Source organism: Elephas maximus, chromosome 2 (assembly GCF_024166365.1).
Source record: "Elephas maximus indicus isolate mEleMax1 chromosome 2, mEleMax1 primary haplotype, whole genome shotgun sequence".
NCBI lineage: Eukaryota > Metazoa > Chordata > Mammalia > Proboscidea > Elephantidae > Elephas > Elephas maximus.
The window spans coordinates 222,566,297-222,710,475 of NC_064820.1; the positions used below are offsets into that span (position 1 = coordinate 222,566,297).

The 144,179-nt window shown below is 42.1% G+C and overlaps 1 protein-coding gene across 3 annotated transcripts; it reads left to right on the top strand.

The window, feature by feature from the left end:
* Nucleotides 1–33,550: 33,550 nt before the first annotated feature.
* Nucleotides 33,551–98,951, top strand: IGSF5 (immunoglobulin superfamily member 5). 3 transcript variants are annotated; one of them, XM_049874898.1, is made up of 9 exons: nucleotides 33,551–34,033; nucleotides 39,147–39,225; nucleotides 49,240–49,557; nucleotides 55,893–56,189; nucleotides 78,305–78,442; nucleotides 81,976–82,000; nucleotides 85,783–85,883; nucleotides 87,972–88,045; nucleotides 97,991–98,951. In XM_049874898.1, the coding sequence occupies exons 2-9, from the start codon at nucleotides 39,168–39,170 to the stop codon at nucleotides 98,084–98,086; spliced, it is 1,107 nt and encodes a 368-aa protein (XP_049730855.1). In that variant the 5' UTR covers nucleotides 33,551–34,033; nucleotides 39,147–39,167; the 3' UTR covers nucleotides 98,087–98,951. The 3 variants fall into 3 exon arrangements, with proteins under 3 accessions (XP_049730855.1, XP_049730858.1, XP_049730857.1); XM_049874900.1 differs by lacking the exon at nucleotides 33,551–34,033 and adding an exon at nucleotides 34,311–34,515; XM_049874901.1 differs by lacking the exon at nucleotides 78,305–78,442.
* The last annotated feature ends 45,228 nt before the right edge of the window (nucleotides 98,952–144,179 follow it).

The window sequence follows — 144,179 nt, forward strand, 5'->3', positions numbered from 1 at the left end:
AGAATCAAGAGCCAGGAGAATAGTGTGTCTTTTGCACCCAGGGTCCCTGTGCTGAGAAGCTGCTAGACAAGGGGAAGATTGATGACAAGGGCCTTCCTCCAGAGCCGACAGAAAGAGAAAGCCTTCCCCTGGAGTTGGTACCCTCAGTTCAGACTTCTAGCCTCCTGAACTGTGAGAGAACAAAGTTCTTTTTGTGAAAGCCATCCACTTGCGGTATTTCTGTTATAGCAGCACTAGATAACTAAAACGCATATTGGGTCACAGTGATCCAACCTGAAATCAATCACAGGAATGGCATAGACCAGGCAGTGTTTCGTTCTGTAGCGCATGGGGTTGCCATGAGTCAGGGGCTGACTTGATGGCAGCTAATAACAACGTATCTCTCTCTCTCTCTGTCTAGTCAGTCAGGGCTTCACCAGAGAAACAAAATCAGTAGAAGACATATATTAAGAGATTTATTTCAAGGAATTAACTTGCATGATTGTGGGCTAAAAAAAAAAAAAAAAAAGCCGGGCTGAAATGCACGGCACAGTGGTCAAGAAGGGCAGGCTGGAACTCTTGGCACGAGCTGAAGCTGCAGTCCACAGACATAATTTCTTCTTTTTCTGGAAATCCTAAGTGCTATTCTTAAGAATTTTCAACTGATTGAATTGAACTCACTCACATTGTCTAGGATAAATTCCTTTACTTAAAAGTCAACTAATTATAGACCTTAATCACATCGGCAAACTATGTTCCGAGCAACACCAAGATTAGTATTTGATTTAATAACTGGGTATCGGCACAGTGATTAAGAGCTCGGCTAACTAAAAGATCAGCAGTTCCAATCCACCAGCAACTCCTTGGAAGCCCTGAGGGGCAGTTCTACTCTGTCCTATAGGGTCGCTATGAGTCGGAATTGACTCGATGGCAACCGGTATAGCTTAGCTAAAAATTTTAGTGCTTAGCTGCTAACTGAAAGGTCAGTGGTTCAAACCCACCAGCCCACTCGCTGGGAAAAAGATGCGGTAGTCGGCTTCCATAAAGATTAAACCAAAACCAAACCCATTGCTGTTGAGCCAATTCTGTGTCATAGCGATCCAATGGGACAGAGTAGAACTACCCCATGGGGTTTCCAAGGCTGTAATCTTAACGGGAGCAGACTGCCACATCTTTCCACCCCAGATGAACTGGTTGGTTTGAAATGATCTTTTGATTAGCAGCCGAGGGTAAACCACTGCAGAACCAGGGCTGCTTCCAGCCTTGGAAACTCTATGGGGGCAGTTTTAATCTGTCCTATATTTTTATAGAGTTGCCATGAGTAGGAATCGATTCGATGGCAAAAGGTTTGGTTCGGTTTGGTTTATAGCTTAGCCAAGGAGTTCTCTGGTGGTGTAAGAGTTCAGCATTTGGCTGCTAATGGAAAATTTGGCTGTTCTGCAATGTTTCTGGAAATCTGCTCCCATAAATATCACAGCCTAGAAAACCCTATGTGACAGTTCTACTCCATCTACATGGGGTCGCTGTGAGTTGGAATCGACTCGACAGTTCCCAACAAGAGCAAGAACAGCAATAGCAACATAGGTTAGCCAAGTTGAACATAAAACTGACCGCCACACTATCTATTTATCTATCTGTCATGAACATTGTTCGACTCTACACCCTTGTAGATAAACTATGTGTACACAACTATTCAGCTCTGCTGCTCTAGTGGAAAAACAGACTGTCAGAAGCCAATGTGTGGCTTACACGGTTTGCTGGCTCAGCATCCATTAATCCCTCCTCTATCCCATTAACCCACTTTCTGACACAGCTGTTCTTACCTTGTCATCCAGTCTCTCAACAGTTGTGGGCTCTCACTGGCCCTCCCAGCCATTCCCCACACAGTTTCCCATGATAGAGACACTATTGCTATCATGTAACCCAGTCTCTTAATAGCCATAGTTATGGCTATGTCCTGTGTGAATCATGTGATCAAAAAAACTTTTTTTTCCCATACTAATGCCCTGGAAAATTGCTTTTTTTATTTTTTGGAGTAGTGCTCTTCTTCTTCTTTTTTTCTCCCCATTTTAATATTTTTTTTTTTACTTTTTGTTGTTGAAAATAGGTACAGCAGAACATTTACCAATTCCACAACTTCTACCTGTACAATTCAGTGACATAGATCACATTCTTCAAGTTGTGCAACCATTTCCACTCTCCTTTTCTGAATCGTTCCTCCCCCATTAACATAAACTCACTGCCCCCTAAGTTTTCTATCTAATTTTTCAAGTTGTCATCAATTCAATCGCTTATAGATAGTTCTTTAAAAGAGTACAATGCTCAAGGCAAGCATTCTTTACTAATTAAGCTAAACTATTGATTGGTTTAAAGAATACACCAGGGAATTTTTTTTTACCTCATCTTTTTATTTTTTAATATTTTTATTGTGCTTTAAATGAACGGTTACAGATCAAGTCAGTCTCACTTACAAAAACCTTATATACACCTTGCTATTTTTTTTTATGTACTCCTAGTTGCTCTCCTCCGAATGTGACAGCACACTCCCTTCTCTCCACCCTGTATTTCCGTGTCCATTCAGCCAGCTTCTGTCCCCCTCAGGCTTCGCATGTTCCCTCCAGACAGGAGCTGCCTACATAGTCTCATGTGTCTACTTGATCCAAGAAGCCCGCTCCTCACCAGTATCATTTTCTGTCTTATAGTCCAGTCCAATCCCTGTCTGGAGAGTTGGCTTTGGGAGTGGTTCCTGTCTTGGGCTAAGAGAAGGTCTGGGGACCATGACCTCTGGGGTTCTTCTAGTCTCAGTCAGACCTTTAAGTCTGGTCTTTTTGTGAGAATTTTTTTTTTATTAATTTTTATTGAGCCTTAAGTGAACGTTTACAAATCAAGTCAGTCTGTCACATATAAGCTTATATACACCTTACTCCATACTCCCACTTGCTCTCCCCCTAATGAGTCAGCCCTTCCAGTCTCTCCTTTCGTTACAATTTTGCCAGTTTCTAACCCTCTCTACCCTCCTATCTCCTCTCCAGACAGGAGATGCCAACACAGTCTCAATTGTCCACCTGATACAAGTAGCTCACTCTTCATCAGCATCTCTCTCCTACCCTTGTCCAGTCCCTTCCATGTCTGATGAGTTGTCTTCGGGAATGGTTCCTGTCCTGGGCCAACAGAAGGTTTGGGGACCATGACCGCCAGAATTCCTCTAGTCTCAGTCAGACCATTAAGTCTGGTCTTTTTATGAGAATTTGGGGTCTGCATTTTTTATCCCACTGATCTCCTGTTCCCTCAGGGGTTCTCTGTTGTGCTCCCTGTCAGGGCAGTCATCGGTTGTGGCCGGGCACCATCTAGTTCTTCTGGTCTCAGGATGATGTAAGTCTCTGGTTCATGTGGCCCTTTCTGTCTCTTGGGCTCATAGTTAACGTGTGACCTTGGTGTTCTTCATTCTCCTTTGATCCAGGTGGGTTGAGACCAATTGATGCATCTTAGATGGCTGTTTGTTAGCATTTAAGGCCCCAGACGCCACACTTCAAAGTGGGATGCAGAATGTTTTCATATTAGAATTATTTTGCCAATTGACTTAGAAGTCCCCTTAAGCCATAGTCTCCAAACCCCCACCCTTGCTCCGCTGACCTTTGAAGCATTCAGTTTATCCCAGAAACTTCTTTGCTTTTGGTCCAGTCCAGTTGAGCTGACCTTCCGTGTATTGAGTATTGTCCTTGCCTTCACCTAAGGTAGTTCTTATCTACTATCTAACCAGTAAATAACCCTCTCCCACCCTCCCTCCCTCCCCCCCTCATAACCACAAAAGTATGTGTTCTTCTCAGTATATACTATTTCTCAAGACCTTATAATAGTGGTCTTATACAATATTTGTCCTTTTGCCTCTGACTCATTTTGCTCAGCATAATGCCTTCCAGGTTCCTCCATGTTATGAAATGTTTCACAGATTCGTCGCTGTTCTTTATCGATGAGGAGTCTTCCATTGTGTGAATATACCACAATTTATTTAACCATTCATCCGTTGATGGACACCTTGGTTGCTTCCAGCTTTTTGCTATTGTAAACAGAGCTGCAATAAACATGGGTGTGCATATATCTGTTTGTGTGAAGGCTCTTATTTCTCTAGGGTATGTTCCGAGGAGTGGGACTTCTGGGTTGTATGGTAGTTCTATTTCTAACTGTTTAAGATAACGCCAGATAGATTTCCAAAGTGGTTGTACCATTTTACATTCCCACCAGCAGTGTATAAGAGTTCCAATCTCTCCGCAGCCTCTCCAACATTTATTATTTTGTGTTTTTTGGATTAATGCCAGCCTTGCTGGAGTGAGACGGAATCTCATTGTAGTTTTAATTTGCATTTCTTTAATGGCTAATGATCGAGAGCATTTTCTCATGTATCTGTTAGCTGCCTGAATATCTTCTTTAGTGAAGTGTGTGTTCATATCTTTTGCCCACTTCTTGATTGGGTTGTTTGTCTTTTTGTGGTTGAGTTTTAACAGAATCATATAGATTTTAGAGATCAGGCGCTGGTTGGAGATGTCATAGCTGAAAATTCTTTCCCAGTCTGTAGGTGGTCTTTTTACTCTTTTGGTGAAATCTTTGGATGAGCATAGGTGTTTGATTTTTAGGAGCTCCCAGTTATCTGGTTTCTCTTCGTCATTTTTAGTAATGTTTTGTATTCTGTTTATGCCTTGTATTAGGGCTCCTAGGGTTGTCCCAATTTTTTCTTCCATGATCTTTATCATTTTAGTCTTTATGTTTAGATCTTTGATCCACTTGGAATTAGTTTTTGTGCATGGTGTGAGGTATGGGTCCTGTTTCATTTTTTTGCAAATGGATATCCAGTTATGCCAGCACCATTTGTTAAAAAGACTATCTTTTCCCCCATTAACTGACACTGGGCCTTTGTCAAATATCAGCTGCTCATATGTGGATGGATTTATATCTGGGTTCTCAATTCTGTTCCATTGGTCTATGTGTCTGTTTTTGTACCAGTACCAGGCTGTTTTGACTACTGCAGCTGTATAATAGGTTCTGAAATCAGGTAGAGTGAGGCCTCCCACTTTCTTCTTCTTTTCCAGTAATGCTTTGCTTATCCGAGGCTTCTTTCCCTTCCATATGAAGTTGGTGATTTGTTTCTCCATCCCATTAAAAAATGACATAGGAATTTGGATCGGAAGTGCATTGTATGTATAGATGGCTTTTGGTAGAATAGACATTTTTACTATGTTAAGTCTTCCTATCCATGAGCAAGGTATGTTTTTCCACTTAAGTATGTCCTTTTTAATTTCTTGTAGTAGTGCTTTGTAGTTTTCTTTGCGTAGGTCTTTTACATCTTTGGTAAGATTTATTTCTAAGTATTTTATTTTCTTGGGGGCTACTGTGAATGGTATTGATTTGGTTATTTCCTCTTCGATGTTCTTTTTGTTGATGTAGAGGAATTCAGGTGATTTTTGTATGTTTATCTTATAACCTGAGACTCTGCCAAACTCTTCTATTAGTTTCAGTAGGTTTCTGGAGGATTCCTTAGGGTTTTCTGTGTATAAGATCATGTCATCTGCAAATAGAGATAATTTTACTTCCTCCTTGCCAATCAGGATGCCCTTTATTTCTTTGTCTAGCCTAATTGCTCTGGCTAGGACTTCTAGCACAATGTTGAATAAGAGTGGTGATAAAGGGCATCCTTGTCTGGTTCCCGTTCTCAGGGGAAATGCTTTCAGGCTCTCTCCATTTAGAGTGATGTTGGCTGTTGGCTTTGTATAGATGCCCTTTATTATGTTGAGGAATTTTCCTTCAATTCCGATTTTGGTGAGAGTTTTTATCATAAATGGGTGTTGGACTTGTCAAATGCCTTTTCTGCATCAATTGATAAGATCATGTGATTTTTGTCTTTTGTTTTATTTATATGGTGGATTATATTAATGGTTTTTCTAATGTTAAACCAGCCTTGCATACCTGGTATAAATCCCACTTGGTCGTGGTGAATTATTTTTTTTGATATGTTGTTGAATTCTGTTGGCTAGAATTTTGCTGAGGATTTTTGCATCTATGTTCATGAGGGATACAGGTCTGTAATTTTCTTTTTTTGTGGTGTCTTTACCTGGTTTTGGTATCAGGGAGACGGTGGCTTCATAGAATGAGTTGGGTAGTATTCCGTCATTTTCTATGCTTTGAAATACCTTTAGTAGTAGTGGTGTTAACTCTTCTCTGAAAGCTTGGTAGAACTCTGCAGTATAGCCATCCGGGCCAGGGTTTTTTTTTGTTGGGAGTTTTTTGATTACTGTTTCAATCTCTTTTTTTGTTATGGGTCTATTTAGTTGTTCTACTTCTGAATGTGTTAGTTTAGGTAGGTAGTGTTTTTCCAGGAATTCATGCATTTCTTCTAGATTTGCAAATTTGTTAGAGTACAATTTTTCATAATAATCTGAAATGATTCTTTTAATTTCAGTTGGGTCTGTTGTGATGTGGCCCATCTCGTTTCTTATTCGGGTTATTTGTTTCCTTTCCTGTATTTCTTTAGTCAGTCTGGCCAATGGTTTATCAATTTTGTTTATTTTTTCAAAGAACCAGCTTTTGGCTTTGTTAATTCTTTCAATTGTTTTTCTGTTCTCTAATTCATTTAGTTCAGCTCTAATTTTTATTATTTGTTTTCTTCTGGTGCCTGATGGATTCTTTTGTTGCTCACTTTTATTTGTTCAAGTTGTAGGGACAGTTCTCTGATTTTGGCTCTTTCTTCCTTTTGTATGTGTGCATTTATCGATCTAAATTGACCTCTGAGCACTGCTTTTGCTGTGTCCCAGAGGTTTTGTTAGGAAGTATTTTCATTCTCGTTGCATTCTATGAATTTCTTTATTCCCTCCTTAATGTCTTCTATAACCCAGTCTTTTTTCAGGAGGGTATTGTTCAGTTTCCAAGTATTTGATTTCTTTTCCCTAATTTTCCTGTTATTGATTTCTACTTTTATGGCCTTATGGTCTGAGAAGATGCTTTGTAATATTTTGATGTTTTGGATTCTGCAAAGGTTTGTTTTATGACCTAATATGTGGTCTGTTCTAGAGAATGTTCCATGTGCACTAGAAAAAAAAGTATACTTTGCAGCAGTTGGGTGGAGTGTTCTGTATAAGTCAATGAGGTCAAGTTGCTTGATTGTAGCAATTAGGTCTTCCATGTCTCTATTGAGCTTCTTACTGGATGTCCTGTCCTTCTCCGAAAGTGGTGTGTTGAAGTCTCCTACTATAATTGTGGAGGTGTCTATCTCGCTTTTCAGTTCTGTTAAAGTTTGTTTTGTGTATCTTGTAGCCCTGTCATTGGGTGCATAAATATTTAATATGGTTATATCTTCCTGGTCAATTGTCCCTTTTATTATTATGCAGTGTCCTTCTTTATCCTTTGTGCTGGATTTAACTTTAAAGTCTATTTTGTCAGAAATTAATATTACTACTCCTGCTCTTTTTTGCTTATTGTTTGCTTGATATATTTTTTTCCATCCTTTGAGTTTTAGTTTGTTTGTGTCTCTAAGTCTAAGGTGTGTCTCTTGTAGGCACCATATAGCTGGATCGTGTTTCTTTATCCAGTCTGAGACTCTCTGTCTATTTATTGGTGCGTTTAGTCCATTTACATTCAGCGTAATTATGGATAAGTGTGTGTTTAGTGCTGTCATTTTGATGCCTTTTTATGTGTGTTGTTGACAATTTCATTTTTCCACTACTTTTTTGTCCCGAGATGTTTTTCTTTGTAAATTGTGAGATCCTCATTTTCATAGTATTTGACTTTATGTTTGCTGAGTTGTTATGGTTTTCTTGTTTTTTTATTTTGAGTTATGGAGTTTTTATACCTCTTTGTGGTTACCTTAATATTTACCCCTATTTTTCTAAGTAAAAACCTAACTTGTAATGTCCTATATTGCCTTGTATCCCTCTCCACATGGCAGTTCTATGCCACCTGTATTTAGTCTCTCTTTTTGATTATTTTGATCTTTTACATAATGACTTCAATGATTTCCTGTTTTGAGCATTTTTTTTTTAAATTAATCTTAATTTGTTTTTTGTGATTTCCCTATTTGAGTTGATATCAGGATGCTCTGTTCTGTGACCTTGTGTTGTGCTGGTATCTGATATTACTGGTTTTCTGACCAAACAATTTCCTTTAGTATTTCTTGTAGCTTTGGTTTGGTTTCTGCAAATTCTCTAAGCTTGTGTTTATCTGTAAATGTCTTAATTTCTCCCTCATATTTGAGAGAGAGTTTTGCTGGATATATGATCCTTTGCTGGCAGTTTTTCTCCTTCAGTGCTCTGTATATGTCATCCCATTGCCTTCTTGACTGCATGGTTTCTGCTGAGTAGTCTGAACTTATTCTTATTGATTCTCCTTTGTAGGAGACCTTTCTTTTCTCCCTGGCTGCTTTTAAAATTTTCTCTTTATCTTTGGTTTTGGCAAGTTTGATGATAATATGTCTTGGTGATTTTCTTTTTGGATCAATCTTAAATGGGGATCGATGAGCGTCTCGGATAGATATCCTTTCGTCTTTCATGATGTCAGGGAAGTTTTCTGCCAACAGATCTTCAACTATTCTCTCTGTGTTTTCTGTTATCCCTCCCTGTTCTGGGACTCCAATCACACGCAAGTTATTCTTCTTGATAGAGTCCCACATGATTCTTAGGGTTTCTTAATTTTTTTTAATTCTTTTATCTGATTTTTTTTCAGCTATATTGGAGTCAATTCCCTTGTCCTCCAGATCTCCCACTCTGCATTCTAATTGCTCGAGTCTGCTCCTCTGACTTCCTATTGCGTTGTCTAATTCTGTAATTTTATTGTTAATCTTTTGGATTTCTCAGTGTTTTCTCTATGGATTCTTGCAACTTATTAATTTTTCCACTCTGTTCTTGAATAATCTTTCTGAGTTCTTCAACTGCTTTATCAATGTGGTCTTTAACTTTTTCTGTAGATTGCCTTATTTCATTTCTGAGGTCATCCCTGATGTCTTGAAGCATTCTGTAAATTAGTTTTTATATTCTGTATCTGGCAATTCCAGGATTGTATCTTCATTTGGGAAAGATTTTGATTCTTTAGTTTGGGGAGTTGTAGAAGCAGTCATGGTCTGCTTCTTTTGATATTGACTGCTGTCTCCGAGCCATCACTAAGATGTTGTAGTGATTTATTCTATATTTGCTCACTGAGTCTTATCTTGTTTTGTTTTCTTTCAATATACTTAGATGGGCTACTAGATTGAGCTGTCTTGATTGTTGTAGCCCTTGACTCACTTATGTCCTATTACCAGCTGGTTTGGGCTGTTACCAGATATATAAGCCTAAGAGTCCATTCACTATTCTTGAGTAGAATCTGATTTGGGGTCATCAAGTGTGTGGTGCAGACTGTCACCTATCCACCTAGAGAAGTAGTGGTGATAGCTGTGTGCACCAGATTCTAGTAGCAGCAGGGGTTCACACTCCAGTGAGGGCAGGATACTGACAGGCTTCCCCCAATTACCAGTGAGGTAGGTGTGTGTCTCTATTCCTAAAGCACCTTGGTGGGTGGGCTCTGCAGCTGTACCTTAGGCCCCCAATGCAAGTACCTCTACAGATTGGTAGGTGTCACCCTCCTTAGACCCCTAAGGCAGGAGGCTAGGTGGTCTGGGGGGAGCTTCAGCCCTCAGTTCCCTGTTGTGGGTTAGTGAGGGCTCTGTTGAATATGCAGGAATATCAGACCTGGGAAACTTGTCTTTCCAGTAATCCGCTAAAACAATTACAGGCAGATCCCTACCAGAGAAGCCTTTGCATTTTAATAGCCACCTTGTTCCCTGTAGGGATGAAAGCCCAAGACTGTGGATCACATTTGCTTGAATGGAGCTGGTTCTGTGTTTTTAGTCCAATTAGGGAAGGATTTTTGGTTCCTGGGTTTTTTGTAGCTGCTTCTCTCAGGCCAGGAGAATGGATTAGGAACAGACCAAAGAAAAAAAAAAAAGAAAGAAAACCCTCAGTTCAGTTCACTCTCTGGCTCAGGAAATTCCAATGTTAATGAAGCCACCTGGGAAGGGGAGGGGAGGGTTCAGATAAATAGGAGAGAGTAGCACCTTGAAGTGTAGACAAAGTTACTTATCTTGCTTGGGATGACTGTTTTATCTGAGATTCCCGAGGGGCCCGTCGACTGTGTGAGCTGGCTGGGTAGAGATTGCCCCTGAGGGTCAGGCCCGTGTCCCGTGCTTGCGCTGTCTCAGAAGACTCGGCTAGTTCCTCCGCTCCCAGTCCAATGCCCAGTGCCAAGGTTCCCCAGCTGGGACGCCACACTCCCGGCTCCAAAACCAGTCTCTGCCTCCCAGTGACTTCTCCTCCTGTCAGCCGCGTCACTGCGCTGCCTGTGTGCACTGGCTGGGCTTCCCCCGAGGTTAGTTCAGGGGACTAGGGCTGCGCCCCGTCTTTGTGCCATCACAGGATGCTGTGCTCAGCTCCCCTGCGCCCAATCCAAAGCCCGGCGCCAAGGTTCCCCGGCTGGGACACCGCACTCCCGGCTCCAAAACCGGTCACTGCCTCCCGGTGAACTCTCCTCCTGTCAGCCACGTCGCTGCGCTGCCTGTGTGCACTGGCTGGGCTTCCCCCGAGGTCAGTTCAGGGGACTAGGGCTGCGCCCTGTCTTTGTGCCCTCACAGGATGCCGTGCTCAGCTCCCCTGCGTCCAGTCCAAAGCCTGGCGCCAAGGTTTCCTGACTGGGACGCTGGGTCCAGGCTCCGAAAACAGTCGCTGCTTCCCCGTGGTTGTTTGTTCTCAGTCTCTGTCACTCAGATCAACTCTTTAGATCTGTGTTTGATGGTCAGGACTCGTAGATTGCCATGTATGTGATCGATTCACTTGTTTTTCCAGGTCTTTCTTGCAAGAGGGATCCGAGGTAGTGTCTACCTAGTCAGCCATCTTGGCCTCCTTCCTCTTTTTGTGAGGATTTGAGGTCTGCATCCCACTGCTCTCCTGCTCCTTCAGGGATTCTCTGTTGTGCTCCTTGTCACGGTAGTCATCGGTTGTAGTTGGGTGCCATCTAGTTCTTCTGGTCTCAGGCTGATGTAGTCTCTGGTTTATGTGGCCTATGCTGACTCTTGGGCTCATACTTACCCTTGTGTCTTTGGTGTTCTTCATTCTGCTTTGCTCCATGTGAGTTGAGACCAGTTGTTGCATCTTAGGTGGCCGTTTGCTAGCTTTTAAGACCCCGGACGCCACTCTCCAAAGTGGGATGCAGAATGTTTTCTTAATAGATTTTATTAGCCCAGTTGACCTAGATGTCTCCTGAACCATGGTCCTCAAACCCCTACCCCTCTACATTGGCCTTCGAAGTGTTTGGTTTATTCAGGGAACTTCTTTGCTTTTGGTTTAGTCCAGTTGTGCTGATCTCTCCTGTATTGTGTGCTGTCCTTCCCTTCACCTAAATGAGTTCTTATCTACTGTCTAATTAGTGAATCCCCTTCTCCCTCCCTTCCCCTTCCCCCGTCTCATAACTGTAAAAGAATACTTTCTTCTCTGTTAAAACTATTTCTTTTTTTAAAAAAAATTTTTTATTGTGCTTTAAGTGAAAGTTTACAAACCAAGTCAGTCTCTCATACAAAAACTTATATACACCTTCCTATAATGAGACAGCACACTCCTTCCCTCCACTCTCTATTTTTGTGTCCATTTGGCCAGCTTCTGACCCCCTCTGCCCTCTCATCTCTTCTCCAGACAGGAGCAGCCCACATAGTCTCATATGTCTACTTGATCCAAGAAGCTCACTCTTTACCAGTATCCTTTTCTATCCCATAGTCCAGTCCAATCCCTGTCTGAAGAGTTGGCTTTGGGAATAGTTCCTGTCTTGGGCAAACAGAAGGTCTGAGGACCATGACCTCTGGGGTCCTCCCAGTCTAAGTCAGACCATTAAGCCTGGTCTTTTTACAAGAATTCGAGGTCTGCATCCCACTGCTCTCCTGCTCCCACAGGGCTTCTCTTTAAACTATTTCTTGGGTTCTTATATTAGTGGTCTCATACAATATTTGTCCTTTTGCAACTGACCATTTTCACTCAGTATAATGTCTTCTAGATTCCTCCATGTTATGAAATGTTTCACAGATTCATCATTGTTCTTTGTCAGTGCATAGTATTCCACAATTTATTTATCCATTCATCTGTTGATGGGCACCTTGGTTGCTTCCATCCTTTTGCTATTGTAAACAGTACTGCAATGAACATGGATGTGTCTGTATCTGTTGTGTGACGGCTCTTACATCTCTAGGATATATTCCAAAGAGTGGGATTGCTGGATTGTATGGTAGTTCTATTTCTAGTTTGCTTTTTTTTTTTAATTTTTATTGTGCTTAAAGTGAAAGTTTACAAATCAAGTCAGTCTCTCATACAAAAACTTATATACACCTTGATATATACTGCTAGTTGCTCTCCTCCTAATGAGACAGCACACTTCTTTCCTCCACTCTATTTTCGTGTCCATTTGGCCAGCTTCTCACCCTCTCTGCCCTCTCATTTCTTCTCCAGACATGAGCTGCCCAAGTAGTTTCATGTGTTTACTTGATCCAAGAAGCTCACTCTTCACCAGTATCCTTTTCTATCCCTTAGTCCAGTCCAATCCCTGTCTGAAGAGTTGGCTTTGGGAATGATTCCTGTCTTGGGCTAACAGAAGGTCTGAGGACCATGACCTCTGGGATCCTTCTAGTCTCAGTCAGACCATTAAGTCTGGTCTCTTTATGAGAATTTGAGGTCCACATCTCACTGTTCTCCTTCTCCCTCAGGGGGTCTCTGTTGTGTTCCCTATCAGGGCAATCATTGGTTGTAGCCGGGCACAATCTAGTTCTTCTGGTCTCAGGCTGATGTAGTCTCTGGTTTATGTGGCCCTTTCTGTCTCTTGGGCTCATAATTACCTTGTGTCTTTGGTGTTCTTCATTCTGCTTTGCTCCATGTGGGTTGAGACCAGTTGTTGCATCTTAGATGGCAGTTTGCTAGCGTTTAAGACCCTGGATGCCACTCTCCAAAGTGGGTTGCAGAATATTTTCTTAATAGATTTTATTAGGCCAATTGACCTGGATGTCTCCTGAACCATGGTCCTCAAACCCCCGCCCCTCTACGCTGGCCTTTTAAGCATTCAGTTTATTCAGGAAACTTCTTTGCTTTTGGTTTAATCCAGTTATGCTGACATCTCCTATATTGTGTGTTGTCTTTCCCTTCACCTAAAGTAGTTCTTATCTACTATCTAATTAGTGAAAACCCCTCTCCCTCCCCCCCACTCTTGTAATCATCAAAGAATATTTTCTTCTCTGTTTAAGCTATTTTTCGAGTTCTTATAATAGTGGTCTCATACAATATTTGTCCTTTTGCAACTGACCGTTTTCACTCAGCATAATGCCTTCCAGGTTCCTCCATGTAATGAAATGTTTCACAGAGTCATCACTGTTCTTTATCGATGTGTAGTATTCCATTGTGTGAATGTACCATAATTTATTTATCCATCCATCCGTTGATGGGCACCTTGGTTGCTTCCATCTTTTTGCTATTTGTAAACAGTGCTGCAGTAAACATGGGTGTGCATATATATGTTTGTGTAAAGGCTCTTATTTCTCTAGGAGATATTCCAGGAGTGGGATTGCTAGATTGTATGGTAGTTATATCTATTTCTAGCTTTTTAAGGATCACCAAATTGATTTCCAAAGTGGTGTACCGTTTTATATTCCCACCAGCTGTGTATAAGTGTTCCAGTCTCTCCACAACCTCTCCAACATTTATTAGTTTGTGTTTTTTGGATTAATGCCAGCCATGCTGGAGTGTAATGAAATCTCATTGTAGTTTTGATTTGGTTCCCTTCTCTAATGGCTAATGATTGTGAGCATTTCCTCATGTATCTGTTAGCTGCCTGAATGTCTTCTTTAGCGAAGTGCCTGATCATATCCTTTGCCCATTTTTTAATTGGGTTATTTGTCTTTTTGTAGTTGAGTTGTTGCAGTATCATGTAGATTTTAGAGATCGGATGCTGATTGGAAATGTCATAACTAAAAACTTTTTCCCAGTCTGTAGGTAATCTTTTTACTCTTTTGGTGAAGTCTTTGGACGAGTATAGGTGTTTGATTTTTAGGAGCTTTCAGTTATCTAGTTTCTCTTTTGCATTTTTAGTAACGTTTTGTATACTGTTTATGCTGTGTATTAGGGCTCCTAGCATTGTCCCTATTTTTTCTTCCATGATCTTTATCATTTTAGATTTTATATTTATGTCTTAGATCCATTTTGAGTTCGTTTTTGTGCATAGTGTGAGGTATGGGTCTTGTTCCATTTTTTTTTGCAGATGGATATCCAGTTATGCCAGCACCATTTGTTAAAGAGATTGTCCTTTCCCCATTTAACTGTCTTTGGGCCTTTGTCAAATATTAGCTGCTTATATGTGGATAGATTTATGTCTGGATTCTCAATTCTGTTCCCTTGGTCTATGTGCCTGTTGTTGTACCAGTACCAGGCTGTTTTGACTACTGTGGGTGTATAATAGGTTCTAAAATCAGGTAGAGTGAGGCCTCTCACTTTGTTCTTCTTTTTCAGTAATGGTTTATTTATCTGGGGCCTCTTTCCCTTCCATATGAAGTTGGTGATTTGTTTCTCCATCTCATTAAAAAATGTCCTTGGGATTTGGATTGGGATTGCATTGTATCTATAGATTGCTTTTGGCAGAATAGACATTTTTACAATGTTGAGTCTTCCTATCTGTGAGCAAGGTATGTTTTTCTACTTATGTAGGTCTCTTTTGGTTTCTTGTAGTAGTGCCTTGTTGTTTTCTTTGTATGGGTCTTTTGCATCTCTGGTTAGATGTATTCCTAAGTATTTTATCTTCTTGGGGGCTACTGTAAATGGTACTGATTTGATTTCCTCTTTGATATTCTTTTTGTTGCTGTAGAGGAATCCAACTGATTTTTGTAAGTTTTTCTTGTATCCTGATACTCTGCTGAGCTCTTCTTTTAGTTTCTGTAGTTTTCTTGAGGATTCTTTAGGGTTTTCTGTGTATAAGATCATGTCATCTGCAAATAGAAATACTTTTACTTCTTCTTTGCCAATCTGGATGCCCTTTATTTCTTTATCTAGCCTAGTTGCTCTGGCTAGGACCTCTAGCACAATGTTGAATAAGAGTGGTGATAAAGGTCATCCTTGTCTGGTTCCTGTTCTCAAGGGGAATGCTTTCAGACTCTCTCCATTTAGGATGATGTTGGCTGTTGTCTTTGCATAAATGCCCTTTATTATGTTGAGGAATTTCCATTTTATTTCTATTTTGCTGAGAGTTTTTATCATGAGTGGGTGTTGAACTTTGTCAAATACCTTTTCTGCATCAATTGATAAGATCATGTGGTTCTTATTTTATGTTTTATTTATATGATGGATTACATTAATTGTTTTTCTAATGTTGAACCATCCCTGCATACCTGGTATGAATTCCACTTAGTCATGGTGAATTATTTTTTTGATATTTTGTTGAATTCTGTTGGCTAGAATTTTATCGAGGATTTTTGCATCTAATTTCATAAGGGATAAATAAAAAAGATATAGGTCTGTAATTTTCTTTTCTTTTGTTGTGTCTTCACCTGGTTTTGGTATCAGGGATATGCTGGCTTCATAGAATGAGTTTGGTGATGTAGAGCACCAGCAAGCATGGGAGACCCTCAGTAAGATGGATTGACATAATAGCTGCAATGATGGACTCAAACGTACCAGTGATCATGAGGATAACAGAGACCTGGGCAACGTTTTGTTCTGTTGTACATAAGGTGGCCATGAGTCAGAGTTGACTCGATGACAGGTATTCTGCAAAGTGTTTATATGTGAGCTCTTTGAGATAGGTAGTATTATTATCCTTATTTTTCCTCATAGGTTAATTACTCTAATTTTACCTATGACAAATGTATTAGTTATTTATTTCTGTGTAACAAATTACCACAAAAGTGACTTAAAACAACACACGTTTATTATCTCATTGTTGTTGTAGGTCAGGCGTGTGAACATCTTGCTGGGTCCTCTGCCTCAGGGTCCCTCATAAGCCTGCAGTTAAGGAGTTATTTAGGGCTGGAGTCTTATTTGAAGGTTTGGCTGGGGAAAGATCCACCTACAAGCTCACATAGTTGCTGGCAGGATTTTGTTCCTTACAGGCTGTCTTGCAGACACATCAGCAAATGAAACAAGATGTTTGGTAAGACTCTGTTGAACTACACTCTGTTCTCTGCTAAACACGTCTCATTTATCCATTGGGCTTTCCTGGTATTCCAAATAAAGAGATGAGTACTCATTTACCACTGTAGCTTCATTATAAGAAGAAGAACCTGTTGCCATTGAGTCAGGTCTGAGCCATGGTGACCCCATGTGTGTCAGAGAAGAGCTGTGCTCCTTAGAGTTTTAAATGGCTGATTTTTCAGAAGCAGATTATCAGGAATTTCTTCTGAGGCACCTCTGGGGGTGGATTTGAGCCACTGATCTTTCTGTTAGTTGCAACATTCAAGGACTCCTGGCTTCATTACAGAGCCTGTTCTATCCATCTGAAATTTAAACTCTAAAAGTAAAGCTTTACTGTTTGTACAAATATCAAGATTTTTAAAACCTGTTTTAGATACTTTTTGGAAAGTTATAAGCATAGCTAGTGTGGGAAATGGTGACAGCTCGTAAATACTACTCAGCGTTAATCAAATCAGATGCCACTAAAAACAAACAAACAAAAAACAAACCTCTTGCCATTGAGTCGATTCTGACTCGTAAAGAACCTGTAAGGCAGAATAGAACTGCCCCGTCGGGTTTCCAAGGAGCGGCTGAGAGATTTCAACTGCTGACCTTTTGGTTAGCAGCCTGAGCTCTTAACCACTTCGCCACTAGGGCCCCACTCAGATGTCACTAGACTTACTTAAATAGAAGCAAGATTTTTTCTTTTGTCTGTGTAAGGCCAAGTCCCTTTGTCCCTCTAACAGTCTAGAAACTACAGAGTGCTTTCCAGCATTTGAAGACAGCAGTGGCCCTTTCTTCTCAGCTGTGGTTAAAATAAAAGAGCTTCTGACAGTCTCAAAGTATGAACCAAAAATTCTACTTTTTAAACACTTCGACAGGTCCAAAAAGGAGACAAGTATGCACCACTGGAGACAAGACAGGACTACCATATTTTTGTGCAGGTAGAGCATCCATGTAAATGACGGGCAGCATCTTAAGTGACACCATTAAGCTGCATTAAAAAATAGGGTCTGCTTATTTCATAGTCTAGTTGCATCTCGTGAGCACCAATGTCTTTGATCAATGATCATAAGTCATTTTAGTCATATGCTTGCACACATACAAAAAGACCCTTTCTTCTTGTATGGAGGCCTGGTGGTGCAGTGGTTAAGAGCTTGGCTGCTAACCAAAAGATCAGCAGTTCAAATCCACCAGCTGCTCCTTGGAAACCCTTTCAGGCAGTTCGACTCTATCCTATAGGGTCACTATGAGTTGGCATCGACTGGATGACAATGGGTTTCTTGTACACCTCACACTGGAATTTTTTGATCTCTTTACTAGGACCTGCAGTTATTGATTATATTGTGCACATTTTTTCAGTTTATAAATTTAAATCTTAGAACCCTTTAGGATCACGACAGGAATTAAATGCAAGTCCTATACCGCTGACTTTGTACCACAAGTCATTGCAAAGACAGAAGAAACTACAGAGCGGCTATGAGAGAGTGTGAGGTAGGAGAGTCATCCATTAACTAATGGAGAAAGGAAAAAAAGGAGCTGTAGAAAACCTGTGAAATAGTGCACATTGTGGACCAAACCAAATGGCCTGATTTGCAGAACGACTTGAAAGGGACTTTATAGAAGGGAACAAAAGCAAGCTGTCTCTACTGTCTCAATTCAGATCAAAGTGAAGCTTCTAGCAAGTGAAAAAGGAATCCCAAATTTCAAGGCAGATGTCTTAGTTCTCTAGTGCTGCTATAAAAGAAATACCACAATTGGGTGAAAAGTTTATTTTCTCACAGTCTAGTAATCTGCAAGTCCAAATTTGGGGTGTCAGCTCCAGGTGAAGTCTTTCTCTCTCTGTCAGCGTTCTCATCAATCTTCCCCCAGACTAGGAACTTCTCTGTGCTCTGCTCCCAGCGCTACTTTCTTGGTGGTATGAGGTCCCCACTTTCTCTGCTTGCTTCTCTCTTTTATATCTCAAGAGATTGCCTCAAGACACAATCTAATCTTGTAGACTGAGTCCTGCCTCACTAACACAACTGCCATCCATCTTCCCTCATTAACATAATAAAGGCAAGATTTACAACATATAGGAAAATCACACAATACTGGGAGTCATGGCCCAGCCCAATTGATACACACGTTTTTTGGGGGACTTAATTCAATCCATGACAGCAGGTTTTACCTGGATTTCTAAATTTATGGAAAGGAATGGCTTTTCCCTGAGAATGAGAACCACTGATGATGATGATGAATGAGTAAATTAAACTGGCCTTTTTTAAGATGAAAACACAATTTCTTCTGGTGACTTTTATTTGTTGATTTTGAAGACATCGATTATCAAAAATTATGTTTCAGATAAAGATTTATGAAAGCAATAAAATATAAACAATATCTTCTTCTTGCAGTTTGAGGCCTAGAATTATTTCTTACCTACAAATTTCTAACTATTTACACATTCATACTCTCTGGTTTCAACATGGTATCCCATTTCCATCACGAGCCCATTCAGTTCATCATTGGATACACTTGGTTTAGGAAAATAACTACTTTAAATGAAGTTTCCATGAGATCAGTTTTATCCCAGTAACGTTAAATCCGTTGGACAGGAAAAAAAAAAATTGAAATGGAAGTCAGCAACGAGTAAAAAATATTGGCATAGCATGCTTATGAAAATAATGCTTGGGGGTTGCATGGTTTGCAAAAATGTATAACACGGGCAAAATACGGTACATCTGTAAAACCTGACTTTGGACTAGGTGACAATTTTTCCTACAGATGGTTCATAAAATGATTTTAGGAGGCACACAGTCACACTTTTGTGTATGTGTGTTTTCTTTTTTTAAATTGTGCTTTCAGTGAAAGTTTACAGTTCAAGTTAGTTTCTCACGTAAAAATTTATACATGCATTTTTATATGACCCTAGTTGCTTTCCCTATAAAGTGACAGCACACTCCTCCTTTCCACCCTGGATTTTCTGTGTCCATTCGACCAGCTCCTGTCCTTTTTTGCCTTCTCATCTCACCTCTGGACAGGAGCTGCCCATTTAGTCTCACCTACCTACTTGAGCTAATAAGCACTCTCTTTACAAGTATCATTTTATATCCCATAGTCCAGTCTAATCTTTGTCTGTAGAGTTGACTTCAGGAATGGTTTCAGTTCGGGCTAACAGAGAGTCCGGGGTCCAAGGCCTCTGGGGTCCCTCCAGTCTCAGTCAGACCTTTAAGTCTGGTCTTTTTACGTGAATTTGCATTGTGCAACCCACTTCTTTCTTGCTCTGTCAGAGACTTTCTGTTGTATTCCCTGTCAGGGCGGTCATTGGTGGTAGCCAAGCACCATCTAGTTCTGGTCTCAGGCTGATGAAGTCTCTGGTTTATGTGGCCTTTTCTATCTCTTGGGCTAATATTTTCCTTGTGTCTTTGGTGATCTTCATTCTCCTTTGCTCCAGGTGGGTTGGGGCCAGTTGATACATCTTAGATGGCCCCTCGATAGCTTTTAAAACCCTAGATGCCACTCACGTAAGTGAGATGCAGAACATTTTCTTAATAAACTTTGTTATGCCAGTTGACCTAGGTGTTCCCTGAAACCATGGTCCCTAGACCCCCACCACTGCTACTCTGTCCCTTGAAGTGTTCGGTTGTGTTCAGAAAGCTTCTTAGCTTTTGGTTTAGTTCTCTTGTACTGACTTTCCTTGTATTGTGAGTCACATGTTTTTTAAAATAGATTTTATTTTTGAGCTTACAGAAAAATTATGCAAAAAGTACAGAGAGTTTCCATGTACCCACTCCTCCCTGCACATCATTTCTCCTATTAACATCTTGCCTTCTTGCGGACACACAAGTTGAGTTTTAATAATTATGATATTATTTAATGCGTACTGGGAAAAACCATAACTAGTGAATCCTGTTCATAATTCCACAGATACTATTCCTTAGGATGACGCTAACGTAGGTAATTATGCATAAGAAAGAGAGTTGTATTAAAGAAAAACTATGAAATGAATTTTGGTGTGGAGGAATGATTGAAGTTTCAGACAGTGATCTAGAAGATAAAATTAAGTCTGGGTGTTAGGATGGTCACAGCTCAGGAACCCAGGCTTAGATGACCTACAAGATCCTAATGGGGAGTGGTGAGGACAACGACGACCCAAACATAGCAATGATCGTGAAGGTGGTGTAGAACTGGGCAATGTTTCATTCTATTGTACGTAAGGTCGCCATGAGACAGGGCCGACTTGACCACAATTAACAACAGTCCAGCTGAATCATGTTAAATGGGGCTTGTGATTTTCCTCCACTGTATATTGCCTGGTCTCTAACTCCCTGCCTGAGTTATCTAACGCTGCTTTAATAGGAATTAACACAACTGGGTGGTGAAAGAACAGAAATTTCTCAGTTTCAGAGGCTAGGAGTCCAAATTCAGGGCGCTGGCTCTCTTTCTGTCAGCTCTGGGGGAGAATCCTTGTCTCAGATTCTCTAGCTGTGTCTAATCTTGCTCTTTTATATTTCAAAAGTCATTAGGTTTAAGACACGCCCACACTGATACGGCCTCATTAACGTAACAAAGAAAACCGTATTTTTAAATGGGATTACATCACAGGTACAGAGGTTAAAAGGATTCCAACACATATTTCGGGGAAACAGAATTCAACCCAGAACCCTCTCTCTCACTGCAGTTACTTTTTTTTTTTTTTAAATAATTTTTATTGTGCTTTAAGTGTAAGTTTACAAATCAAGTCAGTCTCTCACATATAAACTTATATACACCTTACCTTACTACATACTCTCATTTACTTTCCCCCTAATGAGTCAACCCTCTCCCTCCTTCCGGTCTCTCCTTTCATGACTGTTTTGCCAGTTTCGAACCCTCTCTACCCTCCCATCTCCCCTCCAGACAGAAGATGCCAACACCGTCTCAAGTACAAGTATACAAGTAGCTGATACAAGTAGCTCACTCCTCATCAGCATCTCTCTCCAACCGATTGTACAGTCCATTCCACGTCTGATGAGTTGTCTTCGGGAATGGTTCCTATCCTAGGCCAACAGAAGGTTTGGGGACCATGACCACCGGGATTCTTCTAGTCTCAGTCAGACCATTATGTCTGGTCTTTTTATGAGACTTTGGGGTCTGTATCCCACTGTTCTCCCGTGCCCTCAGTGGTTCTCTGTTGTGCTCCCTGTCAGGGCAGTCATCAGTTGTGGCTGGGTACCATCTAGTTCTTCTGGTCTCAGGATGATGTAAGTCTCTAGTTCATGTGGCCCTTTCTGTCTCTTGGGCTCATAATTATCTTGTGAACTTGGTGTTCTTCATTCTCCTTTGATCCAGGTGTGTTGAGACCAATTGATGCATCTTAGATGGCCGCTTGTTAACATTTAAGACCCCAGATGCCACACTTCAAAGTGGGATGCAGAATGTTTTCTTAATAGAATTAATTTTGCCAATTGACTTAGATGTCCCCTGAAGCCATAGTCCCCAAACCCCTGCCCTTGCTCCGCTGACCTTCGAAGCATTGAGTTTATCCAGGAAACTTTGCTTTTGGTCCAGTCCAGTTGAGCTGACCTTCCCTGTATTGAGTATTGTTCTTCCCTCCACCTAAAGTAGTTCTTATCTACTATCTAATCAGTAAATAACCCTCTCCCACCCTCCTTCCCTCCCCCTTCTCGTAACCACAAAAGAATGTGTTCTTCTCAGTTTAAACTATTTCTCAAGATCTTATAATAGTGGTCTTATACAATATTTGTCCTTTTGCCTCTGACTAATTTCACTCAGCATAATGCCTTCCAGGTTCCTCCATGTTATGAAATGTTTCACAGATTCGTCACTGTTCTTTATCGATGCGTAGTCTTCCATTGTGTGAATATACCACAATTTATTTACCCATTCATCCGTTGATGGACACCTTGGTTGCTTCCAGCTTTTTGCTATTCTAAACAGAGCTGCAATAAACATGGGTGTGCATATATCTGTTCGTGTAAAGGCTCTCATTTCTCTAGGGTATATTCCGAGGAGTGGGATTTCTGGGTTGTATGGTAGTTCTATTTCTAACTTTTTAAGAAAACGCCAGATGGATTTCCAAAGTGGCTGTACCATTTGACATTCCCACCAGCAGTGTATGAGAGTTCCAATCTCTCCGCAGCCTCTCCAACATTTATTATTTTGTATTTTTTGGATTAATGCCAGCCTTGTTGGAGTGAAATGGAATCTCATTGTAGTTTTAATTTGCATTTCTTTAATGGCTAATGATCGAGAGCATTTTCTCATGCATCTGTTAACAGCCTGAATATCTTCTTTAGGGAAGTGCGTGTTCATATCCCTTACCCAATTTTTAATTGGGTTGTTTGTCTTTTTGTGGTTGAGTTTTAACAGAATCATATAGATTTTAGAGATCAGGTGCTGGTCGGAGATGTCAAGGCTGAAAATTTTTTTCCCAATCTGTAGTTGGTCTTTTTACTTTTTTGGTGAAGTCTTTAGATGAGACTGCAGTTACTTTTAACCTTGCACGTGTGCAAGTGTGTGTGTGTGTGTGTGTGTTCACACGTTTGTGTTCAACTTCTGTGGGTGGGGTGGCAGAAACGTACTAGTCGAAGGAGAGATCACAGGAAATGGCCTTGATCCATAACTGTCGTGGATTGAATTGTGTCCCCCCCAAAATATGTGTATCATTTTGGCTAGGCCATGATTCCCAGTACTGTGTGATCGTCCAACATTTTGTCATCTGATGTGATTTTCCTGTGTGTTATAAATCCTACCACTATGATGTTAATGAGGTGGGATAGGTGGGAGTTATGTTGATGAAGCAGGACTCAAGCTACAAGATTAGATTGTGTCTTGTTCCAGTCTCTTTCGGGATATAAAAGACAGAAGCAAGCAGAGAAACAGGGAGACCTCATACCACCAAGAAAGCAGTGCTGAGAGCAGAGTGTATTCTTTGGACCAGAGGTTCCTGCACTGATAGGCTCCAAGACCAGGGGAGGATTGATGACAGGGACCTTCCTCCAGAGCCGACGAGAGAGAAAGAATTCCCCTAGAGCTGATGACCTAAATTTGTACTGGTAGCCTATTAGACTGTAAGAAAATGAATTTCACTTTGTTGAAGCCATCTACTTGTGGTATTTCTCTTACAGCAGTCCTAGATAACTAAGGCAATAGGTAAGGACTTTCAGTGAGATTTTTCCCTCATTTAGCCTGTCGATTGGAGCAGTTTGAAAAATTAATCAGTAATTCAGAAATTAGATGGAGCCCTTTAGTGAAGGCCTGGAAGAAGCAGGATTTGAAGATCAGAGACAAGGAGGCCTGGGAAAGAGACATGTGGACGGGCCATTGGGAGTGGACAGAAGTAATGCAGATCTCTGTGGCTCATGTCAATGTCCACTGATGGCACGCAAGCCTCTACAGCCGGTGGACAGGATGACTTGTCTGGTGGATATCAGCTGGTCTCTGTCCTCGGTCACCCTCTGCCCATGCAGTGGCGTATGAATGGAGTAGCCAAGGTGGCAGGATGGGTGGAGGTTACGCATGGGCCCCTCACCAATGCTGGTCTAGCTCCTGCCTCTGCTGGATGCCTGCTGCATCTTTCCTGTGTTTGCCCTGGGGAAGACGATCAACCACTTGGTAGTAAGTTGATTATATCAGATCCCTTCAGTTTGAGAGGGGTGGCAGTCATTTTTCCTTACTGGAATTGACACCTGTTCCTCATATAGATTTGCCTTCCCTGCCTGCTATGCTGCCAGCACCACACCATCTGAGGGTTTACAGGATGAATGATTGACCAAGTAGGAGCCTGCAAAACATCACCAAGGACCCATTTTACATGAATGAGGTGTGTCATGAGTTCACGTACACAGGATCCATTGTTTCTACCACATCCTGCATTACGTGGAAGCAGCCCTCCTGAATGAACTCTGAAATGACTTATTAAAGGCTCAGCAAAGAAGATAGCTCAGGGATGATACCCATGGGGTTGGGACACAGTCCTCCAGGATGGCCAGTGCATGGTGTTGTAACAATAAGCAATATAGTGCTGAACCTATGGCCAACATATGGCACTGAGTCATCAAATGCCACAATACTCAGGTCTGAGAACCAAATTTTGGAAGTAGGATCAACTGCTCTCACTATTACTCCCAGTGGCTCATTAGTGGAATGTGTACTTCCTGTCTCTGAAAACTGATGTTCCACAAGATTAGAAATCCTAGTTCTTGGGATCAGTGTTGGGGGTACTTCCACTAAAGTTCACAGTAAAGGTTCCATTGATCCTGAATATGACTACCACCTGGTCACTTTGGGCCTCTCATGCTGGTGACCAGCAGGCCAAGAAAGAAGGTGCTCAATCAGCAGGGGTCATTGACCTGGTTATCATAGGGGCTTAGGTTGCTACCACCAAATTGAACAGGGAGGAGCATGGCTGGGGCTTGGGAGATTGTCTGAGGCTTCTCTCAGTGTTTCCAAGTCTGGTGATAATGTCGATTTGCAGCAAGCACGTTGTTGTTGTTGAGTCAGCTCCGACTCTCAGAGGCCTCATGTATGACAGAAAGAATCATTGCCCAATCCTGTGCCCTCCTCACAATAGTTGCTAGGTTTGAAACCGTTGTCACAGCCACTGTGTCAATCCATCTTGTTGAGGTACCTCCTCTTTTTCAATGACCCTGTTGCTTATGACTTGGAATGACTCAATGGCAATAAGTGTGTGTGTGTACTTTACCAAGCATGATGTTTTTGTTTAACAGCTGATCCCTCCTGATGACATGTCCAAAATGAGTGAGACAAAGCCTTGCCATCCTCACTTCTAAAGAGTATTCTGGCTGTACTTCCTCTAAGGCAAATTTTCTTTGTTCTTCTGGCAGCAACAGTGGCCTGGTAAAATCGAGGGAACCAAGGGCTCAGATCTTCAGGGAGGGTCTTCAGAAAAGCAACATAGGCCATACTGATATAGCATGAAGGAAATCCAGAATGAGTGATAGAAGAGGCAGATAACAAATTTCAATTATGATTTCTGGATTAGTTGCAGGTTGTTTGTTCAACTAAGCCTTCTGTGTTGAGTTGTTTGTGGAGATTATGGCTGGCCACCATTTTGCGGGCTTAGTGGGAGAGTGGAATTAATGAGGAGCAGTAGGATCCTGAGTGGTATGAGGCGTAGAGTAGCAGACCTCTGTGGTTCCCTGACTCATTTGAATTTTAGCAGAGGCTGGGGCTACATTTCTGTTAAGTGTTTAAGTCAGCTCATGTTTACTGCACCTTACATCCAACCTGGGCTCCAGGTTTTTACTTCCTTTTTCTAGGTACTTCTTAGGATCTCAGTGGGGGATGCTCAGCGTTCAGGTGTAGCTCTAAATTGTGGAAGAGTTAATATCCTTGGAGAAAAGCCTTAACCAGTGGGGGAGAGAAGCTGGCGAGTAAATGCTCACAATCACTGTCCTTCAGGTGGACAGTTCTGAAGGGATTCTGTATCCTTCTCAGATGGTCCAAGCAAAAATCAGTGACCATTGTCCATAGCAGTTAGTTACCTTGCATACTGTGTTGAATGGTGTCCTCGAAAATTCTTGTCCACCCAAACCTCAGACTGTGGAAATTTGGAATAGGATCTTTGCAGATGTAATTTGTTAAGACAAGGTCATATTGGATAAGGATGGGCCCTAAACCCATTGGCTTTCGTCTTTATAAGAAGAGAGACACAGAGACAGACACACAGGGGGAAGGCCATATGAAGACAGAAGGAGAGATTGGAATGATGCTGCCATAAGCCAATGAATGTCAAAATTGCTGGAGCCACTGGAAGCTAGGACAGAAGCATGGAACAGACTCTTTCAAAGCTTGCAGAAGGAAACAACCCTGCAGACACCTAGGTTATGAACATCTGGCCTCCAGAAGTGTGAGACAATGAACTTCTATTGCCTTAAGCCACCCGGTTTGTGGTAATTTCTTATGGCAACCCTAGGAAACTAATGCACCTTGGCAATAGTGACTCTTCCTCCTTCCCTGTTTCCTCTCTCCTGCTCCCTGGGATTACATCCCAAATAAATTACCTGCTCACCAATCTTCTTTTCAGTGTCTGCTTTTCTAGGAGCCCTAGCTAAGAGAACTCCTATGTTTTGTAAATACAAATGCATATGTATCTAAATGATACTTAGGTTTATGAATGATCTCTTTTCTTGAGACTTTTAATCGTAATTATAGCTACCATTCGCTGGCTACCTATTATGTGTGTGGCATATTACAAACATACCAAATTTGGTCCAACAGCAACCCCATGTGGTAGGTGTTACTATTGCTGTTTTACAGAAGAGAAACTGAGTCTGACAGAGGTTAAGTAACCTGCACTATTGTGACTCCAAACTCATGTTCTTTCTAATTCCTAAGACCCAAACCTCTCCCAATAAATCTTGAATTTCCCAAATGTTCTCCAGCCTTTGTCTATGTATCCACCTGTATTAGTTAGTGTCTTGGTTAGGGTTCTCTAGAGAAATAGAACCTGTGGTGATGGGGAGGAGTGTTACATAGGACAGTCCCTGGATGGTGGCTAAGCACTAGGTTACTAACTGAAAGGCTGGTGGTTCAAATTCACCTAGAAGCACACTGGAAGAAAGACCTGATGATTTACTTCCAAAAGATCACAGCCATTGAAAATCCCACGGAGCTCAGTTCTGCTCTGAAACACATGGAGTCACCATGAGTTGGAATCGACTTGATGGTAACTGGTAAACTGGTAGATAGATAGATAGATAGATGGGTAGGGGGTGGGTGGGTGGGTGGGTAAATAGATGGGTGGGTGGGTGGGTGTGTAGGTAGATAGATAGATACAGATAGCTAGCTAGATAGATAGGTAGGTGGGTGGGTGGGTGGGTAGATAGATGGGTGGGTGGGTGGGTGTGTAGGTAGACAGATAGATGGGTGTGTAGGTAGATAGATAGATACAGATAGATGATAGATGATAGATAGATACAGATAGATGATAGATAGGTAGATAGATAGATGATGGGTAGATGGGTAGGCAGGCGGGCAGGCAGGCGGATAGGCAGGCAGATAGGTAGGTAGATAGGTAGATATTGGTTTAATTCAAGGAACTGGCTCACAAGGTTGTAGGGGGCCAGCAAGTTCAAAATCCTTAGGTAAGGTGGCAGACTGCAGACTCTGGCAGGTTTGTGTACCAAAATCCACAGGTCAGATGATGGGGAGAGTGAAAGGAGCTGAAATTTTGGCAAATGTCTGTTTATAGTCTGGAGGCAGAACACACCCTAGAAAAACTCAATTTTTGCTCTTAAGACCTTCAACTGATTGAACAAGGCCCACCCACATTGTGGAGGATGATCGACTTTACTTAAGGCCAACTGATTTAATCACATGTAACTACTTTGTTTAACAGAGTCTAGACTAGTGTTTGACCAAGCAACAGGATACCATAAATGAAAACCAAACCAAATCCACTGCCGTTAAGTTGATTCCGACTCATAGCGACCCTAAAGGACAGAGTAGAACTGCCCCATAGAGTTTCCAAGGAGCACCTGGTTTATTCGAACTGCTGACCTTTTGGTTTGCAGCTGTAGCACTTAACCACTATGCCACCAGGGTTTCCTAGGGTACAGCCTAGACAAATTGACACATAAGATTAACCATCACAGTTAGTAGGTAGGTGTGGCTGCTGTGACAGAGACAAAAGTAACAGTGGCTTAAACAAGACAAGTTTCTGTTTCTCTACAAAACCCCCAGCTATGTGGCAGCCTTGCTCTTGAAAGCCTTTGAGGGCTCATTCTTTTTTAATCTTCTTGCTCTGCCCTCTCAGGGTGTTGTCCACAGTGGCTCATTACCACTTCTACATTCTAGCCAGCAGGAAGGAGCAGAAAGGGAAAGAGAAAACATACTTCTCTTAATAAAGGGATGGGACCCACTCACATCCCTCTGATCTAAATTTAGCCACATGACCATGCTTAGCTGCAAGGGAGGCAAGGAAATGCAGTTTGTATTTTTGCCCAGTTAAAAATTAGGGATTAAAAAAAAAATTAGGGATTCTTTTGCCATAGTGATATGGCTTGAACTGTGTCTCCAAAAAAAATGTGTTGAAGTCCTAATCCCCAGTACCTTTGAACATGACCTTGTTTGGAAATAGGGTCTTCAAAGATATTATCAGTTAGGTTTAAATGAGGTTATACTAGAGTAGAGTGGGTCTGAATCTGAGTCCTGACCTTCCTTATAAACGAGGAGAGGCACAGATACTGGGGGGAAATGGTCATGTGGAGATGGAAGCAGAGATTGGACTGATGCCTCTACAAGCCAAGGAACGCCAAGGATCGCCAGTTGTCACCAGAAGCTAGGAGAGAGGCATGGAACAGGTCATCCCTGAGGGCCCTCAGGAGGAATCAATGCAGCCAACACCCTGCTTTCATACTCTCAGCCTTCAGAACTATGAGACAATACATTTCTGTTCTTATAAGCCACTCAGTTTGGTCCTTTGTTATGGCAGCGCTAGGAAACTAATACGCAAAGAATAGGTGAAATAGATGTGGGGGCATGGTGCAGGTGTTTACAGGCACCCTTTGTGCATGGCTCTGTATCCAGCCTTGTGGGGACTGTAAAGGTGAACACATTGTAGTCCTTGAATCCAGAAGAGGGAGAGAATGTAGGAAAAGTTTCATTTGCAGTTAGAGATTGCCAATTGGTCTATGGAATGACAAGACTACAATAAATGTGGATCACAGACAGCTAAGTATGACCAGCAAGTAGGTCTTGCCCAGGAGAATACTCAAAACAAACAAGCAAAGAGGGCAAGAGAAAGTAATGCTAAGCCAGTTTGAGACTTGCAATACAAGTCTAAAAACAATCCTCTGGAGCCTTGGGATTCTCAAAAACCCCCAAACAACCCAGGCGTTCAACTTTGCTTTTGAAGGACATATATAAAAAAAAAAAAAAAAACAGTGCCGTCGAGTCGACTCCGACTCATAGTGATCCTATAGGACAGAGTAGAACTGCCCCCATAGAGTTTCCAAGGAGCGCCTGGCAGATTTGAAATGCCAACCCTTTGGTTAGCAGTCATAGCACTTAAACTGGGTGAATAAACTCAAGTGGGACATGGGAGAAAAGAGATCAGCGACAATCCTCTGGAAGGCAACATTTTCAATGACTGGTGGAGCAGTTGGAGAAAGCAGCAAGTGCAGCAAACATTTGCTTGGTTGATGTTCACATCTGTAGACAAAGTAAATTTAATTCGCATCTCCAGAAGCAAGAAAGAGTCTGTGACGAAAGCCAACACAAACACCTGGGAGTTTCGTTTCCACGGCAACTCCCAGCCAGGGTGCACGCAAACATTTCCACAAAAGGGTGGTGTGATTACTCTTCAGCCATGCGCACCCACCTTCTGTCAGGCTGTTTTGATGTGCTGAAAATGAGAATTCTTCAGTAAAATTCTAATTGATCTAATAGAATAAATTAGATTCTAATGCTCCAAAGGCATTTTGCAATTTTTACTTCTCTATGCTTTGGAATTCATTTTCAAAACACATTTCATTTGTTTTTGGAAATCCAAGTTCACTCTTCAGGGCCATTTTTTGCTTTTTGTTCAACCGTATGATACATGGACCACCGACTAAGTGGGGGGCTCCTGGCTTAGGGCCAGGGTACCTACAGAGGGCCACAAATTTAATGAATGTGTTTAAAATGTTTGGCACATTTTAAAATCCTCTCATTCGGCAGCAAACACCACTCTTTTCCTACTGAGGAAACCAGCTTGTTCTTTCAAGGTCTTTTGTCACTTGGCAGATGGCTGAACTGGAAACCCAAGGTCCAGGGCTGGTAGCCTGCTTGTCTGGGACACCTTTGTCAACACAGATCATCCCCTCTGTTATGGATTGAATTATGTCCCCCCAAAATATGTTTTGTAAAACCTAACCTCTATGCCTGTGGTTATAATACCATTTGGGAATGGGTTGTCTAGGTTATTTAATGAGAGTGTATCTTGAGTCTATCTCTTTTGAGATGTAAAAAAGATTAAATGCAAGCTAGAAGCACAGATGGGGGAAGAGAGATGCCAAGCTACATGAAGATCTCCCAGGAGCAGAAGCTCAAAGAGACAAGGGCCTTCCTCCAGAGCTGACAGAAAGAGAAACCCTTCCTCTAGGGCTGCGTATGGAAGGAATACGCAGAGTCACTCTACCAAAGAGAATTGATGTCCAACCATTTCAGGAGGCACCATACGAGCAGGAACCAATGGTACTGAAGGAAGAAGTCCAAGCTGCACCGAAGGTATTGGCGAAAACAAAGTTCCAGGAACTGGTGGAATATCAATTGCAATGTTTCAACAAACGGATGCAGTGCTGAAAGTTCTCACCTCGCCTATGCCAAGAAATTTGGAAGATAGCTACCTAGCCAACCTACTAGAAGAGATCTATATTTATGCCTATTCCCAAGAAAAGTGATCCCACTGAATGTGGAAATTATTGAACAATACCATTAATATCACAAGCAAGTAAAATTTTGTTGAAGATCATTCAAAAGCAGCTGTGGCAGTATATCGACAGGGAACTGCCAGAAATTCAGGCCGGTTTCAGAAGAGGTCGCGGAACCAGGAATACCATTGCTGATGTCAGATGGATCCTGGGTGAAAGCAGAGAATACCAGAAAGAGGTTTACCTGTGTTTTATGAGCTATGAAGGGGCATTCAACTGTGTGGATCATAACAAATTATGGATAACATTGTGAAGAATGGGAATTCTGGAACACTTAGCTGTGCTTGTGAGGAACCTGTACATAGATCAAGAGGCAGTTGTTGAAACAGACCAGAGGGATACATTGTGATTTAAAGTCAGGACAGGTGTGCGTCAGGGTTGTATCCTTCCACCATACCTATTCAATCTGTATGCCGAGCAGATAATATGAGAAGCTGGACTATATGAAGAAGCATGGGGCATCAGGATGGGAGGAAGACTGATTAAAAACCTGTATTACGCAGATAACACAACCTTTCTTGCTGAAAGTAAAGAGGACTTGAAACACTTACGGATAAAGATCAAAGACCACAGCCTTCAGTATGGATTACACCTCAACATAAAGAAAACAAAAATCTTCACAACTGGACCAATAAGCAACATCATGATAAATGGGGAAAAAATTGAAGCTGTCAAGGATTTCATTTTACTTGGATCCACAATCAACAGCCATGGAAGCAGCAGTCAAGAAATCAAAAGATGCCTTGCAGTGGGCAAATCTGCTGCAAAAGACCTCTTTAAAGTGTTAAAAAGCAAAGATGTTACCTTGAAGACTAAGGTACACCTGCTTGAGCCATGGTGTTTTCAATCACCTCCTATGCATGTGAAAGCTGGAAGATGAATAAAAAAAAAAAACAGAAGAAAAAGTGACGCTTTTGAATTGTGGTGTTGGAGAAGAATATTGAATATAACACGGACTGCCAAGAGAACGAACAAATCTGTCTTGGAAGAAGTACAACCAGAAAGCTCCTTAGAAGCAGGAATGACGAGGCTATGGCTCACATACTTTGAACATGCTATCAGGAGGGGCCAGTCCCTGAAAAAGGACATCATGCTTGGTAAAGTAGAGGGTCAGTGGAAAAGAGGAAGACCCTCGACGAGATGGGGTGACATAGTAGCTGCAACAATGGGCTCAAACACTGCAACAATTGTGAGGATGACGCAGGCCCAGGCAGTGTTTCATCTGTTGTGCATAGCACTGCTGTGAGTTGGAACAACTTGACAGCACCTAACAACAACAGACAGGGAAATGCAAAGTGGAGGAAAGAAACTCAAGCCCCAAATAAAAATTATTTGGGTTAAAAATAGCTTTCACTTAACCACTAAAGAGCTGACAGATAAAACTATTTGTAATTTGATATTAGTGACATGTCAGTTAAAATACAGATTTTCAGATATGCCTATTTTCTGTGGCGGAAGGGCTAGAAAGTACTATCTTAGCTGACAAAGGGAAGAAGTGTGTCAATATGACTTGTTTTTTTAATAGTGTGGCTATGGTCTGAGCTCTACTAGGAGAAAGGAAAATAGCCATTCGGTGAAATAAATTCTGGGCTCACTGAATTGTGAAGGAAAGAGAAGCGATCCTGATGAGGTGGCTTCTGGTGGCTAACGAGGCTACAAATGAGATCAATGTCCACTACTGGAAGGAGCAGCAATTTATCTGTCTCAGGGTCTAGTCCAAATACATGATCTACACCTTCTGCTGGTACCTGTTATGTGCAGATGCCATTGACTGAGGCCTCTGAGAAGATTAAATGCAATGAGGAGATAAGGCAGATATTCCAAAAGGGCCAAGAACTGTTATAAAAGCAGACAATGTGGTGCTTTGAGTCATGACTTAGGGCAGTGATCTTTCCTGAGATAGTCCCAGAGTTAAGTCCCTGGGTGGCGCAAACAGTTTGTGCTCATCTACTGACCTAAAGGTTGGTGGTTCAAATCCACCCAGCGGTCCCGCAGAACAAAGATCTGATGATCTGCTTCTATAAAGATTGCAGTCAAGAAACCTCTGTGGACATAGCAAGGTGTATACAAATTTTTGTATGAGAGACTGACTTGATTTGTAAACTTTCACTTGAAGCACAATAGAAAAAAAAAAAGAAAGGGGATAGAAATAATGATTTGGGTAGTGAGGAAGGATTGTTACAATAATTGATACAGTAGCTAGCAAAAGCTTCCTGGGTATATATTTTCTTATTATAATGTCTTCTCAGGACCCACAGCTAGCTAAGATCTGGTTATGCATATAGGCAGTTATTTTTCACCTCAGAGGTCTTCATTATAATTCACACGTGGTTTTTCTTCCTGTAAGATGTCTTGTTATCTATTGTGAAGATTTTTAGGTCATATATGTGAAGAACTTCCATTTCTGTGAATCTTCAATATCTGAAGATGATTGTCATTGGTTCTGGTCCTCTTCCATACTAAAATATAAGTTTGGCTGGAATAGAGTCACTGTATTCTAATGCGGTGATTTTGCTCATTTCAGTAATCGTTAAAAATAAAAAAAACAATCAATAATCAAAAAAAAAAGAAACCTCTATGGAGCAGTTCCACTCTGTAACACATGGGGTTGCCACGAGTTGGAACTGACTCCATGGCAATGCTTCTTTTTTTCTGAAAAGCCAAGTTCCTTTGTTCACCTCTGAGGAGGTGGGGGTGCGGAGTCAGAGGCCTGAAGACAACCACTTAAGACCACAGTTCTCTTGTAAGTGCTCCTCAGATAATTACCCTTCACATTCAAGAGGACTTCACTTTTAGGATTTTTTTCCTCACAGAAGAACGTGTTCTACTGGATATTTAGGTGCCTGCCAGAAAGAAGGAACCAGCTTGATTAGCCCCTGAGTCTGTCCTGGAGGTAAGGAGAAAGCTCAAGGTCAGTCAGGCCATCCAATGACATCCACCATGTCCCCTTGTTTCAGGCAAGAAAGGACCTGTCTGCTTCCTACTAGCTCATGGACGAAAAAAACCAGCGTGGCAGGCCACGGAGAAGGGCCTGGCTCTCCGGCACTTGCGAAAGGCTTGAGGGAGGAACGGAAAGTGGAGGGTGGAGTGGAGGACAGTCTTGGCACTGAGGCCTTTGGCTTATCAGCCCCAGGTTTGGACTTCCTGTGGTAGCTGTTTGGGACTGGCTAATGATTAATGAGGAAATATGTCCCTTTGGGGCACTCATACCATCCTGGAGTGTGGAACCTATTGGCACCTCTGTTTATAACCCGGCCAGTGACGTGGCAGAACAATTTCATAAGGCACTTCCTGTAAGCCGGTGAAGAGGGACTGGGAGGACTCTTTAAGGGCCAGAAGGAATTTGTTCTTGAGTGTGTGGATAGTGGACACAGACCAAGAAGGCTTTCGGAAACGGAGTGTCCGCTGAAGTCCTGATGAGAAGATCAAGTGCCCGAGGTAAGAATGACTTGCTAGTTCCTCTCCTGATAGGTGGACTTGTCTGGTGGGTTTATCTGCAGTGTAGCTGGGCCTCCTCCCACTGATTAATTAGCTCTCCTGACGGGGACGCTTGAGCCCTGAGGAGGCCTTCTGCTGGGTTTCCCACGGAGAGCATCGGTATTTCTTTCTCAGCTTCTACAAAGTTAAATATTAAAAGAGTGGGCTGCTCTGAGTTTAGAAATTTGGGGAGATTTCTAATAGAGCCAGCCTCAGTTACACCGTGAGCTGTTTTCAGGGAGACGTTTCAAGCCAAGGCTGTGCTGGAATTTTCGGGGTCAGTATTCAGAGGCAGGAAAATTACTAAGACCTGTGTTGCTCATTGGACACACTTGTCAGTGCTGTTTTTTAACTCCTCGATGAGAAGTCTTTATGGAAAGTAGAATTGAAGGGAAATCTATGGAAGTTCTAGGACTGCTCACAAGCTGTCAGGCAACGCCAAGGTAGGCCCAATGCTTGGAATGTCGGGGGTGGGAGGCTCAGAGTTGGAGTCTTTGAGTTTGTAGGAGAGATGTTAGTGCCTTTTTATTTAGGCGTAGTACTTTTGAGAGAGTCCCTTGCGTGGTGTTTGTTGTAGCTCTTCCCACCAGGCCAGGCCTTGAGACACAACTTGGCCTCTGTTCTCTTTAGGCTTGGACTTGTGCAGCTGCCTAAGAAGGCACCTTTGGCGAATATCAAACTATTCAAAACGAAAAAAAAGCCAAACCCACTGCTGTCGAGTCGATTCAGACTCACAGTGACCCTGTAGACAGACCACAACTGCCCCACAGGGTTTCCAAGGCTGTAAATCTTTACGGAAGCAGACTGCCACATCTTTCTTCCATGGAGCAGCTGGTGGGTTTGAAATGCCAACCTTTCGGTTTGCAGCCGAGCACTTTAAACACCGAACCACCAAGGCTTCTTAAACTACTTTCAACAACCTAGAAATAAAGGTTAGTTAACTGAGATTATCAGATTTGACAAATGATATGATTAACTGGGTGGGTCCCCACATATCTTCTGAGTGTTAATATCCACCTTTTCAGTGGTTGGGGGTTAAATCCTGTCTATTCAATATAATTTAATAACACTTAAGACTTTAAGATGACTTTGCAGTTTTTCAACTAAAATTAGGTAATTCAAGTCTTCCATAATGAAATGAATGAGAAATTAAATCTTGGGTCCCAGAAAAACTTCTCTACAGAGATATTAACTGACACAAACCTGGCCTAGGCCCTCGTTTAATTAAAGGGACTTGTCTGATTGTAATTTAAACTTGAAGTCAGCTTTGAGACAGTGTCCTTCCTGTGCACACCCTTTTAACACCAACCCTACATTGGTAGTAATCTCCTGGAGTCCCTAGGTGGGGCAAATGATTAATAAATACACTTGTTGCTAACTGAAAGGCTGGAGGTTCAAGTCCACCCAGAGGTGCCTCAGAAGAAAGGCCTGGTGATCTGTGTCCCAAAACTCAGCCATTGAAAACCCTCTGGGGCACAATTCTTCTCTGACATGCGTGGGGTTGCCATGAGTTGGAATCGTCTCCATGGCAACTGGTTAGTCATCTTACAGCTGGGTTCTCGTGGCTCTCAGCGTGTTCTGTTCTTGCACTGCCCAGTGGTTCTGATTTTTAAAGCTTTTGGACTCTTTAGAAACAGAATCGTTCTTTCACGCAGAGACTCAGTACACATGAATCTCGTGTGAGGATGTTGGCAGAAGGGGGCGTTTAGTAAGTTTAGTCATCTGCTCTTAGTCTTGAGTGCTTCCAATTGTGAGTCACTCTTATCAGTGACTAGAAGTATCTCCTAAGCAACCTTAATCTGTTTCAGTGATACGTTTTCAATTTATTGCTTTCTGTAAGATGTAGAACAGCCTTGTATAACTAGGTGGCTTGACTTCTCCCCGGTCCTCTGCCTTAGCCAAGTGTTCCGGATGACTGACTGGCAGAGTGATTTATTGGTAAAGTTGTGTTAACTGAACCTCGAGATTTAGTAAATGATTTATTTACTCGGGGTCGTAATTACACCTCAGAAAAGCTGTGATTTCATTTCACTTGTGTACAGCTGCTGTACAACATGCTGCTGGAGCACACTTTTAGGGGCTTGCTGCATCTGTTTCAGATTATCCCATGAGACTTGGTGCCACCATGCAATGGTGCCGTAGCACAGAAGTGCTGAATCTTATTATGCATGTGAGCAATTAGAGTTTAGTCCAAACCAAAACCAAAGCAGTTGTTGTCGAGTCGATTCCAACACAGAGCGACCTGATAGGACAGAACAAAACTGCCTCATAGGCTTTCCAGTGCTGTAATCTTTATGCAGGCAGACTGCCACATCCTTCTCCCATGGATTGGCTGGTGGGCGTGAACTGTCCACCTTTCCATTAGCAGCTGAACACTTTGATCAAAGGTTGAATTGTGCTCTCCAAAGGAAACAGAGAAACCAAGAAGTGGGAAGCCTGACGTTTCTCTCATAAGCTGTAAATATCCAGTAATGTGCTTGAGTGGAAAATGTGGTCACCGGCCTGAGCGTCTCCGCTCTCCATCACACTGACACTCAGTTTTCTTCAACAACTTAGATGAGGTGTATTTTGGAGGCCGAGGTGTGGTGGTTATTTGTCCATGGCTATTTCAATTCTTGTATGTCTGCTTATAGGAGCCCAGGTTATGCAACGCTTAAGCACTTGGCTGCTAACAGAAAGGTTGGCAATTTGAAGCCAGCTAGTGGCTTCTTGGGAGAAAAGACCTGATAATCTGCTCCCGTAGATTACAGCCTTGAAAACCCTAGGGGGGCAGTTCTACTCTGTCCTATAGGGCTGCTGTGAGGAAAAAATTGACTTGAGGGCACCCAACAACAACATGTCTGTTTATGGTTGGTTGTTGCCTGTGGAGAAGAAAGGAGACCAGAACCCTGAATGAGTGTGTCAATGCATTTGGAAACCCCACCATGGGGTCTTTAGTAGGAAAGGGCACTGTACATTTTGGAGGTGACGTGTGCCAAAGCTGTCACCTGAAAAACCAGCTCCAGGTCCCTGGGAGCCACACATCCTTGGTATGCAAGAATGCTTGGAATAGAGGCCTTCTTTTGTGAGGCTAAGGAGCCTCTGGAAACCTTGGTGGTGTAGTAGCTAAATGCTATGGCTGCTAACCAAAGGGTCGACAGTTCGAATCCTCCAGGCGCTCCTTGGAAACTCTATGGGGCAGTTGTACTCTGTCCTACAGGGTCGCTATGAGCCGGAATCAATGACAGTGGGTAATGGGGAAGGAGCCTCTGGTTTTACAGACAGTCCTTGGTACATTCAGTGTATTGGTGATTAGCTATGAATGCCCAATGGGATTAAGCAGTGCCAGTGAGTGCCTTGGATAGGCCTGTCCCAGGGGAGAAGGAAAAAGTAAAAGAAAAAAAAATGCATGGATAGTGTTGTGGATTGTGTCCCCCAAAAATGTGTGTCAACTTGGCTAGGCCACGATTCCCAGTATTACGTGATTGTCAATCATTTTGTCATCTGATGAGATTTTCTATGTGTTATAAATCCTACCTCTATGATGTTAATGAGGCAGGATTAGAGGCAGTTACGTTATAGAGGCAAAACTCACTCTATAAGATTAGGTTGTTCCTGAGTCAATCTCTTTTGAGATATAAAAGACAGAATCGAGCAGAGAGACCGGGGCGGCGGGGGGGGGGGGGGGGAGGGCGGGCAGTAAGGAGGGACCTCCTGCCACAAAGAAGAAGAGCTGGGAGTGGAGCATGTCCTTTGGACCCAGGGTCCCTGGGCTGACAAACTCCTACACCAGGGGAAGATGGATGACAAAAGTCATTCCTTCAGAGACAGAAAGCCTTCTCCTGGAGCTGGCATCCTGAATTCAGACTTCTAGCCTCCTAGACTCTGAGAGGATAAATTTCTTTTTGTTATTGCCCTCCACTTGTGGTATTTCTGTTGTGGTAGCACTGAATAACTAAGACTGTGGTTTCCAAAGAACAAAAGGAGGTGGAAGGAAGAGCGAAGAGGTGTATATGATTGAAACCTCGAGTGCTGCCAACTGGCTAATCTTAACTCTATCCTCATTCCCTGAGACTCATCTCTCACTCTGTCCCAGCCACATAGCAGTTCTTTCTGCAACTCCTTCAAACATGCCTGACACAGTCCAAACCCAGGCCCTTTGCACATGCTGTGTCCTCTGCCAGGAAAGCTCTTCCCATCAATATCCACGTACCTGCTCCCACCTCTCCCTCATGTTCATAGAGCACTTTCTCGGGGTGGGGGGACTGGCTCTGACCACCGTCTTTACTAGGATAGCCAGCACACCCCACCTCAATGCCCCCATGCACCTTCCCCTTCCTGTGCTATTTTTCTCCATACCTCTTGCTGCCTTCTCATAGACTGTCTAATCGATTTGCTTATTTTGTTGCCTGTCTCCCCTCTTCAGAATGTAAACTCCTTGTGGGCAAGATTTTTTTTTTTTTAAATTATTGATTAAGCATCTTAATTGAAATGAATAAAGTCAATTCACACTCTACATCTCGGTCAGTAATTCTGTGTAATGGTACGCCATCTGCATCCCATGATATGTACATGGGCTTGGAAGGTTAGGTTAGTTAATACAGTGATTCCCAAACCTGGGCAAGGAGCAGTAGCACCTGGAGACCTTGCTAAACCACAGTGCGCTGGGCCTGCCCCTAGAGTTTCTGATTCGGGACGTCTAAGTCCCTGGGTGGTGCAAATGATTAATGTGCTTAATGTGCTTGGCTACTAACCAAGAGGTTGGAAGTTCAGGTCCAACCACAGGTGCCCTGGAAGAAAGCCTTGGTGATCTACTTCCAAAAAATCGGCCATTGAAAACCCTATGGAGCACACTTCTACTCTGACACACACAGGGGCACCAAGGTTGAAATGGATTCCGCAGCAACTGGGGGAGTAGGCTCTAGAATTTGTTCTCCTAACAAGTCCCCAGGTGAGGCTGATGCTGCTGGTCACACTGCGAAGTGCTGATCTAAGCCATCCACACCCATGTTTGCTAGTAGGGGCACAGACTGCCTTTGAATGATAAATGCTTGCTTCGTGTCAGGACTGTGACCTGCCTGCATTCTTTCCACAGGGTGAGGAAGGCCATGATGAGATGGAGGGCTGCTGGAAAGGTATTCCCACCCTGCTGGTGGTCCTGGCTGTGCTGGCAGGTAGGGATAATGGGAGGTTGGTGGAATGTTCTTTGGGCAGGGGTGGAAGTGTGCTTAGAGGAGACCACTGGGGCAGGCTATTGTCCACTGCATCCCCTTTCCATTTGCAACCTCTTTGGTGGTGTCCAGTTCCTGCTGCCTTGACTCAACTTCATGGTCCTTCCCGTACATTTGACCTCCTACCCCTCTTATTCTGACTCTCTCTGTCCTGGAAATCTGCCTTTGGTACCTTTCCGCCAGTTATTCCTCTTGTTGAAATACCCCTCCCCTTGCCCACTTTTTCTCCACTTTAATTGCTTTTAAAACTATTTTGTTTTTTTGATGAAAGTATACATAGCGAAACAGGTTCCTTACTCAATAATTTCTACACATAATGTTCAGCGACATTGGTTCCATTCTTCACATTGTGTCAACAATCTCATTATTTCTATTCTAGTTGTTCCATTCCTGTCACCTTAGTCTCACCGCCCCCAAACTTCTCATCCATGCTTTAGAGTAACTGTTTTCCATTTGGTCTCATTTGGATCATTTTTAAAAAGAGATCAGTACTCAAGGGTAATATTTTTTACTTTTTAAACTAAACTGCTATTTAGTTAAAAGGGGACTTCCGGGGATAACTTTGGTTCAAGGCTTAAAAAATATCTTGGGGCAATAGTCTTGGGGATTCCTCCAGACTCAATGGGTCCAGTAAATCTGGATTCTTTGAGAACTTGAAATTCTGTTTCACATTTTTCTCCCTTTCTATCAGGATGCATCTATTGTGACCCTGATCAGAATATTCCATAGTTCTTCTTATCTAAATTTAGAGGAGGCGTGGTGGTTCATGTAGACTCTTAGTCCTGTAGTCCGGTTCCTTCTTTGATTCTCAGGTTTCCCTCTTTCTCTTTTGTTCCAGATGAATATAGACGGCAGCTCATAAGCTTTTAACACCCCAGACACTACTCACCAAACTAGGGTGTAGAACATAACTTTATGAACTATATTATGACAATTGACTGAATTGTCCCACGAGTCTATGACCTGAAGTCTTCAAACCAAGATAACTAATCCCATGAGGTGATTGGTTACATCTAAGAAGTATCAGCATCAGTAGCTCCTATTTGTGTAGACATATTGTTTTTGTTAGACGCCATTGAGTGGGTTCTGATTCATAGTGACCCTATGTACAATAGAACAAAACACTGCCAGGTTCTGCACCATCCTCACAATTGTTGCTATGTTTGAATCCATTGTTGCAGCCACTGTGTCAGTCCATCTTGTTGAAGTTCTTCCACTTTTTTGTTGTCCTATTTTTACCAAGCCTGATGTCCTTCTTCAGGGACTGGTCCATCCTGATAGCATCTCCAAGGTACATGAGATGAAGTCTTGCCATCCTTGCTTCCAAGGAGCACTCTAGCTGTACTTCTCCCAAAACAGACTTGTTCATTCTTCTGGAAGTCCATGGTATATTCAATATTCTTCACCAACACCATAATTCAAAGGCATCAATTATTCTTTGGTCTTCCTTATTCATTATTCAGCTTTAGCATGAATATCAGGTGATTGAAAATATCATGATTTGGGTCAGGTGCACCTTAGTCCTCAAAGTGACATCTTTGAGGTCTTTTGCAACATATTTACCCAATGAAATATGTTGTTTGCTTTTTTTTTCTTATTTTTTCATGTATTTTATTTAAATCAGATTACTAACTGGAAACATGTAGTGGACAGCTCAAGGTCAACTGAAATACTTTTAACCTCATGTGATTAAAACAGGTCAGTAAGAGTTTGGCCTCCACTTCCCCTGGCCCCCGCCAATTGTTTTTTTCTCTGCTTTAGTTTTTTTTAGTTTAGAGTGTCTATTGCTATGTCTTCAAATTCACTGATATTTTCATCTTTGATAGCTAATCTGTTAATCACATTCAATAAGATTGGCACTTCAAATAATTATTTTCTTCGACTCTATATTTTTATTAGGTTCTTTTTGTTTAAATAGTCTTTCCTCATTATATTAATATTTCCCTTTGAATCATTAAACATATTGATAACAGTTGTTTTAAAGTTCTTATGTGCTAATTCCGCCATCTATATAATTTTGGGTCTGACTCCTTTTTTTTTTTATTGTACTTTAGGTGAAATTTTACAGAGCAAATTAGTTCCTCATTCAACAATTTACACACAAATTGTTTTGTGACATTGGTTTCAATCCCCACAACGTGACAGCACGCTCCCCTTCCACACCCCAATTCCCCATTTCCATCCATCCATTTTTCCTGTCCCATCCTGCCTTTTGGTCATTGCTTTTGGGCAAGTGTAGCCTGAGGACACCCTTTTAACTCAGAACTGAAGCCACTCACTTCCAAAGTTCACCCTTCAGCCAAAGATTAGACAGGTCTATAAACAAACAATAACACACGTGAAGAACATGCTTCGTAGTTCAATCACGTATATGAGACCAAAAGGGCTTTGTATTAAAGTATATATACATTCAGAAAAGTACACATGTTGTAAAGCTACAACCTGATGAATCTCCATAAACTGAACATATTCATGGAATCAACATTGAGATCCATAACATTCCATGAACAACCCCAGAATCCCACTGTGCTCCTTTTTAGTTACTCACTACCCCTCCCCCTCAAGCCTTTTGTAGGTTCTTGCCAGACATTTTTTAAGTGGAGAAGAAAACAGCCCCTCACAGCCTCGTCACAGACTAACTGATCAACACATGTTTAAGGACATGGAGGCCTAGGGAGCTGTTTCAGCCAGTTGCTAGTTGCGGACACCTCTGCTGGATTTAAGTGGGAAACTAATGAACTCTGTGTCTGTAGTTTTCTGAGACATCCTTTTCTGCAGAAATGAGCCTTAAGCACTGTTTTTGAGAGCGCGGATGGCTTTGGTTTGAGGCCTGGATATGGCTATTTCAGGAAGGAAGATATGGGTTTATCGTAGAGCCCTCAGAGAGATGGGGGTCCATCCCAGGAGACTGAGGTATTCAGGTTCTTCACCTTGGAAAGTCCAGGGCAAGGCAAGGTCACCTCCATTTGTGGACTTAGCTCTGAATATCAGAGGGGCAACTTGGTGTACAGGCAGTCTCTGGGTTACAAATGATCCACTTATGGACCAACTTTTTCTTAAGAACGAACTGCCCTAAAGCCTACTAGATTAAAATTTGAGTGAAATACAATCTGAGTGGAGTACAATGGTGAACACTAGCACTACTTTGTGATGCTCATGAAAACACCCTTAACTGTTTTATATGCTTCTTATTCTTATTGTATGCTGTCGACTTGGTTCCCACTCATAGTGACCCTATGTACAACAGAACGAAACACTGCCCAATCCTGCGCCATCCTCACAATCATTGTTACGCTTGAGCCCATTCTTGCAGCCACTGTGCCAATCCATCTGGTTGAAGGTCTTCCTCTTTTTCCTTAGCCCTCTACTTTACCAAGCATGATGTCCTTCTCCAGGGACTGATCCCTCCTGATAACGTCTTCAAAGTATGTGAGATTAGTCTCGCCATCCTTGCTTCTGAGGAGCATTCTGGCTGTACTTCTTCCAAGACGTACATATATGCATAGATGTCTTCCAAGACGTATGTACATACGTATGTACACTCATAAACGGAGCCTGTATATGCATAGAAACCAAAAACCAAACCCATTGCCGTCAGGTCAATTCTGACTCATAGAGACCCTGTAGGACAGAGTGGAACTGCCCCATAATGTTTCACAGAAAGGTAAAATATATACTACATATTAAGACAAACGTTTGATTGACTGATGTTAAATAAGAACCGTATGTACCTGTTGTGACTTGCTTACAAATTCGACTTAAGGACAGTTGGGAACAGATCTCATTCTTAACCTGGGGACTGCCTGTACACCCAAAGGGCTCCTCCCACCCACACCCCTTTGCTCTGCTGTTTCCTCTGCTGAGAAGGCTCTTCCCATTGATATCCACATACCTGCTGCCACCCCTCCTTCATGTTCATAGAGCACCTTCTGCAGGGGGCTGGGCCTGACCACCCTTTTACTAGGATGGCCACCCCACCCCACCACAATGCCCCCATGCAGATGCTCTTCTCTGTTCTATTTTTCTCCATACTTCTTGCTGCCTTCTCGTAGACTATCTGATTCATTTTTTTTATTTTGTTGTCTGTCTTGCCCCTTGAGAACACAAACTCCTTTTATGCAGGATTTGTATTTTTATCATTGATTAAAGCATTGCGATTGAAATGAGTAGTCGTCAATCCATTCCCTAGATCTGGTCAGTAACTTAGTATACTTTGCACCTGGAATAATGGATTGTGTAGAAGGCAGTGGTAGAATTCTTGCTCAGCCCGTTCAGCTCCTGGCCGGCGTACCTTATATGCAGCCACCACTTGTCTGTCAGTGGGGACCCGAGTGTGCTGTGATGCTGAGCAGGTTTCAGCAGAGCTTTCAGACTAAGACAGACCAGGAAGAAAGGCCTGGTGATCTTCTTCCAAAAATCAGCCAATGAAAACCCTTCAGGTCAGAAGGGTCCAAAGTGTAATTGATCCTGGGGATGGCATAAGATTGGGCAGTGTTTTGTTCCATTGTGCATGGATCACCATGAACTGAGGTCTGACTTGACAGCAGCTAACAACAACAGAACTCCAAACCAAGAAAAAAAAAAAATACATTGCCATGGAGTTGATGATTCAGACTCATGGCAACCCCAAGTGTGTCAGAGCAGAACCGTGCTCTACAGGGTTTTCAACGACTGATTTTTTGGAAGTAGATCACCAGCCTTTCTTCCAAGGTACCTCTGGGTGAGTTTGAACTACAACCTTTTGGTTAGTAGTTGAGTGCTTAACTGTTTGTGCCACCCAGGGCCTCCTCAACAACAACAGAACTCTGCCACTGTATTTATTCATTCTGTAAACATGTACTGAGGACCTGATGTGTGCTACTTCCTTGCAGTCACCAGGGTACAGTGATGAGTGAAACCAGGCATAGTCCCTGCCAGCAGGAGCTTAGAGCCTAGTAGGGGGACAGACATTATTGATAGAAAAAAAAAATATGTATATAATCAGCACTGTGACAGTTGCCTCAAAGAAGCACCAAAAAACAGGTTTTGGGAGCCTGTTACAGGGTAATTTAACCTAAATGGAGCCCTAGTGGTGCGGTGGTTAAGAGCTACAGGCTACAGCTACTAACCAAAAGGTCAGTGGTTTGAATCCACCCTTGGAAACTCTATGGGGCAGTTCTACTCAGTCCTATATGGTCACTATGGGTTGGAATTGACTCAATGGCAACAAGTTTTTGATTTTAGTGTGGTCCGACTCGATGGCAATGGGTTTTTGGTTTAGCGTGATCTGGGAAGGCTTCCCTGAGAAGGCAACTCTTCTAGAAGCTGAGGCTTAATTGTAGTAAATTCGATGGGCACCTGAGGCTGGGTCCCTGCTTGGGCAAAGGACTTGAAGACCGAAAGAGTTGTCTAGTTTGAGAAATTAGGAAAGGCAGTGGCTGGGAGGCAGTGTGTGGGGCAACATGAAGCTGGAGAGGAAGCTGAAGTAAGCCTAAAAAAACCTCTGCTGTTGAGTCGATTCCCACTCCTAGTGACCCTATAGGACAGAGTAGAACTGCTTCATATGGTTTCCAATGCTGTAATCTTTATGCAAGCAGACTCCCACATCTTTTTCTTGTGAAGTGAGTGGGTTCGAACCACTGATCTTAGCACTTAACCACTGTGCCACCAGGGCTCCCTGATGTGAGCCGAAGTAGACTCTTAAGATACAGTAATGTTAAAGATTATTTGGCCTTTATCTTAAATGACTGAAATATTTTAAGCAAAGTGTGGGGTGTGGAGGTGGGATGTGGGGAAGGGTCTTGGATCAGATTTGTGTATAGAGAAGCTCACTCTGGATGCAGTTTGGAGGGCAGGTCTGGGTGGCAGTGGGGTGCAGTGAGGGTGCCAGCGGTGAAGGTGGTAGCTCCAGCCGTCAGCAGGACTTGGTAGGCAGCTCAGGCCTGCCTCAGCACCCCTCCCTCCCTTCTCAGTTTCCTTCTCATGGTCCCAACACCCAGTGTGTTTTGACTCTGTTTCCTTCTTCCCAAGCTGCAAGATCAAAAGCAGTTTTCGCCTTCGGCCCCCCAAATTTATTTCCAGTTTTCCCTTCCAACTTTTAATTTTCTGTTTTTCTATTCATTATATGGAGTCCCTGGGTGGTGCAAATGGTTAACATGCTCAATTGCTAACCAAAATGTTGGAGGTTTGGGCCCACCCAGGGATCCTCTGAAGAAAGGCCTGGCGATCTACTTCCGAAAAACCAGCCATTGAAAACCCAGTGGAGCACAGTTCTACTCTGACACACGTGGGGTCACCATGAGTTGGAGTGGACTGAAGGGTACTTGGTTGTTTTTTATTCATTATAAATTTTAGGAGATGGGAGAGGTGAGGGTTCTACAAGAGACAGTGAGGAAAGCCAGAGAAGGGGCGAGAGGGTCAGTTGGTGCAGACCTTCCATGCCACCCACGCCAGGGACACAACCAGCTGCTATTCCAGGGAGCTTAGAACACAGAAGAATGGTATTTGTGTTTAGAGCCAATTTAGAGAAGATCAAAGGAGCCATGGGGGTTGCCAAGAATGCTATTGTCTGAGTGATTTCAATTTGTGGACGTTAGCATGGAGCAAGTAGAAGGGTAGCTAGTTGTTTATGCAGGTGAAGCAGGACCTTTAGGTATGGGGAGAAGTTCAGAGGGCAGGGCTGGTGATGTGGACCTGGGAATTGGCGAGTGTTGATGTGATTAAAAATCTTGTAAGTGGAAACAACCTAAATGCCCATCAGTAGATGAATGGATAAACAAAATGGGGTACATTCATACAATGGGATACTACTCAGCCATAAAGAGAAATGAAATCCTGATGCGTGTCACAACGTGGATGAACCTTGAAAACATGCTGAGTGAAATAAGGCAGCTCAAAAGCACAAATAGTGTATGATCCTGCTTGCATGAACTAGAACAGGTGAATGTATACAACCCAGGAGGGAGGGGAAAGGGACCATCATCGCTTAGGGGACACTGAGCTTCTGTTAACGGTGATGAGAAAGTTGGAGACGGATAATGGTGATGGTTGTACAACATCGTGAAAACAACGAATATCACTAAATTGTACCCGTGAAGACTGTTAAAATGGCAAATGATTTGTTAGCTACAGATTTACCACAGTTAAAAAAAACAAAACAAAACACCCTTCCAAGTGGATAATGCCTGCAAGGGAATCGTTGTAGATAGCAGAAGCTGGAACCTGGTGACACCGTAGCTGGTGGCCACGGGAATGTTCCTGGTTGGAGAGGGTGGGGACACACTGATCTCTCCCAACACTGTGGCCCTTGATTTGTCTCTGTGTTCTGCAAAGTAAAAAGAAGGGCCAAGGCAGAAAGAGGGTTTTGGGCCGCGGTAGTTGACTGTTTGATTAAAGGCCTGATTTACAATGACCTCATATTTGTTCTGTGTGGGGCAGGGTTGCACATGCCACCAGCTGATATGACACAGTTTCAAGAGGAATAAGATACCAGGACCTCACATTACCAGAAATACAGCTTTTGAATCATTAGGTTTAGCTGAAGGGAAGTTTACTTACACTTGTAACAAGGATTGCAGGTAACATTGTCAGAGGAATTTAGGGCTTAGGATTTGGTGCTTTGGCTGCCAGTTCAAATCTACCCGGAGGTGCCTTGGAAGAAAGGCCTTGTGATCTACTTCTGAAAGATCAGCCTTGGGAAACCACATGGAGCACAGTTCTACTCTGACACACAAGGGGTTGCCATGAATTGGAGTCAACTCCACAGGAACTGTTTTTTTTTTGGTTTGTTTAATTTAAAGGTGAAAGTCACACTCAAACTAAAGAGTTTCCATTTGGAGGAGCTACTTCCTCTGCCTCAGCCCCCAGCAATGGCTGGCATAGGAGCTACCATGTAAGGTAAGGGGCCTGAATGCATTTTATGACTCTTCAGTCACACAGTGCAGTCTGTGGTGTTATAAATACTGGCTTTGGAGCGTAGTGTTCAGAGGTGAAATAGTTTCACGGCCCCTCACAAAGCAGAGAAAGGCGTTGTGGTTCAGGCGGGTGTGCTTATTATGTTGAAGTTGCCTCGGCTGGCAAGCCCGGACCTCACCCATCTCTGTATTCCTCTTACCCAGCCCCACAGGGTTTTGTCCGCTAACTCTGGTTGATCCTCCTGTAGGGGCTCTGGTGGCACAGTAGTTAAAGCACTTGGCTACTAATTGAAAAGTCAGCGGTTCGAACCCTCCAGCTGCTCTGCGGGAGAAAGCTGTGGCAGTCTGCTTCCATAAAGATTACAGCCTTGGAAACCCTACGGGGCAGTTCTACTCTGTCCTATAGGGTCACTATGAGTCGGAATTGATGGCAGTGGGTTTGGTTTGGTAGCAAGGAGAAGGGGGAGAAGGTTGTTATCACTGTATGGAGCATGAGAGCAGGTTTGGTCTCCTTCCTGCGGGGTTAAATTTGGCTTCTTCTCTTCTTTCTCTCTTCTTCTAAAAGTGCAGTTCGGAACTCAAAGGAACAGCCGATTTGGCACAGGGGCTGTGGCCTCCCTGAGGAATCATGAGTGACCTCCCTTCCACAGATTTTTTTTTTTTTAATCCCAGATCAAAGGGCTCATTGGTTGAGAGAGACTTGGCCAAGGGCAAGGGTAAGGGAGAAGACCCAGCCTGGGTTGTATTTTGGTTTAGAGTTTTCTCTCCTATGCCCGGAAGCAAAACGAATTAGTGACCATGTTTACCCAAACACTGGATGGTTGTTGTTAGCTGCCTTCCTGTCGACTCCTGACCCATAAACCTGAAAAACCTGTTGCCGTCGAGTCGATTCCTACTCATAGAGACCCTATAGGACAGAGTAGAAGTGCCCCGATATAGTTTCTAAGGAGCACCTGGTGGATTCACACCGCCGGCCTTTTGGTTAGCAGCCGTAGCTCCTAACCACTACGCCACCAGGGTTTCCAAACTCATGGGGCACCTATACTCTGGCTCTTGTGACCCATAGCGTTTCCACTGGCCGATTTTCAGAAGTGGATTGCCAGACTTTTCTTCCTAGTCCATCTTAGTCTGGAAGTTCCACTGAAATCTGGTCAGCATCATAGCAACACACAAGCCCCCACTGACACAAGGGCGGTGGCTTCGTGTAGGGTGCGTTGGTCAGAAGTCGAACTAGGGTCCCCCGTCGTTGCGAGAGGTGAGAGTTCTACCTCTGAACCACCACGGCCTGTCAGAAACACTGGATCAGCCCCCCTTCTTGATGATGGCTGCTGCCACGTGGCCTTGTTTGCCCCGGGCCCCGTTCAGTGCAACTGTTCACTGTCTCCACTGACGGGTTCTGGCAGAGCATTCTGGGTACTCAGGTGAAAAGTTCATGTGTGGAACCAGCTTGGTACCTCCCCAGAAACCTTTAGGGCTGTAATGAGATTCTGTTCGAACCTGCCTTACGTGTAAGTTGGGAAAGTAAAAGGGGAGGAGGTAGTTATTTGGGGGCACACTTTTGATTATGCGATTCAGTCAGTGGAATGTTTGAGTTCATTGTCAGCAGCTCTTGTGTAGTGCCGTCCAACCTAGGGGGTGGAATATGTCGGACTGTTTTGTTGTGAACTATAAGGTTTTCATTGGCTGATTTTCAGAAGTAGATTGCCAGGATTTTCTTCCTAGTTTGTCTTAGTTTGGAACCTCTGCTGAAACCTGTCTACCATGTGACCCTGCTGGTATTTGGAATACGGTGGCATAGCTTCCAGCATCATAGCAACAATAAGTCAGGTGGTGGGGAGCGAGACAGTGGAGAGGAAAGAATGACACGGCGGTGGCTGGATGTCTGCTGGAAACTCGTGATCTACTTATGGTGGGGGACCTGGGGTTGGACCAGTAAAACGTGGAGCCTGAGTCATTGGATGGACCTGCAGGGAGAACCAGCTGGTCAACACAGAAGGGTTAAGCTGTACAGTTGATTTATGTAGATTCATTCACTTATTGCCTTGAAACGTTGGTTGCCTTCTAGCTTCTGGATCCAGCTATCAAATCGTAGAAGGCCCCAAGAATGCAACAGTGCTCAAGGGCTCTGAGGCCCGCTTCAACTGCTCCGTGTCGCAGGGCTGGATGCTCATCATGTGGGCGTTGAATGGCACGGTGGTTCTGAGCCTCACCCCCAAGGAGCCCATCATCACAAACAACCGCTTCACCTCTGCCAGTTACGAAGTGGACGGGAACTTCGTCTCAGAGATGATCATCCATGACGTGCAGCTCAGTGATGCAGGCCACATCAAATGCAGCCTTCAGAACAGTGACCGGGATGGCTCTGCATATCTTTCAGTCCAAGGTGTGTACACGGGTGGATCTGCAAAGGGGTGGGGACACCTGAAGCCCATTGTGTTAGATGTCGGAGGGCTGGAGGGACTTCAGAAGTTCATGTCATGTTGTGTCTGATGATATATATCATCTATCCTTCAGTTACAGGTGCTCCTTGGAAACTCTAATGGGCAGTTCTACTCTGTCCTATAGGGTCGCTATGAGTCGAAATTGACTGGACGGCACTGGGTGGTGGGTTGGGATCCTTCAGTTGGTGTTGCGCTTAGAATTATGCTGCCTTGAGCAATGTTTCTTGCTCTGTTGTTTGTTTCCTCTCTTTCTTCTTTGCTTCCATCCTTTCATCTAGCCTTTCCTTTCCTTTTCTATTATTAAGACTTGTAGAGAAGGATTTTTATCACTTCCCCATCTAATCCATTTCAGTATCTAATACCTTTTCTGGAAAGGTGTCTGGAATTCTTCTGGTACCAACTGCAGTCACTTTCTTTGCTTTGGAATCCCTGGGTGGTACAAATGGTTAACACACTTGGCTGCTAACCAAAAGGTTAGAAGTTGGAGTCCACCCAAATGTGCTTTGGAAGAAAGACCTGGTGATCTGCTTCTGAGAAATCAGTCCTGAAAACCCTAAAGAGGACAGCTAGCTGTACTCTGACACACATGGGGTCACTGTGAATTGGAGTGGACTCCATGGGAACTGGTATTCTTTGATTTAAATAGAGTAGACAATCACTCCTCTAATTTTTCATAAACTGTACTTGACTGTATTTGTTTGTCTTATTTATCACTTTTGAAGCACGCTTTAACTCTTTCTTCTTCCTAGCTGAATTTCCCTAACTTATTTCTCTACCTTGCCCTCATCCAAGGTGATTTCTATAATCAAAAGTGTGTGTTCACCAAATATGCCAAATCTTCTAGCAAAGACTCTGTGGTTAAGAGCTTGGCTGTTAACCAAAAGGTCGGCAGTTCGAATCCACCAGCCACTCCTTGGAAACACTGTGGGGCTGTTCTACTCTGTCCTCTAGGGTCGCTGTGAGTTGGAATTGACTCAACGGCAAAAGGCAACGGGTATACAAAAATTATAGTAATGAATAACTTACTTTTTTATCTTTAATGATAACATTGAGGTACCAAAGGTCATGTTACACAGTGGGAAAAAAAAAATATATGAAGGAATTATATAAAGGAATTCTTTACAAGGTTTCTGAACATTCTTATCAAAGCCTAATCACTTTTTGTACTTTAAAAGTATATTTATGTATTATTGATAGGTACATTGACGCTAACAGAGCTTCTGGTTTCTATGTCGGCATTCTTTACATAGATCAAGTGCATCTTTGAATTTTTAAAAATATATCTATGTATTTACTCATCTGGGAGAAACTCCCACAGATTCTGTCTGCATTTGTGGCTCTAGCAAATCAAATTTGATAACATTTGGTAAAGATACATGTCTACATCTTTTAGGTGCCTTTTTTATGCTTTTATTCTAGAAATGCAGCAAAGTTAACACATCTTTACTTTTCCATGTCTTTAATTCTGTGTGATTTAAGTAAGTGTAGAGTGATATTTTATAAATAAGTGATTTTATGTGACCACTTAGGATGATTGGTCTAATTTTGCACGGCCAGATTCTTATCACAATCATTTGCCATATAAGGGAAAGAACACAGGAAAAAGAATCAAAGGTATGTGTTCCGGCTTTGCTTTTATCAGTTAACTCCCTGGGTGTACCCTGAGATGGTTGAATTTCTTCATCAGTAAAATGGTGATAAGGTTTCTCTGCCCACCTGGAAGTTTTATTATGATGATCAAAAAAAAAAAAAAATTGACTGAGAGGATGGCTTTGAGAATCCAAAGACTTGCCTAATTTAGTTTACTGCATCTTAGGTTGGAGAGTCAGTGTGGTGTAGTGGTTGACGGGGCAGACTCAGGAGCCTGACTGCCCAGGGTCAGGTTTCAGCTTTATTTATTTATTTTTTATGTGATCTTGGCCAGATTACATAATGACTTTGTGCCCTAGTTTCCTCATCAGAGGGCTGTTGTGGGAGCCAATGAGTAGGTCTATGTAAAGCCTTTATTTAGAATAGCACCTGGCTCATAGCAATTACTAGATAGTCATTCACTATTATTTAGTGTGTTCCCACTAGGAGCCTGCCATTGTGTTAGGCATTGAAGGGGGACTTAAAGATGAATGGATTCCCTGGGTGGTACAATGGTTGGTGGTTCAAGTCCACCTAGAGGCTCCTTGGGAGAAAGGCCTGGTGGTCTACTTTAGAAAAGCCAGCCGTTGAAAACCTCATGGAGCACAGTCCTACTCTGACACACATTTTTTTTCTAAAGTTGAACAGAATAAGACACAGTACCTGACCTCAAGAAATTTACAAGAAGAGTGGATAAGACAAGTACACAAATAATTGTGGTGCGATGAGATGCCGGCAAGTGCAGTGGAAGGAAGACAAGCTCAGGTTCAAAATGGGAAGGGAGATGAGAGAACCAGGAAAGCCTCCTTGGGAGACTCCATGGAGAAGGTGCCATTTGAGATTATAGATTATTCAGTCTGACGAGAAAGGGTGAGTGGAGAGAGCAGGCCTGGGTCAAGGAATCACAAGGCCAGAGGCATGGCTCTTTATTGCTGCGCTTATAGCACGTCAAATTTGTTAATCCATGTGGTTTTGTAGCATCTTTTCCCAAAGCCATAAATCTAAGAAGTCATCTGAGCAGCCCTAACAGCCTTGTTATATAAACGGCAATTATTGTAGCTTTCGCTTTTATACAGATGAAGGAACAAGCATTTAAGGAAGTTAGACTCCTCCAAGGTCACACAGAAGGAACTCACAGAGCTGGGCAGAACCCTGGCCATTTTATCCCGATTCTCTTGGTCTGAATGGCCTTTTGTTCTTAGTGGAACAAATGTTCTCTGGACAATAGGGTCTCTGGCAAGGGAAAAAGAATCTGGAAAGAGGAGGAAATACCCAATTTATTTTGAAAGTGAATTATCCAAGGATTGATTCCTCCCCCAATGTTTCAACAAACAAAATTAAGAGAGTGTACATAACTTCAAGTTGAATCATCCAAAATCTACGTGAAAATCCTAGCTGTTACCTCTATATAAGGTGTTTGCCATGCTATGGGATAACCTGTGTGAAAGCAAATGGGGAAAAGGTGAATCCCAGTTGCACACACAAAAAGGAACTGATTCCAGTTGCTGCATTTTTGTCCATTTATTGTCCAATCCACCCGTTAATCACACATCAAACTCTAGACTTACTGTGCCTTGAGGGCCACAAGGACTTCAAGATTTGCTGCTATTAACTGAGGCAGTACCATTCTTCTGCTTCTGTCCTCTTAAACCTCCCCATCAAACAAAACAAAACAATGAATGGACAGACAAAACAAACAAATCAAAACAAACTTACGAACAAACACAAAACCCTTTAACCTTAAGGGATAAACCCTTTCCCTATTCGTTGTTGCATTTATAGTAGTTCTTGAATTAGCAAAGACATCTCCCTTATTCCAAGAGAATATTCTAGAAGGGAATAATTGGAAATCTAACACTTCAAAATCAGAAGAGCTGTTAGAGATGCTCTAGCTCAGCATGGAGCCCCTGGTGCAAATGGTTAACATGGCTGACTGCTAACGGAAAGGTTGGTGGTTTGAGTCCACCCAGAGGCACCTCGGAAGAAAGCCTTGGCAATCTACATCTGAAAAAGCAACCACTGAAAACCCTATGGAGTGCAGTTCTACTCTGACACACGTGGGGTCGCCATGAATCTGGGTCAACTTAATGACAGCCGATTAGTTCAGTGTCATCTGGGATTCCTGGGTGTCCTCCAGACCCTTTCAGGATGGTCTGTTATGTCAAAACTGTTTTCATAATAATACTAAGGCATCAGTGGCCTTTTTCACTCTCATTCTCATGAGTGCGCAGAGGAGTTTTCTACTCTACATTGGGCAGGTCCGCATAACTCAGTGGATTCCGTCATTTTCTGAATGACTGATGTGTAATGATACAAAATCATGCAAGTGTAAGAGAGCCATTCAAGCTCTCAGACTGAGCAGTGATTTTAATGTAACAGAGTATGAAAGCTCCTTGATAAAGTTTCAGATTCCACAGTACAACTAACCTTTTAAGAAACCACCAATTGTCCAGTTTTGGTATAGTATCAAAGAAGAATATCCATCAGTGGTTAAGAGCTACGGCTGCTAACCAAAAGGTTGACAGTTCGAATCTACCAGCTGCTCCTTGGAAACCCTACAGAGCAGTTATACTCTGTCCTGTAGAATCCCTATGAGTTGCAACTGACTCGATGGCAATAGGTTTGATTTTTTTTTTTTTTTGTAGCTGAAAGGCTATTAAATATTCCTCACTGTTCCAGACATGTAGTTTCTTTATGTACTTCAAACAAAAGAATATATTGCAACAGATTGAATGAAGAGAGATATGAGAATCCAGCCAGACATGAAAGAGATTTGCATAACTGTAAAACATTGCTGCTCTTCTTACTAGAAGTTTTTGTTTTATAATTATAATTATTTTTCATAAAGAAAATGTACCTGTGTTAACATGTAGTAGGGTCATTCTCGCTGTTTTTAAATAAATATTTAAAAAAAGGTAAATATTTAAAGTTCTTAGTTTTAATTTCAGATAGGGTACATATGGTTGGTATAAGCCCTCCGCCAAAAAACCAACCCATTGCCGTCAAGTCTATTCTGACTCACAGTTGACCCTATAGGACAGAGTAGAACAGCCCTACAGGGTTTCCAAGGAGTGGCTGGTGGATTCAAACTGCCAACCTTTTGGTTAGCAGCCGAGGTCTTAACCATGGCACCACCAGGGGTAGACATAACCCACATAAATAACATTGCCACTCTTCTTACTAAAAGTTTTTGGTTTAAACTTATATTTTTCATAAAGATATGTACCTGTGTTAACATATGGTAGAGTCATTCTTGCTGTTTTTAAATAAATATTTTAAAAAAGGTAAATATTTAAAAAAGTTCTTAGTTTTAATTTCAAATAGGGTACATATTGGTAGATATAAGCCCACCTTCAAAAAACCGAACACGTTGCCGTCAAGTCTATTCAGACTCACAGCGACCCTATAGGCCAGAGTAGAGCTTTGGGGTCTTCAGTGATTGTTAAGAGTGTAAAGACGTCCTGAAACTATAACGTTTTAGCATCACTGATTTAGTCAGTTATCTCACTTGACAGGTGGAAAACTGAGAGAGAGAAATTTCCAGTGGCTTCCCCAAAGTAATGGCAATTTGGTGGCAGAGTCAGGACTGAAAGATTATTTGATTCTTTGTCCAGTGTTCTTTCCATTATATTACATAACAGGAAGCTTTCAAAGATTTCAATGTATGTTTCTCTACATCTGTGTCTTTACCAGGACCAACCCCCAGGTTATTTTAGGATTACTGGTCACAAAAAGGGTTCTTTTCAGATGGGCAGTTTATAGTGTGAACTCTGAAATATGCGTGGGTCCTTAATAAAAACTTACAAATAATTTATCTGACTAAGATATGATTCGGCTTAGTTATTTCTGTAAGTAGATTTGATTTTGATTTAATTTGTAACTAGAAAAAAAATCGTAAGACATCACTGCAGGAAGTTATGTTTAAAAATGTGTGACCCAATAAATAAACAGATAGACAGATGAATAAATAGACAGAGAGACAGACAAATCTGACTAACCAAATGCTCCTGGGTGGTGCAAACTGTTAACTTGCTCAGCTGCTAACTGGAAGGTTGGAGGTTCAAGTTCACCCAGAGGAAAGTCCTGGCAATCTACTTGTGAAAAATCCGCCATTGAAAACCCTACAGAACGCAGTTCTACTCTGACATACGTGGGGTCACCCTGAGTCAGAGTTGACTCCGTGGCCACTGGTTTAACTAAATGCCTGGAGAAGATTGCTTCCCGCCAGGTTCTGGAATGCATTCTCCTTACTTTGAAAAGAACAGAAAGGTTGGGCTGCTAGGGCAGTCCAAGAAAATCTGCTCGTCTGCGTCAGGGATTGTGTAGCCACAAAGGTATCTACTTCCTCATTCTTTTTCACATATCAGTTATCTTCCCCGGCTCCAGATTTTTACTCATTCATTTTTTCAGTAATTACATACTTTCTGGTGAGTGTCCTCACCTTCTCCAGGAAAGTTAGCAGGTGTAAATAAAGACACAGATAAAACCCAGGTTAAGGCTTCCCAATGACAGCCACAGCCTCGTTCAACCTGGGAACGTGTCTCTCACGAAATGCGATTTGAAGCAAAACTTTAAAAAAAAAAACAAAAAACCTGGAACTGAAGGGCATTGTCACTTCCTCAGAATGTTTCTCTTTTTTCTTCTTTAGTTATGGGAACGTTGCTCATTCCCAGTAGTCTCGTAGTCACTGAGGATGAGCCCTGTAACGTTACTTGTCGCGCAGTGGGCTGGCTTCCACTCCCAGACATTGCTTGGGAGATCGGTGTTCCCGTAAGCCATTCCAGCTATTACTCCTTCCCCGAGCCTGACGACCTTCAAAGTGCAGTCAGCATCCTCACTCTCACGCCACAAGGCGATGGGACTTTAACTTGTGTGGCTAATTTGAAGGGCCTGGACGTTCACAAGTCTGCCGCTGTTAACCTTACTGTCATTGAGCCTCCTTCAGGTAAGTGAAGTCTTCTTGCTTTCTATATATAAATTATTATTTCATGCTTACATTTTATGTCATGCTACTTAATCAACAACGCCGAGCACAATTGTATGGTGACATTGATTTCAGGTAGGGGTGGTAATGAAGGCAAATTACCTGTACGATCAGCTTAATGATTGTAATTTCATCAGCTTTTAAAATTCCATCTTAAAAAGTTCTTCTCTCTTTTCTACTTATGTGTAAAAACAATTAAGCATCTCACCAGTCATTTATCATAAAACAGCATCAAGCTCAGAGACAAACACTTGAATTAAAGTGTTTTTCTCTAGATTTTACCTGTTGTCCTGATCTCATCCATCCAATCCCCTAAGCCCATGTGGAGCAAGCCCTTCTAATATTTGAGGAAGACTCTTAGGTACTCATGGATCCCTTCCAATCTCAGTGGAATTGTGATTATTTTTTTTTTAGCCCAGTAAATCCACAGTGTATTTGAAAGTATCAAGTCTATTTTATTATCTTGACTGAATGACGTAAGTTTTAAGTTTAGGTCCCCAAAAGAACCTGCTTTGGGGTCTTCGACAGAGTGAAAACTCTAACCAGGCATCTTCAAGTTGCTTGCAGAGCCTGCTGAGCTCTGAGTCTGCCTGGGCCAACTGGAAAAGTGGCTCGTGCTGCAGGGGGTGGGAGTGGGGGGTGAAGGGTGAGTTTAACCCCTTTACTGTGCAGAAGAGGAAGGGGTGCTGTCCAGCTCGTACAGCTGATGGGGTAGAGCCAGGCTAGAAGCTAGGAAGGCTTCTTTCTTGGTACAGAGCTCTTCCTACCTCCAAACATCTTAAGATCTTTCAAAGTTTGGGCAAATTACAGCTGATTCAAAGTTGAATCAAACTACAGTTGATTCTTGTTGTTCGTGGTAGTTATGTTCTATAAAGTCACTACGAACACTGCATTAGCAACTCTAGGACCATGGTTCCAGGGGAAATACAGGGTTAGCTTTCTATTAGCCTCTGGCCACAACATTCTTGTCAACCTGTCAATACACAGGAACCCTGGGTGGCCCAGTGGTTAAGAGCTTGGCTGCTAAGCAAAAGGTTCAAATTCAAATTCACCAGCCGCTCCCTGGAAACCCTATGTGGCATTTCAACTCTATCCTATAGGGTTGCTATGAGTCAGAATCCGTTTGACAGCAAAGGGTTTTATCAATACAAAACCTTGTTTTGGTGTTTCTATTTAAAGACGCCTTATTTAATATATATCGCTGACTCATTAACACAGCACTCAAGACTCACGGCATTATAACTAGTGCCTGAAGGAAGCTTATCTAACACTCATGTGGTCTCCCTAAGGCACATGGCAGCCTTCTTGTGCGGAGGAACACCAGACAGAACTTCAGCACTACTCCTGGGGTGTTTTAAAAAACAAAAGCACCAACAAAAAGCACAAAAGTGCAACAACGTTGGCACTAAATAGACCACGAGAAGGACAATTGTTTACACTGTGAGAGCTGAAACAAGAAGGCAGAGCATCACCTTCACGCAACGTGCATATCGGGTGACTCAGATTTTTCGCCACTCAAACCATGTCCACAAATGACCACAAAGGTGACCATGTATGGATTATAGGGTTACAAATAAGTGGTTTGAAATGGTCCATATTCACAAATATGGAGTCTGTGAACAATGAAGGTTGACAGTGCTAACAATGTCAACAACAATAATGATGATCTTCGCTGTGTACTGCCAAGTGCCAGGCACTGTTCTAAACACTGTTCAAATATTAACTAAATTAACCTCCACAACAGCCCTATCAGTAGATGCTATTATTCTTCCTACTTTAAAAAGTAAGGAGACAGGGGCACAGTGCTTGGAATTTTCTCATACCTCCCCCAAAACAACAACAACAAAAAAAAACCTGCTGCTGTTGAGTAGATTCTGACTCGTAGGGAACCTACAGAACAGAGTAGAACTGTCCCATAGAGTTTCCAAAGAGCGCCTGGTGGATTTGAACTGCCGACCTTTTGGTTCGCAGCGGTAGCTCTTAACCACTACGCCATCAGGGTTTCCTTCTCATACCCACAGAGCTAGTAAATGGCAGAATGCAGCCTTTGCAATCTAGATCCAGAGTCTGTTCACACGTCAACTCTGGCCACCGCTAACAGACAGTGTGAGCAGCCACTTGGGTGGTGTTGCTGTGAGCCTATGAAAAGCTATTCAGAATCTAAACTGTGGTAAGCACCAACAATTTTGTACCTTATACCACAGGGACTGATCTCTCATGCAACACAAGCTCACTCCCCCAATGTCCCCCCCGCCAACTTCTTGGGGACCTACTCATGGTCAAGGATACCTGCTCATAGCAGAAATAGACAAGTAAGGGAACATTTCAGGGAGAAGGTGGAGTGATGGGTCTATAGGGAGCTGGAGACCACATGTCCCCTCTAGACAGAGAGGTGATGCCAGCTCCAACTGGTTGTTGCCAAGGAAGTTGGACTCAGTACTGCCGGATGTTCTAGTTTTTCAAGAGACTCTGGAAACCTGGGTTTATGTGAACTCTCCTGACTTTTAAATTGTAAAACAAAATGGCGCCAACCGTAAAATGGCTGGCGGCAGTGTCTGACCTCCTCTAACTTCACAAGGGAGAGAATCACCATCAGCAGCAGCCCAAGGCAGATTCCTATGAAGCGGAGGTCGGGCATACCTTCCCTCTCCAACCTTTTTAGCAGTTCTGAAACTATCCATCCACACGACACTCTACTTCTCTGCTGGGTTCGATAATTCATTACAAAGGCCACACAAAACTCACAGACAATACTCATTATGGGGTTTATTAGGGAAGTAACAGGCTAGAATTCAGGATCAGGATACAGTTCTTCTGTCAGGACAGCTTCTCGACTGTGCCTACAGGCAGGCCTCTCCCTGGTCCTCACCTTCTCAGCCCTCAGCCTCTAGGGCCTCTTAGGAGACTTGGGCTGGACCAGCCTCTGCCCTGCTTGGGCAAGTTTTTCAAAGCTCTTTAGCTCTGCCAATAAGTGCCTGGGGCACCCCACTCCACCAGTAAGCCTCAGCCTGAAGGAGCTCAACTATCTTGCTCTGTGGGTCAGCAAGCCTAGCTCCAAAGACAAGTGCCTGGAGGCATGCCACTCCACCAGGAAGACTCCTGCCTGAAGGCTCTCAGCTCTCTTGTTCTGCGGGTTAGCAGGCCCACTGTAACTGCCTTGCTCCGTGGGCTGGGAAGCTCACTGTGCTGTCTTGCACCAGCTTCTTGAAGTCTCGTGATGTTCCAGTGTTACAGCTCTCTCACTTTCTGTCTCCTGGATCTAACAAGTTCTCAGTGTGGGGACCTCAGGTCCAAAGGATGTGCTCAGCTCCTGTCTCTTCTTCTTGGTAGTAGTGAGGTTCCCCCCTTTCTGCCTCTGGGGTAGCTCATTTCAAGCCTAGTGGGATGGCAAAACTGACCAATCCCCTGGTTAGTGTTCCATGCACTTATTTGCATGATCCCACCCCCACCCACAAGGCTGCCATGCACCTTATTTCATTATTGGCAAGCTGTCCGATCCTCCTGGTGGGCCACAAGCACTTTATTTGCATAGCCCCACCAATCATTTGGTGGGAGTTACAAGACCTCGGCTAGAAAGGCCACATAAAAATGATCCATTGTGGGAGGAGGGGCCAAGATGGCTGACTAGGTAGAAGCTACCTTGGATCCCTCTTGCAACAAAGACCCAGAAAAACAAGTGAATCGATCATATACATGACAATCTACAAACCCTGACCATCAAACACAGATCTAAAGAGTTGATCTGAGTGACAGAGACTGAGAACGAACAACCACGGGGAAGCAACGACTGCTTTTGGAGCCTGGAGCCAGCGTCCCAGTCAGAAAACGTTGGTGCTGGGCTTTGGACTGGGCACAGTGGAGGTGTGCACGGCTTTCTGAGATGGTGCGAACACGGGTTGCAGCCCTAGCCCCCAGAAGCGACGCTGGGGGAAGCCCAGCCAGTGCACGCAGGCAGTGCAGTGATGCGGCTGACAGGAGGAGAAGTCACCAGGAGCAGCGACTGGTTTTGGAGCCTGGAGTGCGGCGTCCCAGCTGGGGAACCTTGGCGCTGGGCTTTGGACTGGGAGCGGAGGAATTGACCACAGCTTCTGAGACAGCACAAGCACAGGATGCAGGCCTGACCCTCAGGGGGCAATCTCTACCCAGCCAGTGCACACAGTCAACAAACCCCTCGGGAATCTCAGCTAAAACAGTCATCCCAAGCAAGATAAGTAACTTTGTCTATATTCCGGGGTGCTACTCTCTCCTATTTATCTGAACCCTTCCCTTCCCTTCCCAGGCGGCTTCATGAACATTGGAATTTCCTGAGCCAGAGAGTGAAGTGCCCTGTGGTTTTTCTTTCTTTTTTTCTTTTTGGTCTTTTCCTAACCCATTCTCCTGGCCTGAGAGAAGCAGCTACAAAAAACCCAGGGACCAAAAATCCTTCCCTAATTGCACTAAAAACACAGAACCAGCTCCAGCCAAATATATGTGATCCACAGTCTTGGGCTTTCATCCCTACAGGGAACAAGGTGGCTATTATAATGCAAAGGCAATTCTGATAGGGATCTGACTGTAATTGTTTTAGCGGATTACTGGAAAGACAATTTTCCCAGGGGAACTGAGGGCCTGAAGCTCCCCCCAGACAACCTAGCCTCCGGCCTTAGGGGTCTAAGGAGGGTGACACCTACCAATCTGTAGAGGTACTTGCATTGGGGGCCTAAGGTACAGCTGCAGAGCCCACCCACCAAATGCTGTAGGAATACAGACACACCTACCTCACTGGCACTCAGGGGAAACCTGTCAGTATCCTGCACCCCCCAGAGTGTGAACCCCTGCTGCTACTAGAATCTGGTGCACACAGCTATCACCACTACTTCTCTAGGTGGATAGGTGACAGTCTGCACCACACACTTGATGACCCCAAATCAGATTCTACTCAAGAATAGTGAATGGACTCTTAGGCTTATATATCTGGTAACAGCCCAAACCAGCTGGTAATAGGGCATAAGTGATTCAAGGGCTACAGCAATCAAGACAGCGCAACCTAGTAGCCCATCTACGTATATTGAAAGAAAACAAAACAAGGTAAGACTCAGTGAGCAAATATAGAATAAATCACTACAATATCTTAGAGATGGCTCGGAGACAGCAGTCGATATCAAACCACATAAAGAAGCAGACCATGATTGCTTCTACAACTCCCCAAACTAAAGAATCAAAATCTTTCCCAAATGAAGATACAATCCTGGAATTGCCAGATGCAGAATATAAAAAGCTAATTTACAGAATGCTTCAAGATATCAGGGATGACCTCAGAAATGAAATCAGGCAATCTACAGAAAAAGCCAGGGAACACGCTGATAAAGCAGTTGAAGAACTCAAAAAGATTATTCAAGAACAGAGTGGAAAAATTAATAAGCTGCAAGAATCTATAGAGAGACAGCATTCAGAAATCCAAAAGATTAACAGTAAAATTACAGAATTAGACAACTCAATTTTTTTATAGGAAGTCAGAGGAGCAGATTCAAGCAACTGGAATGCAGGGTGGGGGATCTGGAGGACAAGGGAATTGACACCAATATAGCTGAAAAAAAATTCGATAAAAAAATTAAAAAAAAAATGAAGAAACCCTAAGAATCATGTGGGACTCTATCAAGAAGAATAACTTGCGTGTGATCGGAGTCCCAGACCAGGGAGGGATAACAGAAAACACAGAGAGAATAGATGAAGATCTGTTGGCAGAAAACTTCCCTGACATCATGAAAGATGAAAGGATATCTATCCAAGATGCTCATCGAACCCCATTTAAGACTGATCCAAAAAGAAAATCACCAAGACATACTATCATCAAACTTGCCAAAACCAAAGATAAAGAGAAAATTTCAAAAGCAGCCAGGGATAAAAGAAAGGTCTCCTACAAAGGAGAATCAATAAGAATAAGTTCAGACTACTCAGCAGAAACCATGCAGTCAAGAAGGCAATGGGATGACATATATAGAGCACTGAAGGAGAAAAACCGCCAGCCAAGGATCATATATCCAGCAAAACTCTCTCTGAAATATGAAGGCGAAATTAAGACATTTACAGATAAACACAAGCTTAGAGAATTTGCAGAAACCAAACCAAAGCTACAAGAAATACTAAAGGAAATTGTTTGGTCAGAAAACCAGTAATATCAGATACCAGCACAACACAAGGTCACAGAACAGAACATTCTGATATCAACTCAAATAGGGGAATCACAAAAACAAATTAAGATTAATTTTAAAAAGAAAAAAAACGCTCAAAACAGGGAATCATTGAAGTCAATATGTAAAAGATCACAATAATCAAAAAGAGGGACTAAATACAGGTGGCATAGAACTGCCATATGGAGAGGAAAACAAGGCGATATAGGACAATACAAGTTAGGTTTTTACTTAGAAAAATAGGGGTAAATATTAAGGTAACCACAGAGAGGTATAACAACTCCATAACTCATAAAAACCAAGAAAAACATAACGACTCAGCAAACATAAAGTCAAATACTATGAAAATGAGGAACACACAATTTACAAAGAAAAATGTCTCAGCACAAAAACGTAAGTGGAAAAATGAAATTGTCAACAACACACATAAAAAGGCAGCAAAATGACAGCACTAAAAACATACTTATCTACAATTACGCTGAAAGTAAATGGACTAAATGCACCAATAAAGAGACAGAGAGTCTCAGACTGGGTAAAGAAACATGATCCGTCTATATGCTGCCTACAAGAGACACACCTTAGACTTAGAGACACAAACAAACTAAAACTCAAAGGATGGAAAAAAAATATCTCAAGCAAACAACAAGCAGAAAACAGCAGGAGTAGCAATATTAATTTCTGACAAAAAAGACTTTTAAAGTTAAATCCACCACAAAGGATAAAGAAGGACACTACATAATGATTAAAGGGACAATTTACCAGGAAGATATAACCGTATTAAATATTTATGCACCCAATGACAGGGCTGCAAGATACATAAAACAAACTTAAACAAAACCGAAAAGTGAGATAGACACCTCCACAATTATAGTAGGAGACTTCAACACACCACTTTTGGAGAAGGACAGGACTTCCAGTAAGAAGCTCAATAGTGACATGGAAGACCTAATTGCCACAATCAACTAACTTGGCCTCATAGACTTATACAGAACACTCCACCCAACTGCTGCAAAGTATACTTTTTTTTTCTAGCGCACATGGAACATTCTCTAGTATAGACCACATATTAGGTCATAAAACAAACCTTTGCAGAATCCAAAACATCGAAATATTACAAAGCATTTTCTCAGACCACAAGACCATAAAAGTGGAAATCAATAACAGAAAAATTAGGGAAAAGAAATCAAATACTTGGAAAATGAACAATAGCCTGCTCAGAAAAGACTGGGTTATAGAAGACATTAAGGAGGGAATAAAGAAATTCATAGAATGCAACGAGAATGAAAACACTTCCTATCAAAACCTCTGGGACACAGCAAAAGCAGTGCTCAGAGGTCAATTTATATCGATAAATGCACACATAGAAAAAGAAGAAAGAGCCAAAATCAGAGAACTGTCCCTACAACTTGAACAAATAGAAACTGAGCAACAAAAGAATCCATCAGGCACCAGAAGAAAACAAATAATAAAAATTAGAGCTGAACTAAATGAATTAGAGAACAGAAAAACAATTGAAAGAATTAACAGAGCAAAAAGCTGGTTCTTTGAAAAAATTAACAAAATTGATAAACATTGGCCAGACTGACTAAAGAAAAACAGGAAAGGAAACAAATAACCCGAATAAGAGACGAGATGGGCCACATCACAACAGACCCATCTGAAATTAAAAGAATCATATCAGATTATTATGAAAAATTGTACTCTAACAAATTTGCAAACCTAGAAGAAATGGATGAATTCCTAGAAAAACACTACCTACCTAAACTAACACAATCAGAAGTAGAACAACTAAATAGACCCATAACAAAAAAACAGATTGAAACGGTAATCAAAAAACTCCCAACAAAAAAAAGCCCTGGCCCAGACGGCTTTACTGCAGAGTTCTACCAAACTTTCAGAGAAGAGTTAACACCACTACTACTAAAGGTATTTCAAAGCATAGAAAATGATGGAATACTACCTAACTCATTCTATGAAGCCACCACATCCCTGATGCGAAAACCAGGTAAAGACATCATAAAAAAAAGAAAATTACAGACCTATATCCCTCATGAACATGGATGCAAAAATCCTCAACAAAATTCTAGCCTACAGAATTCAACAACATATCAAAAAAATAATCCACCACGACCAAGTGGGATTTATACCAGGTTTTTTATGCAAGGCTGGTTTAATATTAGAAAAACCGTTAATGTAATCCACCATATAAATAAAACAAAAGATAAAAACCACATGATCTTATCAATTGATGCAGAAAAGGCATTTGACAAAGTCCAACGACCATTCATGATAAAAACTCTCAGCAAAACTGGAATTGAAGGAAAATTCCTCAACATAATAAAGGGCATCTGTACAAAGCCAACAACCAACATCACTCTAAATGGAGAGAGCCTGAAAGCATTTCCCCTGAGAACGGGAACCAGACAAGGATGCCCTTTATCACCGCTCTTATTCAACATTGTGCTAGAGGTCCTAGCCAGAGCAATTAGCCTAGACAAAGAAATAAAGGGCATCCCGATTGGCAAGGAGGAAGTAAAATTATCTCTATTTGCAGATGACATGATCTTATACACAGAAAACCCTAAGGAATCCTCCAGAAAACTACTGAAACTAATACAAGAGTTCAGCAGAGCATCAGGATAAAAGATAAACATAGAAAAATCAGTTGGATTCCTCTACATCAACAAAAAGAACATCGAAGAGGAAATAACCAAATCAATACTATTCACAGTAGCCCCCAAGAAGATAAAATACTTAGGAATAAATCTTCCAAAGATGTAAAAGACCTATACAAAGAAAACTACAAAGTACTAGTGCAAGAAACTAAAAAGGACCTGCTTAAGTGGAAAAACATACCTTGCTCATGGATAGGAAGACTTAACATAGTAAAAATGTCTATTCTACCTAAAGCCATCTATACATACAATGCACTTCCGATCCAAATTCCAATGACATTTTTTAATGTGATAGAGAAACAAATCACCAACTTCATATGGAAGGGAAAGAAGCCTCAGATAAGTAAAGCATTACTGAAAAAGAAGAAGAAAGTGGGAGGCCTCACTCTACCTGATTTTAGAACATATTATGCAGCCACAGTAGTCAAAACAGCCTGGTACTGGTACAACAACAGGCACATAGACCAATGGAACAGAATTGAGAACCCAGATACAAATCCATCCACATATGAGCAGATGATATTTGACAAAGGCCCCGTGTCAGTTAACTGGGGAAAAGTAGTATTTTTAACAAATGGTCCTGGCATAACTGGATATCCATTTGCAAAAAAATGAAACAGGACCCATACCTCACACCATGCACAAAAACTAACTCCAAGTGGATCAAAGACCTGAAAATAAAGACTAAAACGATAAAGATCATGGAAGAAAAAATAGGGACAACCTTAGGAGCCCTAATACAAGGCATAAACAGAATACAAAACATTACCAAAAATGACGAAGAGAAACCAGATAACTGGGACCTCCTAAAAATCAAACACCTATGCTCATCTAAAGACTTCACCAATAGAGTAAAAAGACCACCTACAGATTGGGAAAGAATTTTCAGCTATGACTTCTCCGACCAGCGCCTGATCTCTAAAATCTATATGATTCTGTTAAAACTCAACCACAAAAAGACAAACAACCCAATCAAGAAGTGGGCAAAGGATATGAACACGCACTTCACTAAAGAAGATATTCAGGCAGCCAACAGATACATGAGAAAATGCTCTCGATCATTAGCCATTAGAGAAATGCAAATTAAAACTACAATGAGATTCCATCTCACTCCAACAAGGCTGGCATTAATCCAAAAAACACAAAATAATAAATGTTGGAGAGGCTGTGGAGAGATTGGAACTTTTAGACACTGCTGGTGGGATTGTAAAATGGTACAGCCACTTTGGAAATCTATCTGGCGTTTTCTTAAAAAGTTAGAAATAGAACTACCATCCAACCCAGAAATCCCACTCCTCGGAATATACCGTACAGAAATAAGAGCCTTTACACGAACATATATATGCACACCCATGTTTATTGCAGCTCTGTTTACAATAGCAAAAAGCTGGAAGCAACGAAGGTGTCCATCAATGGATGAATGGTTAAATAAATTGTGGTATATTCACACAATGGAATACTATGCATCCATAAAGAACAGTGACGAATCTGTGAAACATTTCATAACATGGAGGAACCTGGAAGGCATTATGCTGAGTGAAATTAGTCCGAGGCAAAAGGACAAATATTGTATAAGACCACTATTATAAGATCTTGAGAAATAGTATAAACTGAGAAGAACACATACTTTTGTGGTTACGGGGGGGGGGAGGGAGGGAGGGTGGGAGAGGGTTACTTACTGATTAGTTAGTAGATAAGAACGACTTTAGGTGAAGGGAAGGACAATACTCAATACACGGAAGGACAGCTCAACTGGACTGGACCAAAAGCAAAGAAGTTTCCAGGATAAACTGCATGCTTCAAAGGTCAGCGGAGCAAGGGCTGGGGTTTGGGGACTATGGCTTAAGGAGACTTCTAAGTCAATTGGCAAAATAATTCTATTATGAAAACGTTCTGCATCCCACTTTGAAATGAGGCGTCTGGGGTCTTAAATGCTAACAAGTGGCCATCTAAGGTGCATCAATTGGTCTCAACCCACTTCGATGAAAGGAGAATGAAGAACACCAAGGTCACACGATAACTCTGAGCCCAAGAGACAGAAAGGGCCACATGAACCAGAGACTTACATCATCCTGAGACCAGAAGAACTAGATGGTGCCCGGCCACAACCGATGACAGCCCTGACAGGGAGCACAACAGAGAACCCCTGAGGGAGCAGGAGATCAGTGGGATAAAAAATGCAGACCCCAAATTCTCATAAAAAGACCAGACTTAATGGTCTGACTGAGACTAGAGGAATCCCGGCTGTCATGGTCCCCAAACCTTCTGTTGGCCCAGGACAGGAACCATTCCCGAAGACAACTCATCAGACATGGAAGGGACTGGACAAGGGGTAGGGGAGAGATGCTGATGAAGAGTGAGCTACTTGTATCAGGTGGACAATTGAGACTGTGTTGGCATCTCCTGTCTGGAGAGGAGATAGGAGGGTAGAGAGGGTTAGAAACTGGCAAAATTGTCACTAAAGGAGAGACTGGAAGGAGGGAGCGGGCTGACTCATTAGTGGGAGAGTAAGTGGGAGTATGTAGTAAGGTGTATATAAACTTATATGTGACAGACTGACTTGATTTGTAAACTTTCACTTAAAGCACAATAAAAATTATTTAAAAAAAAAAAAAAGATCCGTTGCACTGCATAAATGTTGGCAACTAAGTAAACATTTTTGCAACTCTTCAGGCCAGGAAAAACAGTAGGGGATTAGCACTGCCTATTTGCCAATCCCTGCTGTAAAGTTTCTTTTTAAAAAATGGGCCAAAACTCAGCTAGTCTTGGGTCAGTGGAAACAGTCAAATGGTACTGCAAGAGTCAAAATTTATTGAAAAGAAAAACAACTCAGCCATTTTTTTTCTAAACTGAATGGAGTAAAATCTACTACAAGGGTCTCTCCTCTTTTTCTCTCATTTGGAAGGTTCTGGGAGGCCCTTTTTTCTGGAGTAATAAAGAACAATAGAGCCAGCCACTTGTTGGGGTAGCCTTTGCCTCTTCTGCTTATTTCTCATGGGCATTTGTGTACCTGCTGCTGAAGTGGTCCATGGGTTTGCTGCTCCAGAGAAGCTTAGACTTGGTTTCAGTGGCTATCAAGGCTTTTGCAGTAAATGATACAGAAATTTTTGTTCCTTTGGTTTTAAGTCAAGGTTAGTTTTTTTTAGTTCATTAAATTCAACAGTATTCCATACAAAGACTATATGTGAAGATAAAGCTAGAATTCAAACCTAGTTTTCTCTTTCCCGCCTATTATTTTGAATAATTAAAAACCTTTATAAAAGTTGCAAGAATAGAGCAGTGAATACCCATATACCTTCACCTACCAGTTATCAGTTATTGTTGAGTCAGTTCTGATTCATGGTGACCCCACGTATATGCCCCTTGGTGGTGTAAATAGTTAATGCTCTCAACTACTAGCCACAAGCTTTGAGATTCTAGTCTACCCAGAGGTGCCTTGGAAGAAAGGCCTGGCAATCTACTTCCAAAAAAATCACTCACTACAACTCAGTGGAGCACAGTTCTACTGTGACACGCACAGGCCACCATAAGTCATGATACTTTTACTTGGATATACCAAATGTTAACATTTGGCTATTTGCTTTCTCTCTTTCAGCTTTTTTTTTTTTTCTCTACTGTTTGAGAGTTAGTTGGGAACATTATGACACTTTATTCCTAAATACTTTAGCATATATATCATAAAAATAAGACCATTCATTATACATAAGCCCCATGTAATTGGAAGTCAGGAAACTTAACGTTCTGCAATACTATTATATAATATACTGTGCATATTCATATCTCCCCATTTGTTCTAAGAATATCCTTTGTAGATCTTTTCTTTCCTAAGAAAACATTTAATCAAAGGTCATTTATTGCATTTGGCTGTCATCTTTAGTATCCTTTAATCTAGAATGGTTCCTTCCGTTCGTCTTTCCAGATACAGACATTTTTGAAGGGCTCAGGCCATTTTTGCAAAATGCCCCTAGGTCAGGAGTTGTCTGAGTTTTTCCAGCATCCTTTGATGGCAGGACATAGGTGATGTTGTGTGGGCACATGAGACCAATTTGCTCTGTCATGGTAACATTAAGCTTGGTCATTCGGTTAAGTCGTCGTTCCCAGATTTCCCCATCGTGAAGGTCTACTTTTTTTTGCCTTTATAAATAATACAAAATCTATGGATGCTGGGTGAATATCCTTTTTCCCAACTGTTTTTCACCTAATAATTTTTGCACCTATTGATAAGTCATAGCCTGAATCAATTGTTTCTATGGGTTGTAAAAGTGATTTTCTGCATCTTTCATTCTTTTTATATTTATTAGTTGACACTTCTGTAAAGAAGGGTCTTCCTGCTCCTTTTATTCCTTTTCTTCCCCCCGCTCCCTTTCCTTCCTTCTTTTCTCTCTCTCTATCAACACTTATGAACTCATTTTCAGTATGAACTCATTTTTATTCAATGCATTATTACCTGTGTCTGCCATTAAATGTTTTGACGCTTAGATGGCATTAGATCTGGCCAATGGGAAGCCCTTCAAGTTGGCTCTTGTGTCCTTTTGATATATCCTCATTAGTTTTTCAACACTTGGTGCAATAAGATGTTCCAGACTCACTCTTCACTTTCCCTGTCCCAGCCTGAGGTCCCTGGTGGTGCAAACAGTTTGTGCTCGACCACTAATCAAAAGGTTGGTGGTTCAAACTCAATCAGCCGCTCTGTGGAAGAAAAGCTTGGTGACCTGCTTCCGTAAAGATTACAGTCAAGAAAACCTATGGATCTCAGTTCTAATCTGTAACATGTGGGGTCACTAGGAGTTGGAAGTGACTCGATGGCAACTGTTTTATTTTTTTGTCTCAGCCTGGAATCGGCCATTACTCTAAGGAGCCACCCCAGCTTGCCTTTAAGCTACTTAGATATGATCAAATATAGTCCAGGCTTTGAAAGGGAAGATTTGCAAAAATTGCATTAGCACCAAATGGCATGAAATTGACTGCTCAAACCCCCATCCTAACAAGTAATTATGCAGCAAAGAGCCCTGACCTGAAGGCTGGTGCCCTATAGAAATGGATTCTAGAGAGTAACACACCTGCAAATTATTTCTTTGCTTTCCCTGGATCGGATTTAATTCCGCTGAATTCTTCTTAGTCAAGGAGTAGCGAAGTGAGCAGGCTTAATTACGGCAGCTGGAGTGGGAGGGCTCTGGAGAGGAATGCGCCGTGGGTGCGTAGCAATGAGTTGTACTTTATTGGGCTCATTTGGAAAAGGGTAATTTGTTTCTAAATTATTCATCAAGACCCAGAGCAGCTGGTGGCTGGCTGCATGGTGTGTGTTTTATGCAACTTTTAGTAGCTGCAGACCTCATTATGCCCTTGGCCAGCAGTGCTCGGTTGAGGAGCTGGTGACTACAAGGCTTTGAGGAGCGCAGCTGGGTTTGCAGAGAGCTGAGCGTTAATGAGGCTGTACCATGTTCAGGTCCCTTCACAGGGATTGATAAACATCAGTCCTGCCTCCCATTTCCTAAAAGTGCAAGGAATTTGTTTTCGTTTCTGGGATGTTCTCTTTAAGGCCCTGAAAGAAGAATACTGGTTTGGAAACCTTAGGTCACATGAGCGCCTTCTAGAATCTAGCAATTGCAGTTTATAACCTTAATTTAGTGACGTGACGATTTTGGGGGGCAGAGAAAAGCGGTGGGAGTGATGCGTCCTGGGTCTTCGCTCTGGCACTAATTGTATGAGTTGGGGCAAGTCACTGACCTTCAGGGGTCCATTGTTTGCTTGTAAAATAAGGGCAAGAAGAATAGAGCAGTGACGCTCTCTCCTGGCTGTGTGACCGAGGCGTCGGGGGAGTCCTAACACATATAACATGTATACACATGCCTCACCCCAGAGATCCTGATTTAACTGGCCTGAGTGGGACCTGGAAATTGGCATTTAAATTTTTTTTTTTTTTATCGTGGTAAAATATATATAACAAAATTTGTCCTCTTAACCATTTTTAAGTGTACACTTCAAGGACATCAATTGCATTCCTTATGTTGTATAACCATCACTGTTATCTATTTCCAAAATTGTTCCACCACCCCGAATAGAAACTCTGTACCCATTAGGCAATAACTTCTCCCACCTCTCCCCAGCAGCAGGTAACCACTAATCTACTTTGGTCTTTACACACTTGCCTATTCTAGATATTTCCTGTAAGTGGGATCTTACAATACTTGTCCTCTTGTGACTGACTTATTTCACTTAGCAGGATGTTTTCAAGCTTCTACCAAGTGGTTGCACGCATTAGGACTTCATTTCTCTTTATGGGTGAATAATATTGCATTGTATGGATTATCACATTTGGTTTTTCCGTTCATCTCTTGATGGGCACTTGGGTTGTTTCCCCCTTTTGGCTACTATGCATGATACTGCAGTGAACATTGGTGTACAAGCATTCGTTTGAGTCCCTGTTTTTTCAGTATGTACCTAGGAATGGAATTCCTGGGTCATATGGTAGTTCTATGTTTAGCTTTTTGAGAGACCACCAAACTTGTCTTCCAGAGTGGCTGCAGGAATTGGCTTTTTTAAAATAACAGTCTACATTATCTTAACGGGGCTGAGATTGGGGGCTTTTAGGCTAAAAAACCCAAAGGATTTGCCTCCTAATCCAGCTTCATCTTGTGCTACTATCCACATAGGCTTGGGTACCAGATAGCCTAGGTTCAGATCCCAGCTTGCCTGCTCACCAGCTGTGTGACTTTGGGCAAATGACTTAACCTCTCTGTGCCTCAGTTTTCTCACACCTAATTTTTTTTTTTCTTTTTTAATTTATGGGGCTGCTACTGGTGTGAGAAGTAAGTGGTATAAAACTCCTAAAGCACTTCAGGGAGCCTCTGACCCAGAGTACATACCGTAGAAGAGCGAGCAACTATCAGCATTTAGTTTATTGATCCAGAGATCCCCTTCATTCCCTCTAGCTGGCCCAGGAACACGGTTTGCACATGTTGGTGGTGGCATTTTGTATTAATATAGCTGTTTTCAAGAAATTCTATGCAGCCTTTAAAACTCTAGGCATCCGTTTGAGAGCACGTGGGAATACTATTTTCCTTTTCTTCATAGATGGGAAAAGGACAGTTTCGAGGCTGAGATTAAAGTCACAGAGTCAATTCAGTAATGCAGTCCTAATGTGCATACAGTTTTGTGAAGGAACATAGGGAGGAAGGCAAATGGTGTTGAACTTCCTTAGTCACTGTTTGTGGCTTACTCATGGTATAGTATCCTCCTCCTCTCTAGCAATTTGCTATTCACCTTGAATGACACACACCTGTACCTTCCACTAGGGAACAAGTTGGTGGCTACCTTTGGACTCTCTGAAAATATATTAATTTCTTAGAAGATCTGGATTGTATCTTCCCCAGGACGACGATTTCCGAACATGGCAGAATGGGAAAACATGAATCAGAAGAGCTGGGGTTTCCTTGAACAATTTTTTTTTATCTTATCGCCCTGAGTAGCTTATCCACACAACGAAGGGGTTAGGTTATTGACTGAAGCATTCTGAACGAGGTTCTGTGTTTTCTGTTCAACGTCACAATTTCTGATGTATTGCTGTATGACTGTTATTTATTTTTCTTAAATCTATGTGAATATACTCACTTAAAAAATTAGTCTCATATTAAACCAAACTATCTATGTTTTGTATATGTTTTGGAGGTCCCTGGGTGGTGTAGCTGATTTGTGCTTGACTGCGAACCTAAAGGTTGGCAGCTCAAACCCACCCAATAGCTACATGGAAGAATGGCCTGGTGATCTAATTCTATAAAAATTATAGCCAAGAAAACTCTATGGAGGAGTTCTACTCTGTAACACATGGGGTTGCCGTGAGTCAGAATTGACGTGACAGCAATGGGTTTGTTTATGTGTGTTTGTGTGTGCAGTATGTGTTAAATTAAAAATTACCATTAAAGGAAGAAAGTGTCACCCGTGTGTCTTCAGTACCATTTCATGCCTTCTCCTGGTGCATGCATCGCGGGGTCACAGCAAATAGGAAGTGAAAGAGCAAAGGATGGGCTACCTGACACCAATTTTTGGTACAGCCAGAACAGGGAGTTTTAGGTGAGAGCCGTATTTCTTCCCTAAAGTTGGTGTCTGCATAAGGAACAAGAGAGGCGGTGAGACCCCTCTATTACCTAATCCCTTTCTTGATTCAGTTTCCAACCCTGCAAGGGGGCCCTCCCTTCCTTTAAACAGGCACTCCCTGAGGACAAAGTGTGCTGTCTCTGTATCAGAGCAGAGGAAAGGTTGTTGGGTTAAGACTTGGTTGGCAGGGGGTTGGCGTGCTAATTGCTTTCTCAAGCAGAGGAAGAAAAGGCCACTGATAGGGAGTATCTATCTGAGTAGGTCAAACGAGCATGTTGTCTTAGACCAGTAAGAATTTCAAGCTTATCTCTTAAATTTGAGGGCAACCCTTATGTTTAACCTCTGCTGGCTCCCTGATTATGAAAACTAATATTTGCAAACTTTAGTTTGTAAAAGAGTTCACCACACTGAATTGAGGATGACCGCAGAAATCTCCAACATAGGCGTTGTAGCTTAGGGCTCTCAGCACTTTGACACACTCTCCTGAGTCCCTGAACAGCCCAGGGGTGGGGTGGATGGGGAGGCAAGAATTGTTACCAGTAAGCAAGCTGGAGGCCAAAGGTAACGCAGCAAGTAAACGGTGTCCGTGGGATTTGACCGGTTCCGTGGACACAAAGCCCACAGCTCTCTCAGTCACAAAGCTTCCCGATGACGGGCCAGTTTTTACATCTGGATAGTGAATATTTTACATGCAGTTCGGGCCATAATACTTTTATTATCACATCTGCGGTGGGAGGGGTATGGGAGCATCTGTAATGTGGGGCATTGCTTGGGTCGTGTTTTAGCTGCACATTAGGGATCCTTAAAGTGTGCGTCACCAACACCTGCAGCAGAGTCTCCTGGGGGTGCTATTCCAGTGAAGAAGGACCCTGTGTTTGCATGTGCAGCATGTATTCCAGGTGACACTTGGGAGCGCTAGTGTTAGTAAACCTGCTCTGTGGTGCAAAGGAATAAGGTGTATTATTCCCATTGCGAAGAGATTGTCTTGTTTGAGAGCTTCAATTCTTTAGGGCTGGGGGGCAAGTGACATGGGAAGGGTATGATCCTGTCCTCTTTGCTCTTCACCTTTCTTTTGGGAACCATTTTCCTGTCTCTATCTGTCCTAGCCCGTCTTAGAAAGAAATGGTGGGTGACCTGGAGATGGATGGCATTGGGAAAGTAGTTCTGACTTTTCTACAACGCTGCAACTATTCGGGGCATCTTAACATGGGAAGGAAGGTGAGTCTTAGGCCTAGCTTAGTTGTAGTTGACTGGTGTAGATGTTTTCTCCATGTAGAGTTGGAAGGGAACTCAGACTCTTCATCTGTCCATCCATCCGTCTATCCATCCATCAATCCATCTATCATCCATCCGGCCCTCCACTCATCCTCTCATCCACCCATCCACTCATCCATCCATCTGTCCATCCCTCCACTCATCTGTCCATGAATCCCTCCACTCATCCATCTATCCATCTGTCCATCCGTCTGTCCATCCATCTGTCCGTCATCCACCCATCTATGCATCCATCCATCCATGCATCTATCTATCCATCCACCCATTCAAGGTGCTAGGCACTTGGGGTACAAGAAGACTAAGACACAGTCTGTAGCCTTAAGGAGAATAAGTCTAGTTTCAGCAGTAGCAGGTACATAAAAAAATGAAAACAATAGTAGTCATTTTCAGAGACACTTGAGATGGTAATGGGTATGAGATGTTAAAAAAAAAAAACTACCAAAATTACTTAGTTTTCCTTAATGCCTTAGGAGGAAATTTTAAAAATCATTGCAAGTAATGCCAAGAAGCTTTGCGTGAAGGGCAGAAGACCAATATCTCTGTACATTACATGATTCTTCAAAGCACAGAATTCTCTGCATTTTAGCACTTCCTTTTAGACAAGTCAGTGGATTATTCTGCAGTTGGGTCCTCGCTTAACCACGAGTCAGCATCCAGGTGGTTGACGATTGTAGACACCAGATCGTTAGTGATCATCTCTAACCATTCCTACAATTTTTTTCTGAGCATTTAAATTTGTTGTAGGCATAGTGCATCAACTACAATTGAAAGGTCAATTTTTGAGGAAAACTCTAAAGAACATCCAAGAATTGCTTTTCAACGCTAACTTCTAGTTCCAAAGTGCTAGATGGCTGTTGATTTAAAAGCAAATCGTATTTTTGTTCATAGGAAGTCTATTGTTTTAATATTTTCTAATGATTAGTATCTAATAAAATAGCGTGCACATACAAAGAGACAGTATCCAAGCACTCAGGGTTGAGCAGCAGAGTTTTTTTGAATAGCAACTCACATTTAAACACATTAGCATAAATGTTTGTGGTGTAATTTCAACTGGTTCAATGAACCCAAAACCAAATCTGTTGCCATCGAGTTGATTCTGACTCATAGCAACCCTCTAGAACGGAGTAAAACTGCCCCATGGGGTTTCCAAGGAGCGGCTGGTGGATTTGAACTGCCGATCTTCTGGGTAGCAGCTGAGCTCTTAACTACTGTGTCACCAGGGCTCCAACTGGTTCAATAGGAAGAAGTAAAATGTCGGATAAGGGCTATTTTTGGGATATCAAAGAGTCCATGGGTCCTGAATAAACTGAATGCTTCGAAGGCCAGCGTAGCAGGGGCAGGGGTCTGGGGACCATGGTTTCAGGGGACATCTAAGTCAATTGGCATAATAAAATCTATCAACAAAACATTTTGCATCCCACTTTGAAGAGTGGTGTCTGGGGTCTTAAACTCTAGCAAGTAGCCATCTAAGATGCATCAATTGGTTTCAGCCTACCTGGATCAAAGGAGAATGAAGAACACCAAGGACACAAGGTGATTACGAGCCCAAGAGGCAGAAAGGGCCACATGAACCAGCGACTGTGTCGTCCTGAGACCAGAAGAACTAGATGGTGCCCAGCTACAACCAATGACTGCCCTGACAGGGAACACAACAGAGAACCCCTGAGGGAGCAGGAGAGCAGTGGGATGCAGACCCCAAATTCTCATAAGACCAGACTTAATGGTCTGACTGAGACTGGAAGGACCCCGGTGGTCATGGCCCCCAGACCTTCTATTGGCTCAGGACAGGAACCATTCCCAAAGCCAACCCTTCAGACATGGATTGGGCTGGACAATGGGCTGGAGAGGGATGCTGGTGAGGAGTGAGCTTCTTGGATCAGGTGGACACTTGAGACTATGTTGGCATCTCCTGCCTGGAGGGGAGATGAGAGAGTGGAGGGGGTTAGAAGCTGGCAAAAAGGACACGAAAAGAGAGAGTGGAGGGAGAGAGCAGACTGTCTCATTAGGGGGAGAGTAATTGGGAGCGTGTAGCAAGGTGTATATGGGTTTTTGTGTGAGAGACTGACTTGATTTGTAAACTTAAAGCACAATAAAAATTATTTAAAAAAAAAGAGTCCATGGGTGGTGCAGACAGTTAAGTGCTTGACTAGTAACTAAAAGGTTGGCGGTTCAAACCCACTCAGAGATACTTTGAAGAGGTCTAGTGATCTGCTTCTGAAAGGGTACATCCTTGAAAACCCTGCAGAGTGCAATTCTACTCTACATAGATGGGGTTGTCATGAGTTGGAATTGTCTTGATAGCAATGGAGTTTTTTAAATTTTTTTTTTTTTTTTTTTACATTAGTGCAATTTCTATAAGCCATCGACATATATGTCCCACAGGACTTTCTGCGATAATGGAAATGTCCTATACTTGTGGCAATTGAGCACTGAAATGTGGCTAGTGTGACTAGGGTATTGAATCATTAATTTCGTGTAATTTTAATTAAAATTTAGATTTTTAATTAAATCTGAATTCAGATACCCACATAGTATTGAACATCTCTGGCTATGACATGGGTGTAAAATATCAAAATAGACTATTTCTCTCTTTCCCTCCTTTCTCCCCGCTTTGATTTCATGTGTGCTCTGCCTCTTAGCCCTCCTCTTTTTCAAGTCTAAGACACCTGTATAAAACAAGAGGGAAATGTAGACACTAAGGAAGGTAGATTGTGAGGAGCTATGGGAAAAGCAGTTACTGTTTGAGAAATGGATCCAGTGGGTGGGGCTTGGGTGTGGCTGGAGTGAAGACCTTGTGCTCGTTGTTTTTAGAAGTAGGTCTTCTTCCATTTGTCCTGATTTTCTTGGTGCTCTAGAGTCTCGAAGGAGGCCTGGTGGTGCAATGGTTAAGCCCTCAACTGCTAAACGAAAGGTCCGATTTAAACTCACCAGCTGCTCCGCTGGAGAAAAGACCTGGCAATCTGCTTCCATAAAGATTTCAGCTTAGGAAACCCTGTGGAGCATTTTGACTCTGTCTTACAAGGTCACTGTGAGTTGGATTCAACATGCTGGCAGACAGCAACAACAATTAGAATTTTGAGGGTTGGCAACATGAAAATGAGAAGCAAATGCCTTTCTTCCATTCTTGTCCAGTAGTTTGTTGTTGGCTGCTGTCGAGCCAGCACCTGACTCATGGTGACCCATGCCCAATGGACTGAAACACTGCCTGGTCTTGTGTCATCCCCATGATTGGTTGCAGATCAAACCACTGTGATCTATAGGGTTTTCACTGGCTGATTTTTGGAAGTAGATCACCAGGCCTTTCTTCCTTGTCTGTCTTAGTTTGGAAGCTCCATTGAAACCTGTTCAGCATGATATCAGTACTCAAACCTCCACTGACAAATGGGTGGTGGCTGCTCTTCAGGTGCCTTGGCAGAGAATTGAACCCTGGTCTCCTGCATGGAAGGCAAGAATTCTACCACTGAGCCACCACTGTCCCCACAGTCCAGCAGCAGGTGTTCAGTAAATATTTCTAGACTGAATAAAAGATGTATGAGTATGTTAATCACAACTCCAATGGCAGAAAGCTGAAATTCCGCTTTATCTACCTTTCAGGAATGTTAGAGACATTAACCAACTAATATTCGAAAACGATTGTATTCCTAAGCAGTTATTTATTGGTGGTAATAAGTATTGTAGTGAATGAGACTCTAGAGTATTGAATAATTAAATGAATTGAAGGGAAGCTGGCATGTAACACCTTACCACATAGGCCGGGTAGTTATTTGAATACATAATTTATAATGTGGCAGAACAAGTGATTACAAAGGATAGACAGTAACAAGCATCACTAAAATATTTTTTTCTCCTCTCAATCTTATAGGCAATACTGATAAACCAGGCACATCATTGCCTACCTGGGCAATAATTCTCCTTGCTGTATTATTTTCATTGCTTTTGATCCTGATAATTGTTCTGATTATAATATTCTGCTGCTGTGTCTCCAGGAGAGAGAAAAAAGGTAATATTTTTGTTCATATAGGTTTGTATCTATTTTTAGACTTTTGGTATGAGCAGTTGAAGTTCATCAGCTCATGAGCTCTTTCTAAAGATACATTAGCTTTCCAAGCCCTTCAAAGGAAATATGCAAAAAGAAAAGACTTTCTCAAGGAAGTCATTCATTTGGGGTCTGCTGTGAACTTGTTATACTCCCAGGAATCTGAGCTGTTTACACTTTTGAGAAGGCAGTAACATGGTACCTTTCTCATCAAAGACACTGATTATTTGGTTTTTAGGCTTATTTGGCAGGATTTATGGCTGTCGTAATGTATGATATAGATGCTACAGCTTTTCTAGAATAATATCCACCTATCTGAGCACACTAAAGGTTGTTTTCTAGTTTGTGGAATTCCAAATCTCTCTTTATAGATGAATGTTGATGTGGTAGAAGAAAAGATAGTCTTTTATTGATAAATAAAATAAAATAAAAATAATTCCAAATTTCTTCTGAATGAGATCTTCTGAGATACTCCAAGATATATCAAGGTAAGGGCCTTGTTCAGGGGTCGGGCTCAACACTGAGGTGGATTCAATGTATAGTTGGGTAGTTAGTGACTCCGAAGGCCAAAGGATGCTGTGTTACGTGGGCAGCTCAGGTCTTTCTGAGTGTTGAATGTATGTGCCTGTCTGTCTTCTTCTGTCATAAAACCTTCACCTACTCCTATCTGAGTATTTGGAACAGTTCAACTGTTTTTCTTAAGATCAGAATTTTGATATTAGGCTACCTGTGAGTTTAATTGCATCTTTTCTTTTGTCAACACAAACTATCATACTGTTATTTGATAATTTTTTTTTGTTTGTTTTGGTGCCAGGCACAGTGCTAACTCTCTTACAAGGAATACCTGTCTTAATGAGATATTCCATGTAAAACACTTGGTCCTGCCTTAACTAGGCTCATGATCCAGTCTTAATGCCTCCACGGACTTGTTTTGGGTTTGGAGAGTTGATACAGTGATATGACTTTGTATCTGGGCACTAGAAATTGAAAAAATAGTAAACTCTTGTTGGTCCAGGTTAGATGGGAATTTGTTTTTACCTGGGATTTACCTTCTATGCTGCAGATTGATGGCTCAGATAAAACACACTGGACTTCAAATGAAAACTATTGAGTGTAACTTAATTTCTCGTTTAGACGTCACTGTGAATTGTTTCATACCTTCAGATAATTATTTTGAACCTTAACGATTGTGGAGTTGTTGCAGAATATCACTTGGACTTTCTGCTTCTTGTAGGCTGTTGTCTATTTCATAATAACCTAGTAAGGTTAGTGATAGTTGGGGCCCATGTAGGGTGTGTGGAAAGACGACCCCCTAATTCTTAGTTCCTTATTTACAAAGTGGGAATAAAAACTATAGATTTTTTTTTGTGTGTGTGGAAATTGTATAAATTAATATATGTAAAAGTTTATATCCTAGGTTTTACCCTTCAATTAACTTTGAGATAAAATGCCCATGTAAGAGTGAGCTATTTCCTTTACCCTTGTCTGTAGCAAGCCCAGGCAGGGCTATGAACAGACTTGTGAAGGCCTATTTACAATCTTGCCCCATCCCACCAGGTATAATTCACTATGAAAACTAGACTACACCTTAACATAAATGGCAAGGGTCTGATAATGCTCTGGGTTTCAACATTTAAAAATAAATATTAATTATTTATCATTATATTAATATATATTCTATGAAATAGATTCAATATTATTAATTTTTATTGTCTAGTATTAATATTAAACATTTACACATTTAAAAAAGTTAGCCATTATATGCTTCCAAAAGTACATTCTGAGCTCTGATTTGCTGATGCCGGAGAATCCAGGGCTGACTGGGAATAGCTGTGGGCCCCACTCAGCTTGGCCTAGAGACCTTGGATTGTCACATTGGAGAGCCAAGAGGGATTGGGAGCTGGTCTCCTCCAGTCTCCCACTGATGGGAGTGCAAGGAGCATCCTTCTAGTGGAGCCCATGTTCCGGGGTGGTGCAAACAGTTAGTGTGCTCAGCTGGTAACTGAAAGGTTGGAGGTTCCAATCCACTCAGAGACACGTTAGAAGAAAGACCTAGTGATCTGCTTCCGAAAAATCACCACTGAAAACCCTGTAGAGCACGGTTCTACTCCGAACACACACGGGGTTGCCGTTAAGTTGGAATCCACTCAGTGGCAACTGTTATTTTTTTTTTAGTGGAGGCTGTGGAGGGAGACCAAACTATCTCTCCTTCAATTCCAGTAGGATTGTTTCTGAGGTTCAGTTTGGGGTATGAGTTGACAGATATCATTAGGTCTGAACTTAAGCGAGAACATTATCTAAATTTGGAAAATGAGTGTTTTTTTTTTTTTTTTAGAGCTCAGTAAAGTTTGATAGACCAGAAAGCCTAGCCAGGAAAGCACAGTGGTAGCGAACACTGGCTTTGGAGTGGGGCGGCCCAGGACTGGATCACACCTCTACACTTTTCCATCTTGAAATTCTCAATCTCCTCCTGCCTGTTGATTAAAATCAAACCAAACCAGTTGGTGTCAAGTCAACACTAACTCATGGTGGCCCCATGTGTGTCAAAGTAAACTGTGCTCCATTGGGTTTTCAATGAATAATTTTTTGGAAATCGATCACCAGGCCTTTCTCCTGAGGCACCTCTGGGTGGATTCGAACCACCAACCTTTTGGTTAGCAGCTGAGCATGTTGTTAACCAATTCGCACCACCAAGGGACACAATCAATTTAATGACAGCATTTTCTTTGGTGGTGGTAGGGAACGTAACTCTGTGGGTTGAAACCATTGGCACATATTGGCTAAAAATGTACCTTAGAATTCAAAAAATATGGTATTTTTAATTCTTAGAATTAAATACAGTATTGTATCATTACTCATTGGTTAAAAATGTGGCAACACTAACCCTAACTCTTGGGGTGTTGTAGTGATCACATGAGAGAATACATTGTACAGCTGTGGCCGGTGTGGTGCTGGCATACGGTAGATACTGAGTGAATGTCTGTGGGGATTGTTAACACAGAACAGCTGTCCTGGGGTGAATGGTGTCTTTATGCTCTTCCAAATCAACATTCACTAAGTACTTATCGGATACCTACTACATTTCTGGTGCCCAGGGCTTATTTGGAAACCCTGGTGGTGTAGTGGTTAAGTGCTACGGCTGCGAACCAGAGGATAGGCAGTTCAAATCTGCCAGGTGCTCCTTCGAAACTCTATGGGGCAGTTCTACTCTGTCCTATAGGGTCGCTATGAGTTGGAATCGACTCGATGGCACCGGCATTTTTTTTTTTTTTTTTAGGGCTTATTTATTTTACTGATAATCAGTGATGAATTCCAAGATCCTTATGCTTGGAAGCCATTTGATAACTTGGGTTGGGGGAACAGAATAATGCCCGTTGGCTTACAAGTAGTCACTAATGTGGGGTCTCTAAAAATCAGGGGTTTGATAAAAGTCATCAATACGTTTATTTTCAGAATAATTATCCTGAATTTACTAATGCGATTTTGTTCTTTTTCAGAATCTAGTTATCAAAGTGAAATAAGGTAAGTTTGAAATTGCATCAATTTTCTGAAAACACACACACACACACAAAACAAACCCAGAGACCCTAGGATTTAGGTTTCTGAAAATTAAGTACTGAAAATGGAAAAGACTGAAAAATGTGTATGCCAATCACAAACTCTTGGGACAGAAGTAATTGGTAGAATAAACTAGGGGAGTTGCTAGTGCCTCTGTTTGACTTGCCCTGTGCTCGCTTAGTAAAATGTGTCCGATTAGCTCTGGTGGCGCAGTGGTTAAGTGCCAGGCCGCTAACTGAAAGGTCCGTGGTTGGAACCCACCAGCGGTTCTGAGGGAAGCAGTTTGCTTCCATAAAGATTAAAACCCTGAAAAAACCTGTTGCCATTGAGATTCCGACTCATAGGGCCCTTATAGGACAGAGTAGAACTGCCCCATAGGGTTTCCAAGGAGCAACTGGTGGATTTGAACTGCTGACCTTTTGGTTAGCAGTCAAGCTCTTAACCACTGTGCCACCAGGGCTCCACTATTTCCTTGGAAATCCTATGGGGCAGTTCTACTCTGTCCTAAATGGTCTCTATGAGTTGGAACCGACTTTATGGCAATGGGTTTGGTATTTTGGTTTGTCTAGCATTTGCAACTCATTCCACAAGAGGGCATGGTGCACCCTGACTGCTGTTCTTGCTGTGAGTTAAGGCTAGGAACTCAAGTACTCTTTCAAGGATGTTAAAAGAACCAGGCAGAGATCCTGTTGGAATTTCTGGGGCAGTGGAAAAGAGTGAAACTAACTGGTTGCCTGGAAGGCACCAGGCTGACCCATTAGATAGTGTCACTGCTTGGACAGCCAAGCTGGGAACTGAAAAAATTCCTGTCATTCCCACCACCATCCAGAAGTAGCTGCAAGGACTTTGAAGGTAACTAAGTCAAGGGCGTACAATCATATGCAATTGAAATGTCAGTATTTCATTAGATCTGTTTAAAGATTGGGGTTTTAAAATACTTTGTGAATGATTATGTGTGGCCGTCATGTGGCAGACACTATTCATTTCCTTCTGAGCTCGGTGACTTCCTGCTAATGATGCCTTCTGAGGACACCACCATGCAGTGGCAAAACCAAGCAATCTAAAAACACACTTCGTTTGGGACCAGACTAGGGCAAGAGAAATCTGACCCTGTTAATTATTCTGGGGTTTCTTTTGACTGCTGTCACTGGCAAGATCCCAGCCTGATCCTTGGGTTCACCATTCTTGACTGAGCCATTGTCTTCCACTTCTGTTTTCTGGGGTCAGAGGTGATCTCACAATGCAATGATCAACAGGATTGTGGGTGGAGAGTAATAATAATATATTACTGTTGTTGCTGTTGCTAGCTGCCATCGAGTTGGCCACCCCATGTGTTATAGAGTAGAACTGCTTCACAGCGTTTTCTTAGATTTATAGATGTTTTTATCTTATTTAATTTTCACAATGATTTTATGAGGCTATTCTTGCATTTCATAGATGGGGAAACTGAGAGGCACAGAGAGGTTAAAAAACTTGCCCCGTAGCTCCCATCCAGAAAGTGGAAGGATCAGAAGGTATCTGGGCAGCTCTGCTCTAGGGCCTGGGCCCTACTCCATGTCTAGCCCTAGCATTTAGACCAGAGAGTAGTGCATTAGGCTCCAAGGAGGTAAGACAAGGGTGGCTTACTGGGTGACCACTTCCCACCTGCCCTGTCCTTCACTGCACTCACAGTGCTAACTTCATCTTCTTACAGATATCCTTTGCGTTGAAATAACACTTATATTTTCTTATAGAATCAATAAATGTTTATTGTATGGAAAATTAAAAAAAAAGTTAAGGAATAGTTTTAAAATCACCTATCATTCTATTGCCCGGAAGTAATTATTATTATATGTACGTATGTTCACATTTATATACCTACGCACGCACACGTATGCATTTTGTAAAATTTGGGTCATGTATACATTATTTTATAGACTGCTCTTTTCACTTGACACTTCTGAAGTGACACTTGTATTTTCTGTTAACTAATATTTGCCTACAACATTTTATTAAATAAAAATTTTTATTGAAGTGTAACAAATACAGAGCCTTGGTGGCGCAGTGGTTAAGATCTCAGTTGCCCACCAAAAGTTTGGCAGTTCGAATCTACCAGCTGCTCCTTGGAAACCCTGTGGAGTAGTTCTACTCTGTCCTACAGGGTCATTATGAGTTGGAATCAACTCGACAACGCTTTTTTTTTTTTTAACATAAATACAGAAAAGTCTACAAATCATAAGTGTGTAGCCTGATTAATTTTCACAAAGCACCTGTGCCTGGGCATCGAATGTCTAAGTCAAGAACAAGAACATCACTAGCACTCCAAAAGCCCCCTTCAGGCCCTCATCAAATCACTACCTACCCCCTCCTCCCCAAAGGTAGATGTTCTTCTGACATCTGTCCCCATATCCCCACAGATTAGTTTTATAACAACTTTATATAAATAGAATCATTTAGTAGGTACTCCTTCCTGTCTGTCTTGAGCTTTCAACTGAAAATTTATCCAGATCATTGAGTGTAGATGTAGACTGTTTATATTCTGGTTATATATGTTATTATATTCTTGGCATATACTGGCATGTATCCATTTTACTGACAATGGACACTTGGATAGTGTTCAGGTTGGGGCCATTACAAATACTGCTGCTTCTAACACATGTCTTTTGGTGAACATGTGTACTCATTCCTATTCGGTATTCTGCTGGCCATTTGTCTAGTAGGGAAGGCTGGGACATAGGGTAGGCACGTTTAACTTTAGGTGATACTGCTACACGGTTTTCCAAAGTAGGTGTACTAGTTTAGATTTCCACCAGCTTTGATAAATAGGTGGTATGATATTCCATCTTAGAGTTGTATCATAGTTTTATTTTACCAATACCTTATTGTTAGACATGGAATCCCTGAGTGGTGCAAAGGGTTAAGTGCTTGGCTACTAACAGAAAGGTTGGCAGTTCTAATCCACCCAGAAGTGCCTTGGAAGACAGGCCGGGAGATCTCCTTCTGAAAGAGCACAGTCTTCAAAACCTTAGGGAGCACAGTTCTACTCTGATATACGGAGTTGCCCTGAGTTGGAATCAACTCAGGGGCAACTATTTTTTTAATTGTTGGACACGTGGGTTGTTTGCAATAATAAATAATACATAACTTATGAATTGACAGCCTTTCAAGTAAATCTTTGCACATATCCTCCATTACTTTCCTAGAATAAATTCTTAGAGGTTGAGTATGAATATTTCTAATTCTTCGTCTATCCATTGTCAAATTCCTTCCCCTAGGAAGCTGTACTGTGTTTTTGCTTTATTTCAGGGGTTAGCACAGTTTTTTCTATAGAGGGCCAGATGGTAAATATTTTTGGTGTTCACCAACCATATGGTCTCTCTTAAAACAATTCAGCGTTGCTGTTGTAACATGGAGGCAGCATCAACATTATGAAAGCAGGTAGGTGTGGCTGTGCTCCATTAAAACTTCATTTACAAAAACAGGCAGTGGGCTGGATTTGGATTCTGGGTCATAATTTGCCAACCCCTGTTTTATTTGCTTGTTGGAGTCCATGGACCTACCCTGAGAAACTTCCTTCTGTCTCCACAATGGGAGTGCAATTGATGGCTGGGAGTTTCCATTCTGATGTTCACCAACTCCTAAGAAGCCAGTGAGCCAGCTGTGGACTTGTCATAAGTTCTATGTGTCAGGATGCTCTGAGCATAGCAATGTGAACCAAATATCCATTGCTGATTAACACGTTACCTCTTAAAATGGTCTACTTCCAGGAAATCTGCAAATGTGAAAACAAACAAAGAAATGATGGAGACAAAGATAAAAAGTGGAAATGAAAACTACGGATACAGGGCAGATGAATCAAGGACCACAAGTGAGTGGACGTGTTGGGTGAGAGAATGGCCTCAAAACAGCGTGTTAGAAGACAGACTTGCTAAAACACCAATTTCACAAGGCAGATACCTGAGGGATTCTTGGTCTTTGCTTTTTGGGTAATTTTTAGAAGAAGAAGAAGCACTAGGAGTAGGAATATTCTAGGAATAGAATAACAGTAAAAGTTCACTCATTTGTCTAAAGCTTAAAAAAAGGTCAGGACTGCCCTGACAGGGAGCGCAACAGAGAACCCCTGAGGGAGCAGGAGATCAGTGGGATGCAGACCCCAAATTCGCATAAAAAGACCATACTTAATGGTCTGACTGAGACTAGAGGAATCCCGGCTGTCATGGTCCCCAAACCTTCTGTTGGCCCAGGACAGGAACCATTCCCGAAGACAACTCATCAGACATGAAAGGGACTGGACAGTGGGTAGGTGAGAGTTGCTGATGAAGAGTGAGCTAATTATATCAAGTGGTCACTTGAGACTGTGTTGGCATCTCCTGTCTGGAGGGGGGATGGGAGGATAGAGAGAGTTGGAAGCTGGCAAAATTGTCACGAAAGGAGAGACTGGAAAGGCTGACTCATTAGGGGGAGAGCAAGTGGGAGTACGGACGGAGTAAGGTGTATATAAACTTATATGTGACAGTCTGACTTGATTTGTAAACGTTCACTTGAAGCTCAAAAAAAGTTAATTAAAAAAAAAGGTCAGGTGGAAATCTTAGAGTTTTAAAATGTATTTATAGGGTTTTTTTTTTTTTTTTTTTGCTTACTCTTTCCTCATGAACCTGCTTCTACCTTAAAGTGCCTGAGGAGGCACTTTAATACCTCAGGAATAACTCCTCCAGAACTACAACTAGAATGGAATAAAACTGAAATCCAGCAAGAAATTTGCTCCTATTGAACTTTATAACCCGATTTTGAAAAGTCTTTTTGTAGGATCTCATTTATGACCTTTATAGGATGTAGTCATAAGTGGAGGCGGGAGGGGTACGTTTCTTGAAGGCAGCGTTACTAGTAAGCAATAGGGGTAGGATTTGAACCTTGGTTCCTTTTTTAGGACTGATGAGAGGGGAAAGCTGTACAAATAACTCCGTAGCAGTCTGAAAGCAAACCCGGCTCCCTTGTTAAAGTTGCCGGGCAAAGTTCATTAAAGATTTCCAGACAACCAACCTTTGTTGGGTGGGCTGAAAAAAAAAATTTTTAAGACTAAGATTGGGAATCTGTTTTCAGCAGCCCCATTCTTTTCATTTCACCACAGCTGCCTTCCGTGTGAGGGCATTGATGGTGCAGAGGCAGAGTTCTCGCCTTTCATGTAGAAGATCCAGGCTCAATTCCCTGCCAGTGCACCTCTCATGCGTAGCCACCAGCCATCTGCCCGTGGAGGCTTGTATGTTGCTGCGATACTGAACAAGTTTCAGTGGACCTTCCAGAATAAGACCAGGAAGAAAGGCCTGAGAATCTACTTCTGAAAATCAGCCAATGAAAATCCTGTGGATCACAATGATCCAATCATGTTGTGCATGGGCTCACCATGAGTTGGCTGACTCCATAGCAGCTACCAAGAACAACAAGCCTCCCACGTGTGTTCTGAACAATACGCTTCAGATTTTAAAGAATTCCATAAAACACTGACTGTGTCCTTTGATAATCTGACCACAGCTTCTTGCAAAATTTCCTGGGGGTGAACATGCATTCATTTGTGTTTTGAGCAATTAAGCAAGTAACTTGATAAAAATCTTGACCAAAGCAACCCCCTGTTCCCCGCTTTCTTAAATTTGCCCTGTGTTTATTTTCTCTGGTCAACCATTAAACCTATGGATCCATCATGTGTCGAACTCAGACCCATGTGTCAAGAAAGGAATAGATTATGAGTCAGTTTACCATATTTTTATTCCATTTAAATTGATAAAGTTCTAAAATTATGTACCCTCAAGGAAATTTTTTTTTAAACGTTTTATATGGTTAAGGATTACTTTAAGGCAGGGATAATAAATAAGAACAAAGGTATTTCTTTATAAATCAGAATTGTTAGAATACGTAGCTTGGTTTTTGGGACTGTCACTCTAAAGTCACTCTTCTCTTGCAGAGATTTCTTCTCTCCCTCCAAAGTCCTATGAACCCAGTGTTCCGGTACAATGCAGCACCACGTATCCTCAACAGGTGAGCTAGATAATTTTTTTCCTTTTCTTGGAAATTTTTGGCTATTTCAAACATTTATCTTGTCTACATACCATACCAGTTGCTGCTGGGTCAGCTCTGACTCATGTCGACCCCGTGTGTATCAGAGTAGAACTGTCCTCTGTAGCGTTTTCAAGGGCAAATTTTTCAGAAGCAGATCACCAGGCCTTTCTTCTGAGGCACCTCCAGATGGACTTGCTCTTCTAACCTTTTGGTTAGCAGCCAAGTGTGTTAATGCTTTGCATCCCCCAGGGGTTCCTAACCAGTTGCTGTCAAGTTAATTCTGACTCATGGGGGTCCCCTGTGTTACAGGGTAGAACCACTTGGCTGTAATGGTTAACTTAAAGTAAACAGTGGATTAGGAGCCCTGAGGACATAGTGTATTAATTTCCTGGTGCAGAGTCAGCTCCTTGTCTTTTTGGGTTTAGAGTCAGCTTTAGTTGTCATACATGTATGAATTAGGGCTTATATGCAGAAAATGAGATTCTTTTATATTCCAAAGCATATTAGACTAAATATATAAAACCAGGGCATTTGCGGTCCAGTAGTAGAATTCTCACCTTTCAGGCAGGAGACCTAGGTTTGACTCCCTGCCAGTGTGCCTCATGTGCAGCCACCCCCCATCTGTCAGCAGAGGCTTGTGTGTTGCTATGATGCTGAACACGTTTCAGTGGATCTCTCAGACTAAGACAGACTAGGAAGAAAGGCCTGGTGATCTACCTGTGAAAATCAGCCAGAGAAAATCCTGTGGATCACAGTGGTCCAATCTGTAACCAGTCATGGGGATGGCACAGGACCCAGCAGTGCACAGGATTCCCATGAGTCAGGGGCTTACTTGATGGCAGGTAACAACCTCAACTATGACCCAGTACCATATATATATATATATATATATATATATATATATATATATATATATATATATCCAACACTGTTTTTCTTTTTGCCTATTTGGAATTTACTTTTATTGGAGTTTTCTTCACAAAGTATAGAAAAATTCTGGTTTATGAGTTTTCCAATTGCTTGCAATTTAAATAAACAAGAATTTTATGCAATTTTCACTAAACAGGCAATTGAGGGAGAAGGGAATACGTTCATAATAACTAAGAATTGACAATTATGAAGGACAAAAAAATAGAATTAAATAGATAAAAGTTTGTAACTGGGTTATTTACTTGATTATTCCTATTCTCAGTATTAAAATCTAACAACTAGATTTTTTTTTTCTTTTTTTATTGTGCTTTAGATGAAGGCTTACAGAGCAAATTAGTTTCTCATTAAACAATTAATACACATATTGTTGTGTGACATTGGTTGCCAACCCTGAGACGTGTCAACACTCTCCTCTTCTCTTCCTTGGGTTCCCCATTTCCAATCGTCCAACTTTCCTGTCCCCTCCTGCTTTCTTGTCCTTGCCCCTGAGCTGGTGTGCCCATTTAGTCTCAGGTACATGGTTGAGCTATGTGTATTAGTATTTGTTTTATGGGCCTGTCTAACCTTTGGCTGAAGGGTCAACATCAGGAGTGACTTTAGTACTGAGTTCAAAGGGTGTCCAGGGTCCATACTCTTGGAGTTTCTTCGGTCTGTGTCACACCAGTATGTCTGTGAGTTAGAATTTTGTTCTACATTTTTCTCCAGCTTTGCCCAGGACCCTCTATTGTGGTTCCTGTCAGAGCAGCTGGGTACCATCTAGTTGTGCTAGACTCAGTCTGGTAGAGGCCATGGTAGTTGTGGTCCATTAGTTCTTTGGACTAATCTTTCCCTTGAGTCTTTGGTTTTCTCCATTCTCCTTTGCTCCAGATTGGATGGCTTCTCACAAGCTTTTAAGACCCCAGATGCTACTCATCAAAGTAAGATATAGAAGATTTTCTTTATAAACTGTGTTATGCCAGTTGAGCTAAATGTTCCCTAAGACCATGGTCCCCAGCCCTCAGCCTAGTAATTTGGTCCCTGAGGGAGTTTGGATGTGTCTGTGAAGTTTCCATGACCTTGCCTTGGTCAAGTTGTTAACTGGCACCATTTTTTCACCTCTATGTTTTTTTTTTTTTTTTTTATGATAGCAACTTCAAACAGGTAAGTATTTCCTCCCTCTAATTCTGCAAATAGTGTTCCCAATCAAATTGAATGTTCTCCCTTTTCAGCTTTTGGAAAAGCCAGACTTCATAGATTGGCTTTCCAATGGGACACTGAATCAGACAGCCTCAGGCTTGTTCTGCATGGGAGTCATTACCGGGTTGAGGTGGTGGTGCTGAGAAATTACCTTCACAGCCCTCCAATCCTTCTCTCTTGGCAGAGGTAGATGGTATTTACTTGCATTTCCAGGCAGCTCTAAGCCATAATATTCTTCTCTGCAGTGGGGATTCAGCTTGATGCATACTTCTTGCCAGTGATGTGTGCCTTCCACGGCTCTAGTGGGCTCTAGGGGAGCTTTGATTGATGCTCACCCGTGTGCTGGCAGCAGCTAAGTGATGCTGTTAGTGGCAACAAATATTGCCAGGTGGGAAGATGTACGAGAGGTCTGTGCTACAAAAGAAGATGGTCTAAGTGACAAATGGCTGGCTCCCTGTAGGAGTTTAAGCTCCTTTCTTCAGGGCTGGGTGTCAGGAAAATGGAGAGGTCAGTTTCTTTCCACCAAGTCTGTTCTCTTTGGCACATATATCTCTTGAATTTAATCTGGAGCTGGAAGGAATAATGATGGAAATACAACAGGTACTCTTTGCTTTGAATAAGAGCTGACAGAGGAAAGGAAGTAATCACCAGGCTGTAATTTTCGAAGGGTCTTGTGTGTTACACATCAGATCCTCCCATGCCTGGGCCTGGATGGGGGCCATCGGCTGAGGGAGGAGAACGTCCAGCTGAGTGGCTACCTCCCACACAGCACCAAGCATGGACACCATAAGAGCACATTGAAACCAGCCATTGTTGCCGTGACCTTTCTGTGGTTCCATATTTCCACTGGACAAGCCAAATTTTTCACCTCTAGGACTAGGCTGGAAGGAAATTCAGAATAGGGTGGTGTCAGATGGTTCTCTCTGAAGAATAAATGAAGAGAAAGGGGATCTCTAGATGCGTTCGGATACGGGAGTGGAGACTGACATGTAGGAGCTCTGAGTGATGCTTCTGGAAGCTTGAAGTGCTGTTTGGAACATACTCAGGGAGAGAAACTTAAGAACATGCAACCAACTAAATAATATATTGGTGGGAAAAGAACAGTAGCTGTGGAGGTGGTTCCTGGGGCCTGGCGCGCACACGCTTGTGTTTATTTCAGTGTTTGCCCTCGCTGCTGCTGCGGGTGTTTCTATACACCTGTGATGGTGGGCAGAACTGATGCCCAGCAAGACTCCTGCCTAAGGAGCTGCTGGTTAGAGCTCAAGGCCGTTGACTACAGATGACGTATTTTGCAGAAACCTGCCTAGGCCTGGGTCCTGCAAAGCCTGTAGATTAAATGGAGAGACCTCCAGCTACAAGTCAGTCCACAGCAAACGCTCTTCCAGGTCCCTGTTACGGTGGGGCTAGTTGGGTCAGACGAGTGTCCTATCCATGGTGACAATGCATCTACGACAGAAACAGAAAGCTCCTGCTTTGTGTCACTAGGTCTTAGAGCTGGACCATGTTGGTTTTGTGAACAGAATGGCTACTGGTGAGCACTTGTACTTTTTTCTGCTCGCTGGCAGGCAAGCTTATCTGCTTAACCTGGTGATGGGATTTACCCTCGGCATTTTCAGAAGGTCTAACTAACATATGGCCTTTGCCTACACACAGCCTACCAGTTGCTGTCCAGTTGTCTCCAACTCATGGCAACCCCGCATGTCTCAGAGTAGAACTACGTTCCATAGGGTTTTCAGTGGCTGATTTTTCTGAAGTAGATCACCTGGTCTTCCTTCCAAGGAGCCTCTGGGTAGACGCTCGCCTCCAACCTTTTGGTCAGCAACCAAGTACTAAACCATTTTCACCACCCAGGCACTCCACCCCCAGTCTAGCACAGAGTTACTACATGCTTATTAAACACTTACTCATTGAAGTGGGGAATGTCTTTAGTCCCTGGAGTTCTGCTATGCAAGGAGTGCGTGTGCATCTGTGTAGGAAGAGACACAGATCCTTTAGCTGTTGGTCACAATCCAGTTATAACAAGAAATATTATTAGACCAGCAGGGATGGATACACGACATAAAAACAACGTGATGTTTTGAGGTCTTTCATAAAAAGGTAAATACTCTGTGTCCAGTTGCCGTTTCATTCATTTATAGTCTGGGGCACTTGGGCTTTCTTCCGGGATCCTTGTTCAAATATACCCCAAGAAAGGGGGAGCCGGGAGTGGCAGAGACTGCAGATAGGAGAGGTCAGTGTGGCCTTTGGGAGGCCCTGGTTCTTGGTCCCCACCTCTAGAGAATAGAGTGGTACCTGAGCATTTCTGTTTTTTAGAATGACTTGATATGGTTCTGACTTTTCCTGGGCTTGGGGGTTATTGATTAATTTTATACCAAGATAGAAATTGGGGAGGGAGGTTGCTGAAGGGAAAGAGTGAGAGGTCACCAGAGATCAACTTGCCTACTTCATAATTTCTTAATAATTATGCTTTATGCTTAATAATTATGGTTTACTCAGAGTCCTAAGGCATTCGTGATTCCAGTTGCCATGAAGTTGATTCCTACTCAGGGTGACTCTGTGTGTGTCAGAGTAGAACTGTGCTCTGTAGGGTTTTCTAGGGCTGATTTTGTGGAAGTAGATGGCCAGGCCTTTCTTCTGAGGTGCCTCTGGGTAGACTTGAACGTGCAAACTTTTGGTTAGTAGCTGAGGGTGTTAACCACTCGGGGACTCCCGTTCATGATTACCTTAGTTTACTTGTTGCCATCGAGTTGATTCCAATTCATAGTGACCCTATAGGACAGAGTAGAGCTGCCCCATGGGGTTTCCAAGGAGCGCCTGGTAGATTCGAACTGCTGACCTTTTGGTTAGCAGCCATGGCTCTTAACCATTCTTAACCACTGTGCCACCAGGGTACCACCCATTCGTGCTGCCTGTGCTTAAATATATTTTTGAAGGCTTGCACCTAACCCCTGCTAGGGGTGATGGTGACATATACTTGCTTCTTTTGCCTGGAACCATGTGACTCCCCTACAAGAGAGGAGGGTCCAGACCATGGCCCATGGAGTACGTGCTGCACCTGGCACAGGGCTGTGCACTGTGGTACGAGAAGCAGGCAGTGTTTCTGGGTTGCTGTCACCCCTCACCTTCAGCGCCACCCTCCCATCCCACCTGACTGTGCACACGAGCCTCCAAGCTCAGCATCTTTGTTATGAATCACCAAACATAATTTTAGTTACATCCTAATCTCAACAGTTACTAAAATGGGAGGCTGGAATTTTAGTATTTGAGGAGGGATTATTGTTGTTGTTAGTTGCCATCCAGTCAGTTCTTACTCATGATGACCTGATGTGTGCAGAGGTACAACTGTGCTCCGTAAGGTTTTCAATGCTGTGACCTTTTAAAATCTGATTGCCAGCTCTGTTTTCCAAGGTGCCTCTGGGTGAATTTGAACTGCCAATCTTTCAGCTAGTAATTGAGCACCCAACTGTTTGCACCACCCAGGGACTCCTTAGCAGGGTTTGGAAGACCCTATTTGCCACTGCACCAGTTTCCCATAATTTTTGCTCTTTTGACATTCTTTTTGATTAAGGTCCAGAATGCCGGAGGCCCACCCTGCTACAGGGAAGGTCAAGATGAGAAGTAGTGGGGACCTGTTTCCAAACTGTTAGTTATCTCTTTATGGTTCAGGGCTGAGAGTCCTTAGACAACTTTCAAAGGGGTAAGGGCTTGTCTCAGGGACAGTGTCATAAAGGGCAGGTTTTGGGGTGGAGTTTTGTCCCCCGGAAAGCCAGGCACTGGGGTCAAAAGCTACAGGGCATGGGGAGGGCTGATGTAGGCCAGGCCCAGTCTGGTGATGCTGGGAAGAGGGATCTGTTCCTGTTAGAGTTTTGGCCTGCTGTCTGCCCGGAGCTCCCTCTTGGGCATCCCCACCTCTCTGCCAACTCCCCTCCTGGGCGTTTCCCAGAATGGGGGACTTCTTACTGGAGGCTCCGGGATGGGGAAAGTACTCGCTTCCACCACTAGGTGGCAGCAATGGGTGTGTTTCCTGGATCCTTATTTTCCCGTGGGTGGGAAGAACCCTTGTAGAACATGGAGGTATGCCTGGTACCTAGTAACATGTTCATCCTACTGGTCTGGCAGCAGTTCTCAGTACAGTAGTGTGTCAGAAGCACTTTGGATGCTTGTTCAAATGTAAACTCTTAGGCCCTCTTCCAGCCTTTCTGGATCAGAATCTCTGGGAGATAGGGCCAAAGAATCAGTATTTTTAACCCGTGACCCGGGGGATCTGCTCTAAGAAAAAATATTTTGGGGCCCAGTATGAAAACATTACAGCCACGTATGGCACTGTTTCTAAGGGAAAGCAATCCCTAGAACTCAAAGTTCTAGGGGTTTCCCCCCAACTGCGCCTTTGGAATTACTTGTACCTCATGACCCCACGGCACTAAGCTTGCCACAAAGCACAGGGAAGAGCTTGAGAAGTTACTGTGACTCTGATAAGGAACGTCCAGTGAAAAGGGCTTGACATTGAAATACTTCACATTCCACACCACACCATGGATGGAGCACACATTGTTGAAGTCTTTTGTTTTAGATGGATCCTAATGGACATTGCAGAGTCCTTGGGGGTACAAAACTTTAACACACTCGGCTGCTAACCAAAAGGCTGGTGGTTTGAATCCACCCAGAGGTGCCTCATAAGAAAAGCCTGAAGACCTACGTCCAAAAAATCAACCATTGAGAACCCTATAAGGAATAGTTCTACTCTGACACGCATGGGGTAGCCATGAGTCAGCACTGACTTGATGGTAACTGGTTTAAGGCACATTGTGGTCATTGTGAACTAAAGGAATAGGATTGTGTGACTCCAGAACATGTATTGAATCAAGGATCAGAAAGAAAAAAGGAATTGATTTTGAAAGCTGTCATATACCAAAATGGGACAGCTTTTTCCACCGATGATTTCCATTATGGCTGAATCTATAGTTAGGGTATGTAATCCTGATATGATTTTCTAGGTGAGAGTTTTTGGTCCTGTGAAAAATAGTGTAACTTCAACTGGAACACCTGAGAACAAAACTAATAAATAAAATTCTTAGTAAACATTATAATCAGTTAATGGGGAAAGGCGAGCAGCTTTTGTTTTTAGATGAAGCCATAGGTTGGCGGATCTTGAGGGATATTTAAAACAAATAATCCTCCTTCTCCTTTCCCCTTTCCACTCCTCAACTTGCTGTCAGCCAATTTTTCTGGTTATTTTAGGTAATTCTGTCTCTCTTTCTCTCCTGAGTCAGTCAGTGACGGAAAGTGAGCATATGAACAACTTGAAACCTGGATCAAACCTTCCCCGCTAATCACTCCCCTACTGAGATAAACAGAAATTGATAAATTTAGCAAACAGCAATACCTTTGTGCAGCCCAGTGGTGAAAACAAAAGGCAAACAACAACAGCAAAAATTGCAAGCACATTCCCAACAGAAGGCTGGGATGCTTCTGGCACGTTTCTGAAATGGTTCCATCAGCCTTCTTGCTTTCCTTGTGCTACTGGGAGTCAATACATTAAAACCATGAGCCAGTGATTCTATGCACAAGACTTACTGACATTCCACTGCAATGTAAATAATTTATCGTGCTCAGTTACATTATTTAAGATGTTAAACGCAGCTACGGTGCTCTGGAATCTGAGCTAGCTTTTTCAAGATTGGCAGGAAAAATCGGTTGCACACATTTTAGGAAACAAAAAAACCAAACCTGTTGCCAGTGAGTCAATTCTGACTCATAGTGATCCTGTAGGACAGAGTAGAACTTCCCCATAGGGTTTCCAAGGCTGTAAATCTTTATGGATCCAGACTGCCACATTTTTCTCCTATGAAGTGACTGGGTTCTAACCGCTGACCTTAGTGCTTAACTATTTCACCACCAGGGCTCCTCACTCATTGTCATAGGAAAACACTATTAGGCAGGCATTGGCCCTTCTGGAGAATTCAATGGTTTATTTGGGGTTACATTTCAGAATGAGAATGGCATAGACCCAGTGCATTCCTGATGGGAACCAGCATCAAGCAATGCCAGAAAAGGCAATGGGTCATCTATTTAGAGTCAGTTCTGCCAGTGGCGTCACTAGGGTTGGTGTCACCCAGTGTGGTGACTTATGCTGTGGGGCCAGCTAATGGGATCTCTACCCCCTGCCCCGTGGGCAGAGGGCCCAGCCTGGCCTCGACGCCCCTCCCCTTGCAGAGCCAAGAGCTGGGCCACGCAACCTCACTCTTCCCAGCCACGTCCCCCAGGCTCCCTGCAGCTCCTCCCCTCTCTCATTGGCCAAGGCAGAGTCCCTCTTCTCTGCCCAGTGGTGGCTCTGCTGGCCTGCCAGCTACACCCTGACTGGTGGATGATGGGGGGCATTGATGAGTTACTACACTGGGTTATGGGTGACACCACCTTCCTGACACCACTGCCTTGGTAGACCCTTCCTTGGCAGTGCCGGTCCCTGGTGGCAGTGGGGTCATTTTGGTGTCATCCCCTCTGACAGGTGGGGAAGGATTTCCAATAAGCAAGGTAAGCATGTTTTTAGTGCATGAACAAACAGGGGCACCCATTTCTAAAGCGAAGACCCACAGATCCAAGCAGAGAGGACAGAAGAAAAAGTCAGTGCATAGCAGCGATTCAGGAAAGACTCAATTCATTATCCTTATTATGTACGGAAGTAAATAATGTTTGGCACCTTAATTGTGATGAAATCACTGAAGATTTGTAAGAGAAAAAAATAGAAATGTTTCTAATTACATGTTAAGATGAAAGACCTAAGAATAAAATACAGTCGTTTGTTGTAATATTTGTTTTCTGATTATTAAATTTTCTTTGATGACATCTTTTCATTTGTTCATTTATAATTATAGCATTTATTACAAAGCAAGCATCAAAATTGAAGTATGAGCCATTTAAAACAAAATGGCTGAAAGTCAATTTTTCGTTGTGGGAGATCAACAGAATTTTACATTGATGGTTGAAATAACTCAGCTCATTGACTCGTTTTCTTGGTCACAGAATTTGTTAAATATCCTTTTTGTAAAAAATGTGGTACATAGTAAAAATCTTATAATCTACTTCCACCGAAAATTTTATAATCCAGTTCATCTCATGACACAAAAATGGCGTATGTGTTCAATTGCTAATATTATAGTTGCATTTAAAAAGAAGTTACCTTATGGAAAACTAACACACACACACACACACACACACACACACACACACGTATGTATATAACTCACGTATCCTGTTTCAATGCGTGAGTAAGCAGAGTAGGGAGCACCACAGATTATCAGTATTTAGGGCCCTTACAAGCCTTAATCCAGCCCTGGTATCAGTGGGTGTGGTCCAAAACCCCTGTATCCCTCTCACGATGCCACTGGTCACTTCTTCCATCTCCTTTAGAAAGAATGTGTTATTTAAAGAAGGTTAAAATCGTTTATATTTTCATACAAAATCTGGCCATGTAAAGCCAGAACTTCCACAGGAAAATTGAAACAGACAAACCAAAAAACAGCAAACCTTCCAGTTATTTGCCTTCATAAAAACAAATATCAGGCTATTTGAATTGGATTGCTCTTTGAGCCCTGGACTTGGAAAACTTCTACCCAGTGAACCCCAGTGCCATCGAGTTGATGGAAAACTTCTAGAGTGTGTGTTATTGAAAATAGTGAAGTAAAGGAAGAACACGTTTAAACATTTTTTTTTCTTCTCACACCCTAATTTTATCCCATCTGATGAGTGAAGCTTCCTTTTAAGTGTATATTTTATAATGATCTCAACCAATTAAGCTGACCCTTTTCTCTTTGTTGTCAGGGACCTGATGGACATCAGCCGGCCCCAGTGACTCGTCCACATGTTTCGTTTATTATGGCCAGTCCTAGGAAGGTCAGGAACGTAACATTGGTATGACGAAGACTTTCCTTGGGCTCCAGTTTGCACTTGGCTGATGGTTCACAGCATGAAAATGTCAACATTTTCGTCCTAACACTGGGCTCAAGTTTTGCCAACATTATCTGGAAGAGCTGATGTTGGCATCGTTGAAACTGATATTCTATACCAAAAAAAACCCAAACCCACTGCTGTCGAGTTGATTCCGACTCAAAGCGACCCTATAGGACAGGGTAGAACTGCCCTGTAGAGTTTCCAAGGAGCGCCTGGCAGATTCGAACTGCCGACCTCTTGGTTGATAGCTGTAGCACTTAACCACTACGCCACGGGGGTTTCCTGATATTCTATAGTGAGAGAAAAAAACAACTTTCCCAGCTTCCAAAGTAGAATTTGACTTTTAAAATGTTTCAAGATTTCAGTGAATTCCATAAAGTTACTGAGAAAAAGATGCAAATTCATCGTGATACAATTTCTCATCACTCAACACTCCTGCTTGCTAATTCAATAAGTGATAGACATGTCTATATTTTACCATGATTTAAAAATGTTTTTATTATCCTAAATCACATTGAGATGATATTTATGTGTGCTTAATATGTGGGGTTGTATTGTGGGTGGGCTATCAGTGAAATAAGAGGATAAATATTAAGAGTTAGTCACATACCTGAAATTGGCAAGTCAGAACAATTATAGGTAAAAAATAACATTAGGTTCTAAAGCTGATGTACACCTTCCTAAATATCTCAGTGTTGAATATTTACATGAAGACATTCATTTTTATGTGCTCCTTTATCAGGCTGTTCTTGCATCTTCAAATGAGTTAGATATGGATTATGCTTTGTGAGAATGTATTTCACATATTACAAATGCCGTGAAAAAGTTGCAAATGGGCAATGTGTTCTTTAATAAACAAAAAAGAAAACACCAAAAGCTTGTATTGCTTTTTTTTTAAACTCTTTATTTTCAGCAGAGCTTCCAGACTAAGATGTCTACGGAGAAAAGCCTGGTGATCTACTTCCAAAAATCAGCCAGTGAAAGCACTATGGATCACAATGGTCTGACCCTATTGTGCATGGGGTTGCCATAAGTCGAGGGTCCCATGTGATGGCAGCTAACAACAACAACAATTCAGGTGGAAGTTTAAAGAATTAATGATGTTTTTCATCTCATAACGTGGAGGAATCTGGAAGACATTATGCTGAGTGAAATTAGTCAATAGCAAAGGGACAAATATTGTATGAGACCACCATTATAAGAACTCAAGAAATAGTTTAAACACGGAAGAAAATATTCTTTGATGGTTACAGGGTGGGGAGGGAGGGAAAGGGGTATTTACTAATTAGATAGTAGACAAGAACTATTTTAGGTGAAGGGAAAGACAACATACAGAAGAGGTCAGCACAACTGGGCTAAACCAAAAGCAAAGAAGCTTCCTGAATACAACTGAACTCTTCAAAGGCCAGAGTAGCAGGGACGGGGTCTGGGGACCATGGTTTCAGGGAACATCTAGGTCAATTGGCATAACAAAATGTATTAAAACATTCTGCTTCCCACTTTGGTGAGTGGCATCTGGGGTCTTAAACGCTAGCAAGCGGCCACCTAAGATGCATCAATTTGTCTCAGTCCACCTAGAGCAAAGAAGAATGAAGAACACCAAAGACATAAGGTACTTTGAGCCCAAGAGACAGAGAGGGACCCATAAACCAAGATTACATCAGCCTGAGACCAGAAGAACTAGAACTCACTATAACTTACGACTGCCCTGACAGGGAATACAACGGAGAATCCCTGATGGAGCAGGAGAACAGTGGGATGCAGACCTCAAATTCTCATAAAAAAGACCAGGCTTAATGATCTTGTTGAGACTAAAAGGACCCCAGAGGTCATGGTCTCTGGACCTTCTGTTAGCCCAAGACAGGAACCATTCCCAAAGCCAACTCTTCAGACAGGGATTGGGCTGGACTATAAGACAAAAAATGATACCGGTGAGGGGCGAGCTTCTTGGCTTAAGTAGATACATGAGACCATGTGGGCAGCTCCTGCCTGGAGATAAGATGAGAAGGCAAAGGCGGACAGGAGCTGGATGAATGGACACGGGGAATACAGGGTGGAGAGGAGTGTGCTGTCTCATTAGGGGGGAGGCAACTAGGAGTACATAGCAAGGTGTATATAAGTTTTTGTATGAGAGTCTGACTTGATTTGTAAACTTTCAGTTAAAGCACAATAAAATACAAAAACAAAAAATTATGTTTTGGAGTCAAGTATTTTTCATGAAGGAAAATGCGAGACCCCTGTAAAACACCACCACATTTCCTTGCCTGTCTGTCTTTGACTCTTGTATATTTGCCTTATTAAAGTTAATGTAAATGTTATTATTTAGAACGGGACTGAAGATTTTTCCAAATTTTTTTTTTTAATTAGTTAAGTTGTTGTTCTGTGATGTCGAGTCGATTCCAACTCATAGCGAACCTATATGACAGAGTAGAACAGCTCCATAGGGTTTCCCAGACTGTAATCCTCATGGGAGTAGATCATCAGGTCAATTCTCCCTCTGAGACCCTGGTGGGTTCTGGTGGGTTTGAACTGATGACTTTCAATTAGCAGCCAACTGCTTAATCGTGTACCACCAAGACTCCTAATACATACTCAGCGAATTTCACTGCCCACCCCATATTTACAGAGACAGAGCTCTTATTTGGCTGATTCTGAGCTGACTGCTAAAGATTTCTGTATTGTTTCCCTTTGGTGCTGTTGGGTCAGTTTCAACTCATAGAGACCCTATGTACAACAGAACGAAACACTGCCTGGTCCTGTGCCATCTTCACAATTGTTGTTATGCTTGAGCTCATCCTTGCAGCCACTGTCTCAATCCATCTTTCTGAGGGTCTTCATCTCTTTCACTGACCCTCTACCTTACCAAGCATGATGTGCTCCTCCAGAGACTGGTCCCTCCTGATAACACGTCCAAATACCAGTGCCACCAGTCGAATGCCTTTACCCAAAACACAGTCAATAAAACACAGATAAACATCTTTTCTGTATTCTCTGCTTTCAGCCTAGATCCATCTGACATCAGCAGTGATATCCCTTGTTCCATATCCTCTTCTGAATACGGCTTGAATTTCTGGCATTTCCCTATTCATGTACTGCTCCAACCGCTTTTGAATTATCTTCAGCAAAATTTTACTTGTGTGTGTGTGATATTAATGATAGTATTCAATAATTTTTGCATTCTGTTGGATCATCTATCTTTGGAATTGGCACAAATACGGATCTCTTCCAGTCATTTGTCCAGGTAGTTGTCTTCCAAATTTCTTGGCATAGATGAGTGAGCACCTCCAGGGCTGCATCGGTTTGTTGAAACATCTCAATTGTTTTCTGTCAATTCTTGGAGCCTTGTTTTTCCCCTTCAGTGGACTTTGGACTTCTTCCTTCAATACCATTAGTTCTTGATCATATGGTACCTCCTGGTGTAGTTGAACATCAACCATTTCTTTTTGGTATGGTGACTCTGTGTATTCCTTCCATCTTCTTGTGATGCTTCCTGTGTCATTCAAGATGTTGCCTACAGTGTTGTAGCTAAAGGCTTGATTTTTTTCTTCAGTTCTTTCAGCTTGAGAACTGCTGACTGTGTTCTTCCCTTTTGGATTTTCAACTCTAGGTCTTTGCACATTTCATTATAATACTTTAGTTTGTCTTCTGGAGCCTCCCTTTGAAATCTTCTGTTTGGCTCTTTTACTTCATCATTTCTTCCATTTGTTTTAGCTACTCTGTGTTCAAGGGCAAGTTTCAGAATCTCTTCTGACATCCATTTTGGTCCTTTCTTTCCTTTCTGTTTAATGACCTTTTGCTTTTTTCATGTGTGATGTCCTTGACGTCTTCCCACAACTTGTCTGGTCTTCAGTCATTAGCGTTCAATGCATCAAATCTCTTCTTGAGACAGTCTCTAAATTCAGGTGGGATATAATCAGGGCTGTACTTTGGCTCTCTTGGACTTGTTCTAATTTTCTTCAGTTTCAACTTGAACTTGCCTATAAGCAATTGATGGTCTATTCCGCAGTTGGAGCCTAGCCTTGTTCTGACTGATGATACTGAGATTTTCCATTGTCTCTTTCCACAGATGTGGTCAACTTGATTCCTGTGCATTCCATCTGGAGAGGTCCACTTGTACAGCTGCCATTTATATTGGTGAAAAAAGGTATTTGCAATGAAGAAGTCCTTGGTTTTGCAAAATTCTATCATGCGACCTCCAGCATCGTTTGTATCACCAAGGCCGTATTTTCCAATGGCCTATCCTTCTTCTTTGTTTCCAACTTTCATATTCCAATCACTAATAATTATCAATGCATCATGATTGCATGTTTGATCAATTTCAGACTACAGAAGTTGGTAAAAATCTTCAATTTCTTCATCTTTGGCATTAGTGGTTGGTGTGTAAATTTGAGTAATAATTAAATTAACTGGTCTTCCTTGTAGGCATATGGATATTACCCTATCATTGACAGAGTTATACTTCAGGATAGATCTTGGAATGTTCTTTTTGATGAGGAATGTGATGCCATTCTTCTTCAATTTGTCATTCCCTGCAGAGTAGATCATATGATTTTCTGATTCAAAATGGCCAATACCAGCCCATTCCAGTTTACTAATGCCTAGGATATTGATCTGCAAGTGTTCCACTTCATTTCTGATGACTTCCAATTTTCCTAGATAAATACCATGTATATTCCACATTCTGGTTATTAATAGACGTTTGCTGCTGTTTCTTCTCATTTCGAATGTTGCCACATCAATAAATGAAGGTCCTGAAAGCTTAACTCCATCCATATCATTAAAGTCAACTCTACTTTGAGGAGGCAGCTCTTCCTAAGTTGCATTTTGAGTGCCTTCCAACCTGAGGGGCTCATCTTCGGGCACTATATCAGACAATGTTCCACTGCTGTTCATAAGGTTTTCTTGGGTGAATTTTTTTTAGAAGCAGACCTCTAGGTCTTTCTTCTTAGTCTGGAAGCTCTACTGAAACTCTTCCACCATGAGGACAAATTCCTATACCAATTAGAAAATAGTCATTGATCAGAGCTCCTCCAGGCCCAACCCCCATATTTCCAAAGCACATTCAACTTTCAAAATGTGTCGAGCTTTTAGTGAATTCCTTAAAGTCACTAAGTAAAAGATGAAAATTCATCATGATGGTGTTTCTTGTTACTCAAACTCCTGCTTACTAATCCAATAAGTTCTAGAGAAGTCTATATACTAGGTGATTTATAAAATATTTTTATTATATTTTAAAAAATAATATTGCTGTTTTTGGTGAAAGTTTCACAGCAAATTGGGTTCCCATTTAACAATGACTACACATATTGTTCAAAGACATTGGTTAAATTTTTCACAATTTGTCAACCTTCTCATTAATTCCATTTTGGATAGTTTGTTTCCAGTAATCTGATTGCCCTATCCCCTTACTCTTTCACCTTTGCTTCAGAGTAATTGATGACCATTTGGTCTCATATAGTTGATTTTTTTAAAGTGCACAGTACTCACTTGTAGTATTCTTTTTTATTAGTCAATCTGTTATTTAGCTAAAAGGTGACTTCAGGGGTAGTTTCAGTTCAAGATTTGTGGGGTATGTCAGGATGATAGTTTCAAGGAGTCCTCCAGTCTTAACAGGTCCACGAAGTCTGGACTTTTTAAAAATTTGAGTTCTATTCCACATTTTTCTCCCCTTCTATCTGGATCCATCTATTGTGGTCCTGATCAGAATGGTTGGTAGTTGTAGCCAGGCTCCATCTGTTTCTTCTCGTCTCAGGGTAGATGAGGCTGTGGTTCCTGTAGACTGTCAGTCCTGTGGACTAGTTTCTTCTCTGATTCTTTGGTTTCCTTCTTTCTCTTTTTCTCTGGATAAGAAGAGAGTGATAGTTATGTCTTGAATGGTCACTCGTAAGCTTTTAAGGCCCCAGATACTACTCACCAAACTAGGATGTAGAACATAAACTTTATGAACTATATTATCCCAATTGACTGAGTTGTCCCACAAGACTGTGGTCCTAAGGCTTCAAACCCAGAAAACTAATCCTGCAAAGTGTTTGGTTATGTCTAAGAAGTATCCATAACTGTGCCCCCTATGTGCTTCATTATATAGATGAATACACATGCACACACACACGTATATACATACACGTATAAATATATGTATATGTGGACCACATATATATGCCTATAGACATATATGTATACAAACATACATATGCAACCGCATGTATGTTTTTTGGTTGTTGCTGTTAATGCAAAATTATATATGTCCTAGCAATTACCAAAAATGTTCTTTTCTTGTGTGTGTATTTCTTAGTGACATCATTTACCTTGCCAAGCTGTGTGTGCTTCACCCACCTTCTGTGTTACCTTTAAATATTTTTATTATCTTAAGTGACATTCCGTTCCTACTTTTGACCTCCAGTGGACCTCCAATGAACCACCAACTATCTCTTAGCATGATAGGGATGTCCTGGGAATGGATACAGTGCCCATTCTGATTGGTCAGTGCCCATATAGTGTCCATTCTGATTGGCCAGTAGTCATACAGTGTCCATTCTTATCGTTTAGTGTTCATATAGTGACAATTCTGATTGGCCAGTGCCCATACAATACCCATTCTGATTGGGTGGTGTCCATGCCATACTGGTAGCCAAATATTTTGAATATCACCGCTGCTTAAAACCAAACCAAAGCAGTTGTGTTGAGTCAAATCCAACTCATGGAGATCCCATGTGTTGCAGAGTAGAACGGTGCTCCACAGAGTTTTCAAGGCTATGACCTTTTGGAAGTGCATTGCCAAGCCCTCTGAGACACGTCTGGGTAGGTTTGAACTGTCAACCTTTTGGTTAGTAGCCGAGTGCTTAACCATTTGCACCACCCAGGGACTCCACCACTGCTTAGAAGATTCTAAATAAAGTCACCTCTTCTAGGACTGCATCTTTAATGGGAGGGAATTGGCTGCCTGTTTTTCTTGGGAATTGAACTAAAATGCCAAATTTTAAGACCTATGAATACTGCCATATCACTTTTCTAACAGTGCCTCCTATGAAAATAATTGCCAATCCAGCTGCTTAAAAATGAGACCTTTGTTTACGACAATAACTTTTTAACTCCCTACCACCATCTTTGAATAGGTACAAGGAGAAGAGAAAGACAAGAAAGTTCAAGAGACCCTTTGGCCCTAGCTATTTGATGAGGTAACTCCATATTCTTTGCTTAATAGTCTGCTCTCCTCAAGGCATTATAAAATCCAGATCCTAAGGCAAGGTAATGCCAAGTCTTTTATACCTTCTGTACCCTTTACAGCACCTAGGATACTGTAGATTTTCAGTAAACATTGGCATCAAACAGGTTGATATGGAGAAAGGAAGTATATTGAAGTATAGTGAATATTTGCCATCTGCCTACAGCAAGAATCATATTTCTAGGGCTATTTTAGGAGCCAGGGGGTTGCATGTAGACTATAATTGTGGTTTGAATTTTTAAGAACAGTGCCAAATGATTTCCATAAACCTTTCTCCAATTTATTACTTGATTGTTGAATCACCCTGAAAAAATTTGCTTATTTATCAGTGTAGGATTTTTCTCTGTGTGTCACTAATGAGCAGGTTGCTCTTACTATAGCTTATTCTAGGATTAAAGCTTCTCAGAGGTGTCCCCTGGCCAGTTTTTATTTCATAAGAGGTAGATAAGTTATTTGAACAGAACTGTCTAGAGTTGCTGTCATGGATTGAATTCTGTCCCCCCAAAATATGTGTCAACTTGGTTAGGCCATAACTCCCAGTATTGTGTGGTTGTGCTCCATTTTGTGATTTTCCTATGTGTTATAAATCATAATCTCTGCCTGTGTTTAAAGAGAATTAGGGTGGGACGTAACACCCATGCTCAGGCCACATCCCTGATCCAATATAAAGGGAATTTCCCTGGGGTGTGACCTTTACCACCTTTTATCTTACAAGAGATAAAAGGAAAGGGAAGCAAGCAGAGAGTTGGGGACTTCATACCAAGAAGAAAGCACTGCTGGGAGCAGAGTGTGTCCTTCAGATCTGAGTTTCCTGCGTGGAGAAGCTTCTAGGCCAAGCAAAGATTGATGACATAGACCTTCTTCCAGAGCTAACAGAAAAAGCCTTTCCCTGGAGCTGACACACTGAATTTGGACTTGTAGCCTACTAGACTGTGAGAGAGTAAATTTCTCTTTGTTAAAGCCATTCACTTGTGGTATTTCTGTTATAGCAGCACTAGATGACTAAGACAGTTGCACTGTCTAATATGGTAGCCACTAGGCCTAGGAGGCTATTTAAATTTAGATTATTTAACATAAAATTTATAATTCACTTCCTCAGTCATGTTAGCCACATTTCAACTACTCAGTAGCACGTGTGGCTAGTGACTACTGTGCTGGACAGTGCGGACTATAGATTTCTACTATCACAGAAAGTTGGACAGTGCTGTTGTAGAGTCAGCTACTTGGAAACGACCTTGTGGTGTCGAGGATGGGCTATTTTACACAAACATGCAATCTGTGTTTTCTGTCAGTGTTATGTCCGTATGCTTGGCCAGTTTCTATTTAGGAATCCTGCAAACCCTAAGGGAGCTCTCAACCAAAAATGGTGTTTTGCTGATGTAGGAAATTCATCTCTCACTTCTGCAGTGCAAAGTGCTGAGGCAGGCTCACAGGGGTGGAGTGAGGGAAGTCAATCACAAAAAAATGCCGTCAAGGTTGTTTTTCAGAAGATAGATATGGCCGTCTGCTAATTAATGGCTGATGAGCCTACACATTTATTTGAAAAAATATCCCCCAAAGCCTTGGGTCATAAAATCTTAGCTAGGGAAGCCACACATCTCCTTCTTTTCCAGGGGTCTTAGACCTTGGTTACTGTCAGATCCCAAACCTGTCCTGTGCAATCAAGGATCTTCTGTAGTTTGCTTAGAGTAGGGCTTAAGTGATCATGTCATAATGCATCCAAAGTAACTGGAGACTCAAATAGAAACAATTCTTCTGCTCTGTGTGGCCTTAACCTTGGGAAACTGTTAAGGACATTGAAGCCAGCGTCTTTAGTTTCTTAGTGCTGGTATAACAGAAATAGCACAAGTGGATGGGTTTGTTGTTGTTGTTGACAGGTGCCTGTTTGACTCATTGTGACCCCATGTGACGCAATAGAACTGCTCTGCAGGGTTTTCTAGGCTGTAATCTAGAAGGTCTTTTCTCCCATGGAGCGGCTGGTTGGTTTGAACCATTTAAGCACTGTGCCAGCAGGACTCCTTCAAGTGGCTTTAGCAAGCAGAAATTTATTTTCTCTGAGTTTAGGAGGATAGAAGTATGAATTTAGGGCACTGGCTCTAGGGGAAGGCTCTACCACTCTGGAAGAAAGTCCTCTCTCTTTTAACTTCTCTTTCTTGGTTCCTTGATGATTAATCTTTCTCCATTTGTGCTTCCTTGCTTAACCAATTCTTTTATAGCTCCAAAGTGATTAGCTTAAAACACACCTTACACTGATATGACCTCGTCAACATAACAAAGAAACCCTATTCCCAAATGGGATTACATGATCAGGTATAGGGGTTAGGATTTACAAGACATATTTTGAGGGAACACAATTCAATTCATAACATTTCGGCTGGCAGCTGTTAGAGTTTGTTAACCTTAAATGTTGATGGATGCTGCAGGGGATGCAAGAGACACTGCCCTAATACCCAATCCCTGCCATTTAAGCACTTACCACACCATCCTTGTGTAAGGATGGGGGATAGCCCACTCTTTGAAGCAGATTAAAACTTGAATCGTTCAGAGGAGAGAGAAATAGTAGGTGAGCAGCAGAAAGGTAAGGAAGCGTTCCAGGAAGGTAGAACATGACTTGGGTCTTGGTAGATGAGAGGTCTGGTAGACCTTGGGCAGTATCTGTGGACCTGAGGAGCCGATACTGAGACAGATCGGGTTAACTGTGCCAATGGCTAAACAAAAGAGCTTTTAAAAGATTATCATTTAGAGGCTGGGTAAACAGGAACCACCCGCTATCATGAGACAGATAGGGTTAACTGCTGGTGGAACAAAAGAGCTTTTCAAAGATTACCATCTGGAAGTTGGGTAAACAGGAACCCATCCCGTCAACAAGAGATAGGATTGGGGCAGTTGGGTGAATTACCCTCTCCTTCTTAGTGTCTTTCTAGTTCCCTCCTCCTTTGCAGGCTCTGTATGTGCAGAGGAGCAGGGTGTGACTGCTGTTTTGACCTCCCTTAGCCCTTTGAAGATGGTGATGTAGTGATGAATATCAAGTGTGCTTTTTTGTACTATATCCCATAATAAGTGATGCCAAGGGCTGCCCAGAAGACTTCATCTTGAATATCAGTGGGTTCCATCTTAGATTCCAGATGCACTCTCAACCTAATTAACATACACCACCATTCTGAGAAGTACCCGCCCCTTGAAAGAAGCCCATTAATAATTCATTTCTCTATTGTCTCCACTGAACCCGTATAAGCCTTGCTTCCCTTTTTGAGTCAGTCTTTTGGAGAGGCTTAGATCCACGCTGACTCCTTTCGCTTGGCTCAAGCAAAATAAAGCTTACCGAAGATAAAGTTTATCTTTCGCTTGTATTCATACTCAGGAAAAGACAAAAGCCCTTTGTGTCAGATTGGCAATTGGTAACAATACCATCTGTAGGACACAGGGGCAGTGAGAGGGTGCTAGACCTGTATGGATAGGGCTTCCAACAGGAGCTGAAGCCTTAGGTAAAGGGACAGAGCCAACCCGTGGGAACTTGGCGAGGAGAGTTCTTGGGTAAAGAAGATTCCCATCTCTTCTCCAGTCCTCTGGATCTCCTGCTCATGCCTCTGTTGGCCAATCCCAACCTGAAGCCATAGGTCCAGGGATCCCATTTGTGCAGCTTGTACAGGTCAGCCTACTGGGAGGACTTAACTGGATGGAGAAGGGTGGAAAATGGGCTTGAAGGGACAGCCAGGTGGATTGGGAAACATTGGAAATCCAGGAATGGAGTTGGAGGAAAATGTGTTTTAAAGTCAGGGAAAGATGTTTTGCCCAGCAGTGTTCCACTTTTGGTTCCTTAAGGATGAAGTCATTTATCACAAGAGGACACAAGTTGAAGAAAAGGAATTTGACTGCATTGACCTTGAGTAGGTGATGTCTTTGCCGACTAGTTCCACATCAGTAGAACAAAGGAATTGGGTGTATGGTAGGCTACTAGACTTCCTCCTGGCACTTACCTTTGTAGAGATGTTCATCCTCGGTTATAGATTGAATTGTGTCCCCCGAAATGATGTGTTGAAGTCCTAATCCCTGTACCTATGAATGTGACCCTGTTTGGAAATACAGTTTGTCTTTTATTATGTTAATGATGAGTCCCTAGGTGGTGCAAACATTTACTGTGATCACTGTTAACTGAAAGATTGGAGGGTCAAGTCCACCCAGAGGTGCCTCAGAAGAAAGACCTGGCAATCTACTTCTGAAAAATTAGGCATTGAAAACCCTGTGGAGCACAGTTCTACTCTGACACACATGAGTTGGAATTGACTCGATGGTAACTTTTTTTTTTTTATGGTATTGAGGTCATACTGGAGTAGGGTGGGTCCTAAGCCTAATCCCTTATGAGTGGTGTTTTATAAAAGGGAAGGACAGACTTGGAGAGACACACATGGGGGAAGAGGTGAAGATCCATCTACAAGCAAAGGAATTTCAAGAAGCTCCCCGAACTTCAGAAACTGAAAGCAATAAGGAAGGACCTCGCCTAGGGTAGCTAGCCTTGCTAATGACCTGAATTCAAACTCCTAGCCTCAAAAACTGTGAGAAAACAAATTTCCATCTCTAAAGCCTCCCACTTATGTTGTTTTTGCTCTGGCAGCCCTGGGAGACTCACAGCGTGGCAGGTGTTAAGGCTGAGGCTATGCCTTTCCAGGTGCACGCAGCAACCCTTTGGCCCTGTGGCACTGGGGGGAGGTATGCTTGTCTGGAGATGGTAAATATTTAATCCTCACCTAGCACAGCCTGTGAATCATGCCATGGGATGTGGCCTCGGTTGACCCTCGCTTTCCAGCATTTCTGACGCAAGCTCGCCAACCTCTCAAGGCTGATCTTGACAAAATGCAGAGTTTGAGGCAGCAGGCTGAGGCCTGAGCTGGGAACAACCCTGTCCTTGTCTTTTGTCTTTTTTTGGAAGAGCCATGCTATTTCTAAAAATACCACAAGATTCTGAAACCCCAGGCTGGTGGGAAGACTGGTGAGGATTATTGCCAACCCAAGGCTTCAGACTGAAGAGTTCATGCACTGCTTCCTAAAAACACCGAGTTGACAAAGCAGAAAAATCTATAGGAATCCAGTAAAGTCTGGGGAAACGCAACACAGAGTCTATCGATTATATTTCTCTTCAGAAGCCTTAAAAATGGATGATATTTCACAGGATAACTTAATTTGGGAACAATTGGCGATATTACGCTTCAATTTCATGGCTAATAAAGCCTGAGGTGGCTCAAATGATGGAAAATTATTGTCTAAATCTAAAACTAATTTTTAAAAATTATACAGGACCTATTTTTTTCCCTCATAAAGTGTCACTTGGACTGGGTTGGGTGAAAGGTAGTCACCCTGAAGGATCCTGGCAGTGACAGGTGATGGAATACCTTTGTGCCCTCCCAGTTACTCGTGCGTGCATGCGTGTGCTGTGTGTACACATATGTGTTTGTGTATGTACAGGTGTGTACGTGTGTGCATATGGCCGTGTTTGAGTGTGTGCGTTTCTGTGTGCGTATGTCTGTGTGTGTATTGTATATATTTGTGTCTGTACATGTATGTCTTTGTGTTTTTTGTGTGTTTTGTGTTTCGGTGTGTTTATGAGTAAGTGTGTAGGTGTGTGTATATGTCTGTATATGTGTGTATGCTTCTGTATGAGTTTGTGTGTGCGTGTGTGTGTGTGAATGTACATATGTGTATGTGGAGAGATAGCTCTTGCATGTCTACTATGGAGGCCACCAACCTATCACCCAAGGTCCAAGTCTAGCCTGCCGCCTATTTTTGCATGGCCTGCCAGCAAATAATGATTTTTACCTTTTTCAGTGGTTGGAAAAAATAAAAATACAAAAAAGAGTACTATTTCCCAGTGTGGCAATTATGTGAAATTCGTAGTTCTGTGTCTGCAAGTAAGGCTTTATTGGGATGTAGCCACCCTGTTTATTTACATACTGTCTGTGGCTGCCGTCAAGTTAAAAGAGCAGAGCTGAGTGGTTGTGGCAAAGACTTGAAGACCCATAAAGCAAAAGATATTTATTATTTGACCCTTTACAGAAAAAATGCGCTGGGTTAGTGCCTCTACTATATTATTACGTCCCCTTGGGCTTCTCCTTCATTACCCTGATAACTTCTGACATACCTGCTTGTATAATTATTTCTTCAATGCCTGTTTCCCCCCAAACTTAGTGACACAGGTTGGCAGGCTCCATGTCTGCTGTGTTCTGCCATGTGGCCCTGGAGCTACTTAGGTCAGGCAGGCATGGTCTGTGTAGTCAATGCATGCTTATAGAATGAAAGATTATTCCAAAAGCAGAGAGGCTGCAGGAAAATCGATTTTGCTTTTGAGGATCTCCAGGCTGTCAAAGGCTGGTTGATGAATGTACATCGGTGGTACCTTCTGCTCATAGGCTCACCTGGCCATGCGGCACCTCAAGCCAAGGGGATGAAAGCACCCATCTGTGGCTGAAAGGCACACCTTTAAGGTAATCACCATGCACTTTTGTGTGTCAGGGGATCATGCCAAAGTTGTCCCTTTTGGGAGTCCCCAGAGGTGTGATGCAGCAGAAAGAGCTTGGAAAGGAAAAATTGAAATTGCTGCCCATTTGCTGTGTGACCTTGGGTATGTCTCCTGACTCATCTGAGCAATATCCTCAAGGATAAAATGTATGACTCTTCTCCTATGTATGTGGGTACCTGGCTTCTTAATGACTGACAGATGGTAGTGACTTAGCTGAAGGGTGGTTCTTGGATGCCTTGCAATACATGGGAAATGGCTGCAAAACTTTCAATTGTCCCATCATTTATATAAATGATAAATCTATTGATCTGAGCCTATAAACATGGAATGTGTTTGTCATGCTCGTAGCTTATGACACTTGTGGATTTTCCATGGGTCCAGCTGCCTTGAACTTCAAGGGAAGATGAAGGTTTGTTTTGTTAGAAACTTCATCAGGAGTTGTTTGCCGATTCGGAAACCAACAGCACTGGCATTTGTAATATTTGAGTCACCAAAACAACATGCATGGGTCTATCTGAATTTATAGCTGGTGATTCTGAATATAGATGCCCAACTTTTGACTGTTTCATGTGCGTCCTGGTGTAGTCGTACTGGGCAGTATATATGGAAGTGCATGGTGCTGTATTACAAACACGGGGGCAACGGTGGTTCAGTGGTGGAATTCTCGCCTTCCGTGCAGAAGACCTGGCTTTGGCTCCTGGCCAATGCACCTCGTACACAGCCACTACCCATCTCTCAGTAGAGGCTTCTGTGTTGCCATGATGCTGAACAGGTTTCAGTGGAGCTTCCAGATTAAGAAAGACTGGGAAGAAGGGCCTGGCAATCTACTTTTGAAAATAAGCCAAGGAAAACCCTATGGAGAACAGTAGGTCAGGTTCTCAACCCATCATTGAATGTGCAGGACCAGGTAGCATTTTGTTCTGTTGCATGTGGGTCACCATGAGTGGCGTGCTGACTTGATGGTAGCTAACAACAACAACATGTTACAAACTACTTACTTTTATGTCTCCTTTAAGCCACACACAGGGTGTCTTAGTCATCTAGTGCTGCCACAACAGAAATACCGCAAGTGGGTGGCTTTAACAAAGAGAAATTTATTTGCTCACAGTCCAGTAGGTTACAAGTCCAAATTCAGGGGAAGGTTTTCTCTGTCAGCTCTGGAGGAAGGTTCTTATCCTCAATCTTTCCCTGGTCGAGGAGCTTCTCAGGCGCAGGGACTCCGTGTCTGAAGGACTCGCTCTGCTCCTGGTGCTTCTTTCTTGGTGGTATGAGGTCCCCAACTCTCTTCTTGCTTCCCTATCCTTTTATCTCTTGAGAGATAAAAGGTGGTGCAGGCCCCACCCCAGGGAAACTCCCTCCACATTCGATCAGGGAGGTGACCTGAGTAAGGGTGGTGTTACAATCCCACCCTAATTCTCTTAACATAAAACTACAATCACAAGATGGAGGACAACCACACAATATTGGGAATCATGGCCTAACTAAGTTGATACACACCTTTTGTGGGGGGGGATATAATTCAATCCATGACACAGGGCATTCTATTGGAGGGTTTTCCTTGAAATTTAAGTATTTAGGTAAGTTACACTATCTATGAATTTAATTTAGAATAGCCAAACAGGCATATCAAATAATTATTGTTCAAAGTGGTGTTGCATTTAAAAGAGTTAGAACCTCAGACTATCTGATCCCAAATGTCCTTTTAACCTTAGAATCTCTCTGCATCTTCTCCCTTCCACAATGCCACATTTGACCCCCAGAGGAGATCTGGCAAAGGGAACAGAAAGGAAGCAAAAAATTAGCATGATCAAGTATTAATTTTTTTTCCATCCATTTTTCCTCTTAATTGAATGCTTGCATATTTATTGAAAAGTTCCAGAGCAAGGGAGAAACATCAGTAACATTGTGCTTCGTGGTAATTATAGCATTGGCCTTGATACTGCCTTGTTTTCCAAATATGTTTTTGCAGGTGCTGAACGAAGCTTTCACATGCAGCCAAAATTTGCCATTTAAAATGAAACATGGGTTCTGCTCTGGTTATGATGTATTGTTGTTATGTGCCATTGAGTCAATTCGGACCAGTAGTGACCCAATAGGACAATGTAGAACTGCCCCATAGGGTTTCCAAGGCTGTGATCTTTATAGGAGCAGATCCCCAGGTTTTTACTCCTACAGAGCCGCTGGGTGGGTTCAGACCACCAACCTTTTGGTTAGCAGCCAAGCACTTAACCACTGTACCACCGGGGCTCCTGGCCTAGGGTATAGAAAGTCAGAAAGAATGGCACTCCCACTTTTATCAAAGAGAAAACACAGAATAAACCACAAAATCTTTGCTGTTCCTGAACCCATCTGAGAGTCAGAGAGCTGAGGTCACAGGGCAATCAAGTAGCCGCAAATCTAAGGAGGAAGAGTGGTCCCACTAGCCATCCAACAAAGGCTAGACAGAAGCATTGCCTCATCTGTAGCACAACACAGAAGGAAGTCATCTCTGCTATCACAGTGTTTCGAAGATGTCGGCTAAAATACTAACAGTTGTTAAATGCCTGGTGTAAACTAGCATGAGGGCAGAGAAAGCCTGGGAGTGCCAGACAAGGGGAATCCACACTCCCTCACACGGTGTGCATTGTAGACATGCTGACCATGCAATGGTGAAATGACACTCGCTCACACAGTGTGCGTTGTGGATGTGTGCACAGCGCAATGATGAATCCACATTGACTCTCACAGTGTGCATTGTACACATATGTACGATGGAATTAATGAACTTGTGATCGATGGGCAATGTCTGCTGCTGGGGCGTGGAGGGAGAAGGAACAGAGGCCGTGTATTTTCAGTTCCTGCTTTCGATGATACCATGTTCAGAAAGGGAAGGTGGATTTGTCTCACCAATCTTTGCTTCATGAATTTGTTTTGAGGACTGGTACTATTTAGGCATGTCATCTCCACCATTCCAGCGTCACAGCAACAGGCAAGCCACCAAAGTACAAGAAACTGACAGATGTGTGGTGGAGCTAACTCATAGAATCAATAATTTATGGTAAGTACCTACCTTTCAATAATTTCAGCCTGCTATAAAATTGTAGTACTTCCTCACTGGTTTAGAAGATATAGAATCCGTTCCCACGTTTATTCCCCTTCTCACTTAGCGTAAATTAGCAAAATTTTGCATTTGTTTGTTTATTTATTTATTTTTGGTATACATGAAGGTTATCCTCCATTTTCTCTCCAGATCCCTCTCCACACTTGTCTAGCATTTTTAGAATCCATTCCTCATTATAAATTAGCAGAATTTTGCACATTTATCTGTCTGTATGCCTGCCTGCCTGCCCATCCGTTCATCTTTATCTGTCTGTCTGTCTACCTACCTACCTACCCACCCACCCAACCACCCACCCACCCATCCACCCATCCACCCACCCAACCACCCACCCACCCATCCACCCATCCACCCACCCACCCATCCACCCATCCACTCACCCATCCATCCGTCCATCATCTGTCTATCATCTATCATCGATTTTTGTGTATATTCAGATTATCCTTCATGTACCCCTCTATGTCCCCTTCCACATTTGTCTGCCCTGTCTTCTCTCCTGGGAGACTGATCTTTGATGGGCTGTATCAAAGGGCTCCCATGTTCTCTGGATCCCAGGTGGGTTCAGGCACTGAGGAGTCCTGGAACAGATTGGAGGGAATGAACAGTGTGAGTAGAGGGTGCTCCAGGCTGTCTGTCATGGATTGAATTATGTCCCCCCCAAAAATGTGTGTATCAATTTGGCTGGGCCATGATTTCCAGCATTGTGTGGCTCTCCTCCATTTTGTAATTTTACATTAAAAAGGAATAGGGTGGGATTGTAACACCACCTTTAACCAGGTCACATCTCTGATCCAATGTAAAGGGAGTTTCCCTGGGGTGTGGCCTGCACTACCTTTTATCTCTCAAGAGATAAAAAGAAAGGGAAGCAAGAACAGAGTTGGGGACCTCAAACCACCAAGAATGCAGCACCGGGAGCAGAGTGTGTCCTTTGGACCCAGCGTCGCTGTGCCTGAGAAGGTACTTTACCATGGGAAGATTGAGGACAAGAACCTTCCTCCAGAGCCTACAGAGAGAGAAAGTCTTCCCCTGGAGCTGAAGCCCTGAATTTGGACTTGTAATCTACTAGACTGTGAGAGAATAAATTTCTCTTTGTTAAAGCCATCCACTTGTGCTATTTCTGTTATAGCACTACTAGATGACTAAGACACTGGTTGTGTTCCTTAACAGAGTCATCATTTCTTTCAAGACATCCTGCTCTACATGAATCCTTTTCCTCCTGGGTCTCAGTAATCTTCCTCCCTTCACTTTCCTCAAGGCTTAAAAACAAAACAAACAATCAAAAACTCAGTTGCCATTGAACTGGTTCCAGCTCTATACGTGTCAGAGCAGAGCTGTGCTCCGTAGGGTTTTCAATGGCTGATTTTTTGGAAGTAGATCACCAGGCTTTTCTTCTGAGGTGACTTTGATGGACTCAAACCTCTGACCTTTTTTTTCAGTTAACAGCCAAGTGCCTTTACCATTTGCACCACCAAGGGACTCTGTCAGGCCTAGAGGTGGGTAATAAAAGGTTTCTTTCCAGAGGCACTTCATTTCAGCAACATGGGTAACTGTTTTATAAAGTTCCTGCCTATTTGCTTTGAGGTATAAAACAAATTTTTAAATTATAAAATATACTATATTCTGCTTACAAACAGATTAGAATAGACCTAAAAAATAAAATGGGGGTCCCCCGAAACGGTAATCCAATATCATAATGGTAATACGAACACAACTAGCATCTTATTTCCCTCCAGTTTTTCTTCTAAACATATTTCTTTTACATATTTGAAATACTGGAAACATGTAATTTTCTTTTAAGAAAATCACCTACTGTTGTAAATATTTTTTCTATTGCTGCATAATCTTCATAGCTGCCATTTTTAATGGCTACGTACTATTTCTTTGAGTGAATTTATCATTTTTTGTTTATGTCCTTTCTTATTGTTGTACATTTTCGGCTAGTTCCAATTTTCTTTTGCTGCAATGAAAAATCTTTTCACACATGTTTTTACGTAATTAGAATCTTCCTTTTGGATAGTTTCTGAACAGAGAAATTAATGAGTCAAAGGACATGGTCCTTCTTACATACATGAATTGCTTATCTACAAATGCATCAGTCTGCCATTTCCCACATTAAAAGTCATCTGCCTCTTTTTTGGCTGTTTACGTCTTTCTGTCTACCCCTTTCGAATTGACTTCACTATTATCTGTAAACCTGAGATAGTCAAGTGCACTGCTTAATATAAATAATTTGTGATGTTACATGTCAGATGCTAGGAATGATATCCAGTAATTTGAAGCGTTAAATTAGACTATCAATAACAAAATAGTTCCTCTTATTCTGACATCTTTGTCTCAGTCTGTCTTTTTAGATCATTTCTTTCATGTACCAGGAAACATATGCAAAATAAAAATGATCAAAACCTACAAAAATGAAAAAAATCCTTAAAAACAGCAACAAAAAATCAACCAAACCCAGTGTTGTCAAGTTGACTCCACCTCATAGTGAACCTGTATGAAAGAATAGAACTGCCCCATAGGGTTTCCAGGGAGCAGCTGGTGGATTCAAACTGCCAGCCTTTTGGTTAACAGCCAAGCTCTTAACCACTGTACCATTAGGGCTCCTTGGAGTTATAGAAATTCATGCCTAAACCCTACAAATATTTTAACATAGATGTTTTTTCCAAGTGTGTTACTACATATCTTAATACACAAGAATTGTTATTTAAATACTTGTTGCTATGAAATGATTTGTGTTCATTTAAATAAAGAGAGGAAAACTTCAATAAAATGTTTTTCAGTCATGTGATTCAGCAAATACTGTGGGTGAGAGTTATATATAAAAATTAAAAATGGATAGCTGAGGGAAGATTTACCATAGTTGGGCAATTTGACTTTAAAAATAGATTTTTGGTTCACTACAGGATATGACCTCTCTGAGACTACAAACATATTGTGCTGACGTTGAGGCAAACTTACTTCAGAACTTTTTTGTTTTTTTTATCTTCAATAGAAGCTTAAAAGCCAGCCAATAAACATTTATTGACCTTCTGAGGTTCCTTAGAACATAAAGAATCAGGTAATATCTTCATAGAATTTTTAAGTTATTGGTTGTGTCAAAGTGTTGTTTTAACTTTTTAACCATCTGTGGGATAACTGTTGCCCACCCACTTTTTCCAGCTTTCAGGTTTCTTGGGACCTTACTTTTCCCAATGAAAGCATTTGCTGCACTCCAGTGGGGACTTGTGTAACACTGAAAGGTGAAAGGAATGTTCACTGGAGCAAAATAGCTGGGTATCAGGCTTAAATGTGAAGTAGTGCATCTAGGAAGTATGAATGGGTAAAAATTTTGTCTTTTTTGGCTTTCATACAATTAGGCAAGACTTGTAAGCATATTTATCGTTTCCTATTTGATCATTAGGAAGGTCTGGTGGGTTTGATTTTGTTTTTTTCTGTGTCATATTTGGAAAACCAATGTACCCCAAAGGAAGACATCCCACAATACTACCTGCAACCCATGACCAGTGGGAGAGATGAGTGCCCACCAGTCATAGCACCCAAGAACCCCCTGAGTTTTGTGGTAACCACATATTCTCACATAATATTTCTCTCCATGACTGCGTCTTCCTTTAATGAAAACACATGGTATTAAAAAAAAAAAAAATTCAAAGCAGAAAATTCTTGGGTCTTGAAAGGGTGTTCAGGTTGTGTATTGTTTATGTTTTCTACCCAGGGTAGATTATCCAATAGGCAAGATAAGCACAATGCTTACTTTGCTTACCAGATCATCTGTAGTGAAAAATTTTACTGTTTTTCACCACATCTCTCTCTCTCCCAACTCCACAGCACCTTCCTTCAGAATCAAAGCCTCTTTTTAAATTTACTATCTCTGACAGGGGCAGATGACCCAGTAAGCAGGATAAGCATGGGCTTACTTGTGCTTACTTACTAATCTGTAGTGGGCAATTTCACATGGGTTTCACCACATCAAAGAAATTGTTCATTAAAGATGATCTGGTAAGCAAAGTAAGCACCATGCTTACCTTGTTTCTATCCCTGAGAACTTGTATTTGAGTTATCACATGGGCTAATATTACCTGAAAAAGAGAAACATCTCCTTTGTGTCTCAGATTCTGTCTACTTTATATTTCTTCAAAGACTGACTATACTACAGCCAATGTACAAGGCAAGACTTTTTGTGGCCTTAGTGAAATCATCAGATGATCTTAAATTGTCCCTTTGGCTCATACATTCAATCACCTCCTCACCCAAATTACTGACTAGATATGTGACCCAGTAGCAAAATTGATGGAGTGGAGGGTTTTAATTTTAATTTAGTTTTGGAATTTATATCTTCTCTCTACACCCTCCTCCCCCCAAAAGAAGGTTGATTCCAGGAAGCAGGAATTAGGGAACAGAGAGAGTGAGACAGGGAAGGAGGAAAGGCCTGTTTGAGGGTAGGTGTGTTGTCTAATACATAGCCTGTCAGTGTGTCATACTGTGGTGGCTTGAGTGTTGCTATGAAGCTGGAAGCTATGCCACCAGTATTTCTAACACCAGCATAGTCACCCATGGTGAACAGGTTTCAGCAGAGCGTCCAGACTAAGACAAACTAGAAAGAAGGGCCTGGCGATCTACTTTTGAAAATCAGCCAATGAAATCCCCACAACTATGGGTCACAACAGAATATTGCCTGATATAGTGTTGGAAGATGAGCTCCCCCTAGGTTGGAAGGCACTCAAAATCCATATTGGACTAGAGCGTGCCAATGATTGTGAAGATGGCACAGGGCTGGGCAACGTTTTGTCCTGTTGTACATGGGTTTGTCATGAGTGGGAGTCAACTGGATGGCAACAAATGCAACAAAAAACATGTTATCAATGTAATATAGAAAGCCAATAGCAGGCTGCTAATGTGGGCAATGAAGACTCAAGCCAGGTGGAGCTCCTGAAAGTGTAGGGAATGCCTCTGAAACATCCACCTGAAGGGCAGGAGTTGACAGCGTTTATTCACCTGGATCTATCTCCATTAACCGAAGGTTTCATTACAGACATTAACTTCCCACTTTTTCCCTTCCAACTATTGAGAAGACCCAGAACAAAAAAGGGGAAAAACCCCTGGTGGCTGTCTGAGATGGGATGCTGTAAGTGTGAGATGAATTTGAACCCGGTAGAACTGTTCAGCACATCTGTGTACAGCGGGTCGAGGAGATGTGACTTGGGCACCTGAGGCACGTACTTCAGGGATGTTCACCTCCTTTTCCATTTTCCTATTTGACTCTATAAACAAACAAACAAGTATCAGGGGAAGAATCAAAGCAGAAGATATGAAAAATCCAGGAGTTGACTAATACAAGTTTTGGTGCCAAGAGTCAAATACTTTAAGTCTTTCTGCTTTATTGGCAAACTGCTGAGAAATTGTGCAGTGCTTGCAGCTGGTCTTTGATTACGATAATTATAAAGAAACAAATTAACGAAAAAGGCCATGGGTATTCAGCATTCTTCTATTGTCACTGCTATGCAAATAGTTATTCTCTTGCAGACTGACAGGAGTAACTGGACTTAAAAATCAACGTGTGTGCCACACTTTAAATTTATTTACCTTTTCAGGGGAAGCACAGTCAGAGGTGAGAAGAACCTGCAAAATGCAAAGTTCAGACCTGTTCTTTGGAAAACATACAGCTCTAAGCTTCAAAGACCAATGAATGGAAAATTGTGGTAAGAGAACTTTGACCACAGTCATATTTTAAGACAGTACCAACATCCTCTTGACTTATTTATTTCATCATTAAGATAAAAATAATTAATGACAGCAGTCTGAGTGTGACACGACATAAAATAATGATTTATGCCTTTTTAAAAGCTTAAAATATAGGACAGACCACTGATGTGAGAGACAAAATAATGTCGAGTCAACTGTATATAAAAAAAAAACCCAGTATACAGTTAAATAAATGTTTTAAAAAGTGAATTATTAGCAAGGAGCAAGGGTAGTGAATAAGGTTATGAGATTTCAAATTTACTTAGGTGAGGATGGGCTGGGGAGATTTTTTTACTGTTTTTATTAAGTTCTTTGGAAGAAATGGATTTTTAAGCACTGCTCGAATTTTAGGAGGAAACCCTGGTGGCGCAGTAGTTAAGCACTACAGCTGCGAACCAAAAGGTCTGTGGTTCAAATCCACCAGGCACTCCTTGGAAACTCTATGGCGCAGTTCTACTCTGTCCTATAGGGTCGCTATGAGTTGGAATTGACTCAACGGTAGTTGTTTTTTTTTTTTTTAATTTAAGAAGAGATAATGATAACAGAGGGGGTTAGGGGTGGGTAACTGGAACCTCATAGATGACCTGGAGATGAAACTGGTATCAAAGGGTCATTAAATACACAGACACTTCGGGCAATTTGGAAAGACAGTTGTTAGATATAAGATTGAATTAATGAGTAAAGAGAGATGACGAGTGAAGCAAAGACACCCAGGGAAGGTTGGAGAAATACATTGAGTGGATTTTGTACTAATTCAGTCTGTGAGGGAAGTGCACTGGAGGGCTTCATGGGGAAACAGTTGACATGAAGAGAAAGAAGCATTACTGGGGACAGCATGCAGCCAAGAGAAAGCCAAGTAGCAGATACATGGTCTACTGAGATACAGGTTTCCATGAGGAAGCACAGTTGAACCCAGAACAGAGATTGGAAATATTCCGAAGAACTTACCGTTGGGTTGGGTCTCCCACAATTCATGGGTGATGGGTTGTTGAGGATTTTCTGAGGAGGAGGTTCTTTCTTTCTTTCTTTCTTTTCATTTTTTGTTGTTGAGAATATACAGAGCAGAACATACACCAATTCAACAAGTTCTGCATGTACAGTTCAGTGACATTGATTATATTCTTTAAGTTGTACAACCATTCTCACCCTCCTTTTCTGAATTGTTCCTCCTCCATTAACATAAACTCATTGCCCTCTAAGTTTCCTATGTAATCTTTTGAGTTGCTGCTGTCAGTTTGATTCCATACAGATAATTCTTAAAAGAACACAGTGCTCAAGGCAGACTTCATTTACTAATTAAGCTAAACTATTGTTTGGTTTTAAGAAGACTGCAGGAGATATTTTTGTTTTAAGGTTTAAGATTTAAAGATTATCTCAGGGCAATAGTTTTGGGAGTTCATCTAGCCTCTGTGGCTCCAGAAAGTCTCTGTTCCATGAGAATTTGAAATTCTGTTCTGCATTTTCCTAAGAGTTTTTGAACGGCCAGACTGGGTTCCTGATCCTCTACAGAGCACATTGATCATAAATCATTGTCCGCTATTATGTAACAAAGTACTGAGTTTCATCTCCCATTCTCTTGGTAGTAAAATCACAGTCATGGGTGACTTGAGCACAGTCTGCATGGAAAAGGGTCTCCCGGTAAGACTCTCCTCAATCTTGTCAGAGAGCACAGCCAATGACTACCTCAACGGGAGTGATGCCTCACTCCTGCACTTGTTTCTTTGGAGTGTTTAAGAAAAGCATACAGCACACAGCACTGTATTTTTACGCAAATAACACCACCTCCTATGTTTGTTTGCCAGCTGTACACTTCCCCTGCGAGGTGTTTTCTTAATTGCACTGTGCTAATTTTTTTTTACAGCAACATGTTAAAAAAAAATTTGGCATAGTGGCACTTACAAAAATATCCTACAAAGTGGGCGTGGTTGGTAAACAAACAGAGGGTATGTGTTATTTTCTTAAAAATACAGTAATCCTGGTAAGCCCTACCCTCCCCCAGTCCCTCTACCTCTACCGACTCCCTTAGGGTACAATTAGAACTGCTTACCCACGTTCTCCTAAAGACCACCAGGAACAATCTCATCACTCTGCGCATATCTGTTTAGGTCAGTCTCCACCAGAACTTCAAACATTTTACAGGACCGTTCCACCTTGACTTGTGATCCAATAAAACAAAAAACAAAAAACCACAGCTGTACAGCTCCTTATATCCCTTAATACGTCTCAGTCTCTGACCCCTTCCCTACCATTCAAAACCTTCCACTGTATTTTCTGGGAACAAGTAGATTATCGCAACATCCCCTGTATCTTCAAGCTCTTTTCAGAAAGTTTCGTTTTCCTTCTTCTCTGAGATCCACTCTGCCCCGAGAACACTGAATCAATCCCCTCAAGCGGTGTCTGTTTTCTCTTCTGCTTCTCATGGAGCACAGAGCTGGGGTGAGTGTCCTTTCTGCTTCTCATTGTCGCTTCCTGGAGATGTTCGCCCTCTTTGCTCAATAACCTTGGTTCTTTGAGGTAGCTGCCATTACCATTCCTACTTATCACAGTCCTCAGCTCATCTTTTCGTCGCTTTTCCTTGTTCCTTGAAGTTTTAACATCCGGTTCACTTAGTATTTGGGGAGCTGCAAATATTTTTATATTTATGCACAGTTAGATTTTTCTGTGAAAATTTTATTGAAACTTGGGATGGATTTGGGCTAAAGGAACAAGCCTCAGATGATAAAGGGTGATTAGATGGGGAAACACTTTAGAGAGATTTACCTTCCTGGGTAAATGTTTACATTTCAAGGTAGGGAGGAGGCCCAGAGCCATGGATACATACCTGGGTTGGGAAGCTGGAAACACTAGTCTTATCTTCCTCTTGGAGATATTTATTTACATTCTAAAGGGTAAGAACCCAAGATCCTTTCTAAGGAAAATTCATTTACACTATGGAGAAAGGTTTCTTTCCCTCCGTCATGAGGAAAGGAGACAACTGAACAAGACAATCCCACATAACCACTCAGAATATTAATTTATTAATATTAATTTTCAGTACAGACCCTGTATGTGTAGGATGACATCTGACCTGGCTCTTGTTTATCAGTCTATGTCACAGGCTATGCCCCACATCAATGAGATGAGAAAATATACTCCTCATATGGAGTTGGTGGGGGAGGAGAGTAAATATTTACTGAAAATCATCACTCCCAGTTGATGATCTTGCTTTTCATTGAACAATCAAGAGAACTACCTTAGCTTTTCCTCATCAAATCTACCAGCCCACCAGCATCTGTCTCATACACTCTTCCTTCTCTCCTGTGATAACGAGCCTGATTGTGTCTAAGCCCAGCATCTCCAGCTATGCCCTGAATTTTGTCTGATCTAGAGGAAATGCTGGTGGCGTAGTGGTTAAGAGCTACGGCTGCTAACTAAAAGATCGGCAGTTCAAATCCACCAGGCGCTCTGTGGAAACCCTATGGGGCAGTTCTACTCTGTCCTATAGGGTCCCTACGAGTTGGAATCGACTCAAAGGCAACGGGTTTGGTTTTTTGGTTTAGCTACTCAAGGTGGCTTCCCTAAATCATCAACTTTTCCTTCTCTCCTGGATCATTTCCATCAGCAAGCATGCTGTACTGTGTTCCATAGCAAAACATTATCTCCCTTTGATTTCTCAGTCCCTTTCTATTCACCGTCCCAATTTGCTGTTCTTCATAGCAAAATCCCTCAAAAACTTTGCCCCAAATAGCTCTTTCTACTTTCTCATCTCCCAGGCTCTTCCTTTACCACTCCAATCAAGCTTTTATCCTCTACATGGCATTGACATCACTCTTGTCAAGGTTACAAACCACCTTGACAAATCCAATAGACAATTTTCAGCAAGATCATACTGGGCCTTTGATCTACAGAACCATAGGACGATAAATGTGTTTTAAGGCACTAAGTTTGTGGTAATTTGTTACAGCTGCAATAGGACACTAATACAACCTCAATTATTACCATCTTTCTCCAAGCCAGGATTTTCTCTCACCTACAACGTTGTTGTTAGTTGTCACCATGTTGATGAATCACTCTGGTTATTTTAAAGAGTAGGGCAATTAGGAGATTTAACCTTACCTGAGTAGAAGCAATTAGTAAACTGTATTTTTTTTTCTCACAATATAGTCTACTAATTGCTTCTACTCCCTAACTAGAGCGAGATTTTAAAATACAATTTACGGCATGCCATTCTCCTACTCAGAAATTTCCAAAATATTCCTGACGCATTTAAAATAAAGTCCTATTTTTTTTTTTTCAATCATGGTCCACAAGTCTCTACATGGTCTGACACCTGTGTAATTTTATGATCTCAAATTCTTCCATTTTCCTTCTCCCTTATTTCATTCCAGCCACGTGGGTCTTCTTGCAGTTTCTCACACTGAGCTCATTCTGCCTCAGTAAGCTTTCCCCCAAATGCCCACGCTTTCCCCCAGATGTTCACCAAGGTTATCCCGTTGTTTCATTCAGGTCTGTGCTTATGTGGCACCCCTAACAGCAGGACTTCTCTGTCCACCATGTCTAAAATGGTCCCCTCTCCTACTCCTGCCACCTACGTTCCTTGTCCTGTTGTAATATTTTTGACAGATTAGTATATGAAATTAGTAAAGGTGAGAAACCAAACCCATTGCCATCAAGTCGACTCTGACTCGTGGTTACCCCGTGTGTCGGAGGAGAACTGTACTCCACAGAGTTTTCAATGGCTGATTTTTGGGGAAGTAGATCACCAGGCCTTTCTTCCGAGATGCCTCTGAGTGGGCTTGAACCTCCAACCTTTCAGTTAGCAGCTGAACAAGTTAATTGTACCACCCAGGGACTCTTTGAAATTAGTAAAGGAGATTTATTCCTATGCTAGTTTATTGTCTGTCACTGCCACTAGAAAATAAGCTTCACGTGGACACAAAAGCATCATGCTTATTTTTTGTGCATTACTGGTTAGAACAACTCCTGGCATATATTTTTTTGCTCAATATATTTTTGGGACTCAGTATATTTTTGCTAAATGAATGGTTAAAGGACGGGGTGTGTCTTAGTCATCTAGTGCTGCTATAATAGAATTACCACAAGTGGATGGCTTTAACAAAGAGAAATTTATTTCTTCACAGTAAAGTAGGCTAAAAGTCCAAATTCAGGGTGTCAGCTCCAGAGGAAGCCTTTCCCTCCCTGTCAGCTCTGGAGGAAGATTCCTCGTCACCAATCCTCCCCTGGTTGAGGAGATTCTCAGGCCCAGGGACTCCACGTCCAAAGGATGAGCTATGCTCCTGGCGCTGCTTTCTCGGTGGTACGAGGTCCTCAACTCTCTGCTTGCTTCTTTTTTCTTTTATCTCTTAAGAGATAAGAGGTGGTACAGGCCGCTCCCCAGGGAAACTCCCTCCACATTGAATCAGGGAGGTGACCTGAGTAAGAGTGGTGTTACAATTCCACCCTAATCCTCTTAACATAAAACTACAATCACAAAATGGAAGACAACCACACAATGCTGGGAATCACAGCTTAACCAAGTTGATACACACATTTTTGTGGAAACATAATTTAATCCATGACACTGTGAGGGGGTATCTAAGCCTTTGATTCAATGAACCCTTCTTTCCCACGCATTAAGGGCTTGGGAAGGGGAAAAAGAGAGGTATTCCCAATTTTCTAAATGATTACTTCTTTATCAGACTGATCAAGGCACCAGTGGGGACACTGGATGATTTGTCTCTGTAGGGTTATGGGAGGAAGTGAGCTGGATTCAGCTAGCACATTGTACATATCCCAGCACAGCAGAAATCAGAGGGGGGAAGTCAAATAGGACAAGCATCTGATGGGGCTGATCAGCTGCTCCCTCCAGGGTTTGGGGCTCAGAGGCCCAAAAGTTCCTGACATTTTGCTTGCTCCTTTGGTTTTCTGCTAAACCCACATAGTTCTTGAATCTAATGATGACTGGAAGAAGGTTCTCCCTTCCTCCCACTTACAAAATGAGCTGGCGCCATGTTGTTATACCCTGGAGGGTGGGTCATGGAGCATGACCTTCTGATTAAGTCAAGCATCTAGCACCTCTTATTTCTACTGATGACACCTCTGAAGTGCTGAGACATCACCTTGACAGGGCATGTGATGCTAACAAAATACTTATTCACAGAACAGTACCCTTTGTCTAGGGAGGACATTTCGGCAGTTGTGTCCTTGAGCTTATGCGAACCACAGAAATCCTTAATCTCTCCATCTGCTTCCTCTCACCCAAGCTTCAGGACCCAAATTGCGCAGCAGGACTCAAGCTTCTGCAGCCTTTTCTGTTCATATCATGAGATGTTGTGTGGCTTTGACCAAAGATTTTTTCTGATGACTGTAAAAGAGTAATTTTATTTATCTACTTTTTAAAATATTTGCTTTGTTCACGTTTGAGTCTCTCTTCTAGATGAAGTAGGGTAGATGGAAGGCATGGTTGACTTCAGTATTTCTCTCTGTAGCAATATACAACTCAGAAGTCATACTGAGTTGCACCAGAGAAGTGCCTTGTGGTGGCTCACAATAAGCTCTAACATGTATTGGAGCTTTCTATGTGCCAGGTACGGTGCTAAGAACAGAATTTTATATGCACAAACCCTCCTTTTCCATTCCCTTTCCACCTATTTCAGTCTACTTTCTGTCCTCATCACACCACTGAATCAGCTTCTGTTGAGGTCACCAATGACCACCATCTTGCCAAGATCCAAGAGAACCACTTGTGTTCTCTCGCTGGTCCTCTCAGTGACATTTGGTCTAGTTGACCACTTCCTTCTTCTGGAACACTTTTTTCTTTGGCCCCAGTGTAGCCTCATTCTTTTGATTTCCCTGCTACTTCAAGTTGCCTTCTTCACTGCTTGTTTTACCAGATCACATGTTGGAAGAACCTCAAGGTCTTTGGTCTTCTTTCCTTCTTCATTTATACCCCACTCTCCTTAGGTGATTTCTTGTGGTCCCAGGGCTCTAAATACCAATTATATGCTGATAACTTCCAAATTTATCTTTATCTGTGACCTTCTCTGAGCACTAGCCTCATACATACAACTCCCCCTTGACATGTTTATTTAGACATCTACTAGGCTTCTCAAATCTAAAGAGCCCCAAACGGAACTTTTGATTCCCCTGTGACAAAATGTAAAAGATAAATAAGTAAAAAATCTAGAAGTAATCCTTGATTCATCTCTTTCTGTTATTGCCACATCTAAATCCATCACGAAGTCTTGGCAGTTCCACCTCCACAATATACCTTCCCTATCCACTCACTTGGCTCAACTCCACGGCTCCCACTCTGCTCCAAGCCACTATCACTGTTACCACAAATTGTGGATTTGAGCTGCCTTCCACAAAGCCGGTACTAAGACAGGAGGAGGTAAGCAGCAAGAGGGCTTTTTTGAATACAGGTATGCAAGAGACAGAGGGGATAGGTTTCTCCCAAATTCTGTCTGCCCATGAGAGTCAGCTGGAGGGTTTTATAAGGAAAGAAAGGCCAAGTCTGCGGAATCTGGAGGATTTTTAATTCTCCTTTGACGTTGTCTTGCAAAACGCCTGCCAGACATGATGATCTTTTCAAGGTATTCTTAGCGTCCCTTCCGGTGTCACTGAAGTTTGGTCTTCTGATATCACTGTCTCCTGACTCCTCGGTTCCCAGATCCTATTACTTGTTTTTCATCTTTAGAGAGAAAACATAGGTTAATCTTAAACTTTTAAACATCATAAGAGAACAATTAGAAAAGAATCACAAGGGATGCTATAGCTCACAAGGGTTTCATCAGTTCCCATAAACATTAACTATTCTACCATCTGGATATTCAAACAGTATTTTCCCATTTCATTATCTCTTGCCTAGGTAACTACCCTAGCTTCTTTATTGATCTGTTTGCTTCAGTACATGTGAAAATGTCCTCCTCCTAGGGTAAAAAAAAAAAAAAAAAAAAAATTAGGGTAGGACTGACAAAATATGGCACACAGTCCCCATGGCAGACATCACTAATTGATGGTGCTTTTTCCCGCTTGAAGTCCCTGAGTAGTGCAGTTAAAGTGCTTGGCTGCTAACTGAAAGGTTGGGGGTTTGAGTCCACCCAGGGACACCTTGAAAGAAAGGCCTGGTAATCTACTTCTGAAAGACAAGCCATGGGAAACCCTATGGGCACAGGTCTACTGTGACACACATGGGGTCACCATGAGTTAGAGGTGATTTGATGGCAGTGTTTCCCCCCCCCCCCCCCCCCACTTAACCCAGTACTGGTCTCTCAAACCATGGCTCCAGGCAGACACTGCCAATCAATGGAAGTTGGCATTTGGGATGAGATTCCTTAGCTATGTTTGGTTGCAGAGTCTCTACGTATAAGAAATTTTTTTTATTAATGTCTGTTGGTTGGAGGAGAGATAAATTCAGGGAGTGAAATCCAAGAGTCTGCTCCTCTTTGCACCTGATATTGGAGAGCCAAGGTCATCTATCTCTTGTGCTTTTCTTTCTAAGTTTATAAATTTCTCCATTTTTCACATTGCACTTTAAGAGTGAGAGGTTCCCATGTTTACTCCTGAAAATAACCGTTGTTGGGGAGCAGCCTTTGATTTGATTGATCTGTTAACATCTTTGTCCTCCCCACAGACTATCTCTCTTCAAGGCCTGAGGGCCTGTGTGCTGTTTATCTTTGTATGCCCAGCTCCCACCATAGTGCCTGAGACACAATAGGGGCTCAGATAACTTTAGCTGGATGAAATTACTGATTGTACATGGAGTCAGAGCCCTGAGCCTACCCAGTTTGTTAAATAAAAGCCAAATAGACTGCAGACTCATTGTGTTAGTTTCTAGAGCTGCCATAACAAAGTGCCACAAACTTTGATCACTTCAAACAACAGAAATTTACTCTTTCACAGTTCTGGAAGCTAGAAGTCTAAATTTAGAGTGTCAACAGGGCCATGCTCTTTCTGAAGCTTTAGAGGAAGATCCCTTCTTGTCTCTGCTAGCTTCTGGTAGCCTCCAAACATTCCTTGCCTGGTAGCAGCATCACTCTAATTTCTGCTGTCTTTACATGGTCATCTTCTCTCTGCATTTCTTTCTGTGTGTCTTCTCCCCTTTTATATGGACACTACTCATATTGGATTAGGACCCACCCTAGTCCAGTATGACCTCATGTTACTTTGTAATTATTTACGTCTGCAGATTTCCTATTTCCAAGTAAGGTCACATTCACAGGTACTGGGGGTTAGGACTCAATGTCTCTTTTTGGGGGGACACAAATCAACCCATAACACCTATCTCCCTAGTAACCAATACCATGGCAAGGAGGAAACCTTTCAGAAACAATTGCTTCTTGGGAGACATTCATACATTCATTCAACAAATGTTTATCTCACACTTATTCTATACGGGGTACCCAGTAGCAGACAAGGAGCATGATCTCAGCCCCATGGAACTTTATAGTGAGGGAGATACACCTTGAACAAGTAAATATGTAATTGCAACCTGTGATAAGCACTGGAAAAGAGAATGCATTAAAGATGTAGTTTAGATGGGGTTTAAACCATTGGTTGGTGAAGAGATGGGGCGGAGCTTTGTGCTTAGCCATCCTCCTTGCTCCAGGTGTTCAGGGTGATGGACAAAGAGGCGTGGTGATAGGTGTTCTTGCTGTAGTAGAGACCCTGGGTCCTTACAGCAAATTTCCCCTGCTCCGTGGATACGTGGTCTGTCATCTACATGCTGTGTCATGCAGAGCTAGTGGTGTCATCGGGGTGCACTTTCTAACATCATTAAGATTTTAGATGTTGAGACTTTGGTCCAAAGAGGCAATAAACTAAATATTGAAAAAAAGCCCAGAATTAAAATTGATGGCCAAATCCAAAGAAGTCTCCTACTTCATAGTCATAAAAATTGGCATAGTTTCCACTTCATAAAAATGTACACTTGGCAGGGTTTATTGGTTTTCACTTTCTACTCATTTGGTTTATAGCAGCTTAACTCACTCTGCCCTCAGAGTTCGAGTTTTAAATTTTCTGTTAAAATATTGATTTCTTTCTGTTCTCTTTAAAATGTTCTTTCCCCCATTATATAAAGTAATGGACCAGATTTCAATTTCTGGTAAGGCCCTGGAATGTTTATTCTATTTGATTGTGTTTTCTTTTTAGTTTGTGCACACTCTTTCTCTACAAAATACAGAATTTGGTCTCTAAAATAAAAATCCTAAAATTAAACCCTAAAAAAAATTAGAACCTGTCTTCTCTTTACTAACCCACCCCACTGAAATATTCTAGTTATCTCTAGGATAAGATAAAGGAACCGCTTTAGAATCCTCTTACCAATTTTATATGAAACAAAATATTTAAAGATTTGTTAGTGATATTCCCTTCATAAATATAACTATTATATTGATTTAGAAGAAGTCAATATTCAAACAGTCAATTTTGCATTTGCTTTCAAAGAATCAAGTCTCCCATCATCTGTTTTTCCTTCCTGATATCTGGCATTCGTGGCCGACTCATTGCTTCATTGGCTTTGAACAGCGTTTCTCAAATCTTCCTCTCCATATTATCTTTGCAGCAGAAGAAAGGTGTCTGTCCCTGAGGTCCTGAGGGAATGACCCTGAGCAGCTTACTAAAAGCACACATTTTTTGGTGAAATATCATGTTATAGCCTAACATTTTGCCTGCAACCTGCGTTCTACCTTATTACCTGTTGCTGCTTGTTTTAATATAAAAATATCTTACTTTTTTCCCAAACCATCAAACAACACTGAGGCTTTGGGATCTGTATCAAGCACATTTACCCTACAGATGTGTGTTTGAGGACTAGGGGGGTAATTAGCCCAGATGAGGCGTTCCTGAGTGGTACAGATGTTTAACGCACTTGGCTGCAAACTGAAAGGTTGGAGGTTCAAGTTCACCCAGAGGTTCCTTGGAAGAAAGGCCTGGCAATCTACTGAAAAAATCAATCACCGAAAACTTCATGGAGCGTAGTTCTACTCTGATACTCATGGAGTCACCATGAATCAGAGTCGATTTGCTGGCAACTTATTAGCCCAGATAAGCAGCATGGTGTCAATAGCCAAGAATTAGCAGGAGGATATTGAGAACCCCATGCAGGAGGGCATGGGCTAGAACCTGTCCTCCTCTTGTAATCCATGTACCTAGCAACTTGTTGCCCCAGTTGTGATCACAGTTCTAGCCCCACCTCTCCTTACTTGGCTTCTCTGTGCCCATACAAACAATTGGATGTGAATAAACACCTTGGGAAGGATTGCCAGCTAATCTGAGCCCAGCCAGGACACTTTGTGTGTTACAAATGAAACTGGATTTTTAGGGAGTATCTGTTTCCTTGTATAAGTCTTCGTATGCAGCTTATTTAGTTTTCTTCCACGTATCCAAACACTGTCTCTTTCCGGAGGATTCCTTTATCACCTCAGCTAGAGATGGGATCTCTCCTTCCTTCAAATTCACATGGCAAAATCAAGCCAGAACAAATGGAGGAGCAATAACGGAATGAGAACATTGCTATTTCACAACCACCACTGCAAATGAGTTGGGCAGGTGTGGCTAAGGGTGAAAACCATGGGATGAAAAGTTCTTAGGGAACAGGATATTCACATCATCTCAAGGTATCACTCTGTAAATTACTTATTAAATACAAGGGAAAACATCCCTTCCCAATGGAGAGATATGGATGACACTTAACCCAGAGATCCATTGGTATCACGGTCAAGCTGACATCACGGGATGAGATCAAATATTTAGTGTTCCAGCCGCAAATGTTTAACCTGAATCTAAGCATGAGGAAACAGAGAAATCCAGACTGGGGGACATTCTGCCAAACAACTGGCTTGGATTCTTCAAAAAATGTGTCACAAAGGGAAAAAAAAACAAACAAAAAAAGGTCTGTTCTAGATCTAAGCAGATTAAAAAGGCATGCGTGAACCTTAATAAGATCTTGGATAATTGGAACATTTGAATATGAGCTGTATGTTAAACTTCTGGAGTTTGGTAATGGTATTCAGATTATGTGGCAAAGCATCTTCTTTCTTAGAAGAAACATTTGGGGTTGAAGTGTTTTAATGACTTCAGCTTACTTTCATATAATTCAGTGAGAAAGAAAGAGAGAAGAAAGCAAATGTGGGAATATGTTAAAAATTGGAGAAAGGAGTCAAGGTTAGACAGGTGTTTACTCTGACTTTTTTCTTGGGTTTGAAATTTTTCAAAATAAAATGTTGCAGGGAAAAAATCCACATGGCAACATACCTATCTACAAGTCTTATTTGGCAGTTTTAATCTTGGTTTCCAGTTATTTGTGGGTATTCCACTATCCCTAATGGGATGTTAACTTTTACAGGATGAGTGCATATCTTCGACATTCTACAAGCAGCCACAGACCCCAACGCACTGCTTTTCACATACTATGTGCTCAGTAAGTCTCTCTTGCATGGGTGCTGAATACTAACTAACACCTTGTACAATGAATGAATGAGTGAGCCTCTCCTTTCTGAGGGGCAATAAACCCTCTACCTGCTGAAGAAGGTAAGGAATTTTAACTTTTCTGAATCATGAATACTTTGTGTTTCCTTGAGGTATGCATGCCCACATTTAGGAAGCTGGACTTAGCCTTAAAGTCTGACCTTAGCCTGACCTTCATCTACACAAGATGGCTGGAATTTTTTGTGGCTTATTTGAAGGAGCTGCAGAAATAAACTGGGTGTAATATAATAATAAGGCTTTTATAATAGAGGCAGGAAAGCTTCAGGCAGTAAAGTCTTTACAGGTATTTTTTAAGGATAGAGGATATGAAGGCTATGAAAGAAATGCGTATTTGAGTTAGAGCAGTCACTTCTTTCAGAATTACACAGAAAACCTGCAAAGCTGGAGCCTGTGTAAGGTGAAGCCTGTCAGAGAAGGAAAACTCAAATATTTTCCACCAAAACCAACGATAGAAAAGTGATGACTGCACCCTGTCAAAGGTGGAAAACTTGCGATACCCGGAAAAACAAGGCCGTCCGATGAAGTTCCAGCCCTCACAGGCTTCACTGTGTATTTATTCAAGGTTCAGGGCATGTGTGTGGTTCTCATTTCCATTGTGTCTGGGAAGCATTGGCTTTTTATCTAAAGGAGTCCCAGGGTGGTGAGGAAGGGCTCTAGCCCTTTGCCTCGGATCCCAACACAGTGTTTGAGGATTCAGTCGTCCTTTCTTGGAGTACATCACAGTGTTGCTTTTCTGAACTCACCCTGGATAGTGGTGGAGCCATACAAGTGTCCTCACTGAAGGGGCAGATTGGCTGCAGAAGAGCAGTGTAGTGCGGGAAGCAGGAAGGTGTGATTTTACTCACTGGGACATTTCTTTTACCACCAGCCTTTCTTAATGCTGCTGTACCAGACATATCACAACTGGGTGACTTTAAAGAACAGAAATTTATTTTCTCACAGTTCAGGAGGTAGAAGTTCAAATTCAGGGCACTGGCTCTAGGGGAAATCTCTCTGTCGGCTCTGGGGGAAGAACCTTGTCTTTTTCAGCTTCTGTAGCCTGGAGCTTCTCTGTTCCTTGGGCATCTTCACCTGGCGTCTATCCTCCTGCCCCCCTCCGCTGCCCAGTTAGTGCTTGCCTTTGCATTGAATCTATTCTTTCTATTACCTAGAAGTTATTAAGTTTAGAACATACCCTACATGGATATGGCCTCATTAACATGAGAAAGAAAACCCTATTCCAAAACAGGATTACGTTCACAGGTACAGGGGTTAGGATCCCAACACATATTTTGGGGGGACACAATCCACAACATCCCACCCAAGGAAGAGCTGTGAAGATTTTGACCTTAGAGTGGAGCGTCCCTCACCCTCGACTTGCTCTTTACTCATTCTCCTCTTTACCACACAACCCTCCCTTAAGGCCCCCAGCCTACAGCACCCACCCATCGTGAGACTCCCCACTCCTCTTAGGGGAAATGGATTTTATCCAGAGTGTACCCTTCACGAGTCTTCAAATTCCGGGGTCTCTATTTTCTGCTGGACACTAATGGAGATTCAAATCTGCTGAGGCCCCAGACAGAAGGGGCAGACCCTGATCCCAGGAGTTAGTGTGAAAGTGGGTGCTCCATCGCTGGTTCAGCCCCTCTCCTAGCCAGATGGCAGCTGACCACCTGCCCAGTTCACAGTAGCTCTACAGGGTATACACACCTGGCCAAGGCGAGCACTATTTCTTTCTGGACACAGCACGGTCAGTCCAACACAATGAAAGGGATATTGCTCCCATTACTTAACCTTGGCACTGCCCCTTGCAAAACACTAAATCTGCCACCACTAAGCCCAGGGGCTCCTGGCTTTTCCCCAGATCTGCTCCCATTACCAGCACCTACTCACTGGCTGTGAATGGGCCTCTCTTTGCCACGCAGGGAGAAGGATGGTGCTCTAATAATTTTGTTTTACCTCCAAATCCTTCTCAATGCATCGAGAAGTGGTGGTGGTTTTCAGCTCACATGCTTATAAGGAGTAGTTGTTCTTGGGTGCTATTGAGCTGATTCTGACTCATAGTGAACCCATGTGACAGTAAATTTGCCCCATAGGATATTCTTGGCTGCAAACTTTATGGAAGCAGGTTGCCAGGTCTTTCTCCCAAAAAGCTGCTGGGTGGGTTCCAACAACCAATCTTTCCCTTAGCAGCTGAGCGCTTAACCATTGTGCTGCCAGGGCTCTTATACACGGTGTTAGGGGATATAATAAAGTTAGACTATCGTCCATCACTAAACACTATGTGCCTCCTTTCTTTTTGTTTTCTTTTTTCCATTTTGATTCCACTTCTATTTTTTGTTTTTTAAAAAAATTTTTGTGTTAGGTGAAAGTTTATGATCAGTTTTTCATTAAAAAATTTATACACAAATTGTTTTGTGATTTTGGTTGCAATCCCTACAATTTGTCAGCACTCTTTCCCTTTTCCTTTCCACTCTGGGTTTCCGTGTCCATTCATTCTGTTTTCTTGTCCCTTCCTGCCTTCTTGCCTTTGCTTTTGGGCAGGTGTTGCCCATTTGGTCTTATATACTTGATTGATGTAAGAAGCGCATTCCTCACCTGTTATTGTTTGTTTTATAGGCCTGTCTAAAAAATGAAACAGAACCCATACCTCATGCCATAGACAAAAACTAACTCAAAATGGGTCAAAAACCTAAATGTAAAATGTAACATGATAAAGGTCATGGAAGAAAAAATAGGGACAACGCTAGGGGCCCTAATACATGGCATAAATACAATAAAAACCATAACTAACAATGCGCAAACACCAGAAGATCAACTAGATAACTGGGAGCTCCTCGAAATTTAACACTAACGCTCATCAAAAGACTTTACCAAAAGAGTAAAAAGAGAATCTACTGGCTGGGAAAATTTTTTTGGTTATGACATATCCAACAAGGGTCTAATCTCTAAAATCTATAGAATACTTTAATACCTCAATGACAAAAAGACAAATAATCCAATTTAAAAATGGGCAAAGGATATGAACAGACGCTTCACCAAAGAAGACATCCAGGTGGCTAAGAGACACATGGGAAAATGCTTACAATCATTAGCCATTAAACCAAAACCCATTGCCGTCGAGTCGATTCTGACTCCTAGCCACCCTATAGGACAGAGTAGAAGTGTCCTGTTGGGTTTCCAAAGATTGGCTGGTGGATTTGAACTGCCAACCTTTTGATTAGCAGCCTCAGCTCTTAACCACTGTGCCACCAGGGCCCCAATTAGTCCTTAGAGAAATGTAAATCAAAAATACAAGAAGATACCACCTCACCCCAACATTACTGGCACTCATCAAAAACAACAGAAAATGCAAATGTTGGAGAAGTTGCAGGGAGGTTGGAACTCTTATGCAGTGCTGGTGGGAATGTAAAATGGTGCAGTCACCATGGAAAATGTTACGGTGCCTCCTTAAAAACCTAGAAATAGAAATACTGTATAATCCAGCAATCCCACTCCTAGGAATGTATCCTAGAGAAATAAGAGCCATCACACGAATAGACATATGCACACCCATGTTCACTGCAGCGTTATTCACAATGGCAAAAATTTGGAAACAACCTAAGTGCCCATCAATGGATGAATGGATTAACAAACTATGGTACATACACACAATGGAATACTACACAAAGGTAAAGAATAATGATGAATCCTTGAGACATTTCACAACATGGATGAATCTGGAGGGTATTATGCTGAGTAAACTAAGTCAATCACAAAAGGACAAATATTGTATGAGACCACTACTGTAAATATTCAAGAAAAGGTTTACATGCAAAAAGAAACAATCTTTGGTGGTTACGAGGGGCAGGAGAGTAGGGAAGGGGAAGTCACTAACCAAAGAGTAGACAAGTTAACTTTGGTGAAGGGAGAGACAACACACAGTTTGGGGGAAGTCAGCACAACTTGGCCAACTCAAAGTCATAGAAACTTCATAGAAACATCCAAACACCTTGAGGGACCAAGTTACTGGGGCTAAGGGCTGGGGACCACGGTCTTAGGGGACATCTAGGTCAATAGTTCATAAAGAAAATGTTCTACATCCTATTTTGGTGAGTAGCTTCTGGGGTTTTGAAAAAAAAAGCTTGCAAACAGCCTTCTATATAAGATACATCTATTGGTCCCATCATGTTTGAAGCAAGGGAGAATGAAGAAAACCAAAGACACAAGGAAAATATTAGTTCAAAGGACTAATGGGCCACATAAACCACAGACTGCATGAGCCTGAGCCGAGAAGAACTAGATGGTGCCCACCTATGACCACCAGCTGCTCTGACAGGGATCATAATAGAGGGTCCCGGACAGAGCAGGAGAAAAATGTAGAACAAATTCAAATTCACAAAAAAGACCAGACTTACTAGTCCGACAGAGACTGGAGGAACCCCTGACAATGGCCCCTGATACCTTGCTTCAGAACTGAAGCCACTCCCAAAGTCTACCTTTCAGCCACTTTTGTTTTTTTATTTTATTCTATTTGGGGGCATGAAGAGACTGCTCCCCCTCCTCCATGGGCCAAGTTTGGGGCAGACTAGTGCAGACAGGTGTGATTCCACAAGGTACTCTAATCGTCTATCTCATCTTGGGTCATATTGTGCCCTGATGATGGAATCATTTAGGTATTTTTATTTTATTTTAACTTTTTGAATAGGAAGCATGTTCTCCAGGTTCAAAACAAAAACAAAACACAAAAACATAAAAAGGAATACACCAAGACTTCTCATACCCACCCTGTCTCCTCTACCACTTGTTCTCAGTGTCCATTCTCTGCCCTTGTCTGCAGGCTCTGCCCAGGAAGCTGCCCCTGTGGACTGAACCAACTAGAATCCTTGGCTACAGGTAGCCCGTGGGAGATCTGGACAGGAGATGGGGCAGAGCACTGAAGGGAGAGCCCAGGTGTTGCAGAGCACCTCACCCACGACCGCTTCGGTGACTCACCAGATTTGGGAGTGGCTGCAGTCCTCTACGGCCATATTTCCTATGGGGCGGTCTCGTTCCTTGCATCCTCTTCTCACAGGACTCAGGTGGAGGTGCAGGTGGAGGGAGAAGAGGTGGTATTTAGCTTCCTGAAGTTGTTAGTCCCTGGTGTTTTAACTTCCTCTGTTGGTTCTCTTAATCCTACTTATATTTGGGTGCATAATCTCTCTCTAGAAAACTTCTTAGTTAAACATGTCTGAATAGGCCAACAGCTTGTGGTTAGAACCTTGACTGATACACCTGCCATCCCCTATATTCTATAGGCAAAGGAGACTTGGTGGCGCAATGGTTAAGTGCTCGGCTGCTAACCGAGAAGTTGGCAGTTTGAATCCACCAGTTGCTCCGCAGGAGAGAAGACCTGGTGATCTGCTCCAGTAAAGATTATAGTCTAGGAAACCCTGTGGGGTAGTTCTACTCTGTCCTACAGGGTCGCGAAGAGTAGAAATTGACTCAAGGGCATATAACAGTAACATATCCTATAGGTATCTGCTGTTACTGGTGTTTCCTTAGGCAAATATAAGAAATATGATAGATGTTCTTAGTTCTCTCTTTTCTAGAGAAAAGGTAGCACACTAGTCGATTCTGACTCATAGCAACCCTACTGTGTAGTGTTTCAATCCTATTTTCACTGGACAATATGTCCCAGAGGTATATCCATATCAGTGCATAAAGAGCGTCCTATTTCTCCTTCCTTCTTACTTCCTTTCTACCTCCCTCCCCTCTTTTCTTCCTTCATTTCTACCTCTGTGTCTATTTCTGTCTATTTTTCTTCCTCCCCTTCTTCCCTCTTTCTCTCTCTCCCTCCTTCCTTCATCTTTTCTTATTAGCTGGATAGTGTTCAATTTTTGGACTTACCATATTTTAACAGCTTGTCTCTTGAGGGACACTGAGTTCTCACCCAAGCTATTTTGCTAATGTAAATAAAAGCTCAGTGAGCAACCTTGAACAAATGTTATTTCATGCCTCCGCAGGTATAAATGTAGTGTAAATTCTCAGAGGTGGGATTGCTGGATCAAAGGGTAAATACATTTAAAATTTTGAGTGATATTGCCAAGTATTTACAGGATCCAAGATAGAGGTTGTATCATTTTGCATTCCCATCAGCAAGGTATGTGAATGACTATTTCACAAAAACCAGTTGCTTTCAAGTTAATTCCAACTCCTAGTGACCCTATAGGGCAGAACAGAACAGCCCCATAGGGTTTCCAAGGTTGTAATCTTTACAGAAGCAGGCTGCCACATCTTTCTTCTGTGGAGCAACTGGTGAGTTCAAACCTCCGAACTTCTGATTAGCAGCTGAGCACTTAACCCCTGAGCCACCTGCCCAAAACTGTGTTGCCTTTAGACCTTTGCTGTCTCTCACACAAGAAATGGTAATTCAGTGTCCTCTTCATTTGCATTTCTCTCATTATTAATGAGGCTGACCATCTTTTCAAATGCTTAAGGACTCTGTATTATTTTTCAGTGAACTACCTGTACCCATTTTTTTCCTGTTGTATTTGTTTTTTTCTTCATTTCCAGGAGCCCTGTCTATGAGGGAAGGTTAGGTCTTTGTCAGTGATATGAGCGTTTTGAAAATTTTTTTTCAATGATTTTGAGTGTTTTGAAATATTTTTCCCAGTTTTTTTCTGATTATATTAATTTCCGAATTTTATGTAGCTAAATTTAACATTTTTGTTGTTGTTTGTCTGTTTCTGGATTTTGAGTCATAGTCAGAAAGGCCTTCCTCATTCTAAGGTTATAAAGAAATTCACGCATGTTTTCTTCTACCACTTTTAGGGTTTTATTATTTGCTTTTAACTCTGATACATTTGGAGTTTATAGGATGGAGCCCTGGTGGGGTAGTGGTTAAAAGTTCGGCTGTGAACCAAAAAGTGGGCAGTTTGAATCCACCAGCAGCTCCTTAGAAACACCATGGGGCAGTTCTACTCAGTTCTGCAGGGTTGCTACGAGTCAGAATTTACTTGATCACACCTAACAACAACATTTGGAGTTTATAAGGTAGTATAAGTCAAACATAGGTAAAAGACCCATTTAATGTGCAAGATGTATGAGTGGATTTTAATGTGATAGAATATGAAAAGTTCATCAGTAGGGTTTCCGACTCCACATTACACTATCCTTCAAGAAACTACCATTTGCCAAGTTTTGTGAATCAGAGAAGCGTATCCACAATTATTTGAAATGTTTATGAAGATACTCTTCCCTTTTCTAACTACATGCCTGTCAAGGCTGGATTTTCTTCATCGAAACAATAGATTGAATATAGAAAAGGCAGATGTGAGAATCAAGCTGCTTTCTATTAAGCCAGACCTTAATGTAAATCAACTCTTCTCAATAGACCTTTTTAAAAAAGTAACCTTTGTAAAAAAGTATTTATTCATATAAACATGTAAAAGTTTTGTTATTATTCTTCTGCAATTAACTTTTTTAACATTATTGTGAAAATATAGATAACAGGTTTGCCAATCCAATATTGTTCATGTGTACTATTCAGTGACAATAATTACGTCAATCTTGGTGTGCAGCTATCACCAATATCCATTGCCAAAATTTCAAAATAACAACAAATAGTCATTATTTTTAAATAATTTAAATGCATATTAAAAATTTTCTCAGTCTGAGTTTTGAATATGGTGAATATCAATAGATTTAACTTACCTGAAGATAAGGTCTTTGGGTCCTCACTAATTTTTAAGAGTATGAAGAGTTTCTAAGACCAAGAAGATTGAGAACTGTTGGTGGGTGGGTTCAAACCACCAACCTTTGCAAACCTTTTGTGCCACTAGGGTTCTTTAGGAAAAACAGCACAGGATAGTGGTGGGGACATGGGGTTAGTGTTATTCTCCTGCAGCCTGAATGGTCAAGGGCAAGAGCAGTTCTTGGAGGAGGCCCGCTCACCTAGAGGGCAGTCTGGTGGGTGCTATGGCTGTTTGGTAAAAAGATGGAGAGACCTGACTTAAGTTTGACCCAAAGGGGGTCTGCTGGGTGTGGCATGAGGGAATGGGAGTCATGTACGAAGGCCAGAAAACAAAGAGAATGCATTACTCACAGGTCCCAAAGAGAAGACACAGCACACCTCCAGGGGCCACAGGAAAGGTACATGGAGCTGAAATGTGCTCAACCAAGCAGTGGGGAGCAAGAGAGGGAAAACCTGTGGGCCAAAGCCTTTATCGAGATTTTGGGGCAGGGGTCTAGGAGATAATGTGTGCTGAGGTCGTATTGGTCGGTTTGAAAGCTTTTAGGGTGTTAGTGCAGGCGAAGGGGGAGGTTTTTATCACAGGGAATCATTTAGGGCCTGGTCAAAAGGGGAAAGGAATAACTAGGGCTGTCGCGAGGCTGTGTCAAAAAAAAAAAAAAGCTGAACCCACTGCCTTTGAGTAGATTCTGACTCATAGAGACACGATGAGACTGGGTTACATGATAGCAAACAGACACACAACCAACCAACCAACCAAGCAAAACCAGTTACCATCGAGTTGACCCTGACATCTTTCACTCTGTACTTATTCCCTGTGTTATTATATTCCTCATACTCAATGCTAACCAGTGTTGCCTTGCCTACGTATTTGCTTGTTTATTACCTCTTTCCTGCTAACCAGAACCCAAGCTCCAAGAAAGCAGGTCGTTTTCCCAGGGTCTGTAGCCATGCCTGCACATTGGAGGTACTCATTGAATATTTGCGACATTTTTGAATGAATGAATCTGCCAATTCTAGCCTCCTTTTAGCTACTGTTTGGTCAATACAGTTGAATATGTGCAAAAAAGTTATTGAACCCCTGATTGACAGGCCCTGTGGGGCCCCTTTTGGGAGTGGACTTTTTGCAAGAACTAGAGGTCATTCATAAACTTTGATCTCTGTTCAGCATTTGACTCTGTAAACCACCCTCTCCTCCCTAGTACTCTCTTTTCTCTTGTCTTCCAAGATATTACAGCTTTCTGGCTTCTCCTCCTGAATCCTCGTGTCTATTCTCCTTCCTTGTTTGATCAGCTTTCTCTTCCTCTTCTCCAGGTTGACTGGAGAAAGAAGAGCGGGGCTCAGAGAAGCCGCACAGCTCTCCAAGGTCACACAGCTCATGTACTGAGTAGAGTCTTGAAAGCCTAGGGAGCCCTGTGAGTCTGACTGGGTTCGCAACTCTCTTTTTTTCTGAGGAAGGCATGAGGCAAACAGGTGTTTGGGATACAGCATAAAAAGTTCTATAAACCAGGTGAGAAGCCCTTGGAATGGTGATGACTCAGCGGAGACATGAGCACCTCTGCAAAGAGGCTTTGGAACAGGGTTCATGGAGGAGTTGGTGGTGATGACGATGGAGGAGGAAGGGGGGACACTTGATTCAGCTTTGAGGACTGCTGAATCAGGCAAAGGATGGGTTGGGATAGGGTAGTAACACGGAGGGCTACAGGCTTAGGGAATCAATTGCGTGGAGGCACTGATATCTTTGGATTGCATGTTTCCCTTCTGTAACGAGTTTTCCAACTGCACAACTAGAGGAAACAGCCCCCACAAGACCTCCCTCACTTCTGACACCAAATGCAAGTTCGAGGGTTTTCCAAAACCACCCTCAGATTGATAATTCTGTAGACGGATTCACAGAACTCACCAAAAGCTGTCATAGTCAGAGTTACAGCTTGTTACTGGGGAAGGATACAAATTAAAATAAGCCAAGAGAAGAGACACATGGGGCAGAATCCAGGAGGGGATGCAAATGTGAAGCTTCTGGTCATCTCCCCCCATGGAGTCCTGTGCAATGTTACATCCCTCCGGTCATGACGTGTGACAGAGTACTGCTAACCATGGAAGTTCACTGAAGCCTTTGGTGTGCAGAGATTTTATTGCTGCTTGATCACATACTGCCCATGTGACTGACTTTTGGTCTCTAACCCCTCCCACAAGTTGGGCTAAAACATTTATTTTTCATTTCCGATGGAAGTCAGGACCGATACAACATGGCCCAAATACCCATCATAAATCATATCTCTAGCCTGTCTGGTGACCAAAGCCCCCAAGCAAACAAAGACACTCATATCAGGCAAGACGTTCTAGGGCTCTAGAGATTGCCTCTACCACTCATCTATCAGTTTCTGGTCCTGTGGTGTCTTGTATATTGAAGTGATGCTAGAAGCAATGTCACCAGCATTTCAAATACCAGCAGGGTCACTCATGGCAGGCAGGTTTCAGCAAACATCCAGACTAAGATAGACTAGGAAGAAAGACCTGAAGATCTACTTCTGAAAGTTAGCCAGTGAAGACTACGAATCATAATAGAATATTGCCTGATCTAATGCTGGAAGATAAGCTCCTTAGGCTGAAGTCACTACACAATAACAGCAACAATGGATTAAAAAACGCCAATGATCTTGAAGATGGTGCAGGACCGGGCAATATTTTGTTCTTTTGTACACATGGTCATTATGAATCAAAGCCGATTTGACAGCAATTAACAACAACAACAAAGGAGGTTACCTCCAATTAGCCAGGAGGAAAGGTCAGATCTGTCTTTGGGTTTTCACTGCACACCTTTGAGGGGTGAGCATCTTTTGACAGCATTGGATGGTTACTGCCTTTTGATCCAGCTTTGCCAAGCTTCCTCTTCAAGCTTGTGGCTCACAGGTCTTGAGCTGTGGGGCATTTTCAGTTCTGTGATGCCAAAATAGGGTTGTGGCCCAGTGAGGACCTAACAGAACAATGTAGGTCGAGGTCTTTCAACATGAAAAAAAAAAAATGTTTTGCTCAATTTGACCCAGTTTTTAATTTATTGACCAGGTTGATGCCCTCACAGCATGTTGCCCACCTGGCATAGTTGTCTTGGAGCAATACTTAATCTGAGTAGCTTAATACCTTTGATCCTCCTTCTACTTTCCATTCTCAGTGGCTGAATCATTCAAATAAGAGTTATCCATTCAATTTCATTCTAAGGAATGAGAAGAAGGAAAGAAAATGACCGTTCTGGAAAAAAGTAGAATATCTCAGAAGGACATTTCAGGGGGAAAATCACAAGGTATAATCACCTCATCAAGAATAGTGAGAAAA

Bases quoted from the DNA above. Each gene is read 5' to 3' on its own strand.
- IGSF5 (XM_049874898.1), top strand. From the start codon at position 39,168: ATGGAGGGCTGCTGGAAAGGTATTCCCACCCTGCTGGTGGTCCTGGCT. The intron at 39,226-49,239 runs GTAGGGATAATG...GTTGCCTTCTAG, and splicing joins GGTCCTGGCTGTGCTGGCAG to CTTCTGGATCCAGCTATCAA. The intron at 85,884-87,971 runs GTGAGTGGACGT...CTTCTCTTGCAG, and splicing joins AGATGAATCAAGGACCACAA to AGATTTCTTCTCTCCCTCCA.